The sequence below is a fragment of the Crocodylus siamensis genome, chromosome 7 (assembly GCF_052110815.1).
Source record: "Crocodylus siamensis isolate JL-2025a chromosome 7, ASM5211081v1, whole genome shotgun sequence".
Classification (NCBI taxonomy): domain Eukaryota; kingdom Metazoa; phylum Chordata; order Crocodylia; family Crocodylidae; genus Crocodylus; species Crocodylus siamensis.
In genome coordinates, this window is record NC_143401.1 from 4,233,262 (window position 1) to 4,371,941 (window position 138,680).

At 42.9% G+C, this 138,680-nt stretch overlaps 6 protein-coding genes across 10 annotated transcripts in view; 5 read left to right on the forward strand and 1 right to left on the reverse strand.

Annotated features, from left to right (window-relative positions):
- The window catches only part of IFNLR1 (interferon lambda receptor 1), a 13,120-nt gene extending 13,012 nt beyond the window's left edge, over positions 1-108 (forward strand). The window contains exon 7 of the mRNA XM_090057227.1: positions 1-108. This exon is cut by the window's left edge and continues 4,495 nt beyond it. The gene's annotated coding sequence lies outside the window, so the exon portion shown is untranslated.
- Positions 109-9,733: 9,625 nt separating this feature from the next.
- IL22RA1 (interleukin 22 receptor subunit alpha 1) lies at positions 9,734-21,921 on the forward strand. 2 transcript variants are annotated; one of them, XM_090058378.1, is made up of 7 exons: positions 9,734-10,163; positions 12,537-12,675; positions 15,490-15,671; positions 16,827-17,002; positions 17,438-17,576; positions 18,837-18,958; positions 19,858-21,921. In XM_090058378.1, exons 1-7 carry the CDS (start codon positions 10,121-10,123, stop codon positions 20,818-20,820), a joined length of 1,764 nt encoding a protein of 587 aa, XP_089914504.1. In that variant the 5' UTR covers positions 9,734-10,120; the 3' UTR covers positions 20,821-21,921. The 2 variants fall into 2 exon arrangements, with proteins under 2 accessions (XP_089914504.1, XP_089914505.1); XM_090058379.1 differs by having other exon boundaries at positions 17,441-17,576.
- A 6,253-nt stretch (positions 21,922-28,174) lies between these two features.
- Positions 28,175-75,272, forward strand: MYOM3 (myomesin 3). Of its 2 annotated transcripts, XM_090057817.1 has the most exons (37): positions 28,175-28,296; positions 31,115-31,246; positions 32,349-32,423; positions 33,456-33,615; positions 34,631-34,788; positions 36,943-37,038; positions 37,746-37,834; positions 42,711-42,755; positions 42,946-43,086; positions 44,403-44,564; positions 47,393-47,534; positions 47,619-47,818; positions 48,507-48,560; positions 49,069-49,196; positions 49,908-50,091; positions 51,117-51,288; positions 52,051-52,172; positions 52,856-53,043; positions 54,072-54,198; positions 54,727-54,905; positions 54,981-55,095; positions 56,060-56,216; positions 56,834-56,943; positions 57,679-57,723; positions 57,889-58,025; positions 59,736-59,880; positions 61,396-61,455; positions 64,104-64,171; positions 64,465-64,575; positions 65,236-65,323; positions 66,309-66,347; positions 67,344-67,449; positions 68,135-68,298; positions 68,897-68,933; positions 70,283-70,305; positions 70,405-70,460; positions 72,439-75,272. In XM_090057817.1, the coding sequence occupies exons 2-37, from the start codon at positions 31,140-31,142 to the stop codon at positions 72,700-72,702; spliced, it is 4,254 nt and encodes a 1,417-aa protein (XP_089913943.1). In that variant the 5' UTR covers positions 28,175-28,296; positions 31,115-31,139; the 3' UTR covers positions 72,703-75,272. The 2 variants fall into 2 exon arrangements, 1 of the variants encoding a protein (XP_089913943.1); XR_016443543.1 differs by lacking the exons at positions 65,236-65,323; positions 68,897-68,933; positions 70,283-70,305; positions 70,405-70,460; positions 72,439-75,272 and having other exon boundaries at positions 68,135-68,274.
- Positions 75,273-80,008: 4,736 nt separating this feature from the next.
- On the forward strand, positions 80,009-84,760 carry LOC149859338 (fatty acid-binding protein, liver-like). Its single transcript, XM_090058283.1, has 4 exons — positions 80,009-80,164; positions 81,854-82,026; positions 83,372-83,461; positions 84,582-84,760. Exons 1-4 carry the CDS (start codon positions 80,098-80,100, stop codon positions 84,633-84,635), a joined length of 384 nt encoding a protein of 127 aa, XP_089914409.1. The 5' UTR covers positions 80,009-80,097; the 3' UTR covers positions 84,636-84,760.
- Positions 84,761-90,853: 6,093 nt separating this feature from the next.
- On the forward strand, positions 90,854-99,628 carry SRSF10 (serine and arginine rich splicing factor 10). Of its 2 annotated transcripts, none has more exons than XM_090057033.1 (6): positions 90,854-91,141; positions 94,081-94,185; positions 95,920-96,023; positions 97,885-98,047; positions 98,350-98,400; positions 98,561-99,628. In XM_090057033.1, exons 1-6 carry the CDS (start codon positions 91,077-91,079, stop codon positions 98,856-98,858), a joined length of 786 nt encoding a protein of 261 aa, XP_089913159.1. In that variant the 5' UTR covers positions 90,854-91,076; the 3' UTR covers positions 98,859-99,628. The 2 variants fall into 2 exon arrangements, with proteins under 2 accessions (XP_089913159.1, XP_089913158.1); XM_090057032.1 differs by having other exon boundaries at positions 90,856-91,141; positions 98,347-98,400.
- A 3,856-nt stretch (positions 99,629-103,484) lies between these two features.
- PNRC2 (proline rich nuclear receptor coactivator 2) lies at positions 103,485-107,964 on the reverse strand. 2 transcript variants are annotated; one of them, XM_090057034.1, is made up of 3 exons: positions 107,842-107,964; positions 106,991-107,221; positions 103,485-106,064 (listed from the first exon to the last, which is right to left on the reverse strand). In XM_090057034.1, the coding sequence occupies exon 3, from the start codon at positions 106,044-106,046 to the stop codon at positions 105,621-105,623; it is 426 nt and encodes a 141-aa protein (XP_089913160.1). In that variant the 5' UTR covers positions 106,047-106,064; positions 106,991-107,221; positions 107,842-107,964; the 3' UTR covers positions 103,485-105,620. The 2 variants fall into 2 exon arrangements, with proteins under 2 accessions (XP_089913160.1, XP_089913161.1); XM_090057035.1 differs by lacking the exon at positions 107,842-107,964 and having other exon boundaries at positions 106,991-107,797.
- Positions 107,965-138,680: the final 30,716 nt, after the last annotated feature.

The following is a 138,680-nucleotide window of genomic DNA, read 5'->3' on the forward strand; positions in this document are numbered from 1 at the left end:
CTAAGTGAAGCACTAGGGCAGCCTGTAGACATACTGGTTCGTGGTCTAATTAAAACACGTGGGAGCAGGCTCAATGGATCAAGTCTGCTCCACATTCTAATTAAAACGCTCCAGCATCGACTCGTTGTCATGTGTAATAAGCCTCCCCGCCCCCCCGCCCCCCACATTTTAAAATGGATGTGGGGGTGCTTAACTAAAGTTAATTCAATGAGCTTTAGTGAAAGTGTTCTAATGACCATTTTACAATATGGGTGCTTAATACATGTGACAGTGAGCTGTTTTAATTAGAGTGGCTCTTGGGGAACCACTCTAATTTAAATAGCCGCCTTCCACCCCTGGTATGTGTATAGGCAACCTAGCTTTCAAAAACTTTGGCCCTGAACCATCATTTTGGGTGTGTGATCCCAATTCTCCAACTAACTGTCAAAGAGAAAAGAATTGTTATTGTCTGCATGACTTTCCCTTATATTCCTGAAAACAAATGTCACAGTAATCTCCCCTTCCAACTGGCTGGGCTATTTTGCAAGCAAATCTTCTAGCATAACAGAGCAGGAGAAAGGGGAAGACATCATCTTCTCCCTGACCAGGTCCACTCTCACCCCTTTGGCTGGTACAGCTGTGGTCATTGAACATGGGACTGACGATTATAGATTTTTTACCTTCTGATGCTGGCCAACACCAGAGCACCTTTTCCATCCTACTGACAAAAAAGGGCTTTTTGGCAGAACTAAGTTGCACTAAGGAAAGTGCCTTGTTGGCAGTACCAGCTGCCTCAGCCAGGAGGGTGGCCTGGAGAGCTCTCCCGTTGTTGCTGTGCCAGGAAACCTTTCCTTTGCAGCCAGGCCACAGAGTCTGGCTCCAGGAGAGCCGCTAGTGGGTGGTGACGAACGAGACCAACGTGATTTCTCACACAGAAATCGACAGGATCCTTTTCCTCCATTGCAGGTTTTTCCACCAGTGATGCCTCTGCAGGGAGATGCCCGATGAAAAAAGCTCAGGGCAACCCTGGCCCAGGGTTTGGCCAGGCAGATGTGGAGCCTGACATTACTGTGAGCCTTCTGCTGGAGAGTCTCCAACAGGGACACGGCTGCTCTAAGCACTTCCACCCAAACCTGGTCCTTGCCCATCCACCGTGTCTTTTCCATTCCTCCTCTCCTATTAAAGGTCACAATACAACATGCCCTTGTTATATTGCGCTGTCACTGCGATATCAGGACATGCTCACATGGGCATCATTTCCGACTCCCCAGTAGATGGTAGATATGGTATAAGACACGTTCAAACAAGCTTGCATCCTGTGGATAATGCTATGAGCCTCTTTAGTGTCTTCCTCCAAGTATCTCACAGCACTGAGCTCACATGAAATAGTTTCCCAGCAGACTTGTGAGCTTGGAAAGCTTCAGCCATCTGGCCCAGGAAGTGAAGTGACTCGCCTACTGTCCCCCAGCAAGTCAGGAAAAAAACTGGGAACACCGCCAAGGGTGCTGCCTCTGGCTAGACGCTGGGCAACTCTCTTTCCCCACCTGATTTGCTGTCGTCCAAGTATGACTCTGCTGGGTATGGGGACCTGGTTCACAAATATTTCAACTCCTTTCTTCATTCAGTAACAGAACTAATCATCCAATGGGTTTTTGGCAGCATCTTGCCCGACACACTCCTGCTAAATTTGCTGCTCGGGATCACCTGACAGCTCCTTGTTGCTCCCCAGGTGTCCCCCCTCTCTGAAGGAAATGAGAGTCACTCCCACCACCCCAGCGCCCTGGGGTGACAGTGCCTGTGATGCATCTGACTGCTTGTCTCATGGTACTCCTGTGTCTCCCGCCATCCTGTTACATGGTGCCCTTGCAGTGCCTGACGTTCCTGCCTTGTTAGTGCCAGCTGTGAACATCTGCATGAAAGAACAAACCTAAGACACCCTGGTTGTGTTCCTGTCCAGGGAGCAAGTTCCCCCTTAGAGGGGCTGTAGGACAACCCCTGGGTAGCTGATGTCCAACGTCACAATCCTGGATGACCTGGCACTGGTCCCAAAGGAAACCCATTGTTCTCTTTCCTGGTGTGTTCCCAGGAGACGAGAGTAACCATTTACTCCAGCCTGGAGAAAATCTTGCAGGGGGGCACAAAGGGTCTGGATAGGAGCCTTGTTAGGGGGATCATCCACGTGGCCTCCAAAGACATGAGGGAGACCCAGCTGAGTGAGCTCTGCCCAGTTCCTCCTCACAAGACCTTAGTCTATGCCTAGTTTATTTGGTCCAATGTAGCTTGAGCCGATGTATCTCTTGCATGGGCGCTGGGTAGAGGCTGGAGCCTTGCTCAAGACAGATCTCCTGCACGGACACGATCCAGCCCAGTGCTCAGCTCCTCTGAAACATGGGGCAGCACCTCTGCTGAGAAAGACCAGAGTGCATAGGTGCTTTACTGGGGACAGCATAGTTCAAGAAGTTTCCTGTCCATGCTGAAGTTGTGCTACAGCCCAGGTGAATTCTGCGGTTGACCAGCCAGCCAGAGCGGAAATATTGTTCGTCCAAGTGTTTCAGTTGGCATTTATGAGTGAGGGAACTCATGCAAGGAATTATTAGAGGGACTTAGTGAATTCAGAAACAGCTATCATAGTGTGTGGCTGGTAGGTGGTGGAGGAGACAGTTTGCTAGGGGCCAAGGGTTACCCAAGGATGCAATGAACTTAAGGGAATGGCCAGACACGGGGCCACTGGAGAAGCTGAGGCTCGTGCATCATTCTCACTCCCTTTCAGAGGAGGCAACTTTATCCCCAGCCTGACTTACCGCTGTATAAACTGTGTACCAGGCATCTGTTCCAGTTTTATTTTTTTATTCTACCAAGAAAATGATGAATTGCAGGTGACTGCAGGAAAAACCCTCGTGGCACTTGCCGGCACCTTTTACAGTTGGACAATGTACGAGCTGCAGAGTCACGTGGGCATCATGGAGCTCCCTCCAATTTTGTTCTTGATTACACTGGGCAACCTAGCCTCAGCCTATGGTACAGCAGTGCCTCCCTTGCTCCCGGGCGCGGATCAGAGATGGCGGAGGGAGGGGATAAGTACCACTCTGTCCAATGGGCCATCCCAACTGAGCTGGATTTGGGGCCCAGAGTCTGCTCCTGGCTCTAAGGTGCCAGCACTAATTTCTGGAGCAGTTAGAAGGGCCTTCAGGACAGGAAGGAGTGGAGATCAGGTGGGCAGGACCCTCCACTCCCTCCTCCTCCCCTGCATCTGGGCATGGGAACGGCAGCAGACAGAGGATTGCCCTACATAGGGGAGGTCACTGTGGGGTTTCTCTGACATCTTCAAAGCCCCTTTATGCTGCTCGCCCCGCACATTCCTGAGAGCGAGGGATGAAGGTGGACAGGAATGTCTCTAACCTCCTCCTGCAGCACTGAGCCCTTCCTCGTGCTGACACTCAGCAAACCGCATTTTGTGCTGAGGCTTGGTGGAGATCAACCAGATGAAGCAGGCGCTGTGTGGAGGTGAGTGCCAGCCCCTCCTGCAGGTGCCCCCGGCGGGCACCCAGGGCCGCCCAGAGCCTGGGCCCCGCTGGAGTGTCCCACGCTGGTAAGCAGGGTCTCCACAGAGTCTATGTTTCCAAACCTTCCAGGGCTGAAAGCTCTTCTCAATAACCCAGGCCACTGAATCCCCATCTTGCCGTCCTGCGCTCTTTCTCTTGGATGCAGCTGATGTGCTCTTCCCCATCCCCGGCTAGTAAGGGAAATGGAACTTGCTTCGTGTCCGGGGATCAACAGTAAGATTGCTGTTCGCTCCTCATGACAGCAGTGTTTGAAAGCAAATGCAGAAAGCCTCCTCAGCTTCAATTTTACCTCATCCAGAAGAGCATCTCCATGCTGTGTAAGGATTGTAATGAACCCATGCCCTGCTGCTGTGGAGCAAATACAGCAGGAGACAGAAACAAGGAGCCTGAGGCACTTGGCGGTGGCTGGGCTGGAACGGATGCACACGTCCCCCGGTGCCACACCACGCAGGGCGCCCATGGCAAGACAGGAGCTAGAGATGGTTCTGTGTCCTCAGGCATTTCCCAGCCTTGGCAGAGGCTACGTGAAATGCTCCTTTCATCCTGCTCCTCTCCATGGGGTTGGGAACAGGGTGCAGGACAGAACGGATGCCAGAGATACTGCTGCCCCCGCTCTCCCTGCTCTGCGTGGGATTGGCTATGGGCAGCTGGACCTACTGCCCTGCAGGCCTGGCCATGTGCAGAGTGGGGAGGTGTAGTTAGTAATGAGGAGTGTGAACTCCAGCGTACAGGTCCAGCAGAGCCAGGCTTACCTGAAAAAATCACAATTACAGTCATCGAGCTCATGATCCCAGGGATTCTCACAGGGCTCCTGAAGTTAGTGGTGCTTGTTGGTCCTCAGCTGAGCATCCCACAGGCAAAAGGCCAAAACTAGCTCCTTAAAACCACCCCCAGATATTGATATTTGTTGGGGTGTTTGTGTGAGCACGTGGGTTAATGTCAGGCAGAAATAGGTCCCGGGCGGCACATGCAATTAGACTGTAGGTGTGTGCACATGGGCAGGGGAATGGCTGAGGGTGCGTGGGCTGGTTGGTGTCTGTGCACATGTTGCAGTGTCCGCTTTCACCCCAAGTAGAGATAGAGGGATGTGCTCACGTCTCAGGATCGGCCAGAGGCAGCCGTGTCGGGACACTGCTCCCCTAAAGCAAGAAATGTCCAAGATGGTAGCAAATGGACAAACTGCGGGAGGGGTCGGTTCGGGTTGCGCTGGCTGACTGAGAAAGGGGCCCTTGTTCTTGTCATCTTCCCTCCAGGTGCTAGACATCCTGGGCACCATTTGTACCCAGATGCCGACAATCCAGGAAAGGCTTTGTGCTGGAAGGCGTTTCCATTCTTGCTGGCTTCCATCTAGAGGCAGCGACCAGCAGCCTCCTTAGAAAGCCCCTGCCAATGGACAGGTACTTGCCACTCCCTGCCTCTTGTGCCTGGTGGCACACACACATCCCACAGCCTGGCAAAGCCCACAGAGTTTAAAGTCAGTTGCAAATCCTTTGGGACAACTTGGTAAGAGCCAACGTCCTACTGCGTTTGCATAGGAAATGCCAGGATGGTGCCTAATAGAACTGGCAGATAACCTCACTGTGCCCCAGCCCTGTCCTAGAACAGGAGAGCCCTGGGCCTTTGCTTCAACGTCCTACTGCTTCATAACATCACAGGCATATCTGCAGCTCATATGTAATTTGTGTTAAATTGCAGGGACACCTCAGCTCTGCAGGGCCTTGGGTGGGGATGAGTTCTTCACCCTCCACATACTACGCTTGCTCATGAGCAAGATCCAACATCCGGCCGGCACAGACAGGAGCTCAGCTGAGGACACGGCGGCCCTTGGAGCTCGAGCAGTAAGTGACAGCCCAGGCCCAGCTCTGTTGTTTCCCCCTTGAGGGCGAGAGTCCTGGTTCTCGAGAGCTTGAGGTAGGATGCCAAGCGGTGGGGCAGGCTTTCCGCCCCTGCTCTCCTGTCCCCTGAGCCCTCATCTGCTCTTCCATCGGCAGCAGAAACACAGCAGCTTCATGCTATGTGGCTGACTTTGACCATGAGACTTGGGAACTAGAAACTCCTTCTGCTTTGCAGCTCTTTGTTCAGGCTGCTGGTGCCCTGCACTTCCCAGGCAGAAGCGCAGGGATGTGACTGAGGAGGGAGTGACTGGGAAGGGAGCCAAGCACTAAGGGAGCTGCTGCCAGAGCTGTTCTGTGCTCCCCTGGATGTGAGGAAGAAACATTTAGCCTTGGAGTTATGGATTCCCAGGTGTCTTCCCCAGGTCTTCTCTCTCTCTTCAGGCAACATGTGCATCTTTGGAGATGCTAGCCACCATCCACTCCAGCCCAGTGCTGAGGGAGCTGCTCCCAGAGATCCTCTGTGCTCTTCTGGAGCGAGCTGGCTGCGCTGGGGGGCAGGACGTGCCAATGCCCACAGGGAGCATCCCGGGGAGGCAGCTGCGGATGGGGCAACCCTAGCAGGTAAGGAGTAGGCTGAGCCTGCCTTCACTGGTTTGGCCTCACTTCAGGCTGGCTGCCTGGAGCGTGTTCTTGGCCTTGCCAAGGGCCGTGCTGAGCTGTCCTGGTCCTGGTTGTCTGAGAAGGGCAGAGTCTGAAATGTTAAGGCTGGGAGGGCCTATTTCTTCCTCCAATCTGAGCTCCTCCGAAACAGGCCAGGCAGTGTCCCCAGAGAATGAGCATTGGCATCTGTGTTCTTTCTGAAAGGGGTTTTGAAACACAGGCATGTAGGGCAGGCATGAGCAGTCATGAGCTCAGGTGAGCAGGAAATGGGATTTCTGTCTTACAAATCAAAAGCTGAGATCTAAAAATGCTTCCTCTTCCGCATCAGGATGAAACTGTGACCTGAGGAAATGTAGTAGAATAGTCCGTCACTGCAAGCTGGGAGATCCTGACTCCAGCCCCACCCTAGCCACAGATTTCCCTGGCTTGAATATATTCTCTGAAGCTGATGCCTCTCTAGACAGGCTCCCTGACCCTGTGCCATACTGAGAGAGAGACTCTAGGGCGGGATGCTCTGCAATTACACATTAGACGGTTGCCTTTGCTCTGAAAAGCCTGTTTTCCAAGGGGCATTGTGCCCATACTGCGGAAGGGAAGTTAGCCTTGTAGAAAGAGCCAGGGCCCAGCGGTCAGAACTCCTGGGTGTTCTTCACAAGTTATTGGGCTCAGTACTGTTAATTACTGCATACTGGGTGACCTTTTCTAGCTTGTGCTAGGCAGGAGGCCAGAGCTGCTAATCACGATCAAGCCTTCTAGCCTTAAAACCTATCAACAGCAAAATCTGCAGAACACAGGATTTCTTGCCCTTTCCCCCTCTGGTGCCAAGTTCCACATGGTGTCCCACATGAAAGCTGTGCTTTAAATGCCACTTGTTCCATTATGAAGATTTCATTTAAAAAATCAGCTAAAATATGGTATCTTCATGTGTCAGGTATCCAGATTCTAGTCATATTGCTCTAAAGGAAAAAGCAATCAGGACTCATGGTAGAGGTAATATCTTTTATTACACCAACCAGACTTTTGCAAAAAAAAAAAGTCTTTAATTGCAGGTTTTATCGAGTTGCAAGCTTTATCGAAGATACCAAATTTTAGCCGATTTTTAAAATGAAATCTTCGTAATTTTACAAGAAGGAAGCAAGCTTGACTGCCTGAAACCTGAGATCCTACTCCTGCCTTTCTTGGAGGCAATTTGCATCATCACAGAGCCTCACCACAGGCCTCAGAGACCTGCTGGGTTTCCTTTACCTGCTGGGCAGCTGACATGCACACGCAGCTTTCTTGCCTTCAGCGGCTTCTGCGATGCACACACGCGTCGCTGAGCCCTGTGGTGCCTGCCCCGGAGAGCCTTCCATCTGTTTACTCCTCTGCGAAACATGAAACACCACAACCAGAAGGAAATACGACTACATCCTGCTTACCACCAAGCAACTTCAAGGTAAACAGCTTATGCCAACTTTTGTCTGAATCCAATCTGCATCTAAAATGAACTGTTCCAAACAGGAGATTTTACTACACCTTCACCTCACCTACGAAATATGAACTTTCATTTCTACCCAGGAGAACTTTTACAATCTTTTCTCTGATGCCTGAAGGAGGGCGTTTGTGCCTGAAAGCTTGCAAATAAAGATTTTTTTTTTTTGCAAAGATCTAGTTGGTCTAATAAAAGCTATCACCTCTACCATGAGTCCTGATTGCTTCTTTCTCTAGACCAATACAGCTACAACCTGGATACCCGAGAGTGTGAATTAGGCACACTTTTAGAGAACCCCACAACTCACATCTCTGCACTGTTAGACACCTAAATACTTTTAAACAGATCTGGCTTTGTCTACCTGAAGAGAAACCTATTGTGAGAGGGCAGGAATGGGGGTAGAAATAAGCAAAGTAGGTGGTATTCTCAAAGCCTTTCAGATGATGACAGAATCACAGAGAATTAGTGCAATCACCTTCATCCATGTACTAATAAGTGTCAGGACCAGTGATAAGCGGCTGTCAACATAGGCTGGTAACAGGAATTCTGAGGGGAAGAAAGATGGAAACAATTTTGCAGGCTTCAGCCAGGGGACACCTTAACAAAGGCCCTATCTGATGAGACATGCTGTGCTGATGAATAGATGGGTCTTGTTTAATGAACCTGATGGCACAGTGAGATAAGAGAGATGCAGAAGATTTTCAGTGCAGCAGGGGCACTGCCTGGCCATGGGCCACAGCTTGCATCTTACTCATGGAAACTCATGGTTGTCACGTGAGGCCACAGATGACAAGAACAGGGCAAGTGTAGTGCTCATCTTTAAGAAAGGGAAGGAGGAGGACCTGGGGAATTACTGACCAGTCAGTTGGACCTTGACAACAGGAAAGATCATATAGCAGGTCCTCAGACAATCTGTTTCTAAGCACCTGGGGGAGAACGAGGTGATCAGGAACAGCCACCATGAATTCGTTGTTGGGAAGCTAAGGAAATACAGACTAGCTAGAAGTACTGCAAGGTGAATACACAACTGGTTGGATCATCATACTGAACTAGTAGTCAGCATGGAAGGAGGTATCAACTGGGATTCCCCAGGGGCCTGTCCTGGGCCCAGTATTGATTAATATTGCCATTAATGGTTTGGAGGATTAGCCTGAGCACACATTTAACAAATTTGCAAATGACATCAAGTTGGGTGGAATTCCAGACTCGGGGGGCGGGGGGGTAAGGCTCGACTTCAGAACGACCTGGGCAGACTGGAGAAAGGGTCCAAAATCGACTAAATAATATTTAATAAGAACAACTGCAAGCACAAATACAGACTAGGGAACAGCAGGCTAGGCTACAGTGCTGCACAAATAAAAGATCTGAGGGTCACAGTAGTTTATAATCTGAATATGAGCCAAGAATGTGCTCTCGTTGCAAAAAACCAAGAGCATACTGGGTTGTATGAACAGGAATGTGACTTGCAAGTCAAAGGAAGCGATTCTCCTATTCTGTTCATCACTGGTGAGGCCTCACCTAGAGCTCTATGCCCAGTTTTGGGCCCTGCATTTCAAGAAAGAGGTGGACAAATTAGAAAGAGTCCAGCAGAGAGCAACCAAAATTACTAGGAAAAGCTGAAAGCACTAGGATTGTTTAGTCTGGAGAAGAGAAGACTGAGGTGGGATTTGATAATGGTCTTCTAATACCTGAAGGATGGTTATGAAGATGATGGATGTGGACTATTCTTGGTGGCTGCAGGAGATAGGACTAAGAGCAATGGTTCCCTTAAAATTGACGTGCAGTGACAGGGGAGCTCCCACACACAGACTATGCCTGTGAACTTTCCCAGGGTTAGAGTCTTTCAGGTTAGACAGAGACTACGCTACTCATCGGGCCCTCAGCGCCAAAAGGCTGAGCACCACTGATGCAGAAGGCAGGGCAGGGAAGCACCTTAAAGACTAACCATTAATATAGAGGCCAAGACACACTGCTGTAGTTCAGATTCCAACCAGGAGGGCCACGGGCTCAGCATGTACGTTGGCTAAAACAGTGTCAGAGCTTATGAATTGGGAGCGTGGGTGACTTGTGGTTCAAGGAAGCCCGCAGAGGTGCTTCTTGACAAACAAGGAGCATTGTCTGCAATGGTTATACAATTCCACACATGCGCACACACAGGTTTCATGTGTTAAAGTATGAGAGAGCAGAGTCACCAGACCAGAAAGGCAAGGTTCAGAAGTGGGAAAGGCTGGCAATGATTTCTAGGCAGGAAGTTCCTTACCAGGGAGCAGGCTGCTGGCGCTAGTTCAGAAACCTGAGGATCTATTAGCCCGCCAGCTCCAGCACCTTTGCACTGAGGTGTGTGTACCCAGTGGGCGAAAGGCATTTGGGAGCTCAACTGCCTCCTCTCACCCACAACACCTGCGCACGCACAGAGAGGCGCACAAAAGCGGAGTTGGCATGGTGAGCTAGCTCAAATGTGAATACAGACAGGCCAGTAGTTCTGCAGCCTGTTAGGGGGCAACCAGCACAGACCAGACTCAAAGCAGCAAGAAGTCTGTATCCTTCAGAAGTGCTTCACCTGGGCTGGGGAACCACTGCCCGAGCTCGCGTTCCAGCTTGCAGAGTTATTCATGAAGAAGGCTCTGATCTTTTGGACCATATGCTCCCTGTTGGGTAAGTACTGGCTTTTGCTTCTTTTCAACCAGAGGCTTTATTAACCTTGATCGTTCTGCTGTAGCAGGATTAGCCGAGCAAGGCTGGGTCCCACAGGACAGGTGGCAGTCGCTTGACTCGCTTGGAACGAGACACAGATAGTTAGCTCCTCTCCAGACTGCTTTTTATGCTCTCTGCAAACAGGGTTATTTGCTAGGTAGTTATTTCCACGGGGCCCCTGGAGTGTCCCGTGCTGTATGGATTCATAAACAGACGCCTTGATCCCTACCTTCCGGAGCTCCCGTGGGCTCGATCCCAAGCCTGTCAAAGTCAATGAAAGATAGCCACACTGACTTCATTAGGCTTTAGATCTGAGGCCAGGAAAGCAGGGAAATGCAGGGAAAGGGGCAAGAGAAAACGCTAGGGGCAGACGAGCCTTTCAGACCGGGGAACATTTGGGACTGAACCCTGCCCACATGGGCTCCTCCAGTACCCATGTTACCGCAGCTTTGTGATACAGCAGTGCCCTAGCCAGGATCGTTGTGCTAGACGCTGCTGACACACTTGGCATGGGGCTGAATGGCAGCGCCAGTCAGGGCAGAATTTGCTTGGTCTGAGGCCAGCTCCACTTCCTTATCATGCACTGTGAGTATGTTTCTTTGTTGCTTTGGCTGCGTCTTAGAGACATTTCTGTTTGCCGGCCACCTCCTTTCCATGGAACCACACCTTTCATGCCCTTGGTGATATGACAGCAATGTGCCCAAACCCATATAACCTGGCTATCAGGACTGAGCGCTGGATCCAGACCTTGTGCCTGGCTTCGCTTCACACATGCAGTGGTGTTTACGCGGGCAGAACCCTACTGACACACAGGCAGCTGGGGGTTAGGCATGAGACAGGAAGCAGGAACTGTTGTGTGTTAATCCCGGCTCTGCCACAAACTCGCTGTGATGTTTGGCCAGCCAGAAACTTCCCCTGAGCCTCAGTTTCCTCATCTATAAAATGGGTTTACCGCCAAATCGACAGCCGTGCAGGGGTTTATTTAGGCCAAATAGTTCCAAAGCACTCACCAATTCTGATGGCCTAATTTTTTCACACATGCCGAGAGCCCCCAGTGCAGTTGAACTGGGTGGGGGGAGGCTCTGGGTGATCAACAGTTCTGCAAACAGAGGGCACACTGAGTGTCTGGAACGGAGACGCCTGGGCTTACTGGCTGCTTTTGAAAATGTTGCCTTGCAGAGCTAAGACTGGCTTTCAGCTCTATTCTAACTCTAAAAACAACCCCCCAAATTTAGGAATGGTTTGGAATATATTCTGGCTACTTCTGCGTAGTTGGACGGGAAAGAAATTAAAATGGTATTGGGAACACAAAACAAAAAACAGTGATCTGCTTCAGATTTCAAAGAAAACTTCTCCATCCAAAATGCTCTCCTTTTTTTTAGGAGGTGCCTGTAACAGACCAATTTTAAAAAGTACAAGACTAAGTTTTAAAAGATGAGTAGGGATTTTTGGGTGCCCATCTTTAGAGGTTTTAAAGAAGCCTGAGTTTCAGCATGTGCTGAATACGTGCCCTCTGAAAATTAGGCCTCTCAAAAATGTCCCAGGTTTTGGGACCCAAAATCACCAACTACTTTTGAAAACACAGGCCACTACATCTAGGGGACCTGTGGAGGCATACTGTGTAAGTGATGCATCTCTGAGGAAGACAGACAAATGCAAGGGCCAAAATCAGCAAAACTGACTGCATTCCAGAATCTCAGGAGGAACAAATAAGCCGAAGGAAAACTTTGCATTGTAAGTTTGCAGGAGAGTAGCCCCAAGACAGGAGCCAAAAGGCATGGAAACATTTGTCTCAAAGCACTGTTCAAAGCCCAGAGGCTCGTGCCAGCGTTCTTCCTGGTTGATGCGCAGAGGCAGAGCCAACTTTTCTGAGCCCGTTCACCGGGGAGAACTGACTTCCATGGCTGCGAAGCCTAGGCTGGAGAAATCTCTGAGCCCAGGGAAGTCACCAGAATACACATGGGCAGAGAATTATCTGCCTTTATGCAGACACTCCCAGGCCAGAGTCCATTTTCAGGCTATTCAGTGATTCCTCTGAGTAACACGCTCTATAAAATCATCCTGTATTCAGCATTATAGACAATCCATGCTCCTCTCAGCACGCGAAGTTCATTGGCCTCTACCCTGGCCTAATGCTGATCCAGAGCCAAACCCCTGATGCTCAGCTCACCTCCAGTTAGTGTAAGCAAGAAAATCTCTAGTCCTCACTTATTAACTCACTGATACATACTGCATCCATGCCTGGGACAGCCTTTGAAGCCCATGTCAAAGCTGGAAGCCCCTGGGTTGTGGCATGGATCCTGCATTGTAGTAATAGCTCCTTTGTTCCCCTAGGCTGTCTGACTGCAGAGAGATTACCACTTCTGCTTCTCAGAAATGCAGAGTTTTATTCTACAAACTTCGAGAACATCCTGAAGTGGGAAACTGAAGGCGAGATACCTCCAGGCACAGTGTACAATGTCCAGTATAAACAGTACGTAGGGTTTGTGTCTTCCTTGGTGACTTGTTTGAATAGGTTGTGAGACCAATACTTCCTGAGAAAAAAGGCCTAAGCTAGAAAAGCAGGCTTGACTGCTAATTGCTGCTTGCTTTGCTGCCACCAAAATGGCTGTTTGGAACAGAACCTAAGCAAAGAACAGGGTCTTGGAGTTCATCTCAGCTGACAGGTGACATTATGTCAGGGATGGGCAATTATTTTGGGCGGAGGGCCACTTACTGAGTTTTGGCAACCCACTGAGGGCCGCGTGACAGGCAGCCCAGGGCAGATAAATATTAATTTTCTAAATTTTTTAGGGGCCCCGCAGGCCACAGCTGGCCTCCTGGCCACATTTTGCCCACCCTTGCCGTATGTTAAGAAAAGTCGCTAAGCTGCTCTGGAGACAAAAGTATGGCCCAGCTGAGAATGGGGATGGGCTGGAAGCTAGCAGCCAGTCCCAGTCCCTGTTCTGCCACTCACCTGGACCCTTCTCTCTGTATCCCAGTTACCTTATTGGTAAAATGCAAATAATACTGGTGACCTGCCTTTAACAAGTGATTTGAGCTACAGAGATGAGGAATGGACTGTAACAAGTAAAACATTGTTCGGGAGGGGAGACAGTTGGAAAACCTGGGCAAAAGCATGATTTCAGCAATACCCGGAAACTTAGCTTCATGAAATTGTGTGGTCCTTTTTCAGCCAATCCTAATGGGCACGTATCTTCTGCCTGTCAACCCCCAGAAGGGTTTAACAATGCACTCAGGAGGGATGTTTGAGAGCCAGATTTGAAACACGGCAAATAATTCTACCCCAGCTGCGCGCGCACGGACTTTGCATTATTGTCAGTTTTCCTGCAAGCCTGCTTTCTGCTCCCAGAGAAGAGCTTGTGTTTCTGTCCCGCTGTAACTGGATATGCCGTGCCTTCTCCAGCCCAGGGAGGGAGACTCCCTTGGCCTAACAGAGCTAGCAAAAAATTGCCAGGCAAAGTGATTCTTTGACACAAAGACTCCTTCAAAGGTCATATGTTGCTTCCCACAAACCATGAGAGTCCCTAGGATTCACAGGACCCAAGTGGCTCCTCTGCATCCTCTCCAGTGGCTTCTCTGCATTTTGCACAAATGGCAACAGAACATTTCAACATGATAATTTGGGGAAAAATTAGAAACAGGGCACATGAGTCCTGGCTCCCAGGCTACCTTCCACTGCAGGCTTGTAACAGCAAGCAACACCTTCTGCGCGCAGAACTCATGCAGCTTCCATAATCAGGCATGAGAAGTAAAGGGCAGCTCATTAAGTTTTTAGTACCCAGCTGTTCTTTAATTATAACAATCAATGCAAAAGCAGCAGGGAGCTGGAACAGCTGCCCTTGGATCAGGAGGAGGAGGGAAAGGCACCACTGCCTTTTGTTCAGAGGGAACTGAGAAGTAAGATAAGTCTGCCTTGAACAAATGACAATCTTAGGATCTGGGCCTGGTGGGATTATGCAGAGGCCCCAGGAGGGTGTTGGTTCCTGCTAGCTAGAGCCATCCTTTGCTTTTCATTCCATCCAGGAAGAGCACACATCAACTGCTGAAACTTCCTTAGTCTGATAAAGGGTTATAGAACCAGAAAGCTTCCCTAAAAATTGTTCTCCAACTATTTAGTTGGTCTAATAAAAGATATCAGATTCACCCAAAGAACCTTGTCATCCTTTGCTTTAAGCACCCCAAAACAATCTCCCACCTGCCCATATTCTGGGATGAGAACCACACGCTGCTCCTTTGCTAATGTCACTGCCCCGTATGCAGAAAAACCGCAACCCCTGGGTTCTGAGAACTACAGCTGCTTTACTTTGGGTTACATCTCAGGTCTGCCATCCCAAGAGCAGAGGCAGCTGGAGCTATGAGGGATCTGAAAACTAGGGACAGACATCCAAAAAGCCTGAGTCTGAAATGATTCATGGATTACCAGAACCTAGCAAACCAGCTGCCTGTGCTTGTGGGCATATAATTGGGGTCCAGCTGTGTCCTGGGCAGACTGCACACATCCAGTGAGACCTGTACAGTGCTTAAGGTCATTGTATGGCTAAGGGAACAATAAGGGTTTTTGTTTTGTTTCTGAAACACAGACAGATCAAAGAAAGACATTTATTTGCAGATCAGTCTGAAACTTTTTTCTCTGGCTTGTCTCACTAAAGTGAAAACCAAGAAAATGTTATTTTGGTGCAGATGAAAGAATCTTTTTCAGGCGTTTTTAGCCCTTTATTTTAAAATTAAATGTAGCTAAAATTAATCTGGAAATATGATGAATGAAATGCCAAATTGTTTCATTTAAAAATGTGGAAGCAACCTGTTCTTAAAAAGCACTTTACTTGCTGCAAAAACTTATTTTCCTTTTTTTTTTTTTTTTTTTTTTTTAACTCTTGGCCCAAGCCAGCACCGATAGCAAAGAGTTTCAGTGTAATGCAACTGCAATTTTTGGTGACTGAAGTATTCAGTTTGAAAAATGATACCTAGTTCAATACCTTTGCCGCAATGGAGTATGTGAACTCTGTGCCGCTGTGTTACTGGTGATTTGTAAATGCACCAGTGTCGGTAGAAGATGTAAGAAAAGTTCCTGGCTCTCATCAGAATCTGAAAAAAGGACTTTTAAAAGACCCAGAAATTATGCCCCAAGTATGCATACTGATTCATTCCTAGATGGCTCAAAACCACTTTGAGTCTGGAATCTGTGTCACCTGGGTCCTGGACTGGCTACTGACTTTGGGGTGAGTCATTTCCTTTCTGTGCCTCAGTCTGGCAGATTGAAAGCATTCACTTTGTCTTCTCTCAGGTATGGGGAGAAAAAATGGCTTAACAAAACCGAGTGCCAGAACATCTCACAGCCCTTTTGTAACCTCACGCATGAGACGGAAAACTTCACTGAGCGCTACTACGCCAGAGTGCAGGCCGTGGCGCCGAATGGCTACTCCTCGGACTGGGTCTGCTCCCAGAGATTTAAACCCGAAGAGCATAGTAAGTGGCTCTGTGGAATCCATGGGTGCTTGCAGGCTCCATCCTGCTGCCATCTGCAATGACATCAGTGTTGCAAGCCCAGATTCGTCCACAGGAACAGGATTGCCAGCTTTTCAACTCTGAAAGGGACTGTGCTGCTGGAGGTGGGGGGAGGAGGGGGCTGGGAGGATGAGAAGGTGCTAAGGCCTACCCTGAAGTTTGTAGCCAAAGTGATGCTGGAGAAAAGACATTTGTGGCCTGCTCTGAAGGAATAAAGCAGTGGTTCCCACACTAGAGATCACAGTCCCAAATGGGTCCTGAAATGCTACTGGAAAAATCAGGCTTGCACCACAAAATGTGGCTGCAAACCTAGGATTGGGGTTGCATACCCAGAAAGTTTGGGAACAGCTGGGAGACAGGAAATGTGAGGGACAACAAAGATGGGCTTGACGGGGAGCCTACAAGCAGCCAGTGATCTGTCCCTGGAGGCTGTGAGATAACAGAGCTTTTAGTGGTCAGGATCAGCAGCCAGACATGCTGCATGCTTCAAGTGCCAAACCCCAGAGTGCATCTCTGTCACTGATGTGCAGTTTAACCTTGGGCAAGTGCCTCAGTGTCTCCGTACTTCAGTTCTCCTTTTCCTAACACTGGGAGAATGATAACTATGTCTGGTTCATGGAGGCATTTGAACACAGTGCTTGGGAAGAAGACTGAGAGCCTTCCACAAACACACTATAAAAGAGCCACATGATAGCCTTAAGTATTAAAATATTCCTTTCACCAAAGCACAACACAGATGAATTTATACTATATATCAAGGTCATTCACTTGACTTTTTAAGGCTTGTGGTATCAAGGAGCCAATGCAGGCTGCTTTTAAATTATATGGTCATGAGCTGAATTAAACCTAACTGTTGGGTGTAACACCTGCACTTCATTAACCATAAGCATAAAATGCAGTCAAACTCCTTTGTGGGACAGAGCCACAGGCATGGCTTGTTTAGGAGTTAGTTATATAGGCCAAAGTGTGAAAGCCACACAGGGGTCTCAAGTCCATCTGACAGATCTAGATGGTACAACATTTTAGCCAGAAATAGTGATATTCACCAAACAGATGTGCCAGTAACTCGTCACCTTCAATCTCATTAAATTACTTTTCCTACTTTATCATTTCTAGCTAATATTGGGGCACCAGAGGTGAAGTATATTCCTAATGTTCGATCCATAAAGTTTCTCATTCAGCCTCCCTACACACCACTCAAAGATAAAGATGACCACCAGCTAACTGTTGAGGACATCTATAGAGCTGTTGAGTACCATGTGACAATTTTCAGCCAAAGCACCCAACAAGAGGTAAATCATGACTACTAACTTTTGGCTTTGGTAAAACCTAGCATGGATAAGACATCAAAATCAATGCATGGTGAATGGGGTTTCTGATAAACAAAAGAATTTTCAAAGAAGAGATCAGATCTGTCAATATTCCTTTCAAGTGTCAGTAACCCAAGCCCAACTTCCGGGCTTCCACATGAGAGCCAAAATGTGAAACTGTGCTCTGGTTTCATTGCCTCCAGGAAGTGAAATGCAAAAAGTGAACAGTTAAATCATGAAATAAAATACCGGGTGGTTCTAAATTTAGGAGTTATTGGTAAATGAGTCTGGTAAGGATTGCATTTATAAAGTTATGAGATGCATGTTGAATTTGGCAATTCAAATCGAGGTAGTTTTATAATTTAGCCTCTCTAAAATACAAACCTTGCTTTCCTTTTTTTCCTCTTTTTCTTTAAGCAGTGGACAAAGACTGAATGCAACAAAGAATTTGAAGTTTCCCACTTGGAACCAGACACCGGATATAATGGGACAATATATATCCAGCACTTGGAGAAAAAGAGCAAATCCCAAGTGTTTGAGGCTAGAACGCTGCCAGGTTAGGCTACGAAGTCTGCGCCTCTGAATTACAGGTTCCACTGAGATATCAAGTACACATTATGGGCAAGATTTTCTGCTGGTGTAAACTGGTATAGTTCCACTATAGTCATTGGGACTATATTGACTTTCCCAGCTTAGAATCTAGCTCTGTGAGTCTTTCAGGGCCACATACCTGTGGGTCCAGTACCTTAATACTGATTCCTATTGGCCTGGGCAAAGGTTGCACAAGCTGAGTTGTAAGGAAAAGGAAAAGAGGTTGATAGTGATCATGACCCTGATCCTATTGGCTTCAAGAAGTACAAGCCCAGTGATTCTACAGCTGTGATCAGAGGAACACTGCAGGCCTGTATAGCACTAGCTATTGGCCCAAAGAGCAGTAAATGGGTCCATGGTGCTGACCTATCTCCTCATTTCCCTTCGGACTGTCAAACTGGCCATGAAAGAAGCTAAAATAAATTAAATATTTACCTGCTGTTACTCTTGTATGTAAGTCATGACCGGAGTAGACTTGGGGACACTCCAAGGAAAGAAGATCATCCATGTGAACATAAATAGGAGTGGAGGTGATTGTAATGGGTGGACAGATGTGGTGTTCACAGGACACCCTCTTATTTAAGTAATGTTTTCATACTAAGTAATAATTGGTAGGGAGCATTGGTTAACCTTCTAATTCTCTGCCAGAGTTGTTTATTAGTTGGTCTAATTTATATACCTGTATGTCTCTTTGCTCCATTACCAAACGACAGTTTTAGCTCCTTGTTTCTCATCAGCCTCGTAAATCTTCTGGACTGTATTTTTAAGACTTTTGACTTTGGTGAATGAGATACAAAGAGTTTCACTTCCTTGATTGCTGCTTATCAGGGGCACATGAACATGAGCAACCAGATTATGGCTGTTATTCTCTGAACTGTATTCCAGAGTACCCACTAGTAAATGATTCATGGTTTTGTTTTTAAAATGTACTTTCACTTGGGGCAATAAGAGGTGGCTGTGGAGTGATGGGCATGTTCAGTCTAGAGGAGATGTTGCAACTGAGTTTTAAAAAAGAGAGCAATTGGTTATTCTTGGCAGCTCCTGAGAAACGAACAGGAAGTTTTGGTCATAATTAGCAATAATAGGGAGTCTAGTGTTTAATGGCACAATTAAGTCTTAAGAGTTCTAAACGTAAGAATCCTATTGGGCTAGATTGCCAATAAATTATTTCCAGTCTACGTCTCTGGAATTAGATGTTGTGGACTTCTTTTTCCCCACTGACCAGATAATACCTGGCTGCTCTACTGTTTTGGATCACTTATATTCGCTGCTGGAATGCTGTTTGCTGCAACATGTTATGTGATGTATATATATGTGAAACGACGTACTGCACAGCCAAAGTCTTTGGTAAGTGCCCTTAAGCCATGGCAGTAAATCCCTAAAATGCTTAATAGAATAATGACATCACCAACTGAGGAAGATAACTGTATAGCAGAAGTAACTGTATGAGGCATTTGTTAGTCTCCCATGGCAAGGCAGTCTGGTGAGCCTACACAGAAAAGATTTCTCTTTCTGTCATGGAGAAATGCAGACTACTAGGGTAACACAGATGTTAGCAGGTCTGAAAAATCTGAGTTAGGCTAGAAAGCTAAGGAAGCAGGTTTATTTTTCTGAGAAGAAGGCAGGCTTTGAGGTAAGCTGCCCGAAGATTTCAAAAATCAGGGTTTCCATTTTCATGTGTCTTTATAACCAGAATTTTCAAAAGCCCCTACTGACTCTGGGTGCCTGACTGGCCAGAATTTAAACAGACTTGATTTTAGGAAAAATGGGTGCTCACTACTTTCTGAAAATTGGGCACCATTAATGATATAGCAAGTTGTGGAGCTCAAAATGAAGGCACCCCAAATCACTAGCCCTAGTCACTTTTGAAATCCTTGGCCCACTTCCCTAGCCCTAGCCCAGAGCAGTACTGGTAGTCCTGTATGGTAAGCTAGTAGTCCTGCACTGGTAGTCCTGCAGGGCACTCCAGCTCCACGTTCTGGGGTTGAAGCGGAAAGGAAAGAATTTTCTCCTTCACATCCAGGATTGTGCAGTTGTTCCTCACTGTGAAGCAGGATGCTTGCCTTCTAGTGAAGCGTCACTGTGAGAGGTAGGATCCCAGAGCTACTGGGTCTGTGGATCAGATCCAGCAAAGCAGATCACAAGGTCCTATTAACATTTTTTCAAAGGGATTTTGCTCCAATATAAAGCAACCCCTGAAAATTCACAGGCTCAATGCAACTGATTTAACATCTGTCTTGCTACAGGATTTCAAAGGGATTCCACCCTTCCAGCCTCTCACACTCACAGTGGAGCATACTTCATGCAAACCTGCTTTGCTCACCTCAGATGTGCCATTACCAAGCATTAGCCAGTGTCTGGAGCAGCCACATTCATTTGGTTCACCAGAAACTGCCTATCAACAGCAAGGCAAAATGTCAGCATCCCAGCCCATCGCTCAGCTGCCTGACTGGGCCAGGGATTTTCCTTCCAAGGGAGTAACCGAGGACAGCTTACCATGTAAAGCAAAGAACAAACCTCTGGCCCTGACCTATGGGGTCTGCCTTGAAGACACAAACCAGACAGCGAAGGATGTTTCCCCTGAGAGGTTTGTCTGTGGCAAATTTATACTCCAGACTCCAAGCAGAACATCGTCTCAAGAAACGTACAGGGAGAAGAGCCCGGAGCTGGTGGAGAAAACGTTATGGGAGAGCAATGATATAAAGGAACCAGCATTCTTGCTGGGAAGCACAGGGCAAGCCCAGCAGCTTCAGTTCCAGATGAACAGGGAGGCAGCTGAGCTGTATGCGCCTCAGCTCCCTTTGTCTTTGCTGGAAGGAGGAGGAGGTTACAGACAGCAGACTGTGGAGCTGCTGCCGTTACTGTCCTCCATGACACTGGACACAAACTCTGTCCCAGAAACTGGATCTCTGTTGCCTTTACCCGCACCCTTTCACCTTTCGGTTGGTACCCGTGACGATCTCCCTGGAGAAGACAGCACACCGCGCAAGATGCTGTTAGATTCATTGTCACATTCAGAAGACAAACTGCCGCCCCCAGGCTTTCCGACAACATGTGCGCTAAGAAGAGCAAAGCAGTCAGGCAGCACTGCAACTCAGGCCCCTGGCTCAGCCCAGGACAGTGACATGTCCCTCACTATGTTCTTCAGAGACTTGGATTTAAAGCTACAGTGGGAGCGTGCACTGGATGAAAACACACTGGTCTATTAGCAAAGTGATGAATGATATATCTAAGAGTTAGATCCTGCCAACCTTATTTACGATAGTAGTGTCTTTTTCTGCACACAGTGCCACTGAAATAAATATAGCTGTGGAGTCGGGCACCGGTCAGCATGAATCTGTCACCAAGTTTCCACAGCGTGCTCATTATTATGCTATTATAGGCATATGTTTCTTTAATGTCATGGCTTCCAGGAACTCTCCATTATGTTTGCACTTTAATAATACCTCTGTATTTTTTAGACATTTCCAGATTCAAATTCAGCCCACTTTAAAACCCACAACAGGGCTGAAACTCCAACCCCAGACTCAGCAGTCTCAAAAAATGAGGGGAGTTTGGAGCAGAATCCACTTTGCAGAGTTAAGTCCTGTCTTTCAGCACCGAGCCCCAGATCTACATATGCCCAAACCTTGGGGAGATTCAGATGTAAAGGAGTGCAAGGCTCAAAACAAGCCTTGTTCAGATGGGCTCTCATGCGCCATCATTTTCTCAGATGCTGATAAGGGACATAACAGTTTTAGAGCGTGCAGATGGCTACTGTCCAAGGGGGATTGACCAGAGCACCTTGTGCAACCTCACATAAACAATGGCTAGTCCAAGGTACACTTGGCTAGGGTCAGCGTAACATCAGTTTAATACCTAGCACATCGTCCTCCCTCCTGAACCTGTAGAAGTGACTTAATTATCTGGTGTATATTCTCCAAGTTCAACGTTTGTGCCTTAAATGAGGACTGACCAGTGAAGACTAACTAAAGAAAGGAGGCGTCACAGGGACGGCTGCTGCTGCTGTACTGCTGGTTTGTTGCAACTGTTTCCATCAACACTCCTACATAAACATTTGCAAGAGGATACTCCAGTTAGTCTGTGTACAATGCAACCCCTTATCTCCAGCCAGCGTTTTCTTTCAGTAGATTTTTCCTGTTGCGTTTCCTTGCACTTCTCACTGGCCTGGGAAATGAAGTGAGGAGCTAATAATCAGTAGCATTAAGAACTGAAGCTAGAATGATACTGCACTGCACTTGTACCTCTCTTGTACAATATAAACAGTTTTTATGTTTTGTTCCTTTTATCAAGTAAATGAAGATTACTAATTTTCATAATAAGCCAAGATGGTCTTATCTTCATTTTATATGACTGCTGCGTTATCACCTGGTGTGTGCAATAGTTACAGTTCTAAAAACCACAAATGGGAAGGGTTTCATGCGATAAGACTCAAACTGGAAACACCTAAGCAGAGTTAACATAAGTGTCATGTTAAGCCACAGGCTCAGGGAACCAAGACCCTGGTACCCCAGCTTGAAGGGGCCACTAGACCCTTCAGCAGGGTGAGCACAGACACTGAAGGGTGCAAAATGAAGAGGGAACCACAAGACAAGCACACAGATGAGTCCAAAGCCGCATACTCAGGCACAATCCCTGTGATATCTGCCACATGATTAATTAACACACTGCCCAGGGCCTCCATAATCCTTAAAACAGCCAAACGCAATACAACCCCTGGGCCATGGCAGGTAAATACATAGTGTGCTGGCTGTCCAAATCCCTGCAATGCATAGGCAGCTCCTGGTCTGTTGTTGGTGGCAAGCCCTTGATTTGAGGATGATCGCTGCCACAGCTCATTGATGGGTGATTTAAGAGCCCAATCTTTGAGCCACAGATCCATCTGCAGAAGTTGCAGGTTTTTCTGCAGGGGGGGAAGGCAGGGATTCCTCTTTTTTTCCTTCTTCCATGATTTCTTCCCTGCTGGGGTCAGTTGGTAGCCAGCTCCTCCTAACTCTTGATGTTGGCATCCTTTTTTTGATGTATGCCTTCAATGTGTCCTTGTAGCGTTTCCTCTGGCCACCATGAGATCTCAGGCCATCAGTAAGCTGGGACTAGAGCACTCGTTTTGGGAGCTCAGAATCAGGCATCGCCACTTAACGTCTGGTCTAGCAAAGATGGTGCTTGAGGATCACCAACCCAATGCTGGTAACATCAAGGGCCTCAATCCAGCAGCTTTTCTCACTTAAAACAAACTGCAGCGAAGGAAGTAAACCGGAGGTATTCTGTACCTGAGGCCTGCAGAAGCCTAGGATTTGCTCCTTGCCAGAAGCAAACTAAATGGGAAATTTCACTTGCCCTGTAGGACACACAGAAGACCCTTTTTCAAAACAGAGAATAATTATTTTTCAAGTGGGAGACAAGGGAACTTGACTTGTGTTTTTAAGAAGTCTGAGGGGAAAGTCATTTGAATCCTGATGCTGATCAGTTTAATGAAGAAATGTGATCATTTTTATAGAAGTAAGCAAATCCTTTCTTTGGGTCCCAGGGGGCTTGCTCACTGAATTATCACAGTAGATGAAAGGCTCAATCAGGGGGAAGAGGCCAGTCTGTGTCATGGGTGCAAGTTTCTGTTTTCTCAGCCCAGAGGGAGCTGAGATCAAAAGTGAAATTCCACTTAACTCAGTGGGATTTTGCAATTCGATGCTAACCCTGGGGATTACCAGTGTTTATGATGGCAACAAGGGCATTTGAAAAAGGGAGGAAGGGGGGCAGTGGGCTCAGATGCAGTGAAATCTGAGATTGAATGGAAGCTGCACTTCTTAGGATGCCCTGAACAGCAGTTCTGGTCAAGACTGAGACCAGATCTCACTTGGATCATATCCTGAGCTCCTGCCCCCCCTCCGGCCCAAGTCTTTTCTAAACTCAAAGGAAGTTTTACTGGAGTAAAATCACTAGGATTTGACCCAGAAAAACTCATTTCACCTGGAAGTATAGTATCACCCTAAGAGGGTGTTACTATGTTGCCCATACTGTGTGAGAGTAGCTCGGAAGAGAAAAGGCAAAACCAGATTTAATCCAGAAGAGGGGCTCAGAAGAGAGTGGCCAGTGGTCATTCAAAGCAGGAACAGGAAGCAGAATGGGGCCAAGCAAACACTAGCAAAGCCCTTCTCTACTCCAGTCCTCCACCCAAAAGCTCTACTGAACAACTAAAAGCAACAGTGACACGCTGAAAAGCTGGTGGCACTTGGAGCAAGAACGTCAAAAGCAGATGACGGGCTCAGGGGCCAGGCCAATGCCCTTAGCAACCCCTCAGCTGAGAGGCGCATCAGTTGTCACAGGTCAGTGCCTAAGCTAGCTGGATTGTCATCGTGACACTATCCCACTATGCAGCAACGGTGCAAATAAATGATGGACGTGAGCACCAGAGCGATGGCAGGAGGGGAGTGAAGGCAACGATCGTGAGCGCAGCCTGGCTATCAGCCGCAGAAGACGTTTCCATTGTGCTGCCTTTGCTAATGCCACTCAATATCCTGGAGCTCATGCCCAATGTTGTTTCCATAACAACGCAGCTGGAGCTGGTTGGCGGACCCCAAGTCTTGGCGCCCCCAGCCTTGCGGCATGTGAATGTGATGTTTCCATGGAAAGGCCAAGATCCAAGAGGTAATGTTCCCCGCCAGCAGAGTCTGCATTTCAAACCAGTGATGTTGGCTCCTGTTTTCAGCGTGGCCTGAAGGCTGGGTATCGTGTGTCAGGAGCTTTCTGAGCAGAGATACTCAGGGAACAATCAAATACCAATGTCGTCATTCTGGCCAGTGTTGTGAAACAAAATGCCAGGCACAGGGTCAGCACGATGACACAGGAGAGAAGGAGGCCTCAGTGAGAGTATTCAGAAGATGCTGTTGAGAAATGCAGCATGTATAGGCTTTTCACATCCCTCTGCTATCTGTCTTGGGTACTTCCATGTCTCCTGCTGCTATAATAGCTGACCACCTCACCGTCTATAATGGACTAAGCCTTGCAAAGCCCTTGGCGGGTAGGGTAGTGCTACTATCCTTGTTTTCCAGGTGATGAACCGAGGCACAGAGAAACTTTAGGGACAGATTCTTAGAATGGATTTTGCTGCTGAAAGATGCAGAGAGGAGCCAGCAAGAGACTGTGATCTCTGCAACATCAGAGACCTACTAAATACCTTCAAGGATATCGTTCTACATGACTGGGCCAAAGTTACACAGGAAACCTGGGGGTGGGCAGGGCCTTCAGTTCAAGCTAGCATCCAGCTCCACATCCATCCTTTTCCCCTCTGTTATCCATCCTGGCAGAATAGGGCCCAATTAAATGGTAATGGATAGGAATCTGAGCTACAGTCCATTGAGGTCAACAGAAAGGATCTTTGCATCGGATCGTACAAAGAGGACTGTTTTACACCAGCCCCTGCTCTGCTTACAGCTTACTCGGTACATTATGACAAAGAACATCTTTTAGGCTCTGACGTGCTAAGTACATGCCAACATGCTTGTCTGCTGACTCACCTTATTAACTTAAAGGGAAGTGTTCTTTTGAAATTATACCCTTTAAGAGGGGCTGGAAGGGCTCTTTGACCTATTTAGTCTTCGTAAAGGTGTATTGTAAAATCCTCTTCTCGCTCCCTGTCTCCATTTACAAAATGGCTTTCCCATATTTCTTCTTTTTTCTCTTCTAGATAGATTAATAGCTTTGGTTGTTACAAAATCTGCCATGGAAAAACATCTGGGTAAAGCGCCAGTTACCTAGGTCTGTTCGCTCCCTTCTGTGCAAAGACAGCCCCAGACAAACAGAGTAGTTTCAACATAGTTTCAAAGGTCTTCTAATATAAGCAAGCTCTAGTTAACAAACTGGAGATGGCTTCACATTTACCTTGGCCTTTACAGATAAGAGAGTTTTGAATTAGACAATAAAATAATTGTAGCTTCCTTGGAAAAAAGACTTCACTTATTCTTAGCTGGATGTCCTGCCGGTGACAGATGAATATTGCAGTCCCCCTTGTCTTGGTGATATCACAGTGGCAGGTGTTCACAGTAACTCTATCGGAAAGTATTACATTCTTGGTTTGCTCAGCTAAATGTAAGAAGCTGCCACATAGCCAGCCACTCCCAGTGCCAGCCATCCTGGATATAGCTCACAGTGGACTGTCAGTGAAGCAGACTGAAACGCATACATGATGTGGATTGAGTTTCTCTTGTATGGTCACTCTTTGATTTATCACTTAGAGATGTTACATTTGAAAACATGGTTGGGGTGTTATAGCCAGGATGGTCCAAGGAATACGCAAAAAGCAAAGTCGGTTTGGTACTGTCTTTTGCTGAACCAGCTATAGAATTGGAAGAGATGTTGGCCCTTCCTCAGATCTGGGCAAGAAACAGATATAGCCCAAACTAAATACCAGGAAAATCAACTCCTTCTGTTTAGCTTCTCACACATTCCTTGGGCCATCTTGGCTATTGTATCTTATCTAGTCCCTGCACCATCACAGCTACAACACATAACAGTTAAACAAGTCATTGTTTTACCAGGTATTTAGCTTAGGCTGTATCCACTTCCATCCCAGACCTAAGGAAGGGCACCTTGTACCCAAAAGCTTGTCTCACATCTTTCCTAACTATCTAGTTGGTCCAGTAAAAGCTTTGCCTCTCATATTTGAAAATAACTTACATGGAGAAATGTTCCACTCAGGTTTATTTAAGTAGCATCTTGGGGGAGCTTCTTTAAAACCACAGATGGAAAGCTATACAGTTTGAAAGGAAGCAGAACTGAGAGAAGAGTTATGCCTTGGCATCTTTATAAGCCTGGGAACTCTGATGAAATAGTCTGTATCTTAGTTCTGCTTTGTGTGCACTAAAGGTCATTACTTTCAGTGGTTACTCAGGAGGAACCAGGAGAAAAAAAGGAGTTGCTTCAGAGGAGCTCAGATGAGAAGAGTGGAAGAACTCTATTTAGAAAGCTTGCATAGTACCTGCAGCCTGATGCTGAGAGGTGCTTCCAGTCTTTCTGGGATCCGAACATTTGAACTGGGCATGTTCATTTGTATATTGGCAAAATGAGAAAGTGATTTCCAAGAGAGACGAGAATAGTTTGTGCAGATCTTTGTTTTCTCAAGAGTGCCAACATTCACTCTGGCTGCTACATGCATCCCCTCAATATCATGACAACTGGATTCAGCAGAGAAACACCTGGCAGGGATTCTCTTTCTTGGACATGTAACCTTGCATGCACGGACAGTTACCTATGTGTGTTCCCAAGTGCAATTCCTGGAAGCAAATAGGGGACGGGGACACTCCAGTATTTTAGCTCAACAGTTGAGTGGTTAAGGCACTTACCTGGGAAGCCAGAGACCCAAAATCTAGTCCCCTCATGCCCAAATGGAGTGTGTGTCTGCATCTCTGATTTCCCAGAGCCTCTGTACCCACCACTCTGACGTCAGGCATTACTTGCTTATATCTCCAGCTTTCCAGGCAAGCACCCTACATGTTCAGCTGTTAGTACTGCAATATAGGAGGTCTTTCCTCCTCTTCAGTCTAATAGTTAGTCATGGTTCTCAGCCATCTACATTTTCAGCTCTTAGACACAAGTACATGTCTATTTGTGCATACATAGCCATGTATGTACCCAGTCAATGGTTACTTTGACACGCTCAGTTTATGCACACCCATATATGTGTTTGTGCTGCTAGGGAAATAAAAATCCTACCTGTACAGAAGTGCTAAAGAGGTCACCTAGACAACTAAGAACTGCCACCTAGATTACCAAAGGGGTACAGAACGCCACCTTAGTTAAGTTGCCCTTATACTATCCACTCCCAGACATACACCCCCTTTTCTGTCCCAGGGTCAGAGACAGCAGAATGCATCAGGAACCCGTCACAATGCTGGCATGAACTTATCCAGACTGCTGACACCAGTATTTTAAGTAAAAGTAAAATCAACTTTCTGCTAGAGAGCTTGCTATATACATCGCTCTTATACTGGACAGGCAGGCAAATAGATCAGCTGGTCTCCTGTGGATGGGTCAGACTTCAATTTTCCTATAATGGTAAAAGTATCACATTATCTCAGAATCAGACTAATGAACTCTGTAATGTATCCCACAAGTGGAGACAGCTTTAAGCCAATCAAAGCACAGAGCTGCTGTCAGCTCCTGATCTAATTATCCACTGACACCAACAGGCTGGAGACTGGCATTCACTAAAGAGATGTCAAAATGAGTTTCACTGTGTAATTTAGCAACTGCAGATAACACGAGGGAAATCCCAAGAGGAGATGAAAACATTTACATTTCATTTCTGGAGGCTTTGTGAAATACTGCCCTGAAGGAGCACTAGATAACACTACAGTCTGATGCCCAAGATCTGGAAGCACCTGTCCCTTTCAGATTGTTTTGGCCACAGTATTAATTTGTGAACCTAAAAAAGATTCTCTGATTAGCTGCCGCAGCAATAAACGGCTTCAATATTGTAAGCCATGCATGGTTTTCCCCATTGTCATTGCAGTGACACGGTACAGTGCTATATTTAAGGTTCCGGGGTGGGCACTTAACCATGGGGCACATTCTTCTGGGGACAGTCATTTTTAATGTCATCAACAGAGAAAAGAAAACGTGCCTTTGTCCTTTATCTTTCTTGAGGACGGGCACCCTCACTGAAGACTTCTCGGAACTGGTCTAGCTTGTCAGTAAGTAGACTGTCTTATATACAAGATTTTCTAAGGCTTTTAAAGTAGCATCAGCACAAGCAGCTATTGTTTTACTTGAATTGTTTCTCAGAGATAACTCATACTTCTTTTCTGTACCTTGAAAGAGCTGATAATATTTTCAGCTTTTTCTTTGTGAAATCTTTCCCCCTGCATTCATTTTTAATTGATCTATTTAGCAATATCTACATTTGGACTGGAAAGAAATAGCAGTAATAATAACTGATATTGTCTTAATGGACTACAGCTCTGTTTCTCTAAGACAGTTTTAGATTACAGAGCATTGAGAGCTAGTTCAAAGCTATCACATGAAAAACAAACTGTAAAAAAAGGAAAGTGGATATTTAGGTGTAGAATTTGGAAACACAAATCTGATGCCTGATAGTCATCTTCACCTGAAAAAGAATATAGTTTAGAATTACTCCAAAAACTACTAAATAGTTTAGAAGATAGTGTACAGGAAACAGTATTTTATAAGGGCATAGGGGTATTATTTTCAAATCTGTTTTGTTTGATTTTCTTCTGCTTGTGCTTGTGCTATAAAGGGAACCCCCTTCCAAAGCTGGGCTCTATCGATGGGTTATTGCTATGATAATTCTAAAGCTCACTCTGCATGTTGGGATATTTTTGTATTCACTACAAGAAGGTTTCAACTGAGCTATTTTAAGCTTACTACATACAGTAATGTTTAAAGACTAGATTAAACAATATAATTATAGCAGTAACATCATTCTTTCAACAAAATACCTTTTAGAATTAGAAATGGAATAAAATTAAAGCACAATCTAAAGTTAGGGGAAAAAATCTTCATTTGAAATGAGACAATGACAAGTTCAAAGGCACGAATAGTTTTCAAAAAGGTAACATTTTCCAAAGAGCTTAAATCTTATTTTCAAAAAAGTACCAAGGCGCTTAGAAGCCAGAAAATCAGTAATATTTAGGGTTTATGAGCTGGGTATCTGGGAAGGCTGTAGGGTGGAATGAGATAAGGATAGATACACTTTTTAAATCGTATTTGCTTAATCCCCCAAGTATCTAGTCAGTGCCTAAAATCAGCACACTGCTCATCCTTGGAGGAGGAGCTGCAGAGATAGCTTAGCTCTTCTGGCAGCAAAGGGAGGAAATGGATGGGGGCTAGTACCCACATTGTTTACTATTTCCACTTCTGGAAAAAGAATAAGGAAGGGATGTTTCTTTGGTCACAGAGTGAAAATTCAACAGTTTATTGAATAAAAGCTTAAATCTCTAACCAAGTCCAGATTCTCTGAAAGCTTCTCAAGCCACCTTTCGAGCACTGGGGAGAACTACCTTGGCAATCAGGCTGTACCCAATGGCCTAAATAAAGAATTACCTTTATAGTTATGGTGACATACTGGGAACTGTAACTTTAAAAAGTGGCTTAACTCTAGAGACCAGAAATCTGCAGAGAGGCAGCAGAAGTCTGGAGTACGGTATGCAGAGGCCATTGGAAATGCTTGCTGAATAGAGGATTTCTTTTGAGTGCTGTGGGCCCAAGGTGATTCCCAAACATGGACAATACAAACTTGTCGGTTCACTATAGCTAGTGTGTTCATGAGCACTACACTAACTGGTCTCACAGTACATCTCAGCCTACAGGCAGAGGGAAATTAGCTCAGAAAACAATGATGCTGATTCAGGACAGATTTAGGGATGGAGAAATGGACAAGCTTTGCTTTTGTCTCCTCTCTTCCTTTACTCTTCTATCATTCCCGCTTACCCACACCTGCTGGTCACATTTTCAAATGCCTCCTGATACAGCAGGTGTGATCAATCACCTTCCCTTGCCATCTCTTCCTGCTGGTCTGGTCACAACAGCAGCATCAGTCCTTCTCCACCCAAACATAATGAAGGATGGTTATTAGCCAAGCAGATGGCCTTGTTAGATCCTCAGCAGTCTGTTCATCTGAGACTACCAATGAGTATTCCTTATCATCCAACAGATTGCAATTCTAGAGGAATAATTAAAACTATGACATGGGAAAGTTAGGATTTTTTTTAATGAAATACTGCATATCGATCTGTTTTAAATAGTAAATTCCACTATTGAAATGCAGAACTCTGTTTATAGTCTAATACTGTCCCCAGTGTTTCAGGTTATCTATCCAGCCCATTGTACCTTATCTTTGCCCTCTGCTGTACCATTTCCGCCTTAACTAGCCTTCATACTAATTAAGACCATGGTGTTCTTCTACAAGCTACTTTGGGGTCTGATCCAATATTCACTGAAATCGGTGGAAAGACTCCTGCAGCTTTATTTAGTATTAGATCAGGATCTTAGAAACCAGCTGCCTGTTATTTTTCTACAGTTTCAACAAAAGGTTTGCAAGTTACCCAGAAGGATCCTCTTCTCTTTCATTTTCATTTTCCACCAAGAGCTGATTACAGGAAACTACATTATTTCATAGACTTTGAAGCCTGAAGGGACCACTATGAGCATCTAGTCTGACCTGCATAATACAGGCCCAGGAATCTCACCCAACAATTTCTGCATCAAAACATATGATGTCAGTTTAGTAACATTACCATTCCCAAAGATATTCTCTATGTTTACTGCTTTGTTTCTAGTTTTTCTTTTCACGCAGACTCCAGGTCCAGTTTGTGCGCATGGCTCCCACACCTGCACATTACAGTCATGGAAATGATGTGCCAAGAGCCTGATATGATGACCACTGAAGTCAAGAGATGCTCATTGGATGTTCAGATGAAAGATTTTGCTGAACCATTTGAGATGTTTCATTTGAAAGTCAGTGTCACTGTGTGTTTGAATCTATTCTGGTAGGTAACTTCTACTGTGAACATTCAACATGGAAACTCGAACTTTGTTTCATCAGAGAGAGGAGGAGCAAAAGGAAGAGAGACAGCGAAGCTTGGAAATGACTTCTAGGACAAGAAAGACTAAGTTCAAGTCCAGGTAAATCAAGGAATGAATAGCACTAGGGTGATGTTGTAGCTGTGATGGTACAGGAATTATGCAAGGGGCAAGGATTTTTGTGGGTGAAATCTTTGATTGGTCTAACTGCATGGTTGGGATAAAGTGAGACAAGCTTTTGAATGTAAGGCATTCTTCAAGGGAGTGATTAGCAGTGAGGTGAGAGGTAAGTCACCCAATTCCAGATGGCTTTGTCAGGTCCAAACAATATTATGGGTTCTCAATAAGTGAACCAGATCCAGATTACTCAGTTAAGTTCAGGCCAGTCAACGAGTTCTGAACAAGTGACTAGATTCACCTTACGCAACATGAGGTGTGTCAGTGAGCTTGCTCTGCTCGAGCCTCAGGCAAGCCAATGGGTTCTGAATAATTACAGCAGTTCCAAGTAACTCAGTCAGGCCCAGGCAAATAAATCATTCTCAGTAAGTGGTGAATATATCAGGTCTAGGTGACTCAAGGAATCAGTGATCAGTCAAAATGTCCTCAAAAAGTGAAACTGGGATGAAAATTTTTCTGTATTATGCTGTTTGATAATCTCTTGGTTAAATGAGAAAACAAGGTTTCCAAAACTACTTAATTTCAGTGTCTTTGGGCCTAAATGCCATTGACTTCTAAAGAAACTAGGATTTCCAAAATTGTCTAAGGGCATGTCTACATCATTTCTACCAATACTAGAGGGCACCACCTTGGAAACACACTCCACCTACCCCCTTTTGCCCCACATGTACCAAATGTTGGGAAAATATGATGTAGCTAGCAATTGCTAGGGTAGAGCTGGGTAGTGGGTACACACCAGTAAGAACACCTTGACAGCAGCACTGGATGGACATCGAACATGATCTGTTGTGTTACAGGTCTCTGGCAGCTGGTGGATGTGGAATGGGAGTGACTGGGCAGGGCATGTTTCCTAGTGGTGCCCCCTAGTAAAAATGGAGGCGATGAAGAGATGCCCAAAAATGGGACTTAAGCTGCTCAGTTACAAAAGGGCTTTTCATAACTTATATACTAAGCATGTTGTGGAGTGCTTTGCTTATAAATGTGTTCAACTTTGTCTGAATTCTTCTGTGTGCGCACCGTGTGGAAGTGAGGAAGAAGAGACCTTCACCCTTTCAGAGTTATCCATAGCAGCTGCCCTCGCCTTAACCTCCGAAATATCACAGTAAGTCAAGAATTTGATGTCACTACAGTTACTATATCAACTGTGTTACATGTACTCTACATTTGCCTAAAAGAGGCACTGGTTCACAGTCATTCTTTTGTGGCCCTTCTGCGAGCCGGTGTTGGTAGTAAAAAAGGCCAGATGGATTAGAAAAGCTTAAATTGTATCATCCTGAGCTCCCACACAGAAACCTGTGAAACTAAAAATTGCCTGAATGCCCTTTACAAGCAATATTTCCCTGCTTGTGAGCAACAAATCAAAAACGGACAGGAAATGGAATTTTGCCTGACAGGGAAAAGAAAGAGAAATTTGGGAAAGCCAGATTAATAAAGCAACAATATGATTGTTTGCCTCTTAACACTGGGCACGTTAGTGTTTCTCGACACGCCCCATTCACTTGCCATCTGGGCAAGCAGAAATAAATTAAGAAAGGGTGGCCTTCTCCAAAGCAGTAGCTGGAAAGGAAGCACCATAGGCAAAATCCTGGCAATGCATCAGAAAGCCGTAGGATGGAGTAGTTGTGTGTACTTCTCTTGGGACTGAGAAACAGAAATGGCTGGTGTCTAGTTCCTGCTCATTTGCTTTTTGTAGCACACAGTCCCTCTGTGTCTCAGTTTTCCCAGCTGTAGAAATAATAATAACCTTTCACAGGTGATAAGACTATTCACTAGGAAAAATATATTGAAGATTACATTATTATATACACCACCAAATCTATCCAATGAAAGAGTATTCCTGTCCACCTTCAGCTTTGAAAAGCAGAACAAGCATCTCCCAGGAAATTCTGAGCTTCTGACATTTCATTTCTTGCCATATTGGGATGAAAAGTAAAAATCTCTGAATTGTTTTACTGTTCCAAAATATTCCCTTCCATGAGTTGAAAAAAATCATTTTGATCATATCATATTCTATATTACATTAATTAAAAATTAGGTTGAAACAAAAGATTTTGCTTTGACCTCAATGAAATAAAACATTTCAATAATTTCACAAGGGCTTGGGCTGTTTTAATATGTGTATTTGACATCTCAGGGATGCCAAGCTGAGGACAGAAACTGCCATCCTGGAACTGGAGAAAAGGGGACAGAAGAGAGTTCGATTTGGAAATGAAATGGAAAAGCTGGAAAAGACTGTCATTAGGAACTGCAGACTCCTGCGTGTGAGAGCTGACCGCAAAGCCCTTCGCAGGAAGGTCAGATACTTAGAGAGGGACGGGACTTTTCTATGGCTAACAGAAATACCTGTGGGCTTATAACTATTTACTAGAATAAATTTGGGGAGAAATCTTCAGCCCAATTAAATTCAAGAGGCCCAACCAATCTCTAACCAGTACAGACCAGGATGAGACCTTGTGTAGGGGTAAATCATGCCATGTCTGCTTTTGTGGGGTTATCACATCTTCTCCTGAACACCTGGTACATCTGGAAGCATGAGAAACAGCACACTAGATGAGATGGACCTTGAGTCTCATCCAGCATTCATATGATACTAAAAGGGGGAAATTCTAGCCATTTTCTTACTGTTTATGAAATTGTAGATCTATACCCAGCAATAAAAACGCTGTGAAAGTTACCCATATCTGGACTCAACAACATAGATACAGCCATAGCATGCATCCAGGTCTGAAACTCCAGCAAAGTAATCACTATATATGGGAAAACCGAGTGAGAAATGAAGCTTGTACTTTGTCGTTGGAGTCCATAGAACACCACATATTCCTACATAAAGGACTGAGTAGCTGTCCATAAACCAGCTTTGGGTTATCTCTTCACAACTGTATTAACTGGCAGAGTTTTAGAGCAAGATCCTCAGCTGATACATGAAAAGTGAAGCTCCATTTACATTGAATGGAGCTACTGGGGGTAGCATCAGCTGAGAATCTGCCTCTTTATTTTTTGAAGTCACTAAATCCAGAAAGCAGAAATTTTTTCAAAATCTGGGGGCCTCATTAAGGCAATGCCTTGGCTGTCTGCTTTGTGAATGAGACAAGTCTCCTCCATAAAGGTTCAAAGATGGTTTTCAGCTTTGTTTAGCGGCCACAATAATTGACTTCATAGACCAGCCCGCTGCTGGACCAGAGCAGCGTGCGGCTTTGTAACAGGCAGCGGAAGGCTGTCAGCTTTCTAAATGCCACTTCTGCAGAAAACCTCATGGAGCTGGAACATAACCATCTGCTCTTTCCCTTGTGTGTTTGCTCCTTACTGTAGGCTCTGGAGAAAGCTCGCCTAGAGAAAGAATACATTGAGCTGCGATCAGCCCGGCCACCCATGTTCTGGATCCCACTCCGAGCTCATGGGGTCTGGGAAAGAATGGAAGTGAAGCTCACTTGCACAGTCCTGGCTTCCCCCCCGCCACAGGTTACCTGGTACGTGAGCTGAGGACAATGACTCGTGAGGACCAGGCACATCATTCTGAGAGGCAGATAGCGGGATCAGCACCTCTGTCTAGTTAGAAAGACCTAAAAATTGGAAGGGAGTTTAAGAATACTCAAGACGTCGCTTTAATTTCTAAGTCCGTGCTTCCAGTCCACCCCTGTGTGTTGGAATCAGTGTACAGGAGTCGTCACCAGCCAGTCAGTCTCTGTGATGTGCATTCCTGAGCCTCGTGCCAGTTTCCAATGAACGGGGGTCCGTTTCTGAAAACACCCCCACAACATCGCACACTTCAGGCAAAATCCCCAGCCTTGGCTGCAGCCAGCACGCGGTGCATATAGAAGGCAAAAAACCCCTTGGTACTGGCAGGAAACAAGAGTGTGGGGAATTCCCTCCTGGGCCCACGTGATGACCGGCAAAGCCCAGAAGCGCAGGATGGGACGGATTCCAGAGCTGTCATACCTTGACTCCTCTGGTCCTTTACAGGCTCCACGCAGAGGTAGAAACAGGATCTAAATTTAGTCTTATAGCCTATTAATTATAAAGTTTTTTCAATGTCTAACCTAGTGATTCTCACCCAGCGTGCCTTGGAACACACTGGGGTGCCTTGAGATATTTTCAAGCGTGCCATGGGGTGCTGCTCAATGCTAGTATCATTAAATGTGCAAACACGATTCACAAGACAAAACCAGAGGGCACTTGTACATGTTATGCACTGTTTAGATACACGTCATAAAACAGCGCCAAAAATCACCATTTCGCTAGGTTAGTTGCATCTGAAAATACGTGTTGACGTCTTTTTATCATGGTAGATTTTGATTTATCATGGTAAATTAGACCATCTCCAACATGTTTTATTTTTAGCATGCCCAATTGTTTCAGCAGGATTATTTTCATCATGATAGTTTTGTGACGTATTCTGACAGAAATCCATAGTGTCAGAAACATTGTGGCCTCTTGTGATCTTTCTGAGTTCTTTGCAACAGAAGAATTATTTATTATCCTTCAGTACTCAAAAAGTAAGAGAAAACAAAGAGCTGGCATTTTCCAAGGGGTGCCTGGAGTCTACTGTGGGGTGCCTCAAGTCTAAACATGTTGAGAACCCCTGGTCCAGCCTCTCTGATTCACTCCAGCAGCTGTCAGTTCAGTGTAGCCTCTGTCCTGATAAAAAACTTGCCTTGGAGAGTGGCCACTACACTAACTTCCTATATCTAGCCCATGCTCTTGCATCTTGGTCATTGGCCAACAAGTTAAACCAGCCTGCATGTCTTTTATGAACCAGACAGGTGCAGGAACATTGTGGACACACCACTGGTGCTTGGCTACCAATCAGGATACCATATGTGCTTATCTATTCAGCTGCTACAGTCTTTATAGTTTGAGAAATATAAAGCAACTCTTCTATTTACCAACTTTGCTTAGTTACAAATCCACAGGATGGAAAATGCCAGGGAGATCTCTGGGGATGGTCTGCAAAACTTACTGCTAACAATGAAAGAACAGAAACACCAAAAAAGACCAGTAATAGCAGGTTACAAATTAAACAATTAGTTCCTCAGTCAGATAGATAAAGGGATTAAATTGACCGTCCTTTTATATAAATGGGTGTAGTATTCACACACCTGAGTTTCAGGTAGTTTTGCTAGGGGCTTTGGCAGAAGATTTGCTTTCCCAGTTTGGATCCTTTTTACCATTCAAGTAGTACAAAGAGAGGAGAAACCACTTGCTACTCCCCAAGGAACACAGAGATTTAAAAAAACCCTAGCTGCAATAACTCCTTCCCCACAACTTCCGGAGTTGAGGATATCAGCAGGGTAGAAGGCAGCGGGCAGAGAAGATGGCTGGACTGTGGTGTCTGCTAGCAATCCTCAGGTAGCTTCTGGACCCTGGGGCACCACGTAGCACAAGTTAGAGGAGCCCTCAGACTGCTTCAGATTGTACTAGGCTGGGGCGCAGAATCAAGAAGTTAAGAATGAGCTCCTGGTGGCTGTCTACTCTCCTGTTCAGCTGTGCCCTGTGGAAGAAACTGCCCTTTTAAACCAGGTGTTGCTCCTGTCTTTTAAAAATAAGTTTTAAATTTACCAGCTTATTCTTCTCTAGAATGGCAAATCCCTCTTGAACGATATGTCATCCTTGTGTTCAATTAGGTATAAAAATGGAATCCCTATTAATTTCCGACTGGCTCCAGCAGGAAAATACAGGATGCAGAACAAGTTTGGCACACTCACGCTCTACATCAGCAGGTAAAGTATGGACCATTTGCTTAGCTCCCCCTTTGCTTAGCTCCCCCTTCATTAGCCTCAAGGCCTGTTCTGACAAGAGTCAACTATACAACACAAAATGTTTTTTTCTGGGAAGGGAAAGTTGATGCAGCCAAAGTCTGATGTACCACCCTGCTACAGGGCCCAATACTTCAAATAGCTCAGTCATGGGTTAAAATTATTTTACTTTGTTTGAATCTGGGTCGCTGAAGGTTTGTATAAAATCTTCATGATCTATCTCAGATTCTCATTATGCCCCTTAGTTCTCTATACTTCACTAGGGATACCTTAAAGTTTGGGCATTCGTGGTAAATTTTAAGCAGGCTTAGAGCTCTGGGTAAGTTCAGAATCCTTATAGAATGAAAAGACGGTGTGATACATAAGTAATATATGTATAAGCCCGGGTCCTCGGTGGAGCTTCAGTGATTCAGAGGTCCTGCACTGTCTCTGCATGGGGCAAATTTCATCCAGTGATCACAATTCTTTGCGCATCAAGAGAAAACTATGTTAGAAGTCTAATTCTCAATAACTGCCATTGCCAAAAATAAACTGGTAAAAAACTCATTTTCCTTTTTAACTTGTGAGATTAAAGAACAGCCCATATTAATATACACTGATCTAAATTCACCCTCTGTGCTGAAAACCAAAGACTGAAGGTCAAAAGGAAAACACAAATTCATTTATTTCAGATGTTCTATGGAAGATTCTGCTGAATACAGTGTTGAAGTTAAAAACCCTTATGGTGAGGCCTATTCATTTGCTTCAGTGCTTGTCAGAAGTAAGTAGAAAATTTACTTTCCTTTTTATTAAAAAAAAACTTTGTGGATATTTCAACACAATTTAATTAAAGTAAGCCTCTAGAATTGCACAAAATGAATACTGTAATATTTGAGTAGCATCAACTGATATATTTTTCCATCTTAAAAATTAGCCACGTTCTTATTTTAGTTGTCATTACAAAAGTAAATATTCAGACCACCAGAAAGTGTTTAGCTGGTCTAAATCATTATGTGTACAAAGAGGAAAAATGCCAGTATTTTTGACACCTTTTCTACATACAGATTAATTTTATTTATTCACATTTATTATTTCCACTTTTTTTCAAAGCAGGTATTGAAATCTCCTTGATAAGGGGATGAAATTTTGTTTAATGTATTTTCATGTAAACCAGTGGGTTCAGTTTGGTGATCCAACAACAAAAGACCTCCACAAAAAGAGATATTTCTCCTGATGCTTAATACTGTCAGGAGTTAGAGTTAAATACAGTGTAATTGCAGGGTGGAACCAATATTTTAAATGAACTGAAATCAGAAGGGACTGGCCCAAACTATGACAAAATCCAGCTGTTTATAACCCAGAGATTTGTTTTAACTGGAAAGTACAGCAGTTTAGAAAGGATCTAGTGTCTTTTTGAAGGTTGGACTGAAAAAAAAGTGCATTACCAGAGGATACACACAGCTGTCTCCAAAGAGTAACCCTTCATGAGCAAGTTCAAAGTTCTCCTCTCTGGAGCTGTTGTGACAATTTGAATAGACTTCTTTATTAAGTCCAAGCAGGACAATTATGTCGCAAGATTCTGCCCAAGCTAAAGAAAGATAAATGGAGAAGAGGCAGGAAATAAACTAACTGTGGTTACAAAGGAAAATTATTTGAAGCTTTAGGCCAGGGAAAAGGCAATGCCATCTCCTGCGATTGTTGGTTAGCCCTTGACATTTGTAATCTATATATAAAACACCCCTGTTACAAAAGCCTGGTCTGGAATCTACCTACATAACTATAGACAACTGACAGTGACACTGGCATGAGCAAAAGAATAACTGAAATGGTAGCAGATGCCATTATGGCTGCTTCAAAGGTCTGATTGGTATAGAAGAGATGGGCTCCTCTGGCATCATAACATGGAAATCCAACTTAACGATGCAGACAGCTGATTTTTCTGAAATATGCATCATTCATTTGGTGTTCATGCTTAAACAGCTTCTCAGGCCATGCTGTCACTGTTCTTTTTCTTCGCTGTATATTGATCAAATCTGAACAACCTGAAGAAGACTGACCAGGGAATTGTAATGGACATGTATTGTTCATAATATCTTTAAAATCCTTTGGTCAGACATTGCCTTGGGTGAGTCAGAATTCAGCATTTAACCAAGCACATGCACACGCGTGCACACACACTTCAAGAGAGACGCTTATAAAAACAATGGCAGCTCCTTGTTTGCAAGGCTTCCCAGATCAGCCAGCCTGGATTATCCTTACCTTAACAGAGAAAGAACATAAAAAGGCAGTGTTGTGTAACTGTTCTATTCTATGTGGGTTCTTATACCACACTTACTATTGTAGTACAGTACCTTTTGAAACTATTTAGCAAAACTGTTTAGCAACATGGCTAACATCGAGCACATGCTTGTTTTCATCCTCTCCTCCAGTAAGCAAATCAGGCTGAGATGCCAATCAAAAACACGCCTAACAGTAAGATTCATTTCCAGAAAATCTTGCTCATTTTGCCGCTCAAATAAACCAAAGATAAACTCCAGAACAATCATCAGTGGGAACACCAAGGGCTAAATACTGTTTTACTTTATGCAACTAATTGGCACATACACAGCTGCATAGCTACAGTTTTTGGCACTTAACATACAGTTTACAATTCAGCAACGCATGCACAAGTCCATGCAGCTCTAGTTGGCAGTGAAGAGAGGCAGTTATTACCAGGGCCAGTTATTATATAGGGCCAGGATGCACAGAACAAGCCAAGGGCTGCAGGACTCACTGAGGTAGCTGCTACCCTGGAAGAGAGGGGGCCCTGGGTGCCAGACCTCTTCTCCCATTGTGGCCAGCACTGTACCTAGATTTCTGGTGGCCCTGGGCAAACTTTTAGTATCGGGCTTCCCCTTCACCAGAGATAATGATAATAATAATTAAAAATTACCACTTTCAGGCCCCCTTTCTGTCCAAGCCCTGGGCAGCCTCCCAGTTTGCCCAGGCTGTGTCCAGCCCTGATTGTGGCCCTGGGCATGTCTAGTCTTCCTAGGAAGCAAGAGGTACAGGTTCAGAATCTCTCTGGTTGAAAGATGAACAACTGTGTCACTCCCCCAGCTATTGAGCTAAAAGGCAGAAAGATCTGTGGCTGCTGCTGCCATGTTTGCATGCAGGGCACACTGGAATCACCAAAAATTGCAGTTACGCAACTACTTACATGCCACTTAGGTGCATAAAGTGAAATAGGATATAGCCCCTGGAGTCAAATGAGCAAAATGTCTTTGTTGTTTGTATTTAGGGGCAACTGAGAAAGCAGTGAAGCATAAACTGGGCATCCAGGACAGTAAAACTTTCAGTAAAGGAATCCCCAAGGGCAGGATGAGGACCTACCTACTGTATTGGTTTGATTTTCAGAAGGTCTGAACCACTGCAGATCCTATTGAAGTTCAGTGTCTCTACACCTTTGAGAGCCAGGCTTTTTATGTCTAACAATCCGGAGCTTAAAACTATAAGACCATCTTGGGAAAAGACCACGGATATTAGAGCCCTCAGTAAGTGGCTGGCATAGTACGGCTGGCTACATTTAGTGCCCCAAACTAGTTATAAATCCCATCAGGAGAAAGATGTTGACTTGTTGCTGAGAGGTGATATGTTGGAAACAAATAGCACTGGAAAATCTGCTTCCTACTGCTTCCAAAGGCAAAAGTTTTGTCTAAATAACATGAGGTCACCCAGCTTCCCCAGCAGAATCCCTCTCTTCCAAATTCTCCTTGTGGAAACAGAGATGGCATGAGACCAGAGTAAGGCATGTTAATAGAAAATCTTAGATGAGAATGCTGCCCAAATGCCTCGTAGTACCTGATTAAACTGTCCTTCAGGGAGTCTTTGCTGGCTGCGCTGTATATCAGCACATCAAATACCACTCTAACGTTGCTGCTTATGTTGGCTGTTCACAGGCCCGTGCTACTCTTTCCCCCTTGACCGTTACTGATGCCATTCCAGTAATATGACCCTGCCCTGTGCTATTTGTGTTTAACAGTCCGAAAATAGAGACTATGCCAAAGCCTTAAATCCTGCACACACTGGAAACATTCCCGGTCCCACTGAACAAGCCAATGGCATCCATTCTCCTGGCCCCACATTGTCTGGAGTGCCCTTGCCGTCCTGGAAGGTCCCCAGGCCAACTGGTTCTGTTTAGCAGGCCATTCATTCTCTCTACAAATGCTGTTTGGGGGTCCCCTTTATCCTGGATCAGGCTGGCAGTTCCTTTTTACATTCTCTATCACTCTGTGCTTCAGCCATCTCCCCAAACTTTCACTTTCATGTGGCTCTGTTTCTGTTAGGTCTTCCTTTTTACCTGACAATTGACCTGTCAAGTGGGTCCCCAAAGTAATGCTTTGCCAAGTATCGAGCAGGCTGTATTAAGAGTCCATTTGCTCATCTGTGACTAGGGACAGATAGAAGGCCACTTCTAAGTGGTGGATTTCTCCATAGCAGTGCAGAGCCCAGTCTGCTTTCTCAGCACAATCCTTTCACTTGCAGCCACAGAAAATTGCCTCTGAAGGCACCAGGATGTCCTCACTGGAGATTGTATTTATTTTTAGATTCCAGCTCAAAGACACCTGATCTTGCGCTGTAATCCCAGCAGCACTCCCAAGCTAAGTAAAGTTTGACTGGATCATTGTTTGTGTGCAGGATCCTTGAGGAACATATAGGGTTGCACTAAGTGTTGCCGGTGATACCTTAGGTGATGCTCTTCTCTCTGAGTCAACAGTGGGTCCATGTCTGAAAATGGTCTGTGCTACTAGATATGATGCCCTTCAGATGAGTCACTAACCTGAGATCCAAGCCACTGGTAGTCACTCAGGTCCTATATCACTTTCTACAATAGGAGAGTTTTAACCTTACTGTCCTAGCCATATTCCACCTCCACTAATATATACGCTCTGCTCTCTGCTGTATAGTGTTTCTGTGTGGTGTTGAGGAGCTGTCCTGCTCTGTCCCAGAGTGGCAGCATTTCAGTCATGGGTGAAGTGATATATATCTTTTTTTTTTAAGTTTGTAAAATATTCTTGGAAAGGACTTAGAGCAGCGATTCCCAGTCTGTGATATGGGTACCACCAGTGGTACTCAGACAACCTGTCGGCGGTGCGAATTAACAGATTTATTATAATTATTTTATATGACAAAAGTTATATTATACTTGAAGTTGAATTGAAAAACTTGCTGGTGATACTTACAGTTGTATCATTTTAAATTGGTGGTGCGATATCTGTTGGAGTTTGGGAGCTGCTGGCTTAGAGCTTTTCTACATAAGGAAACGTAAGGGCATTACTATAATGATATAACTAAACTAGGGACTTTTGTCAAATTACTTTTTGTCACTACAAGCTAAACTGAAAAGAGAGCCCAGTCATTACAAATTACAGTGTCCATGTGAGGAGTTATAGCAGTTGAATTAATCAGTTTCTTACAGACAAACTCTTATTACTTGGGAGAGTCATGAGCAGGTGAGTAGGCCAGTGTTTTACCCCACAGGTATTTTCAAGGTTAACATTTAACATTTTTCCTGTTTTGAAGAAATGAAACACCATTTTGAATCCAATTTTATATTATTTAGAGGACAATAAGCAATTAAACCAAATCTGTTAAGTGTGTGTATTCTTATTTTACAGAATATTATGAGAAGAAGTCAGGATTTGATTCAGAAATATATAAAAGTGAGTAAATGATTCCTCACTGTTCGTTTCTTGCTGGGGCCTGCTGGTACCTTCAGACAAGGTGTGCCTCCTTCCACTTGCCTGATTCTGTACAAAAAGCACCACCCATACTCAGTGCTGTAGCTAGTGGGTAACAATGCTAAACTGCTGGTCTCTATTATGACTCCATGTTTTCACTCTTGGTTCACAGGATCACTCATTGGGAAAGAGGCAGATTTTGCCTTTGCACTGAAACCCTTGTTCTCAAGAGAGAAGGAACCTTTCACCCTCTCCTGCTACTTTTCTTCTGATTTACTTGGGCACCAACGGGACATCAGCTGGTTCAGAGATGGTGTGTATTCCTACATATCAGCAAGTCTTGTTTTTATACCTCCTTGAGCCTGTACGCTGCAGTTTAATGCTTGCAAAGGTGAACTGGCAATCAGGATTCTAAGATTTTCTTCCCAATTCTGCCCGTCGTCGTTTAGCTTTTACCTCTGTTTCTCTATCCATTACATGAGGATCATCATTCTGACCTGTCTCATGGAGGAATGTGGAACCTAATTAATTTCCTTGTATAAGACATTTTTAAGTTTTTTGGTTCTCTATGGTAAAAACACAGTGTGTTGCTACTATATTCCTGTAAAAGCAAAGATGATGCTGAGGAATGAAGTAAAGAGCATCCTGTATGAGTGTAGGAGAGAGGCCGCATAGCTGCAAAGTCAAGGCCGTTGATCTTTGCTAAGATCACACCTATGGGAGGCAGCACCTGCCTTCCACTAGACTCAGTTGTAGAAGCAGCAAGCCACACTAGAGGTAGGCCTGTGCCAGAGAACCGGATCTATATCTGAACTCTCCCATCCTTTGGGAATGTGTTCTTATATGTTGAATATGCACTGGCTTAGTGCATATGTCACCTCTCCCTTAGAGGCTGCTAATTAATCAGCTGCTAATTAATCAGCACTAACTGAATTCATTCTATAGCTCAAGTATCAGAGGGTACTGAAGATCTCGTGCACTGAATGCAAGTAAGTCCTCAAGCACAGCTGCTCGTGGCAACATATCAATTTTGATTAAATTTTAGTGGAAGAATTTCCAGACAGTTCTAAGTTGAAGTGAACTCTCAGGAAGTCAGCCCCTGCCTCCAGCCAGCCCATGACACCAGCCTCCATCACCCCCTTGTTAGGTTTTCAAGTTAGCACCTTCATGCTTTCTCTACTGCTCTCCTTCACATGTGGGAGGAGCTCCTCTAAAACATACATAAAGCCACCACAGTTTTTCTCTTTCCAATTGCTCCTTAAAACTCTCCTTAGTCATAATATCTACAAACACACTTGACAATGGGTAGACAGGAGGCAGAGCACATGAGCAGTCTACCATGTTGCCTAATATTGTCTGTTTCAATTTGCTCCTGTATATCTCTGCATCCACCCGTTATTTCCAATTTAATGCTTAGTTTGCAATCTCTTAGGACAGAAACCATCTTTTTGTTTTGTGTTCGTAAAGCACATAGCCCAATGGGTCCCTAGTCCGTGGTTACAGCTTCTAGCTGCTATAATAATGATGATAGTAGTAGGAGTAGGAGTAGGAGTAGTAATATAAGTGTGCCTCCTGGGCAGGACACAATTCAGTTAAGTTTTCTCTAACTTCCTTTTCATTTTACTCTAGGCAAGTTGGTGAAGGATTCCAAACGTCAGCAAATAAAATGCTGGGATCGTGAGGCTTCTCTGACTGTGCCGTGTGCTTACAAAGAAGATGAGGGATTCTACACTATCCGTGTCCCTACACTGGATGGATACAATGAACAGAGTGCTTATGTATTTGTCAGAGGTAGGTATGGGCTTTTATCCAACTTAGAACAAAAGCCTTTTGTCAATGATGTGAAAAATTCACCATGAAGTGACTCTCCACACCAAATGTCCCAAAAATACCTGTGTCCCCCTGTTCAGTAGTAAATAGGCACCTGGTAGGCTAAGTCTCATCACAAGCCAGTGAGACTCTGTGTCTAGGGGACAGATAGTCGAAGAGACGTAGGTGCTTGAAGATTCACAGAATTTGTTTTTCATAGATTTCATAGACATTCAGGCTGGAAGGGACCTCGGGAGATCATCGAGTCCAGCCCCCGCCCGAAGGGCAGGAAGTCAGCTGGGGTCATAGGATCCCAGCAAGATAATCATCCAATTTACTCTTGAAGGTGTTCAATGTAGGTGCTTGAACCACCTCCGCTGGCAGGCTGTTCCAGACCTCGGGGGCTCGGACAGGAAAGAAATTCTTCCTTATGACCAGCCTGAAATGGTCTTGCAGGAGTTTATGACTGTTCAACCTCATCATCCCTTGGGGCGCTCTGGTGAACAGACGTTCCCCCAGATCCTGGTGGTCACCCCTGAGAAACTTCTAGGTGGCCATCAGGTCACCCCTGAGCCTGCGCTTTTCCAGGCTAAAGAGCCCCATGGCTCTCAGCCTGTCATCGTAAGGTCTGTTCTCCTGACCTCTGATCATGCGCGTGGCTCTCCTCTGGACTCTCTCAAGCTTCTCCACATCCTTTTTGAATTGCGGAGCCCAAAACTGGACGCAGTACTCCAGCTGCGGCCTCAGCAAGGCCGAGTACAAGGGGAGAATGATGTCCCGGGATTTGCTCGAGAAGCATCTATGGATGCAAGCCAGCGTTTTGGTCACTTTACTAGCTGCAGCATCGCATTGCAGGCTCATGTTCATCTTGTGGTCAGTCATGACCCCCAAGTCCTTTTTGTCCATAGTGGTAGCCAGCGTAGCACTGCCGAGCCTATAAGGATGCTGCAGGTTTTTCCTCCCAAGGTGGAGAACCTTGCATTTTTTGGTGTTAAACACCATCAGGTTCTCGTCCACCCATTTGCTGAGCCTGTCCAGGTCAGCCTGGATCACCCGCCTGTCTTCTGGTGTGAATGCTTTGCCCCAAAGTTAGGTGTCGTCGGCAAACTTGGCCAGTCTGCTCCTGACTCCAATGTCCACATCATTGATGAAGACGTTGAACAATATGGGTCCAAAGACAGAGCCTTGGGGGACCCCACTGGTCACAGGGCACCATGATGAGTGATTGCCATCTATTACTACCCTCTGGGTCTGACCATGGAGCCAATTTCCCAGCCAGCAGATCGTAGTGGACCCAAAGCCACAATTGGCCAGTTTCGCCAAGAGGTGATTGTGGGATACCAGATCAAAGGCTTTTTTGAAGTCAAGGTATATGACATCAATCTCTTTTCCCTTGTCCAGGTGGTAGATCACCTGGTCATAGAAGGAAATGAGATTGGTCGAGCAAAACCTACCCACAACAAACCCATGCTGGCTATCCCTCAGGATGTTGGCGTTGGCCAGTCCATCAAGGATGGCCTCTTTAATAAACTTTTTTAAGATCTTCCCCAGGATAGAAGTCGGGCTGATGGGCCTATAGTTAGCTGGATCCACTTTCCTCCTTTTCTTGAAGATCAGCACCACACTGGCCTTCTTCCAGTCTTTGGGCACTACACCAGAGCACCAGGAGTTTTCAAAGACCCATGCCAGGGGCTGGGCTATGATGCTCGCCAGCTCCTTGAGTACCCTGGGGTGCAGATTGTCAGGGCCGGATGACTTGAAGGTATCCAGCTTCTCAAGGTGTTCCTTCATGAGGTCAGCATTGATGGAGGGCAGGGGATCTCCCTCACCCGGACCGCCTTGTCTCATGGTGGGCATGGGTGTCCCATTGCACTGATGAAAGCCCAATGCAAAGTACCCATTTAATAGGTTGGCTTTTTCCTGGGCGTCAGTTGTCCCAGCTGGTTCAGCAGGGGTCCAATGTTGCCCTTGCTTTTCCTCTGGCTCCCCAGATATCTGAAAAAAGACTTTTTATTGTTCTTGATGCTTGAAGCTAGTTGGAGTTCAGTTGCAGCCTTGGCTTTCCTGGTTTGCTCCCTGCAGGACCGGACCAGTACAGAGTAATCCTCCTTGGAGATGAATCCCATCCTCCATCCTTTGTAGGCCTTTCTTTTTAGCCTCAGGAGATCTGCTAGCTCCCTGAAGAGCCAGGGGGGTTGCTGTGCCCCCTTGCCTTTCCTCCAGGATGGAATCGAATTAACTTGTGCATTGAAGATCGCTCCCTTGAGGACCAAGCACTCTTCTTGAACTCCCCTCTCCCTAGGGTCGTGGTTCCTTAGGTCCTCACTGACAAGCCTCCTGAGCTTGTCAAAGTCAGCTTTTCTGAAGTCAAGGACTTCTGTGTTGCTGACTGACTTGCCAGCTTTACGGCAGATGGTGAAGGTGATCAGCTCGTGGTCGCTGTCACCCATCTTCCCATCAATCACTAGGTCGCCGATTAGGTCATCCCCAGTAGCCAGTACTAGGTCAGACAGTGCTTTGCCTCTCGTTGGCCCGTAGACTTCTTGAGTCAGGTAGAGGTCATCCATGCACGAGAGGAAGCTTTGCGACCGCTTGGATTTTGCTGAGTGATCCTCCCACAAGATGTCTGGGTAATTGAAGTGTCTCTCTTCAAATTGTGTGTCTCTTGCCCTGCAGGCTGCATCACACCAAACTCAAAATGCTAAACTCACCAAACTGCCTCTGTAAAAAAGAAAGACTTGAGAGACTGAAGGGCTCATTGCACAGGGGAGGCAGAAGAACTTAAGCAACACTGTTCTGTATTTCTTCAGATGCTGTGGCAGCGATGGCTGGTGCCCCTGGATCCCCGCTCAATGTGCAGTGCCATGATGTGAATAAAGACTGCCTGATCCTTTCCTGGGTGGCACCCAGTAACAGCGGAAGAAGTCCAGTCTTTGGATACTATATTGAAAGGTATGTACGGCAAGCATGTTAGAAAAATTGCAGCTTCTTGGAGAAACACCAAGGATTAAATGCATGGTGTCTGTTTCATTTCAGGTGTGAGGCAGGCACAGATGATTGGGTACCATGCAATGACAAGCCTGTGAAAGCCTGCAGATGTCCTATTGGGGGCCTGGCTGAAGGAAAGACATACCAGTTCCGAGTTAAGGCTGTCAATCATGCAGGCATCAGTCATCCTTCAAAGGCCAGTGACCCAGTTACAATGAAAGACCCCAATGAGGACAAAAGAGTGATGAGTATGTATCAGAAACATATTTATTCTGAGAGTCCAAGGGTGTAACTCACCATAATTTACCCAAGGTCCCCTGCTGCTGCTTTTCACTGCATCTGGCTCCTACGGCACGATGCTATGCTACATATATATTTAAGCTCTAGCAGAATTACTAGATGAATCCACTGGCCTACACTAAAACAGCCAGAGGCAGACTGACTTATACTGTATTTGCTATTTTCTAAGCACTGAACAAAGCAAGACTGCATGACAGAGTATCATAGATCCTCAGCTACTGCAAAGTGTCATAGATCCATTGAAGTCAAGAAACTGGCAGTTGCTCTAGCTGAGGATGTCTCTTGTTGTTTCACATGCCATTCCCTTACGCCAAAACACGTGATCTCTGCCTACCTGGCTATACTTGAATTGGGAAGACAAAAGCAAGAGTGGTCAATAATTAACCTTAGTCCAAAACCCAAATCTAACCCCAAATGATGGCTTTGTTTAAGTTTCAAGGAGGTTTATGTATTTTTAATTACTTTTCAGCTTGCTCCACTTTTTTGACATAGTCTGATTTGGAAAGGGAGAAGGTAAAAATACTGCAACTATGGTATTTGAAAGCACATAAGGAAATTACATCAATTTTGTCTTTGCCTTTCTTCTAAACCCATGGCTTATCCTTGGTGAATAATATTGACTTTTTTAATCACTAGCCATCCTTTATGATGATGGAAAGAAGATAGAAATTTCCAAAGATGAACTGGAAGGTAATTTTAAATTTACATTTAATCTGATTTTCATAAAGAAGCACTTTTCAGAATACAGCAATGCCAAAGAGGTTAGGGAGAAAATATGTACAAGAAAATATTTTCTTACACTGCATAAACACAGAAACAATCCAGAATACTAGGCTGGTTTATAATGAAGCCATTTGATACTGTTAAACTTATGACTATCAAGCTCACAGTAGCAGGCTAGGAAGCAGTATAAAGTTTGTTTAAAAATAAAAGAAACATATGGGGTAAATTTTCATGTGTGTCAAACCCACTTTCATAAATTCCCCCTCATTTGGTGGGAATGACATGAGGTCACTCAAAATTTAGCAAATAAACAAATAGTTTGGGTAGTTTACCATTATGTTCCCAAAAGGTCAAAGACTTCTTCATGCTGAAGAGTCTTACTCAATACCAGAAAGGCATAAATGTACCTGTTTAAAAAAGACAGTTTTCATGTTATGTTATAATTGAGTCAGTATGAAATTCTGACTTCCCATAGGAAAGATTAAAATCCCCCTGCCACCCACCAATGTCCACGCAAGTGAGATCAGAGAAGATTATGTGGCCCTCGCTTGGGATGAACCCGATCCTAGAGGCAGGGAGCCACTGAGTTACTATGTGGAAAAGGTAAGGAAAAAAACAATGAAAGGGCAAGAATTGTTGCTTCTGAGACTGGCCATGGGTTATAGCACGTCACCACTACGAGACCTGTCAGACAGGTCAGCAGTAACACACAACAGCTGATGACGGTCTGTGTAAAATGACTTGGTAAGTCTCAATTCCTTGAGAGGGTCCTCCTTATCAAAAAGCCACCAGCACAATTGGTTCCTTTGATAATAATCTTGGCAGAAGGTGAATTATTTTTGTCTCCCTAAATGGTGTCAGTGCAGATCCAGAACGGGACACCGTGAGAGGGCAGTGTGTGGGGAAGCTTTCACAGCTGTTGCCAATACATCCACAGCGCGGTGATAGCCAAAGGACAGCAGTTTCCTAGCTGCCCTGGCTAATGTTTCCCTAGATCCACAGTTACAAGTACTCAAATCCAGATCTGGTGCCTGGCCCACAAAGTTGGGTCTGATAATGAATCCAAACAGGGGAGATGAGGAGTTTTTCTTCTTCATGCCACTGCAGAGCTATATCAAGGAGTTTGTAACAGCGCTGTGAATGGTGTAACCCTTCCAGCCCATCAAGTATGAAGAGGGTGAGAGGAACTACACAGCGACAAAACTTCAGAATCCACCTCTGCCCCAGTATTGCCTTGCCCTAAAGGGTAACAGTGTTACTGCTTGAGAAGTTTCTGATTTCTCTGGATTTTAAATCACATCTTTTCCCTTCCAGTCAATCGCAGGGAGCAACTGCTGGCAAATGGTTAATCTGGATATCCCCGTGGCATCCCCAAGATTTGCAGTCTTTGATCTTGTTAAAGGAAAATCCTACTGTTTCCGTGTGAGGTCTTTTAACATATATGGTGTGAGTGAGCCGTCCCTGCCCAGTGAGCCCATATCTCCTGGAACAAAATTAGGTAATCATCAAAATAATGAGTTATACAAACAATATGGAAAAGGCGGTAACTTTAACACAAGCTGCTTTTCCTGTTCCTTGGCCCTTTATGTTAGGCCACTGTACAGAGCTCGCTTTGACTTCAGGAAGTCTCTCAAAGCCTTAAATCCATGTTTCATTACTTTGCAGCTGGTCACCACACAATGTAAATCTAACCAAGCAATAAGGCTGGAATTAAAAATAGTAAAAAAATGAAATAGTTGAAACCCCAATATTCTCCTCCAAGCACACTTCTGGATCTCATTCAAGGGCTTCATATATTGTGCATTCTATAAGACAGATGGTGCATATAATAGTGCCCAAAGGAATGAAACAGCTTTCTTCTACCGTGGTGGGTGAAGCAATCTGTTATTAGGGCTCTAAAAGTAACAGCAAGAGGAAATGGGGTGTTTTGCTGGGGAAATAAATTTTCAGTCTTTGTGAACATGAGTGTTTTATTTTCCTTGTTGGCTTGAGACATCTAGAATATAAGGATACGTGGACTCAAACCCTTGTTTCTCATAAGTTGGGGAAAAGTTCAGCCATGAGGCCTTTGCATTCGTCTTTTTCCTTCTTACATTTCAGAGTTGTCCAGATGTTGTCCATGCTGTTACATGCTACTTCCATTTTGCAGAATGATATGTATGGTTTTTTGTCCCCAAGTTGCACATGCTTCTTTTCTGGTTTTGACAGCTGTAAAGCAAGCATAACTGTTGCAACCAGTGGACTGACGGGTAGAAATGGTAGTGCTGTGGTGATGTTGGCTATGGTAGTACGGGACACTGGTGGAAATGGAAAGAGAATGAGATCTGATGAATCCAAACACAGTCATCTTGCAGTGATGTGTTCATGACACTTTGATATGGGAAACGATGCCCTTGTTTACACTCTGATATGGGAAATGATGTTCTGGCCAAAAGGGGATCAAACATCTCAATTTACCTGTGGAAGCGAGTTAGCATTCATAAATAAAATAAACACCTTTTTGTTCCACATTTTCCTTTTTAGCTCCCCTTCCACCACCCTCTCAGGTCCTTGCCTTCAGAGACACCAAGACGTCTGTTGTTGTGCACTGGGATAAGGTGAAGGAGGAGGAGGCCATCGGCTATTACATATATTGTCGAGAGACTGGAACAGAAGAATGGCAAACTGTCAACAATAAACCAGTGACATGTGACAAGTGAGTACAGTTGTCCTCCACTGTGAAACTGTGGTGCATCAGCTGTGATTTCTGTGCTTATGGGACAGTTGAAGTTTAGAGCACAGAAATCTGCCAGGCTGACTCTCACGCACCTGCTTCTCATGTACTCTAAGCCACCTGCACACTAATCTGCATAAAATTTGTATAAAATGTAATTTATGGCTCCTTTCCATTGGCAGAGCAACATAATGGGATACTGATCAAATAATAATCTGACCACTCAGCTTAAACTCCCTGCCACTAAACACCCTTTCTTTCTACAGTTGCTCTGCTATAGAAAGACCCACTAAAATATCTTTTCTAGGTATTGACTTTCGAGAAGTGCTGAATGCCTGAAACCCCCAGTGATTTCACTGGGAATTGTCAAGGCTTAAGACAAGTTCAGCACCTCTCAAAATCTAACCTGTATTTGCCAATTGATTGATATGGCACCATTTATATGAAGGCAGGGTAGATTTGCACCTTATAAACCAACTAAATAAAATATATCGAGAGTACAAGCTTTTGTGAACTCAAGTTCATTTCATCAGATGCTGAAAGGGCGGCATAAAGCAGTGTATAAAGTGGAGTCCGTGATTTATGTAATTTGTATGATTCCGTGGAGTTTAAACCGTAATGGTAAATAACAGCATTTTAAATTATAAGATATTACTTTAAGAAATTAATACACTGTTTGTTCAAGGATACATTTTGCCTGTGCTTTGAATAGATGAGAGCAAACCAATTAATCGTCTCTTACAGGTTCACTGTTCCTGGACTCCAGACAGGGAAAGAGTATGAGTTTTGTGTGAAAACTGTCAGTGAAGCAGGGCTGAGTGAAAGCTCACCAAAATCTGATCCCATTATTGTCAGGGCAGCTATTGGTAAGTAGTGTACTATACACACATGCCCCCACATAGAAATAGAGCTCCTTCATAAATGTCTTTTACACACAGGTATGTCAAACCATTTACAAATAGCTACATCCAGCACCTCACTAAAGTAGAGCGGGCCTGATTCTCCACCGACTTGCATTCTTTATATGTGTATGAAGTAATTGTAGAGAGTTACACTTCTGTTGTAGTGTTACACCTTCACTGCAGTCATTTTGCACTAGAATCTGGGTCAGTTTCTTGCACTACTCTAGTCCAGGCCGCATGTATAATTACACACCCAGTTTATCTGGAACCCTTGCTCCAGTCACATAGCTCCCCTTCATCATTCTCCAATGTATCACATCACTGTCTTCACTCCTGTCTCCTTTGTGTCTGCCCATCAACAACTAAAATTACAGAACAAGGCACAAAAGGATCAAAAGTCTCCAAAACCCTCCTCTCAAACAATCTGGATGGAAATCAGGCCTTTAATATCCCTTTACACTGCTCAAGTGATGTAAAGGGGCTGTAGTATAAATGAAAATCGAGCTTGATATGAACATGCCTGGTGCTGATAAGTCATTCCAAGTAACTCAACTTCCCCAACTATTTTCTTGGTCTCCAACTGGATTGCAAGCTTCTACTACATTTTATATTTTCTTTTCTTTCTCTTTCTCACCATTATCACATAGCATGTCCATCAGAACCACGTGACTTTGCCCTATTGAGCTGCGGGAAGAATGATATGGTCATTGGGTGGAAACCCCCAAAGCGCAAAGGGGGAGGAAAGATTCTGGGCTACTTCCTGGATCAGCATGATGACTATGAGGAAGACTGGCATGAAATCAATATTAAGCCTATTCCCCAACGAACCTTTAAGGTATCAGTTTCATATTCCATGCTGTGTTTCTGAGAACGGTATTGCGAAGCTGTGTCTGTAAACAGAGGCACTACTACTTCTGTATTCCAGACCTTTCCCTTTCCCTCTTTCCCTCCTCCAAAAATACTTCCTCATCCCACAGATTTGAGGGCCCCAGAAAGTCTGATGGTTTCTGTGTTAGATCTCGCAATGAAGCTCTGTTCAGGTCTGCCCACAGCACATTCTGGGGCTATTTGAAGAGTTCTGAATAACACAATATTCTTGTTATCCTAATTCATCATAACTCAGCATCACATGTATCCTTTCTGAAGTATTTTACAAGATGACTGTGGGATCTATTTTGGAATTAAGAGAAAGTTCATTAAGTTCAATAAAACCACTTTAGGCAGTAAAGAGCTGGGAGCTATGGAGCCCAAAGCACTAGGCCACAAGACAGGTGAAAGATAAGCTGTGTGGAGTTAGCAATTCCCTGTCTGCATACAGAGAAACTGGGATACTAATTGCAGGCTGTGTATTTTGGAGCAGAAATCCAGGAGCAGGGGCTTTGAGTGAGACCTTTACTAAAAACGGGAAGACATGACTTCTTGGGCACAGCACTCGCCAGAGTGGCTGACTTGAAGGACTCCTGAGCAAGGAAACTTCCTGCTTCTCTTTTCTCAAGGATACAAGCCCATTTGCTTTTTTCATAAGAAAACAAGATTCCACCAAGAATGTGCCTGATTCATATCACAGAGCAGAAACAACCCTGTGAGATCTCAAATTTTGGCTAAGTGCTCAGGCCCAAGGGGCAATACTACCATTTGACAATCTCTCTTTTCTTTCCTAATACGATGCTTAAGCGGGATGAATCTATTTGATGAATTGAGTTATCTACAAAATCTCTTTGTTAATGGGTGGGAGGGTGACTTGGGGATTGTTCATAAGATCCTTGTGTACCATCATAAAAATATGGCCTTAAGGTTCAAATTACAAACACATTTTGCTATACAAGGCTCTACTAACATTCTCCCTTGGCTTCTGATCCCAAGGTGACCAACCTCGAAAAAGGACACTCCTATGAGTTCCGTGCTTGTGCAATGAATATGGCTGGAGTTGGGAAAATGTCTCAACCTAGTGACTTATTCAAATGTGAGGAATGGACCATGCCACAGCCAGGTAAGATTAACACGTGTAAGCAACCAGGAAAATGTTCCAGAGCCCCTCCTCAAAAACATGCTACCAAGTCGGAAATGTTGGCAGCCTTCATGCTTTGGAATCCCATCTTCACAGCTTGGAGAGAAGCTATTTGGGGTGTGCTCACACAGCATGCAGTGCAGTGGGGTTCTGGTTCCTGACTGCAACTCCTAGGCACTACTTCAGTAAAAGTAATTCATATAAGATCCCTGCCATACTTCTTGTAACCAGCTAGAAGCCCAGTGCTCTCGGATCCTATTTTCAGACCATGGGGAATCTTGACAGATTGTGCTAGGCTCTCTGTATAATGTATCAGTACAGGGGTTATGAAATAGGTAAATGTGGTTGTTGTTATAGAATACCTGCTAAGCAGTTTCTGCTAATAGGACCTCTTCTGAGGCCTGTATTCATATGTTGCCATCAACCTACCCACCTTGGGCTCTCGGGCACATTACTGTGCCATTTATTTTTTAATGCTATTGTTTGACAATCTTACCGTCCTTGAAACAGGCCCCCCCTATGATGTGAGGTGCACTGAAGTGCGAGACACATCCCTGATGCTACACTGGGAAGCACCATTGTATACTGGAGCAGGTCCGATCACCGGCTATCGCGTAGAAGTGTGTGAAGAAGGGTCAGAAGAATGGAAGCAAATAAATAAGCAGCCAGTATCCAGCACCCACATGAGGGTTTGTATATACACAAAGTCTCCAACCTTCTTTATCATTTAATGCTCTCCTTATTTATTACCCTTGTTTTCACAGGTTTCTGACTTGGAGACTGGGAAATGCTACATTTTCCAAGTACGAGCACTGAACAAAGCAGGGGTTGGTCCTCCTTCAGTTCCTTCAGATACTGTGATGGTTAAAACCAAACCAGGTATGTAACTAAGGGTGACTATATGATGTGTCTGTTGAGTTCTGTTCAATAAAAAAAAAACACTAGGTAGATTGCACAGGCAGTAGCTTGAAGGGAAATGTTGGCTGTTTATCTAAGACACTTACAGGGTTCTTATTACCATCTCCAAGTGCCTTATATTCATTGGAATATTTATCCTCACAGCACCCCAGTGAGGTAGGGAAGGGCTGCTTCGCCTCTTGGGGAGATGGGGAACTGAGCCATGGAGAGGCTAGGGACTTTAACATAGTTCTCTAGCCAATTTCTCACCCACTGCATCATCCTTCATTTTTTGCCATTCACAGAAGTCTGTAATGTATCTGAGAGTGGCAGCTTCATGCACACTGCAGATGGAAGCTAATTACAAACAGGCTTTCAGTTAGTACATGTTATCATTCATCATAAATATACTATGTGCAGAAGAAATAAGGTGCTTTTGTTGCACAGTCTTTATAGACATCTAATTTAGCAAGACAAAATGGGACTATAATTTAGCACTAGCATAAACCAGCCTGATTTTTTTTCACTAGAGTTACAGCAAAGATTAATTTGTCTAATTTTCTTTGGGGAAAAAATATTTATCATAACAGCCCAATGATACACAAAAGAAAGGTTTGATTTATACCTCAGGCATACCCACTTTGATTTTTAAAGGATATTCCAAAGACAGGCTTCTTAGAAATATTATTAAGGATTTGCTTATTGCATGTTTAATTCCATGTTCTTAACAAAATACACTGACAAATACAGCCACAAGATTAAAAGATACAGAGCCAAATCCGGTTGCAAGAATTCAGAAATTGACTCATCTGGAAAATACATGTATGTCTGCATAAAGATCCAGTCTCTGTTGCTTTGTCCCTGAGACAAAGAGAAAAATTAAGTTGTCAGCATAGAAGTTGTGTTGTGCTTTGCTTGGGTGAAAGACAGATTTTCTCTTCTGCAGGCATAAATGAGATTGAACTTGGAGTGGATGAAGAAGGATTCATTTACATGGCCTTTGAAACTCCTGAGATGTGTGACTCCTCTGAGTTTATTTGGTCAAAGGATTATGAGGGACCTCCAGATCCTGACCGAGTTAGAACTGAAGATCAAGACAACAAGTGAGTGGGCAATGCGACACACTTTGGGAAAACAAGTTTTGAAATGTGGACCAGGAGACACATAACCCACTAATCTGGGGAAAAAAGCTTCAGAGCAAAAGGCTTCCCAGAGAGGCTTTGGAAAACACTGTTTTCACCCTGCAATACAGATGTTCAACCCTTCCAGCAGAGGTGGATGAAAGAACCAGCTTAAAAAATGTAAAACCCTTTTTGTCCCTTCAAACCTTGGATAAAATGCAGATATACATTTTGAATAGTTGTGCAGTTAATCTGAAATGAACCCAAACTCCCAGTCTTATGAAAATTTCCAGTCCCTGTTCTCCATCAAACAACACTGTGGAAATTACACCAGAAATTAATTTGGCCATTGCTCCTATTTCTTAAGCAAGTCTGGACCATTGTCTTGACTTCCAACTGTAGCGTGGTTTATGGAGTTCAAGCAAGCCATCAGCATCAATCCATCAATGCTAGTCTATTGCTAATGCTTTCAAACATTCGGCTCCGCTATCCCAGCATTACATGTAAAGTGTTCTGCTTGCCTTCTAGTTTTACAAACTCTATCCTTCTAGCTTCAGTCTAGAACTAACTGTAATGTGTTTTTCTTTTTCTTCCCTCAGATCTAAGCTCATACTGAAGGATCCATCAGAAAAGGATCTGGGGACATATTCAGTGGAGGTAACAGATGTGGATGATGATATCTCTGCCAGCCATACTTTAACACAAGAAGGTAAAAAATAACAATTTCAGAAATTTTCCAGTATGCCAAAATCATCTCATTCTGAATGGTCAGACAAAAGCTCCTTCTAAAACAAGAGGAGATGAACTGGTAGAATGGAGTAGCATTAGAAAGATCATTTCCTATTCTTTGAATGACCAGATGCAACTGTCTTTATAGGATTAGGGGGGAAAAAATGAAGATTGCACTAAAGTGGAATGGAAAGAAAATTTTCTCATGCTTTCTGACAGTATATGAATGTGATGCCATGGTAATTTAGTATTTCTTAAAACCTTTCCATGAATTGGTGCTGCAATATAGATAGCAACCTCATATTTCTATCAAACTAGGATTTGTTTTCCCAGCTTCAATTAATCCTTTAAACTATGATGTTTCATATTTATTGGGTTCTACTTGATCTGGATGCTCAGATGTAGTGCCCGGGGGGTAACATGCCTTGCTACAACTGCAAAGGTGTATGTTGAAGCCTTGTTTCAGACTCATACTGAAAGCCATTAAGCAAACTGAGAAGACACTTATGGTCAGGCAGGATGCTAGTCCTTATGTGCCTTTGGCTAGAGAAACTGGAATTCCTTCACCACACTAGCCCAGTGGATTTTTAGGTTCAAACTGACTTTTGACTTGACCAGAATGGGTAAGGAACTAATACAAACATAAACTGAAAAGGAGGTTTGTGGTCAATTTTGCTGGATTAATCTAAACCACGTGCTGCTTTTTGCATTTCAGAACTGGACAACCTGCTGAAACGTAGCCATGAAATCAAAAACCCGTGTAAGTAGAAGTAATAGTGTTTAATGTTTTTGACCACTCTGTAATCTACAATAATGTGGAAATCCTAACCTAACTGAGTTCAATGGCACAACTCCCATTGATTTCAACTGAATTAGAATTTCATCCTAAATCCCCTTGACCCACCACACTCCCTTTGTTTCCTAGTGATTAAGCTGATTTCTGGGTGGAACATTGATGTTCTTGAGAAAGGAGAAGTGCGGTTGTGGTTGGAGGTTGAAAAGCTGTCACCAAATGCAGAGCTACATTTAATCTTCAATGAGAAGGAGCTTATAAGCACTCCGGTATGTGTTTTAAAATTCTGACATTACCCTTCTTGGCACTGGGACATAACAGCACTATATTTGAACCCAGGGTTGGAGGAGATTGTTCACTGAACCTAGCCCTGTCCAAATACTTTTCCTGATACATGAGGTAGCTGAGGCACCTCTGACAATCTGCTCTAGCAGAGACTTCCTCTGCAAGAGGTATTGTCTAGGAACAATCCTACCCCCTCTGTGTTCACTTGACATTACAAGTGACCCTGGTGGACTAGCAGATTCAGTCCCACATGTACAAGTTATCTCTGGCTAAGTATATGCTAAGAAATACCATCTTTGCCAATTTGATAGACTTGCATTTTTTCCTTCTGTAAACCCAGCAAAGCTGTCAGGTTTCCAGTTTCCACACTACCTCTTTGAATTGGATAGATACAAATCTTCAAGCTTTTGAGAGTAGATGCATGTGATCTATTTCTACATTTGTGATATTGAAAATAACATTGTATCATGTGTTGCAAAGTACTCCTACATTCCTGTATATTTTAAAGAAGATATTAACTCCTTCTTGGCCTTCCCATCTCAGAACCTAATACCATGTGGTTTTTAAAAGCGTATAAGACTGGACTGCAAGATGGCGGGGAAGGAGGGAGAAGGAATTAGGTATTTCCAAATTAAATAAAGAGGAACAAAACTATCTGCCTCTGGTTTAAGTGTTAACTAACAATATCAAAATGGAGATACTGTGATAAGTTAGATCCAAAGCATTTAAAAGGCTTTATTACATTGTTTTCTCTAGAGACAGAAGGTATATAGGAAAGTTATATAAGGCTTTATCTACTACAGTAATGCTTTTTCTCACATGATTACATGGTAATGCATGATTAAGCAGTGAACATAATGATAATGGTAAATATTTGCTCACAGTAAACATGTTGCTAATATTTAAAAATTTCTGATGAATTTAAGGGTGTACATTTATGTGCATTCTTCTTTACCATCCAAGTCCCCAGAGTCTGGAATAGACTCCCCCCAGAAGTGGTGCAAGCACCTACTCTGGACACCTTTAAAACCCACTTGGATGCTTATCATGCTGGGATCACTTGACCCCAGGAGACTTCCTGCCCTTGAGCAGGGCGCTGGACCCGATGATCTTGCGAGGTCCCTTCCAGCCCTAACATCTATGAAATCTATGAATCTATGAAATAACACACTAGTGACTGGACAGACTCCAAGGGCAGAAATGTCACCTGCACTGCCACCCAGATGTATGGTTAATTGTAGTATATGGTTTCTACTTACATAAAAATCCATGCAGACACACAGAGACTTGGTGAACTGAAAGGTCTCTATTATACAGTTAGGACAACTCCATCATTACATGTGAGACGCAATGGAAACTTTCCTTAATTAAGCTATTTTCCAGGGAATTACTTTGTCATGAGCAGGTTTTTTATATAACCCACAAGCCATTAAATAAGTTTATACAGATTTATATTTTATGTTGAAAAAAACCTTTTTAACAACGTTTATTGTGGGGCCAAACTTTGGACCGTGAATACACCAGGTTAAGTAAACAATATGGAAAGAGAGGGAGTCTCTGTTATAGCTCTGGCTCTGTTATAGCTACCTGACAGTGGTGATATACAGTGGAGTCCCAGTCCTAGGATTTGGCCCTTAGATTGTTTCCCTATTGAAAATATGTCTACTTTACCATGAGTACTTTGTCTTACATAGACACATAAGATCAATTTTGACAGAGCTAATGGCCTCATAGAATTGATAATCCAGAACTTCTGTGAAGACGACAAAGGAACATACACAGCCCAACTACAAGATGGAAAAGCAAAGAATCAGTTCACCCTAGCTCTTGTTGATGACAGTAAGTAGAGATGCAAGACCTCTACTGAAGACCCTTAAACTCGGTGGGAATTTTCCTATTGACTTCCATGAGCAGGAACAGGCCCGTAGAGAGTGTAACCTAATCTCTATAAAGTGTTTCCCATAGTTATATTGGGGAAAATGATTGAAGTTATCAAGTATTTATTTTAATACTCTTAATCAGTATCTGTGAACCTTCCTTTATGTTAGAATCTATCTGAATGGCTCTTTAGCACTTCTTTCTCCATGCCTTTGATTTTATATATGGAGATCCAGATAATAAAATCTGGCCTTTCTATAGCATCAGAGCCTTACATCTGTACTCAGACATTTTCTTCTTTATTTGCTGTGTACATATTATTCTGATAGAGCGGGAATGTCCAACTGGTGGCCTGCAGACCACAGGTGGTCCATGAGACATTAAACTGCAGCCGATGTGGCTTGTCAGGCTAGCTCTAGAGCCTCTGCACTGGTACAGCTCTGGAACCCAGGAAATAAATACTACCACCGCTTTCCCCACTCCCCACTCCTTGCCACTCACTGAATTTGGGGTCTTCAGTCACCATTGGTGATGCAAGTTGGCAGCAGCAGACAAAGCAGGGAGTAAGCAGCAGTAGCATTCACCTCTTGGGTTTGGAAGCTGTGCTAACACAGTGGCTCCATCAACCACCCTGACAAGCTGCTGCCCCACCATTGGATGTGACCTATCTGGCCAATAAGAAGCCATACTGTCTGGATCCAGCCCAAAAAGCCCAATAAGCAGGATAGCCCTGTGGTATAGCATACTCTGCTTCTACTATGTATTACTACATACAGGTAGATGATGTGTATTGTGATTTATAAGTATTTTATATTTACCCTAATACTGGCCTGAAAATCTACAGTTGTGACCAGCTTGTTGCTTAAATTAAACTGAACCTAAGCAATAAAGAAACTGGAGTCAATTGTTATCCCAGTAAAAGCCCATGCAAAAAAACCCCCAAAACTCTCTATGCTCTGTGTGCTGGTCAAGAAAACATTTTTAGCTCTTTGGAAATAGAAATTTTGCTACTTGCTAATTTAAATTCTTCCCCCAAAAAATGTGTAGCCTTTATTTGTCACTTCTTTATATCTGACTATTTCTAACACACATCCTTTGAAATATTTCAAGTTTGTTGACTCTGCCCTGCATACCTTGCCCATCCAAAATACATATTTAATCATTAGAAATGCTAACTGCATAAAAAGTGAAGCTTCAAAGCCTCTTTACTGTACTTTGAACTTTTGAAAATAAATATTACATGGGGAACACCTAATACAATGAAAGGGTTGTAAGACTGGCATTGCCAAGGTTTCTATACTGAATAACAACACTTAACTGAGATAAATGAGACATTTTTTAATCACATACACACTCTATGGCAATCTCAGACTAGCAGCCCTCCTGATCAGGAATGTATGCTATGCTACATGGAGAGGAGGCTTAAAAGTAGTCTAGTGCACTTTGGTTGACTCTGTTCCATTACTGTTTTTGCAGCTTTTGATAAAGTAGCAGAAGAGGCTGCTGCTAAGCGGAGAAAATGGAAGAAAAAGCAAGGTAAGATAGTCCCAGGGCCTCTGACTGTGGCAGGCCTGGTAATAGCTTAATAGCAAAAGGTGAAACAAGCATATTTTACCAAGTCCCCAAAATTTAAATGAAAAGTCAATCGTTCTCTTCTGTATAGTCTTATATAAATTGGTTTCAGTCTCAAGATGGGGCATCTTATTTAGGTTACTGTTTGCAGGCTATTTAAAATCAAACCAAACTAAAATTTAAAGTATTTCAATAGTTTGGGTCCATGCTGCCAGCTTTGCCTAGTAGAGGTTCCCTGAACTAGAGCCCTACCTCTGAACACCCCTGAATCTTTTGAAAAGTTTGATCAAGATGTTATGAATTACACTCTTAAAGCCACGTGCAGTTTGCTCTAGGCTGGGGCAATGATCATGCAGAGCAAGTATTCAAAGTCAGATACAGAATCTTTATTTGCTGCAGTGAGGTGCCTCCAAGGAGGGACACCACCTACCAGATATAATACTATTTTATACTTTGTTAATATGTCAGCATTAGTTCGTGATTAGCTCATGCTCATAAAAATAATCATCTATTAACTAAATCACTATTCTATCCAATCAAGTGGCACTGTGAGCATGAACACTGAAGTTTAACTCTTGTGACTACACGCCCCATATATTTTTGCCAAGATGAATCTTATCTTACAAAAACAATCCTTGTACCGCCTCTAAGGTTGACAAGATTCCTCTGTTGACCAGATTCAGCTAGTTTCACATCTTATCAGTAACCCTTACATGGTACCCCTCTTCCTCCAGCCATCTCGTAACTGCTGTGTCTGCTTGAATGAAATGGAGGCAAAAGGACAAGGAAATGGCCTCACTAGACCATGGGCAGTTTTTCCTTTACAATGCATTCAAATTGACTATGCAGACATGCCAAAGAGCGTGGGATACCAACACCTTCTAGTTATTGTCGACCAACTCTCAGGTTGGCCGGAAGCAACTACTACTAGGAAAGCAGATGCTCCCTCAGTTGTGAAGTTTCTCATGAAAGATATTATACCGTGCTTCGAAGTACCAGAAGTAATCGATTCTGATCAAGGGTCACACTTTACTGCAAAGATTTTGGAAGAAGTTTATTGATGCTTAGGAGTTGCTAGGCAACTCCACACCCTGTATCATCCACAATCAGCTAGGCAAGTGGAACGGATGAATCAAACTCTTAAAACTATGATAGCTAAGTATTGCAAAGAAACTAGTCTTAAGTGGCCAGAAGTACTGCCAATAGTACTGTGGCACATTAGGCGTACCCCAAGGATGCCCCTAAGTTTGTCCCCGTTTAAAATTCTTTTTGGTAGACCTGCTTTGGTCCCAGGAACGTATGTTCCTGCACATGCCAGTCTCTTAGATAGAGATGAAATGTTGTCTAGGTTTGTTCTTAGATTACAAAAGGAGTTTAAAGAGAATAATACTCAGGTGCAACTTTTCAAGGCTCCATCTTTGAGTTTACAGATACATGAATACAGACCGGGTGACTAGGTACTAGTTAAAAAGATACCATGAACTTCCCCTTTGAAACCTAAGTGGGAGGGGCCCTATCAAGTTTTGTTATGTATGTATTCTGCTTTAAAGCTTGCAGGCAAAAGCAGCTAAATACACCATAGTCACGTGAGGAGGGCACCGAGCCCATACCCAATATCTAAGCCTGAGTGAGGATCAACTATCTACTGCATACATAACTCTACAGACCCCTGAACTGTTGTGAGAAATTATTGAAATCTCAGATCTCCGCAAGGACTTGCTGTATTCATTATAACAGTAATTGTTCTAACTGTGGTAATTGTGTGTTGGCAGCCAGGATACCGTGGCAAATTAGAGCAATCATGAGAAAGTCTATATCCTTGGTGCTGTTAGTCTGTGCCTTACACCTGGGAATGTCTTTACCAGTATACCCTCCCCCATTAAACAGCAGTGTGAGATTGCAACCCAAGGAGAATTATTATCACTGATTCATTCAGAGTTTCAATCGTGCTTATAATCTTTCACAGTGTTGGATTTGTTCTCAAATTCCATTGACACAAGCACATGGGTTTCCCCTTCTAGGATTAGGAATCAATATACAAAACAAAATGCATATTTTAGGGCTCAGATCCAACTACATTTCCATGTGGTGACCAGAATATCTGGGGAAGTTTATTGAAGGGAAAAGCACCTTCTCCTCTCTCTCCCACACTTTGACTGATGAATAAGGAAGTTTATAAAAAAAATACACCTTTCAGGGAAAAGAGTAAAATGATTAAATTGGAAAGATCGATTTGCCTTCTGACATGAGTCAGTAATGACGCAGTTAGTGCATATCAGGGGAGCAGACTGGAAGGTGTGTGGGTTAACTATTTTTTGCAATCCATCTGCAGAGTATTTATAACCTCTCAATATTGACTTGCTATGCAACAGTTACTAAATTAAATAAGCTGCTGGACAGAGTGACCTACCAGAATTTTAAGAAAACAAATGTCAGTCTCAGGAAATAAAAAAAATATAGAATATGTAACAGCGCCTTCTGCAGTTTGATCGGTGCCTGTCGTTATTAGAAGCCGCTCATTGCTGTAGCTTACCATGAGGTGGCGCCATGATCATATCTTATATGAACATCTGAGTTACAAGAATGAACACCAAGACTTTGTTCTCTTGTAGGGCCTCATTTTATAGAGAATTTGCAATGGAAGGTTACTGAGGACTGTGAAGTGCTACTTACTTGCAAGGTACGTAGTAACATACAGGTGATGCTGCGTACAGGTGCATCCATCTATAAATACTCCCACTATATACTTGAAGGGGCCTACGTAAGTAACATCCAATCCAACAAATGGATAGATGCTTAGAGATGAAAGGCAAAAGACAGAACATCCTGGCCAGGAATCCTAACATTTCTAAAAACAAGGGAAGAAACTTCACCAAGTAGAGGGGCAACCCCTTAGGAAAGCTGATATAAAAAAAGATATCCTGGCATTCAGATAAATCAATATTCTGATTTCTACACTTTTATTTCAAACAGGCAGCAAACTTGAGGAAGGACACCAGCTTTGAATGGTTCTTCAATAAAAAATCACGATCAGATGGTCAGTGTGACCCAGAGACTGGGACTGGAGTTCTTTGGATAAAAAAGGTAAAGAAAACGGTGCAACTCAGGATCTTTTAAGTGATATCACTTAAATATGCTATTTGTTTTGGGCAGCACACAAATGTGCAAAGCAGTGTACAAATATAGAAGACAGAATGGAACAAGAACTAATGTCTCAAAGTTAAAGCCAAAAATTGAAACTACAAAATGTGCTGCCTTCTCCAGTCTTCATATGAAGATTGTATCCCTTTCTGGAAGATCTGATATAGTCAAACACAAGTTGTTGGGTTTAGTACCAAAATAACTGAAAGAAATATGATGATCTGTGTACACACAATGTCAGGCCAATGATCTAGTAATCCCTTTTGGCCTGAAAATCTCTAGATCCTTGCCCCAAGAAGCATTAGCAGATGAGTAAAGAGGACTAAGCGGTGAAGTGAGTTAAGGAACTAGACTTTCCTTTCTGCAGTGCTAGGTTTGTTCTCAGTTTGTCATGTTAATTTTAAACAAACTTCCCATATCAAAACAACAAGACAGACCATGTGAGTGGAATCTCTGCTAAGGTGAGATCCACAACAGGAACAACAAAGATATCTCAGGTTGGGATAGATGTGTACGGACAAAGTTATATAGGAAAAGCTTACAGAGGACTAGTTTCATTGGCATTTAATTCTAACTCTTTCAATTTTTTAAATATTTTGCTAGATTACCAAAGCGGATGAGGGAATATACAGAGCAGTTGTTTCTGATGACCGGGGAGAAGATGCTACTGACCTTAATCTCACTAAAGAAAGTAGGATAATTTTACAATAGTAGGCAATATTTTACACACTTTTATTTGTGACCAGGCTTTTGATGTGGATTTTAAAATATACTATTTTTTTTATTGCATGTGCTGTTTTAGTAGCTTGTTTGTGTTTCTCAAGGAGACACAGTCTGCATAAAAAGATCACTAGCAAAGTCTGAATTTTCTTCTTTTTCCCTTACCTGGAAAAAGGAAGCACTGTTGAAATATATTGTTGCGTGCTGTAAATTTCAAGGATAAGAAGCATTTAAGATGGCATTAGGGTCCAAAACTGGACTGAGTACAAACAACCTCTTTCTTTTTACCATGAACCTGTTAAACATCCAGTGACATCAACAGGAGTCTTCAACCGGCTTTAGATCAGAACACATTTACATCCTATATCTATCTATGTCATAATTCATTTATTAACTGAGAAACTCAAGTTTCTACTCCTGCTAGCACTGCCAATCCTCCAAAACAACAGATGAGCAAATTGGCTCTGCTTTCCATTTTACATCCCCAAGAAATATATCAGCTGAATTCTGAGTGCACAATCTTTATTAACGGTGACATCAAATTTGTTAACTCCTACTTTCATTTGTCATATTATAGATTTGTTCTAGAATTCAGATAACGAGTAAGTATAGAATCCCTGCTCTCATAATATCATGTTCACATAGTTATTATTCAGACTATGACCATGTTATAAAGCTTCTCATACAGCAAGGAACAGGAGTGAAACTCAGAGGTATTCTCAGTCCTCTCTCAGCAGAAATCAGTTGGCTCTGTTTCCCAGTTTTACATTCAACCAGGTTATCTAGCATCTGGCATTTAAACCTGATACATAAATAGGTATCCCATGAAATGAATTGTTGCATACACTAAATGTTAAGGAAGCAGGTTTTAAAGCTGTAAAAATTCTGTAGGTGAATCAGATGTACTTTGCTAGTGAATTTATGGCTAATTCAGGCATCTTGCTGTGTATTTTTAGGGTTTGAAGATCTTCTCAAAGAGCTATGCAGAATCAGCGGTAAGTCTAGTTCTTCTCATCTTTTATTGTAATAATAGTACTTAGTAGAAGCAGGGCACTTTTCTGCTAACAGACCAGGGCACTGCTCTACTAATAGGGAAACTGAAGTAGAGAATGAGATTACATGCAAGAGAAACACTTGGTTCAGACAGGGATTTAAGAGTTCTCCTATGTTCAGACTGACAGGACAATCCTTTCTCTCTAATAAACTTCCTTGTGCTGTAAAGGTTCTCAGTGTGGAAGTAAAGTGAAAGAGAGCAGAAGGCATTTAAAGACTGTTGGAGTTAGAGGAACGTGGGGATTGAAGTAGGGAGGGTCAACAGTAGGCAGCTAAGAAGTGAGAGGAGAGGGGAAAGAACTGGGAGGGTGGCAGGGGTCCTGCGGTTTGTAAAAGAGAGGAAATGAAATAGGAGTTAAATATTCTCTGCTCTTGTCCTTCACCTTAGAAACTGGACTGGAAGCTACATGATCCATTTAACACATGCCACATAAGCTGTTCTTTCTATTCAGATACACATGCAGCTGTTACATTCCAACATCAAAGTGAACAGAAACTAAAGTTTCTATGGCCTTCCCTACTGCAGGGAACTGCTGCTGACTACAACTGTGCATCTAACCTGGTGCTGCATAGACTACACCAAGCCCTATTCATACACCATGGTTAAATCCTGCTCAGGTCTAGTGGTAAAGCTGTTATGCTACTCCCATCATTGCTAGCAGCAGGGCTACAGTAGGGATGGGAAGGTTTGAGAGGCAGCCTTGGAACAGGTACTTGAGAACCAGACCTCTAGCGCAGATACTGGTGTCTCCACAAGCTGCTGAGGAAAAGCCCTAAGATCTTCAGGTGTTAGAATGCCAGAGTGCTCTCAGCTGGCCATGTTCTCCAATATGGGCAAAACATTAATGATTCTTTAAAAAAAACCCAACAAATTAGGAGCATGTATATAGACTCTTTAGTCACCTTGCTTAATCTCTATCTTGTAATTCCTTAATTAGCCCTCTCTGCTACACCTCTGAAAATCCAGCCAACTGCTGAAGGTATCAGACTCTACACTGAAGTAAAGCACTACACTGACTATATGAAAACAACCTGGTATCATAAGTGAGTTGTTCAGACTTATTTACAAGATTCATAATATACTGCTGTCTGTATTATCTGTCACTAGATCCCCGAGTGTCTGAGCCTGCAGTGCTTGAAGTCAATGAGAAATTTAACTGAATGAGGACTTCAGGGTGCTAAGTGCAACTGTCTCTTCATACTGAATTGTGTGGGAGCTCTTCAATTAGCAGTCATGTTCTATTTATTTAAGATGCACAAATGCTGATGGGTGACCTTTGCTGATGCAATAACAATGCATTTAAATGAAAGCTCAATTATGGCCATGGAAGGAAGAATTTTTACTTTGGTTGTAGCCTATTACCCCTCATTGGGAAAGTGTCACAGTCATTTGGCATCTAATCAACCTTTTATTTGATCATAACAAAGCTTTTTCCAAATGTTAGTTAATTTAGTCTCATATCATCTCTGTGAAGTATGCAACCCCTGTGTAATTAGACCCTTTTAACTGATAGGTGTGATTTAGAAGCTAAGGTCCAGATTTCTTAAGGGGTGAGGGGCATAGTGCAATTTTCAGACTCCAGGGTACCTGATTCCCATTGGAATTCCAGGATTCCTGGCTCCCAGTCTTTTTTTCCCCTAACAAACAGATCTTACAGAATCAGTTCAGTGTTGAAGCTTGTGCAATTTTACTCAAATATCTTTGAAATGATATTGTATGTTTACCTAGGGATAAGCGACTAGAAAGTGGTGAGAGACTGAAAGCTGGGAGTACAATGGATCAGATCTGGCTTCATATACTGAATCCCACAGATGCAGACAAGGGGAAATATACCCTGGAATTATTTGATGGGAAAGATTCTCACAAACTATCAACCGATTTGTCTGGACAAGGTGAGCTGAGGCTAAACACTTCTGTTGTAAGGGACAGTTAAACACCTGTTACCTTCAGAGATTTTCACCCAAATTTGGTCATAGATTCTCCTTAAAGGCATGGTATGGGGGAGGGAAGCTAGAAGTTAGAATGGAGAAGCATACACAGAAAACTGGAAGATGCATGAGAGGGGAGTAACTAATGCCAGGAGCATTGCTGCCATGGAAGAGAGAGCTCCCAGATAGAAGGGTGAAAGGAGCCAGCTGTCCAACAGGATGGCTATCAATTGCTTTGTTTCTTCCATAGAGCTTGTGGTTTGCACATAATATTTGTGTTTCCCTCTGAGAGAATGTGGCTTTGGCGCCATAACAGAATTATCTTTCCCTACCTCAAAGTGTCTCTGTGGGAAGGCAACGTCAGGACCTTGATCTTTTAGCAACATATAAATAGAGCTCGTATTTCCTTGAGGCAGATAGAGATACTGTCCATAGAATACAATGATGGATATAGACTAATGCCTGTATAAACAGATAATCCCTGTTTAAAATGTTATGTTAAATCTATTAAGGTTAATGAAATAAGAAATACCTTCCCCTAAAACTCTTCTGTTCTTTGCAGCTTTTGCTGATGCAATGGCTGAACATCTAAGACTAAAGTAAGTTTCTGCTCAAATACTTTATTTTAAAGGGAAACAAATGCATTTTGAGGTTGTGCTATTTGTTTTGGTCCTTTTTTTTTTCTCCCCTTAAATGCATTTTGGTGTAGCTTCTCTGCTTCATACTTTGGAAGAGCAATCAGGTCATGGGAGATTTCTCTTTATGAGGAGCACTAGTGATGTGGAAGTTACCAATCGCAGTAAATTATTCAAAGCTTATATCTGCAAGGAAGCAAATTAACCTTGGTAATCTCTGAGCAGTGCTGTAAGCAAGCCACAGCTGTACAAGACACAGCAAATTAACAAATGGGAAATTGCTACCAAGGTCTAGAAGCTCTGCACACTTTTAGATAAAACCTTCCTTACTTCAACAAAAATAATTCAGTGTGTGACATGCCAGGCAACAAGTAGAATCCTACAGACAGAAAACAGCATGTTAAGTCTCTTTGTCAAGTGGAGCCCAGCACCTGCAAACCAGACTAGGGTATTTCAGAGAACCACTGACTTCAGTGGTCTCCGTTTAGATGCAAATGGCTGAAGCACACATTTCACTGGAGGATCAGGGCCTAAATTTGTAACATGTAGAAATGGGTCCCCAAAAGGGGAATTGAATGGCATGTCATACCAGCCTTAGGAAAAGATATTCTTCCTCCGTTACAGCTGATGGCAATGGAATATTGCTAGCCTCTGACAATTGTTCAGTGGTTATAACATGTTATGAATAAGAGGGTGCAGCTTGTTTTCTGGTAAATGGCAGCTCCTGTCATCAAAAACATACCAAACTGTCAGAGGAACCAGGCCTCCTGCGTATGGAATTTCCCTCTCACATGCAGAAATGGGCCTCTCAGGAACAGTGCTGGGACCATGTAAGGAAGCCTGTATTCTCCCTCCCCTCACAATTATACTTTTTTTGCACATATAAAACAGACTTCAGCTTTCAGGATTGTCACTCTGAGTGCTTCAGAATTAAACAAAAACTTTTTCTAGATGGGAACCTGAAATTCCCACATGCGACTCTTTATTTATGGATCAGTGGAAGAAAGTGCTTAAGCCCTTGTGGGTTGACTAGGCTTTAAACATATATTGGAGAAGCTCCATTATCCACTGGCTCCTCTGAAGTTCACAAGAAAAAAAATATTCTTTTTTACAGATCTCTTTCTCATTCCAGAACTTGCTCAAAGGAAAACAAAATAAAACTCTTTATTCACCCCAGTGAAAGACAGAATACTGGAATTTTCCACATATTTACCCTATTCTCATACTTTGCTTTAGTGCCCCTCTTTGCTTTCCCTTTGGAAATGCAGTTCCATAATAAATTACAAACCTCTTTATCTCTTTCTCACTTTCAGGGAAGCAGAAATAGCAAACAAGTGTAAGTAAATAAATGTGGCACATTTCCCTCATTCTGTTACACAAATCTGAGTGTTATGCCTGTATGTAAAGCTAACGGTTTGTTTTTGAATCTTTCCAGATCGTGCCAGAGTTGTCCAAGGTCTGCCAGATGTTGCTACCATCATGGAGGATAAGGTAATATTGAGCAACTGTCATGCATTATTAGGTGAGGTTGCCCTTAGCTCATGTATAGATATTGCAAGGATTACTGGGGGTGCAGAGCACAAGGTGCCCTTCTCTTTAGTGTTTTCAGCAGCTATGGCTCTGTGCTTTCCTGAGCCAGCACAGTTGTAAAAGATCTGATGTGACAGAATCCTTATGGCTAACATCATCCAACAAAATCATAGAGCATAGGAAGGGAAGGGAACTTGAAAGGTCATCTAATCCATTCCTTGGTTGCAAGGTGTTCCTAAACTATGATTGCAGATGGTTCTTACACACACACATACCCCTGCCTACCCTGTACCATTAAGCAGTTTTGAGAACCACAAACCTAGTTATGTCTCAAGGATTAATTTCTTGCCTTTGTAAAATGCAAAGATTGTTTTAATACTCACTGTAAGAAGATTTACATGAGCAGTCCCTACTTATTCAGCTCCCCCCTTAGATACCACATGCTAGATTGCAAGTGCTGACAATTGCTTGTTGAAGCTGTTTAAGTGTCTGACCATGTCTATCCCACCCCTACTTTTAAACCAGTGGTTTTCAACCTTTTCTCGTTTGTGGATTCCTAAACATTTTTGCATGGAGGTGCAGACCCCTTTGAATTGTAAGTGCGGGTATTCACATACTTTCTTGATCAGTCACCTCTTACAGACCCCATAGAGATATTCTGTGGAACCCAGGGATCCACAGACCACAGGTTGAAAACCACTGTGTTAGACTAATAAATATAACCATTGGGCTTGATTATTCCATCATTGACACTAACCTTATGCTCTGGGCTAGATTCTTCTTTACTCTTAGGGATTTTGGAAGTGTAAAGGGGACTCAGAATTACTATAATTATAAAATATATCCGCCTGAAGATCACTTTATACTAACAGAGTGGTGTGTAGGGGCACAAATGGGAAGCAAGCCCATTGACTTCAGCTCATTAAGGTATAAGCAATAGTGAAAAGAGGATTTATTTTCAAAATGACAGCTGCTAGCCATAGAAAGGAATTACATTTAATTGCAATGCTGTGATTTTGAAACAAAAATGCCTCACTGCAGGGTTGTCTATGTGCTGCAGGAGCATGCAAGAAAAATAAAAATGTGGAAAAGTCCTATCCATTCACATTTTGGGGGTTTCTGTTTAAACTTTGTTCAGACTTCTAAATCTATCCAAAATGTGCACAGCTTAATAGCATGAATTGCCATGTAATTCTCTATTTTAGTATGAAGCATTTAGCTTTTGTTTTGGTAAGCTTGCTCCTGAATCCTAGAACGCTCGCGCTTCCTTAAAGCACCTTAGTTCTCCTAGCTCTGCCACCTGATATTAACACAATCCTATAATGAATTCTTATATCATAGTGAATAAGTTCCAGTTAACTCATAATGATAGAAACTAGAACAGCCCTGAAGTCTGAGGTCATGTTATTGATCTTTAATATTTTCAAAGTAGTAAATATGCTTATAATCACAGACATGTTTCTACATAACCAAAGATTTGCATACTACAAACTGTACCTTTCCACTTCCTGAAAGCAAAATAGTACTGCGTTTGTAAGATCATGCCATCTTGTTGGACGTTAAATAAGAGAAGTACAGCATGTTATTTGTGTCAAAAATTGGGGAGTGGGATCAGAAGGTAACATTTGATGTAATTTGTATGGTGCTTTCTTTCAAAACACTGAATAATTGATCCCCAAATTTTGGGGGCCAAAAGTGCCCTTGTAAAATAGAAAAGTAAATATTGTCCCCATTTTACAGATGAGAAACTAAGACAGAAATGGCTTGGCTTACCCAAGTTCATGCAGTGAATCAGTGTTAGGGCTGATTAGGACTCAGGAGTTCCTGAACTAGTTACTCTATGGATTTTTAAGAAGGAACTTGATTTGCTCCATTATACCTTCAGCTACTAGATATGAACTGTCATTGTAATACCTACGTTTGCTGTGTTTTAATACAGACCCTGTGCTTGACTTGTTGCATCTCTGGTGACCCTTACCCAGAAATCACATGGTTCAAAAATGAGAAGGTAATTGTCTTTAAGGATCGTTACAAAATAGAAGTGAAGGGAACAGTTGTCACAATTACCATTGAGAAAGTCTGCAGTGATGACACAGGAAAATACAGCATATTTGTTAAGAATAAATATGGCTCTGAAACAGGGCAGGTTACAATCAGTGTATATAAGCATGGAGAGGAACCAGAAGCACTACAGGAAAAATAACTTCCATCATACTCCAAAACACAGATTTCTGAAGGGGATTAAACACTGAATGTAAGGCATCTAACTCCCTAGGGTTCCTTTGAACTTCTCAATCCTAAAATTGAGACCACTATTTCTCTTTCCTGACAATATCCAGGTATAAAATAAACACAGACACAGTGCTGTTTGCTGGAAAATGTAGCAAACTAAAGTGATTTCTAGTAAGAGAAATGAAAAAAGCCCTTCAGTAAAGCATCTGCAAAATTCTAGAGAAATCCTTCAAAATTTCACTGAAGTATTCTAGCCTAAACCTACAAAATTACATAAGCTCCTCATAAAGGGCATCTCTTTTCAGCTTACTGCACTGTGTGGGATAGACGAGAAGTATACAGGAACTTTATTTTTAAGATCTTTTCATATTAAAACTCTGTTATTGAATATTCTGTAGCAGGTAATTTGTGTGTGTGTTATTAAACTTATCTCTGCTGAACCACAATTCAGCACAGTCCTCCAGGATATGCCTAACTTGATGTTAGTAGACCTACTCGTGTGCTTAAAGTTAGGTATATTCCTAACTTCACTGAATCAAGATTCTAATGCATTTATGTTTACAGTGCTAAGTCATGTAGAAGTAAAGTAAACTAGTGTTTTTAAGTCTCCATTGGCTATACTGAGGAATGTGTGGGCTAATGCTGTGTCTGCCACTGTACTGTGGGATCATAAATTCATATGCCCCACAGCTGATATTTCACTATAGCATACTGTAGACAGTCATGTTGTGGAACACCTATGCACAGCTAGGTGAACAAGGGTGCAATCCTGTTCCTTCCTAAGTGTCCATTTTTGGCACCTGTGCATCCAGGGGAATTCTATTCCTAGGTCTATATGGAAAACTACACAATCATGCAGAGTGGTGCAGGAGAAAAGAAACCATCTTTTTCACCAAGGAGTGGCTGGAGCTCTCACTTGGAAGTAAGAGGTCCTGTATTCTGCCCCACCCCCTTACCCAAAGCAAGTTTAAACCCAGGGGTCTCCAACTTCCTAGCACAGCACTCATACCACCACACGATAGATTAGTCATTATCCACGGTTCTTTTTCTGGCACACCTTTTAAAGCTGGCCCTCTGGGCAGCCATGACAGGGTGATATGTGGGGCCAGGAGAGTCGAGCCTTGAAGGTACATGGCTCAGTGACAGCTAGCTTAGAAATGAAACACTGGGCCTTGAGTTGGAGCCTGAGCCCTTGTCCTCAGTGGGGCAGGAGCTGCCCTCCAGCCATTTTTTTCCCAATAGCTATATTAGTGACTCAGCTTCAAAAGAAGCACCAGAGAAGGCACTGAATTACAGCTGACCTGTGTTGTGCGGGTTAGCATGCTGTGCTGGGGAATGAGAGAACCTGGTTCAAACCCCTTCTTGGGTGAAGGAGGCCCTGGACCTCTGGCCTCCCAGGTGAGTGCCCTATCCCTTAAACTATAAACCAAAAGTGGATTGAACACGTGCACCCCATTCGGTTTCTGAGGCTAAGTCTGGTAGTTACGGCTTTGGGCCAATTCCATTTTCGGGCATGTAAGTGTGCCTCCACTTATGGAGCAGCACTTATGTAGCAGCAGTCTTATGGCTGCTACTGCACATAGTGAGTCTGCACTCCCACACAGTCGTTCAGTCATCGGTGCGTGCAGGACTGTGTGTTCAGGATTTCCTCTGGGCATGTAGATGCCAAAAATGCCCTGAAGATAGCCAAAAAATGGCCACTTATGACCAGGAAAGAATAGAATCTCTCCCCAAATGTCTTGACCTGTTTCTGTGCCAGATTCAGCTCAGAACAGAGTAGCATAAGCCCAGACATTCCTGACTGAGAAGTTGAAAGTTTGAAAAACATTAAAAATATTTTTACACATTTCACCTAAATAAACTTGTGTCCTTGAGCATATATTTGTAAGATATAAGCAAAGCCTTCTATCCTACATGGTGTAACTGCCTCCCCATTTAAATCAATAACTGTGATTTGACTTTGTATAAATAACAATTTGTCTGTTGGGTTAGACCAAGTGACAAGCTTATGCAATGACAGACTATTCTGAGAACTGTGACACATGCCAGCCCCCAAACAAAAGCTTGATTTCTATGCTAACAGGAATCCTGATGAGCTAAAAGCTCATTATTTTCTTCATTTTTTAAAAAAATTATGAGAATGAAGTGAAAGAAGTTGTCATATCCACAATAGGTTTTTTTAAATACAACAGTTGGAAGCATCAGGAACACAACCAACTTTTTCTGAGAACAGGTGATTTTTATATGTCAGCTGTGATACTTGTAATGTTTCTGTTTTGAAAGCAGTTTATTCCTTGAACAATGTAAAAAGGAAGGACAAAACGTAACAATAGAAATCTAAAGGAATGTAATAATCTTGGTTACATGACACTTAGCATGTTTAACAGCTAGTATTTCTAAATTACCCACACTTTCAGAAGGCTTTCATAGCCACTGTTTTATTTGTTAGCATTGATCAAGGATGGTGTTTGCCTTTTGTACTATAGCTGATACTTCACTGTATGTAGTGTAAGCAAAATAAAAATGTAAATTTGACAACAATATGTGAGTCGTAGCTAAATACATCTTTGGAAGACTGTTTAGAAAAATGTAGGGATGCATGTGTGGCTGGGTGTGCCGCTGGATGAGAAAAAGAAGAAAAAAACTATTCTTATTTGAAGGTAACTTCACTATTACTAATTAAATTAAATAGACTGTTTCAAATGTATGATCCCCATATCACAGTTATAATATCTATTATTGTTCTCAATCCTTGGAAACAGATTTTATCTTGATAGGATTATACACAGCTGCTGACACCAGAATTTGGGCTGCAGTTGGTATTGGTTCAGGTACTAGCTTCAAATAAAGAATCAACAAATAAGATAAAGGAAAAACAGGACTGAAGCAGAGCAAAGGCTTAGTGAAAATGGGTAGAAGACTCCACCCTTCCAGAACTTGGAACAGAACCCAAAATTCTGAATCTTGCCTCTTCTGTAAGCAAATATTTGTTAAACTTACTGGCAAAGTGACCCATTCTCTTTGTATTTTGGTTCACTTAGAGACTAGAAATCTATTGTGTCATTTACCCCATTAGCTCATATGGCAGAGGTCTGTTCAGTGGATTTACAGGTTTCAGCTCTGCTGATGACCCTCATACATGTCAGAAATTCCATCAAGAATCACCCTACTGTTTTGAGGAATGTATACACAATAAGTACATTGCAGAAACATTATTAAGATTGAAAAAACAGTAGGTAATCATGCAATTGAAAGCTGCTTCATATCGCATATGCACAAAGGTGCTGACTGAAGGTTCACTGGTAATTGTAATTCCGGCATTTTCAATTATGTCCTAGGCTTTGGAACCTTTTTGTTGTTCAGATACTGCGTACATGTGTGTGGCTGTAGACAGGTCTTTAAATTTAAGCTAGTTTGCTATTATACCTGCAGTGAAATTTGTATAGACAGACTTCCCAAACCTGTAGAGATTTGATGGCGAGAATGGAGCCTTAAGGAGTCATTTTAAATAAAACTGGTTTTGATGTTTATTAGCTTCTGTTAAATTATTCTGTATATATGAAAGATGATGGGTCCCACTGACCCCACTTAGCTCATGTTTGTAACTGTTTTATATTTTTTTTCTCTTTTCTGTATAACTGCCGCGTGGCACTCTCACATTTACGTAACCTTGAAGCCTTCACTGTTAACCAAAACAAGTGCCTGGTACTACTTTCTGCTGCCTTGAAGTCTTCACTGTTAATCAAAACAAGTGCCTGGTACTATTCTCTGTTGGCAGTAGGCCGCACACCTGTACTCTGTAAATTTTACTTCTTATCTAAAAAGTGTCAATTTTGCAGAAACGAAACTTATGTAGAGAATCTGCCTAGTAACTATTATGTAAAAGAAATTATCCTATCCCTGTATGCTTAGCTTATATCATAGTTAGTGTCATAGAGGCAGTCCAACCAACATCTATAAAAGAGGCAAAGAAGCAGGAAGCAGCAGAGATGACAAGTAGAAAACTCTGTAGGCCCAATCACCCTGCAGACCGGTTCTCAGCCTCCCCGCCTGGGCGTATCCCAGCAAAGACAAAGGCCTCGAAAACCCGACAATTGACAACGACTCACCATGCTACAGTTTTGTACTCTACATCCCATTTATGAGCTGTTGACCAGTTCTGGGACTTAAGGAGTCGGCAGCCGCACCTAGCATTGGACTAGTTCCAGTGTTGGAACGCAAGGGCTGGCTCTGGAACCCCGTGAACCAACAGACCCCCTTTGTGTCCAGCAGACTGTAACTGAAGAAACATCGGAGACTCCACTTCTCGACTGCCTCTCATCGTAGCTTAGACAGCATATCTATGCTCGCTATACTTGTATTTACTGCAGCTTCGTTCCAACCGGCCTCCCCTCTTACTCGTAAGAGGGTGAGGCCAGGTGAGTGAATAAAACCTTTTTGCTTTACCTTATACTCTGTAATGACTTCTACTACTAACATCCCATCTCAATGAGCCGTTGACCAGTTCTGGGACTTAAGGAGTCGGCAGCCGCACCTAGCATTGGACTAGTTCCAGTGTTGGAACGCAAGGACTGGCTCTGGAACCTCATGAACCAACGGACATCCTATAGACTTATTACAAAGAAAACTAACAACTTACTCTAAGTCGTCTACTTGTGCCAACTTGGCGAACCTCGACGGCAGCTATAAAGCTACCTCCAATCCCGCCCCACAAGCCGCGCGCTCGCACAGCTTCGCAAAGCCCGCGGCTCCCCTAAGCGGTGCCGGAACCGCTAGCCCGGCATTCTGCCACAATGTTTATGACTAAGCTTCTGCCAGCAAAGCTGTATGAATCAGGAATATGAAAAGGTGTTATACTTGATCCAATAGCTGTGCTGGCAAAAGCCCAGGGTGCCATTCTTTTCCTTTCCTGGATGTCTAAGTGTCCAGATTTAGTCTTCTGCATGGCATTCCAACCTGTGGAAAAGTAGCATTTGTTAGACAACCATGTAGATGACCAAAATCTGGACAGTTAAATGACCAGGAAAGAAAAGAATATCAGCCATAGTGTACACACATGATAGCAGCAAAATTACACCATGACTGGAATAACTAGCTTTGCTTGGAAGGGTGGGTATAATCAGTTTTACTATGGTAAGCTGAGTCTCCATTAGGTACACTTTTCTGGTATGATGTTCTTGAACCAGCAAACTTCTCCTAGTATAGAACCTCGCCCTGAAATTACAGGTAAAGTAGAATACACTTCTGTAAGTGAAAGCAACAAAACTGAGGACTTCAGTGACAAAAAAGCATTACAATAAGTAAATAACCTACAAGGGAGGAGACATAACCACAGTTTTCCATCCAGCTGTTGGAAAGGATAGTATCTGCAGAGGTGCAGCAAAGCAACTCCAGAGCCATGTCACGGATTGGATCATGAAAATAGGAATTCGTTTGCTACCCCCCACACACATACTACAAAGACTTCTTTGTGGAACCGTACTGCAAATGCAACAGACACTTACTACTGTTCTGCACTTTGGCTTACTGTGAAGTACCTAATGTCAACTCTAATCTTCAGAGGACAGTGAGAAGAGGTCATCGGTACAGACTAAAAAAGCCTTTGACAGTACCTTTCTGCAGTCAGTCTGGTGTATGCATGTGAGAAGTCCTCATAGAAATGGAAAGTGTCAGTTCCAAACAGATGAACAGCCTGCATCAAGATGGACTTTTCCACCCTTATAAGCAATTGGCAAAATGCAATTTGTTTTCTCCCCGTCCTGTGAAACATCAGATACCGGTCATTACTTTGGACAAAATATCAGGTTTCTTGGATCAATAGTTTACCTGAAGAAAATTCTTTGCAAATGTTCTAAAAGTTATTATTAAACATTAATTAACCTCTTAACCCCTAATGTTAATTTAAAGATGGTGTATGGCATATTTTAGGGTAGTGCAATTTTGAAACCAAATTGAGGCTTATTAACCAGAATTAGAATCCAGGTCTCTCATGTCCTAGTACCAGGTCCTATGCACTGATTAAAACTGTGCTGAATTAGGAAATTAGAGATGGACCTGAATTTTCCCAAAGCTTGAGGTGTGTCTGGTTCTTTGATCTCAGTTTGAGATTTTCTCAGAAAACTTCAGACTGGAAAACAAAGTAATTGTAAATTTGTTCAGAATCTTATTCCCACTCAGTAAAAAAAATGCTCCTTAGTATTTAGTAAAACAAATGTTATCTGAGAAAGGTCAGGCACCGCTAGGGTACAGACATTATCTGAATTAAGCAATTTCATGGCAAAGCACATATAATTTGTCCAATGTCCTCTAATGCCAAGTCCAACCTGCACAGAGAATGTAGATGTTGAAAATGTTATTGGATTATGGGCAAAGTGAGAATTAAAATAAAGCACCCATTTATTTCCCCCATTTCAGTCCCTAGGTAACAGTTTCATGTTTCAGTTCTCATTTAAATTTGTATATACATAAATATGATTAAACTGATTTAAATATTGTAATGTACTGGCTAATAGCTGTGCTTAACATTGATGTCTACTGGACGGAATTATAACTGTTCAGCTGTGTGTCATAAGCCATGGGCTACTCGCTCTTTGAAGTGCTCCAAGTGCTTTTGAAGCACTCCAAACAATGAAGGTACAGATACTTATAGCTGAAGCATCTAAAAAAAGGCCAAAGTGCTTCAAAAATGACTCCTGAAAAAAGAGGAGCATTTTTGAAGCACTTCCTGAACCATTGGCATGCTCCAGTGGTCCTTTAGCTTCTCACAGTGCTCTGCCCCCTTCCTGCCCCCCATGGAGAGGCAGGAGAAGTGGTGCAGACAGGCAATAAGGGCTCTCTTGTGTGCTCAGTTGTTTCGAGAACCTGCAGAGAGAAGAGGTCAAAAGCCATACAGTAAATCCTGCTCTCCAGCCCCCTGACTAGAGACTACTGCCACTGCATGCTGACACTGCCTTTTTAAACCACTTGGAGGAAGGGGAGGGTTGAGGGCCTGGCCAAAGTGACTGAGGAACGCAAAATACATTTTCAAAGAAGACTTAGATGTATACTAGTTAGATAGGAGGTTTTTAACTATAGTTATACCAGTAGACAAAGGTAATCATCCTGATAGTTTAAAAGTCTAGTTTAAAACTAGGAAACCTTAAAAGAGTCAGTCAAGGTAAATCTTTCTTCAGAACCAATGAACTAGAGGTTATTTCCATTAAGAACAAATAGATGATTAATAATTGATACTTCATTGTTAATAATTACCAAATCATTGCATGAAATGAGCTAGATTTTTCCCTTAGTATAAATAGCATCACTTTGATAGAAGAGTCCTCCATTCTCTTCCTGGCATCACTGCCCATACTATACCATATCATCCATAATGGCATTCAGTGGAACTTGGCAGGTCTATGCTCAAGAGAACTATGAAGAGTTCCTGAAAGCTATTGGTAAGTGTCCAGTTACTTTTGTCACAGCTTGTTGGGTATGTGAAATATAACAATATTTTTTATTTACAGCACTTTTCATCAGGGAATTTCAACTTATATTGTGGACCAGCCACCTCCCATGACATAGTTCAGTGCTACTCTAAGCATTTTAGAGATGAAATTAAGTGAAGAGATTTGCCCAAAGCAATACGGGTAGAACAACAGGTGTTAAACTCAGATTTCCTAAGTCTTTACTATAAGAGTGAACTTCTCCTGAAATAAGAGGCATCTTAATAGAAGCATGAAAATTGAATTGTATACATGTTTATAAATCTAATAGGTTCGCTACCAGGGACTTGTTAACAGGATACAGAGCCTTTCAAATCTACACTGCTAGTTCCCCTACAGGTGATGGCTCTTTGGTCGCTGGTATGAAATGAAGATGATGGACTTTAAACAGTAGGGACAAAATCATATTTCACTTTATGTACATAAATGGCAGTTACCACCTATATAACTACAATTTTCAACAGGTACACATAGGTTGATACAGTTCTGGGCATGCAAATATCCACATACCCAGGAGCATGTTCAGTAGGGCTGTGCTCTGGCTTGCAGGTAGGTAGTACCATATCCTCACCCAGGTAGGCACATAAGGCAACATATGCCCTGAAATTATAGCCAAACAAAAAACAATGAGTAGCATCTGTTAGATGCTGGTGGAACTCCCTTCCGTGGTTTAGCCTGACAGCTTATGGGTTAGGGCATCTGTCCGGAGGGTAGGATACCTTCTGGTAAAATAGAATCCTAAACTTTGCAAAAGAGCAAAAAACTGCAATTAAAAGGCTAGGCAACTGCCATTTAAAATAGGCAAAGTAAAATAGGATTCTGCCCTAGGTCTCTAATAAAAAGCATCACCACAGTTTCCCTTTCAGCCTTGATGGCAATTTTAGTAAAATGACCAAGGATTAGATGGGTTTTCAAAAGCCTTACTTTGAAATTCACTGGAGTTGTGTGCCCCTAGCCACAGTTAAGATTCCTCTGAAAACCCCAGGCCTAAAAAGAATGTTGTCTGAATTACCCACTCAATGTCAAAGGTCACTTTTTCAAGTCATGCATGAGGCAGTTGTTCTGCTGCCACTCTGTGACCTGTACCTTAGTCTCCAGCCTGTTCTGGGGAGAGAAAGAGAGAAAATAATGTACATGTCATAGTAGTCATGTCACGGTAGTCACTATCCCTCCCTTATTCCCAGATATTGAAGAGATGATAGAGGTGTAACAGTCTGTATAGATTAGAAAAGAACTTAGAAAAGTGTCCAAGTTTCACAAATGTGAAAGCCATACATACAATTTAAAAATGTGTTTACAGAACTATTGTAATAGGAGGCAAACACACCTTAAATTGCTTTTTAAAAGTTATTAGATTTATGGCAGGTCCTCAAAGTAAGGGACTGGCATTGAATCTCCGAGATTATAAGAAAATTAACCAAACAAAAAATGCCCATGAATGAAATGTTATGGCCAGAGAGCACCGAGTAATCTCAGGATAAACTCCCGGCTTTAACACTGATGTCCTGTTCTCTTGCTACTTCATGTCAACTTTGTAACTTCATTGAAACAAAGTATTTGGTATTTCCATTATTCATTTCAACAGGAACTCCTTCTGTGCATAACAGAGAAATTAAAAACCTGTTTTTTGCTTTTCTGCAGGATTGCCAGATGAAATTATCAAAGTTGCCCCAAACATTAAGCCTGTTATTGAAATACAACAAAATGGAAGCAACTTTGTTGTGACGTCAAAAACACCCAAACAATCTGTAACAAATTCATTTACTCTTGGGAAAGAGGCTGATATCACCACTATGGATGGCAAAAAAATGAAGGTAACCTACCAGTATTTCAGGAACAATAGTAGTTCTTTCTGCACTCCAAAGATTTCAGAGGGCATGTAGGTTACAAAGGAAGTGAAGAAGCCTGAACAGTTGTTCATCTAACCATTAGGGTGGTTAATGATAGTGCAACACACTGCTACACAGGAAATTTGGCTTTGTGTCATGAATTGTCATCTTAGCATGTGCTGGAACAGTTGTGGAGGCAATGCACTAAGCTACCGTATGAGCAAGCAAGCACATTACATCACTCCTTAACCAGCTCTTCAAACTGACATGTAAAGTGATGCCCACAGGCTTCAGAAGCTGCTTCTGAAACTAGAGACATGGTACTGCAAAGCAGGGTCTGGAGAAACCCCCAGGAACCTCTTGGAAAAATAAATAATTTGTACTGACTAGATATTTTTCTACAAATTATTAAATACTCAGTTATCAGCAAACAGGTAAAGGTAATCAAGTCTCCTGCGTTAGTGGAGGAGCAAATCAAAGCAGAAGTTAGAGAGGAATTTTATTCCCTAAGTCCTGTACTGCGTAAATGACTAAATGCATCATGTAATTTTTCACTTTACCCTGAACGGTACTGCTCGAACAGCAGGCTGTGGAACACTAACTGTGGGCTTTAGACAGCTGACTTCCAGTGGTGGTGATTCTCTCTCTCTCTCTCTCAGCTGATAAAGATACCAAAATACTTTAAGTGCTTTCTTACTACATTTTCCCATGCAGGCAGGAGTGTTATTTATGGCAAGGAAAGTGGTTCATGTATTTACAAGTATATGTGAGGGTAGTCTAGAAGACAATCTTTCTGTTACACGTGGTCCGCATTATACAAAGTTTGAGAATGCCAACTTTAAAGCATCTGGCATTGACCACTTCCAGAAGACGGATGCCATCACAGATAAGCCAACTGTTTCGTCTAATTTGGAAAGAGCCCATGTGTATGTTTTGATTGGTATGTTGCATATTTTGACCATCAACTTACATAGAAATAGATTGTATATATATTTTACGTACAATAATTGTAAATCCTTTTAACAGCCTCTATTTCCTGAAAATAATCTACGCATCAAGGAGTAGTATTTATATTCTTTGAGCAGTTGGAAGAAAGCAAATTTTCTCCTAAGTTAATTAGGATATTATTTAATCATGCCAATTGTGGTTAGGGAAATAAGAATGAGTGCCTGAACTTCCATCTGATTATATCTGTGTACCCAACTACTTATTATAACTGAATTTCCATGTTTACCTTTTGGTCTCAATTGCTGCCAGAAATGGAGTGTAAACTGGACTTTATAAACTAATGTAAGTAATTCTTTTTTAAAAAAAAAATCTGTGTCCACAGTGCATCGTTCACTTGCAAGATGGGAAGCTTGTGTGTAAATCAGACAAATTCTTCCATGAACAAGAAGTTATAGGAAATGAAATGTTGGAGGTAAGATTTAGGCAAATATAAGTTCATTATGAAAAATACCAGAAAAAAATGCCCTACACATGTCAGCTTATAAAATCAATACCATTTCTTAAAGTACAAAAATTACTACAAAAGCCATGCCTTAAATCTATATCTATGAAGAATATATGATTTTAACTCTTAAAAATTATCATAGCCCAAGAGAAACAACATTAATCATACTTTGGTACAGATGCATCATACAGTAACACAAATGCCTTACCTGAATCTCCTTTAAACACAGACACAATGTGCAGCTATGCCTTACAGTTACATTCAAGGCTTTCCTGTCTTTGAATGTTAGCTGTCATTTCCCAGGTGAGACTGGGCAGAATTCATCCCTGTTATTTTCCATTTTATGCACTCAAGCATGAACATTTTTAATTTCTAAGCATCACGCAGGAAACCTTTTTCAGAATTCTACATAAGGCTGTGAACTGTTTGCACCAATGACCTCACTGAAAAACTTTGGCCCAGGCAAAGGGTGCAAAATGAATCAAGGAATGCAAGTTTACATTTTCACTTCTTTAACTTACAAATCCTTGGAATGTCTAATTTGTTCTGAACCCTTCTCTACCACTACAGAGCCCTTCCCCCTGGGAGTTAAACCTCAACTTTTCAGTTTTTTAAGATGTGTTCCATTTGATGAGATTACTGTTACAGGTTTCACAGCAAAGGTTTTCAAAGCAGCTCTCAAAGTTATGGAAACTCAGCTCCCTTAAATGGCTTTGAAAATGTCAGCCTACTTTTTCTTACAATAATAAATATCCAAAGTGCCATTTTAGAAGTACTTATTTCAGGCAGCAGGTTTCTGATTTGGAGAACATTCACTTCTCTTGGAAAACTTCTGATATTACTCCTTAATAAAGGATAACAACAATGTCCTTGAAAATAACAGTTGACATTTGGGGATTCTCAGTCCTCAGAACTGGTTCCCTAACAGAAATGCCATTGTTTCAGTATGAATGCACTGTGTATATCTATAGACAGGTATTGTGAATGAGGGAGTTACAATGAATTACAGAAGTTTCTTTTCTGGTAGCTATGTGCATCTCTCCTTACAGTCTAAACAAGAAACAAGTAACGTATTTATCTTTTCCAGACTATGACTGTTGGTTCAGCAACACTCATCAGAAAAAGCAAGAGAGTTAAATAATAAGACGACAGATTCATTTTTGTCTTGGACATTTTTACATTCCAAAAGCACATTTTCCATCAGTTGTGAATTTTCTTATTCTGAAAGAGTGCTACAGAAAAATAAAGAACCAGGATCTCTGCTTACCTTGCATCTCATGCTTTGGTTAATATAAGAATGCATTTTCCTTGATTATACTATGAGGCCCATCTATCTAAGTAGCAGAGGCCTGTTTCCAAGATAGGCAGACCTCCCAATAATTACGAGGGGAGATTTTTCCTGTGAAAGTAGAGGACCTGTGGCCTCTAGTAAAATAGTGGCTCACCAGAACAGCAACAGGGAGGTGACAGAAGCTGATATGAATATTTCCTGACCTCTTATGCCAAATAAGAAAGAATATAAATTTAATAAATCCCACCTCCTTTTCTCTTTTTTGTCCAGTTAGTCTAAGTGACCTACCAAAAATCTGCCATCTACTTATGTAGCAAGGAGAAATCAGACATTTATGTGGCTGTTATGCACAGCTGTATCTGTAAGAGTAATATAAGTAGAAACATGTTAAGAGCTGGAAAGCATATTGCACCTACTCAGTAATTAAATAATATAAATGACTTGTTAACCAACTTACAAAAGGAATTGCAAACACAGTTAATGTGTTCAAGACCAAAAGAATTAAACCAAAAATTAGGCAACTAATGATATTTTCCAGATCTAAAAATAAGGAAGCATCCTTGTAATAGTCCTGATTAGTATGACTGGAAAATCCTGTTTTCAGATTAGATCACTGTCTACTGTCTAGGTTAAGGCATAAAATGCATGGAATTGAAGATGGGAAATAGGTTTCCTAACCTGTTACTCTCAACTGTCCATCTTTGCAAAGTTCAGCTTCTTTTAAAAAAAGCATCATCATTCATCCTACTTTATTATTGACATTTAATTGACGTAAAGGGCATGTACTGTGACACCACCAGACCTTTTGTTTTCTCACTAAAATGTTTGCTGGGATAGTAATCATGCCATTTTTCAGGTTTCCAGTTAAATGGATTCTATTATATATACTAGCAGCCCTATTCTACATTGAGGTTAGTGGAAGTTTTTCAAGTGACTTGACTGAGAACAGAATCTGATCTCTTCTATAGAGGGAAAACTACCAACATAGCTTACTGCTAGACCTTATCATGTGGACACCCTTAGCTTAGAACTAGAGTGCTTTTTCTGGCTTACCTTGTATACTTTGAATACAAAATAATCTCAATAAGGAAAAAGCATCCTTATTCTGAAATCAGAGTGTCTGCAAGAGGAGTTTTACTGGCACAGCTATTCCAGTAACTGAGGCATGCTGTATTTGTATAAACAAGCTCTAAAGCTTTTGAGTTCAGGAGGAGTTACACATGTATACAAGATCCCTGGAATAGATTCAGGCCATTTGCCAGAACTTGGGATGAAAGGTCTTTTAAAGCTGTTTGCTGCATGAAACTATTCAAGAACTCAAAAAGGTAATGTTTGTAAGTTGCTCAGTAACTGCTGCTAGCTAGATAAGGAAACATAACAAAAGGATATTAACGTTCTAACAGTAAATTCCCAGAAAACCACAATGCTTTAACAAACAAAACTACAGCTGAAAAATGAATGAGACAAGATTTGACACTTTCTAAACTAATCTAACTAAACATATTTTATTTGTCATTAAATAGTATTGTAATCACTGTAATTTGTAATGCCTGTGACAAAAATGTATGTGTTGGTTTAGACTCATGACATAAAATGTATTTTTTTAAACTAATTTAAAGAACCCACCTAAGAAAGCACTGATGATTTTTAATACATAAGAATACATTGTTTTAATATACACGTGAAAGAAGATTAATTTGTAGTAGCTTGGGAACAATTACAACACAACTCATAATCTATTCAATTTACTATCTCAAAGTAAAGGTCAGTGAATACAGGTTTCATAGTTTCATAGTAGCTAGAGTCGGAAGGGACCTAGGTAGATCATCTAGTCCGACCCCCTGCCTTGGCAGGAAAGAGCACCGGGGTCAGATGACCCCGGCAAGGTGCTCATCTAACTTCCTTTTAAAAATCCCCAGGCTAGGAGCCTGCACCACTTCCCCTGGAAGCTGGTTCCAGGCCCTAGCCGCCCTGACTGTGAAGTAGCGCCTCCTAATATCTAATCTAAACTTACCCTCCGCCAGCTTGTGACCGTTATTCCTGGTCACTCCTGGCAGCGCACAGGGGAACAGGGACTCCCCCAATACCTGCTGATCCCCCCTGACCAGTTTGTAGCAGGCCACAAGGTCCCCCCTTAACCTTCTCTTGTGGAGGCTAAACAGGTTCAGGTCCCGTAGCCTCTCCTCATAAGGCCTGCCCTGCTGACCCCTGATCATACGAGTGGCCCTCCTCTGGACTCTTTCCCTATCGTCCACGTCCCTCTTGAAGTGTGGCGCCCAGAACTGGACGCAGTACTTCAGCTGCGGCCTGACCAGTGCCGCATAGAGGGGGAGGATCACCTCCCTGGACCTGCTCGAGATGCATCTGTGGATGCATGACAGGGTACGGTTGGCCTTCTTGACTGCCTCCCCACACTGCCGGCCCATGTTCATCGTGGAGTCAATGACGACTCCAAGATCCTTTTCCGTCTCCGTGCTGGCAAGAGGGGAGTTCCCCAACCTGTAAGTGTGGTGCCGGTTCTTCCTCCCCATGTGCAACACCTTGCACTTATCAGTGTTAAACCCCATCCTATTCTCATCCGCCCACCGTTGCAACCTGTCAAGGTCAGCTTGTAGCCTATTGCACCCTTCTAGTGCACCCACATCCCCCCACATCTTAGTGTCATCAGCAAACTTGAACAGGGTGCTTTCTACCCCCTCATCCAAGTCACTGATGAAGATGTTGAACAGTGCGGGCCCGAGGACCGAGCCCTGCGGGACCCCACTGCCCACGTCCTTCCAGGTCGAGAAGAACCCATCCACCACCACCCTCTGGGCGCGGCCCTCCAACCAGTTGGCGACCCATTTGACCGTGTGGGCATCGACACCACAGTCTCCCAGCTTTTTGATGAGGACAGGGTGAGAGACAGTGTCGAAAGCCTTCCGGAAGTCCAGAAAGACTACATCCACAGCAACCCCTACACAAAGGTTCCGCTACACAAAAGGAAACAAAATTATAGGGAATGTAATATATCCTCAAAACAGTGATAACTGAAATTGTTTCTAACATGTTGCACTTAAGCTTCTGTAAAACAATCTAAAAGCAAATGTACAGGCAGTCCTCAACTTACAACGTTTTGAGTTACAATGTTTTGCACTTACGTTTACAAATTGACACCCTGTTTTAACTTTATGAAGTCAGTTTCGATTTTACACTTGATCTGATGCCAAGCCACACCAGTGAATAAGTTCGCTGCATCACCCATCTCTCTGGAGAACATCTGTTCAAACTTCCTTGGACACTTTCTTGAAGAAAGCAGACAAGATTCCAGAAAAACCTGCTGCCGAGACTCCTGAGAAGACTCCAGCCAAGAACCCTTAAAAAAATCCAAACAAGAGCCCTTCAAAATGCCCAGCAAAGTCTCCTCAGAGAAGTCCTTCCAAATCAATATGATCGCTATTTACAATATAAATACATTGATCTATTACTCATCTATAATTGATCGCGTACAAAATTCTGGGTTATTTTTGGGGAAAATAGAGTATCAGGCCTTGGTTTAGGAACCAATCCCCATTTATAACATTGTTTCCTATGGGAAAATCGGTTCTAAGTTACAATGTTTCAGCTTAAGACGTGGTTTTCAGGAACCAATTGTCTCGTAAGTCTGAGGACTCTCTGTACTGCAATGTCCAAATTATTTAACATTGCCAGCTATAAAGCTGAACTAACCACAGCACATTCCACTGCTGCTGAGATATAAGGTTCCATACAAGTCCTTTGTTCAGTGTTTTACTTCAAGCTTTTAGGAACCGAAGGCCCTTGTCTGCGCTAAGAATCTTGTCTTCCTCTCTGGGATATTAGTTATTATTTATCAACTGAAAATACTTATATTGAAAGAATGGTGGATCCACCCTCCCTCAAAGTCAAGTGAAATCACAGAGAACACTTCATGACAATGTTTACATTTCTGCCTTGGTAATTTGCTGTTACTCTGAAGTCAGGTAGATGGTAGGGCAAGGTGGCACCTCAGAGACTAACTGGTTCAGAGGCATAAGTTTTCATAGTTCGTCAGAGACTGTTGCCTGTGAAAGCTCATGCTTCTGAATCAGTTAGTGATGCCAACCTGTCCTACCTTCTGCATTACCTTACCTTGTAATTATGAACACTAAAGAGACAAGATCTATCTTGCTCTGAACTGTTTCTATTAGCTCCCAATTCCACAGGGTTTTGAATAAGTATGTAATTACCCTGAGAACATGTATATATGCTAAAGATCAAATTTTATGTGGTGACTTCAGTGTTTCATACAATTTTCTAAGAGCAAACTTTGATGTACCAACTAGAACAGTGTCTCTCAATCTGTGGGTCATGGCCCCTAAGTAAGTCGCAAGAATATACAAAAGGGTCATGAACAAACTTTGAAAATGGATTCTCCTTTAAAGGAGAAAAACATGGGAAACCATGGCCTTTCCCTTGCAGGCTTGCAGTTTGCTGCTTGGCTCCCCCCCTGCCCCACCCCCTCACAAGTGAGGGGCACTGGGGCAATGTTTACAAATGGGTCCTGGTAAAAAAAGGTTGAGAACTGCTGAACTAGAAAACATTTTGGTATTACACAGCTGCTACACTATTCAGAGTGTAAATTTAATCTTGCCTGCTTTTGCACCACCTATTTCAGGTTCTTCTAAAGAAACTTGTGTGCTTGTGTAGGTGTGTGAATAGGATTTTAATGTATATTTATTCCAAATTGTACTCAGCACAAATGCTCACTTCTAGATAGGACAGCACCTGAAACGGAAACAGCTGTGGTGTAATTTACAAGTTATATTTCAAAAGCTACTAATGCGATTCAATGCTTTACTCAGACACAATAACCATTATGATTCTTTACTTCTGTTTAGGACGGTGAAGTAAACAGCTTCCTTTTCCAGGTCGACTATGGCTCTGATATGATTTCCACCATTTCACTGCATTTAAAGTAACATTGGAAAAAGAGAGTACGACTGCATGTTTGTAGCTGCTATGGTTTCACTTGTATTCTAGCACTTAAAATGATCCAACAGAAAAGTCAGGAACTGAAACAGGAGTGTATGTTGCTAAAAAAATGGTATTTCAGGACTATAAAAACCTGAAGCATTGCAATAATTTCTCCATTTGTTTAAGTGGATTATACATTACCATGTCAATCATGACCTGAACGACCAGATGCTTCTGTAATGAATACTTCATTAAGTCAGCTACTATAGACAGGCCAACTTAATAAGTGTCTTATAATTTATTTTTTTCTTTAAAGCACCATAAGGAAGCAATACACGATGTGCTGTAAAAGTCATTGTAGGATTGATAGCATAATTTATTATCGCTGTTTTCCACATGGAAAATAAGATGTATGGCCATTAACAGGCTTGTCGAAGTCCCACGGTGAGCCAGCAACGGAGCACGCAGGGTTATGACCCTCATGTATTTGTTCTTACCATAAGGCCAGCATCGGTGTCGTGAAATCACCCTGGGGACCCGAAACATCAGCTTTACCCCGCGATGCAATTACCACAGTCAGGCCATCCACTGGAGTTCCTGACCGCTCTCCCGTGGGGAAGTTCAGCCCCTGCTGAGACACCCAGCACCAACGTTTCCAATCCTGAAGCCACCTGATGCAGATACATGCTTGTTTTACGCTGCAAAGTATTCACACCCCAATAGCGTGAGGGTCTTTGGTACAAAGCAGGGCAAGAGGTGGGTACCTCAGCCCTGCACAACTGCACCCCACTACCCCTGCACTAGTGCATGATCTAGCTACGTGTGTAGCAGGACCAGGTGTTTATACTATAACACCTATAAACTTGCTAGTAAGGCTCCAGGGAGGGCGGGAGGGGTGTCTTTCTGCCTCTCAGAGTAGCAGTTAATGCCCCCCGAGACGACGAGCTCCTCAGCAGCATTTGCGCGGGAAAACAAGACGCCCGCAAATTCCAACGGACTTCGTGGCACAGCGCATGCGTGCGCAAAAGTCCACCCCAGGAGGCCGGGAAGCTGGTGCGTGCGCAGCACCGACGTCAAAAAAAGGCGCATGCGCAGGCGGGAGACGCTCCTAGGAGTGGAATCTGTGCATGCGCAGAGGGGACACGCGGGGAAGGCTTTGGCGCCGGTTCTTTTTTTCCCTCCCCTGTCGCCCCTCGTTCTGGCCCAGTTCTCGCCGGAAGCGCCCCGGGAGTCTCGCGAGAGGCGGGGAGACGGTTGGCTGTGGCGCCGCGCGTCTCGCTCCGCTCTGCTCCGCACCGGGCCCCGCCGCTCGCCTTGCCCCCCTCCCCCGCCGCCGCCATGTCCCGCTACCTGCGCCCCCCCAACACCTCGCTCTTCGTGCGGAACGTGGCCGACGACACCAGGTGGGTGGTGGCGGCGCCAGGCCCGCGCAGGCTGTGGCGGGCGCGCTAGGCCGCGCGCCACGAGGGAGAGGCAACGGCTTCCTGAGTGGGAAGCTGGGCCGCGCCGTGCCGGCTCCTTTGTGCTCCCCTTAGAGCTTCCTCCCCGCGCTTTTTATAGGGGGTCGTGCCTTGCACTTTCCCTACCCGCCGCCGCCGCGCACCAAACCGCGGGGAGCTTTCCCGCCCATCCGTGGCTCGTAGGGCGGGAAATCAAAGTGGGATGGGGATGAATTCCCCGACCCTGAATGGCCACTGGAAGTGTTCCCACTCCCCCTCGCCATGTCAAAGCGTGTTAAAATAAACACCAGGCGGCTCTTTTCTACTCCGGTACAGCAGTACAGCCAGGGACCCTCGGAGGCAGTGGAAGCTGGGGTGCAGCTAGGTCCACTAAGGGGAGGAAAGGGCCATCCGTCACTGTTTTGCAGGGCAGTGAGGGGCATGGCCCCTGCATCGGACCTGTTCCAGCGTTTAAGATCTCGGGCTGCAAGTGAGAGAGGAGCAGAACCCCCTGGTCAGACCCAGTTCGCTGTCCCTTTCAGCATCAGTCCTCTCCGGGGTGGACCCGTGTCTGACAGAGTCACTGGCAGTTCTTGTGTTAAGTTCTTGGTTCTGTCGCGTCCTCTGATCTTGGGTTTGTGTTTATGTAGGCAGAACATTTCTGCACTGTTCTTCTCTGAGTTTTTTGGTGAGGCTTAGGCAGTAGGTGGGAAGGTTTTCAGTTTACACTGTTTATGGTCAAACTCTCCAGGGTTTAAAAATGCAAAGGGCTTCATGCTGTTGTATATTTCATCATGTGATAATGGTGCTTCCAAATTGCCTGGCAGCCTCCCCCTCCCTCCCCACACACACACACATGCACACATTTCTGCCCTGGATATTTTCAGCAGATTTTATTTTTGTCTGTTTTGTTTTGCAGTGTTCTCTCTCTCTCTCTCTCTCTCTCTCAATCTGTTTAAAAAGTTTTTTAAAGTGTTTTGATTTATAAAGCAGACTTGAGGGTAGCATTCTTAAAGAAAGCATATACAGGCATACCTCGGAGATATTGCGGGTTTGGTTCCAGACCACCGCAATAAAGTGAATATCGCAATAAAGTGAGTCACACAAATTTTTTGGTTTCCCAGTGCATGTAAAAGTTATGTTTACACTATACTGTAGTCTATTAAGTGTGCAATAGCATTATGTCTAAAAAACAATGTACATACCTTAATTAAAAAATACTTTATTGCTAAAAAATGTGAAGTGAGTAAATGCTGTTGGAAAAATGGCGCTGATAGACTTGCTCGACTCAGGGTTGCCACAAACCTTGAATTTGTAAAAAACGCAATATCTGCGAAGCGCAATAAAGCGAAGCGCAATAAAACGAGGTATGCCTGTATAAGATGATGAGTATGTGATGTAGTAGTGATTCTTGTCATAGTACTGATTCACAATGGAAACATAGTATAAAGAAAATTACTCTGAAAGAGGCATTCATTACCTTACATAGAAAGAAAAATCATTAAGTGAATTATGGGTTGCATATGGAGGATACATGATACCGGTAGTTTTGAATTGGAAACAACAAAAGTGGTTTTTGGTTGGCCTCTTTTCTTTCTTTATTTTTTCTCCATTGATTTTTGTGACTTGCTTTAGAGGGGAAATTACTTCTGTAGCCAGAGTAGCTAGGAAAGACCACTTAAAATTATAAAGAAAATGAGTGTCTTGTTAACTTTCTTGCAGTCACTGTTAAAACTGTTCTTTTGTACAGATACCATTATGTTGTTAAATTTCATTATTCAATTTTCTTTTTTAATCCTATCTTGTGCAGTCTTTCCTTTCCTTTGAGGAAAAAGAGATGTACAGTGGTAACTTTGAATCTTGTTTGAAGTGTTCATGTCTGAATCATGGCAACTTTATAAAACAGTTTAAGTAGTGAAACATGCTGTTTGAGAGCTGCTGTTATTAGGTAACTAGTTGTAGAATGGGAATTTCAGGTGTCCCCAAATCTGTTGTACAGAATTGTCCTTCCATGTGTTTGGTCAGCTCAGTGAAACAGTTTAACTAGCTGTTTAAGATGAGTTGAGTTGTGTTTGATGAGGTTATAAATACTGGTTGAGTAGAAGGTGGCTTGGGACTAATTGGAAAATCAAGCTAGAATGACAGTACTAACTGAATGCTGTAACTTTGTTTTTGCAACGTGCAAAAAGTAAGTTAGAAATACTTGACGATCTTTAAAGTGTTTTTTAAATGTTAGATATGTACTGTTTATCTTTTCTTCAATCCTACACATTTCCTTTCCACCCACCTTTAATAGTACAGTGGATCCTTTGGTTAGTAAACAAACCATCTGGATGACTTTTCATTTGACACTTACAACGTAATTTCCAGATTCCAGAACTATAGCAAATAATCAACTGTCCCTGTTGCAAGACCCTAATTAACCTACCCTTTTGGAAAAGCTCTTTTGTGCAGTTTGACTCTGATCTAATTACTTACACAGTAGATCTTGACCTTTTAGCCACAAAGAAATTAACCAAAAATATTTTCCCTCCATATTTTGGTCAGCTCTAAAATATAGTATTAACCATAGTGCTTGGTTTAGTTAGGGGGTTTTGTTAGTTGGGTGGCGGGGGTTTCTCCAGACCAATTACTTTCTTTAGTTACATAAGAAAAGTAGAACTCTTGGTTCTGAAATGATACCTTTTATTAGACCAACTGGAAAATCACAAGAAATTTCTTTTGATTTCCCAGTTGGTCTAATAAAAGGTATCATTTTGGGACCAAGAGTTCTAGTTTTTTGTATGTCTTCTTGTCTCAGACTAACACAGCTACGAAGTACGCTCCTTTCTTTAGTTACAAAATTTGTAACTTACTTGCTTACACATTTTTCTTGTTATTTACATTTATTCATGGCATTTCAGGTCTGAAGACTTACGTCGTGAGTTTGGTCGTTATGGGCCAATAGTTGATGTTTATGTTCCACTGGATTTCTACACCCGTCGCCCAAGAGGATTCGCATATGTTCAATATCCTTTCTGCAGCTGGCTGATTAGTGAGGGTGTTGAAGTTTGAAATTCAAGTTTGTGTAAGAGGTAACAAATCTAAATGAAAAAGCAATTTACTTTTGTGTTGTACCTAATAAGTGTCTTTCTTATATATTGTGGTGTTTCTTTTTTTTCAAAGATTAACACCTTGCAAATTGCTCTTTATCTTTTTTTGAAAAAAAATTAAACAAAATCTAGTTAAAAAAAGATTTTTGTTTCTATCTGTCACTCAGATTGATAGTATATGATAATTAAGTGGCAGTTATCACTGACTTGAAGTTTCTACCATGTTCTTAACACGACTGGTATTGAAAATAATATTTGTTCTTAGCTGGTATACATTGTTAATTTTAAAACGTGGGATCTGGAATCATTTTATCAAAAGCAGATTGTATAAAAATGAGGTAAACTTATTTTTTTTAATATTGTCCCCTAATTTACTGTCCTCTGTTGTTGCCTCAGAATGTAAAGCTGTACAGTAATGGCGACCCCAAAGAGAAAGCATGAAAGAACCTTTAGAGTAGAGTTCAACAATTAAGGCAAGTAGACAAGCCAAAGACCTCTTAAGGATCAGGCTTGAAGAGAAGGGAGAGTTTGGGAAAAGAAAATATAAAGAAAAGCTGGAAGAAGGACAAGCCATAATGGGAGACAAAGCTTCGCTTTATCTACAAAAGGGGGAAAAGGTTGTTTTTCAAAGTAAAAGATAAAGCCATCTGTCATTTTTGGCCAAGCATCTCATGACAAGTCCTTCTGACAAGCACTTAAAGAGGTAAAGGTCAAGATGAAGTTGAATGGTGGCCAAGATTAAAGGAGTCATACCTGATGTATCCTACAGAATAACAGTTCTCTTCTGTTTCTCATGTAAGCGGTAACTTGATAAATGATTCTGGTTTAGTCTATTGACAAAAACCTGTAATATTTCTCTTGTGAGTGGTGTTGAAATTGTAACTGCGGTCTCAAATTAAAATGCATTCATTCTTGGTTTATTTATCAAGATAAACTGTACCACATTGTAGGTATACTTATTTTCTGCTCAGGCGAAGGACCGAGTTATGTGGACAAAAGAGACTATTCATTCTTTCAAGTCAGCTAGTTGGAGAAATGTGGGTGAATTACAGTAGTGGTCACTAATGGACTGAGCATACTGGTAATGACTGTATTATTGAGCTTCTGATTCATAGTGTAAAGTTTCAGTGTGCTTTTATTCCAAAGAATATGGTGGTCCATATTGAGTAAGCAGTAGGTGAAAAAAAAACAGAAACCATTCTCCCTATTTAAAATTTCCATTAACACAGTAGAGTAATTAGTCACGAGAGGAGAATTTTCACTTTTTACCATTGACATTAAAGCATTTTTAGAGTTCTCATTTCCTACTTTGTGTAAGCCAGACCTAGCGAATACTGTTATTGTTAATAACTAAAATCATATATTTCCTGAAAAGGCTACATTTATACATACACATAAGTGGAAGAAGGGAAGCTAGCAAGTTAGTTGTCACAGGATAAAGGATAAAATATTCCTGGTTTTACTTATAGTACAGGGTTTTTTATATGTTCTCAAAAGAAATCCTCCCACAGTTTGATTAGTGGGAAACTGTTTTTAACATGCCCTGTTTAATTGAAATTTGTAAAAGACTGTGAAATTGGTATTAGAACATCCTGCTACTTTCTAAAGTTGTAAACTACTCAAATTCCCAAGTACCTTAACACTTAGCACATTTGAAGATGTCCGTGATGCTGAAGACGCCCTCCATAATTTGGATCGAAAGTGGATTTGTGGCCGTCAGATAGAAATTCAATTTGCGCAGGGAGATCGGAAGAGTAAGTGTCCTTGTGTGTAGTTTATTAGAATTCAATTTAAGTCTGAATGTTAGGATAGTCAGTGCTAGAAAACATCATGCAGCCACTGTTTAACATCATTAAAACATCATTTGCTACTTTATACTCGAATGTAATTTGGATGTCTTTTACTGTACTTAAAGTACTTTTTAAATCTCTTGTTAACAAAAATTGTTACATTTAAGTCCAAGGATTATTTGCAATTGGAGGATGAATAATACTGGTTGAAAAAAGTCTTCTGTGGAGAAAATGTAATCTTGCAAAGAAAAAAATCAAAATGTTTAATGGGAATATATGCTGGCCAGATTTCTTGTGAATGTTTTTCTCAAAATGAAGTATTATTATATAACATGTTCTAGCATTAGCAAAATGAATTGTGATTAGTTTAGAATGAAAACAAATTCTGAAGTATCAGAATTTACCATGGAACAGAGGTTGTTTTTGGACTGTCTCTGAGACAAAGAGTCTGGTTCATGCTTAGTGTGATGTACAAAGTTTTGCATGCTAACCAAACAAAAAAAGTGGAAGTAAGTTATCATAATCAGTGTTTGCCATTCAAAAACAGGGGTAATGTCATCGTATTAAATATTATGCTTTAAAAAATGTCTGAGCAGAAGCTTGTACATTCATCTTCAGACAAGCTGTCAGCTCCAAGGATCTTGCTGCATATAAAGTATCTGAGAAACGGCTTAGTTTTGAAGTTTTCTCACAGAAATCTTTGAAGTCAGTAGAAATTGTAGACATATACAAAAACTTAAGTTCCAAACATTTCTGGATAAGGTAACATCACCTTAAGCTTATTGAGGGACAAGGGTTGCACATTTAATTTGTATACACAAGGTTGTTCAAAACTGGGCACTAGTGGTCTTTAGTGTAATATAGAACATTTTTAAAATACACATTGATTTATAACAGGGTGAAGGTTTAATGCCCTTTTTTCTTCGCATTTGAATGAAGGGTGAGTATAATTGAAGGGCAGGCTACAGGATAGTGGGCAAGGTAGTATTGTTTTTCCTCTTTGAGAAATCACAATACAGAACAGAGCCTTTTTCCTGCTAAGTTATGCCCATATAGAATGAATGCATGTTGTATATATACTTTTTTTTAGAGAAGGCTGAAATTATAGCTTGTACATTGGTCTGTTTCTACTTAACCTTGTGTGTAATCAGTTTAATTGTTTCCTCTGTATGCTCTATTACATTCCACTTCTGACATCGATGAAAGGGGAGGCGATATTCTTTTAAAGAGAGATGCACCTAAGATCACTCAAAATGAAAACACAACTTTGGGGCAGGTGTAATATGTGAAAGTACTTTAATGTCTTTTTAAAAATGGATTCAATTCCAGTTGACTGTGTCATCTTAACATAGAAGGCAGAAATGTCAAGACATATCAGTCCATGAAGCTGGCTACTAAGGCCATCTGAATACCACCCTCTTTGGGCTGATATCAGCCCAGTAAGCTATGTTACTGTATGTGGTGTATTGTTTGGGAGACTGTCAGAAGCACCACTATACTAAGGCAATCTTATTTTGTCCAAATCACCCTTCAGGGCAACTGGGCAAAACTTGGAATAGTCTTGAGACTGCTTTAACCCCAGGGGACAAATGGCAATAAAACATAAAGATGGCATGTTCTTACATACCTATCACGTGCCTCTTCCTGTCCTTGTCAGAATGCCCCAACGTGACTCATGAATTGAGCTCAGTGAATTGGTTTTTTGAAAATGTATGTGCAAGCAGCCATTACTTATATTGTTGGAGGAAGGCGTGAAGAGGATTGATCTAGAAGGTGGGAAGGTAAATTTATTTTTAACAGAAGAATGCTAAATATTTTTCTACAGCTCCAAATCAGATGAAAGCCAAGGAAGGGAGAAACCTGTATAGTTCTTCTCGTTATGACGACTATGACAGATATAGGCGGTCTAGAAGTCGGAGTTACGAGAGGAGGAGGTCTAGAAGCCGTTCTTTTGATTACAACTATAGAAGATCTTATAGTCCTAGAAAGTAAGTGTAGTGTGTTTGGCTTCAACTACACAGCAGTCTGTTTGAGGGGAAAAAGCATTAACTATTTACCTTGTTAACATTTTGAATACTTTCTTTTTGTATGCTCACTTTGTAATCTAATGTGTGGGAGTTGTGTGTTGCATGCCTCATCAAAGCAGATATTAAATGAAATATGATTCTGTGCTTCATTAAAAAATAATTAGAAGCAAATGCACATCTCAGAAAACTAAACTTATTATTCATATGCAAATATGCATAGGTATTTGTCACCGTTTACTTTTTCTGATGTGCCTTTTTAGCAGTAGACCTACTGGAAGACCGCGGCGTAGCAGAAGCCATTCGGACAATGATAGGTAAAATAATTTTTACACTATTTAAATTCAGAACTAGATAACTATATACCTTAAGTTGAGGTTAAATTTTCTCCTGCAAAAATGATAAATAATTGTGAATGTATTAGATGTCTAAGGATAGCATTGTGTATATTCAAATCTCTCCCCTTTATTCTGATAGGTTCAAACACCGCAATCGATCTTTTTCAAGGTCTAAATCCAATTCAAGATCACGATCCAAGTCACAGCCCAAGAAAGAAATGAAGGCTAAATCACGATCTAGGTCTGCATCTCACACCAAATCTAGAGGCACCGCTAAAACAGATTCTAAAACACACTATAAGTCCAGCTCAAGATATGAAAAGGAATCAAGAAAAAAAGAACCAGCTAGATCCAAATCTCAGTCAAGATCACATTCTAGATCTAGGTCAAAATCCAGGTCACGGTCATGGACTAGTCCCAAGTCCAGTGGCCACTAACAGTGTATCTATGTTGTTTTTAGGCATGTAACATTCATTTACACACAGTTCAGTTGACTTAAATTATCAGGAATATGATGTTGCAACAGTGCTAAAAACTTTTCTTTCTGTCTGTTTTCCCTGTAGCAGGCAATGGTTATAATTAAAATAACACAGTGTTGGAAGCCACTGAGAGAGAGTCCACTTTGTTAAATGTCACGGGCAGCTATTGGTTTGATTGTGGTGTCTATATTTTTGTAAAGATTTGCATTTTTTTTATGGTTAAAATTGGTAATAAAACTCACTTGAGCAGAATTTGCAACATTTTCCTAGTAAAAGTACCGCACAGAGAAGTTGTGCAGGTTTGCATGGAACAGTTGAACTCGTGGTTTAACTTGTTCTTTAACTTGATAATACAAGCGGAAGACTGGACAGCTGTAGTGCAAGCTGACTGCTGTGAAATACAGCCTGGCAATTTTGTTTCCATTGTTCAAAGACAGGGACTGTGTTCTTCATACCTACCTAAATGAGTAGGTTGGTAAATGGAGCTCTCTCAAACAGATGGTGTTGAAGTTTCTCATTAACCCTGCCATCTGGAGAGATGGTATTAACATTGCATAAAGTATGTGGAGATAGTCACAGTCTTCAAGACTCATTCAGAGATCATGCAGTGTTGTGAACATTGTCAGGATGGAGGCTTCGCTGCTTTTACCTGGCTGCTAATATTAGATACTTAAGAACACTTAAAATGGAAGATTAAGTTCAAATTTAAAATGACAGAGCAGCTAAAATACTAGGTTGTGTGTATGTTTTATGCGGTTTTTGTATCTCTTCTAAATTTTAGTGAGCAGTTAACCATAAATTGCTTAGTTTTTTTGCTGTTAGATGCAAGTAGATTGTTTCAAGTTGTGTGTGTACAGTATGTAAGAACTGAACTTTTATGCCAATGACTCTTGTGGTTAGTTGGTGTATTGATAGATATCAAATTTAGCCATCTCTTCTTGAGTAACTAAAGGCTTGCTTTTACATTTCAAAATTTATGTAGTTGAACAAGTCTGAATTTACACCCTTTAGTCCAAGACTGTTCAGTGTTTGGGTTACAATATTTAGTTTTAAATTACTTAAGAACAAATGTTCCAGGTTGGACATGAACAAGAGCTGCATCTCTGGCTGTTTTGTTTATCGCAGTATCTTTGGTAAATTGAACGTGGAAAAAATAATTACAAAACTAATATGTAATCTCACAAATATTTCTCTGGAAGGCAAGATATTTTGTTATGAAAATGGCTTCTGGCATTGTTTTTTATATTCAAATTTGAGAGCCAGCATCAAACACCTAGTGTTCCTTGCTGTCTATATAGTAGCACATAAAGATGTTGGTGAAAAGTAGTATCCTTTTTAGAGAGAAACATAGGTTTTTGGTTTTAGTAACTTCAGCAGGGCCTTTGAGGAAACACAGATGGCTTTTAAATATTGGCTGTGGAACGTGCTTAGGGGATTGATTCTAGAACCTTTGTATATTTAATAGTATTTCTAACTTTTTCTTTACTGTATGCAGTTAACGTTCATGTTCTGCTATGCAATCATTTATATGCACGTTCCTTTAATTTTGTAGACTTTCCTGGATGTATAGTTTAAAAACAACAAAGTCTATTTAAAACTGTAGCAGTAGCGTGCAGCTCTAGCAGAGGAAAGTTGTGGGATTAAACTTTGTATTTCCTTTCTTATAGAAGCTTCTAAAAAGGTATTTTTATATGTTCTTTTTAACAAATATTGTGTACTACCTTTAAAACATCAATGTTTTGATCAAAGTAACTAAAGACCCAGCTTATTTTCTGCTTGCTGTAAATTTAGCAAACATGCTGTAATAAAAAGAAATGAAGGAAACATCGATCCATTGGAATTATTCTAGCTTTAGTATCTGACTCCAGAGCAAGGTTAGGAACAGTGGTGCCCCCTTTGGTTTAATAATAAAGGAATTTCAGTTCTTTATTGCAAGATACCCAGCTAAATCGCTGTCCTCTTCTTAAGAGGGTTAACATGAAATGAAGAAAAATGCCAAGTTGGGCTTTTTTAGGCTAGTTTATGTTGTCATTAATCCTTCAGTTAAATTCCATCATCAAGAATACTCCATAACCACACAGCTTCCCCATCTTGTCATATCTGAGGTGGTTCAATAGCCAGATCCTGAGTGGGAGGTAACTCATATTTAAAGATGCAAACAAAAACAAAAATTTTAAGAAATGGCTAACATTTGTTTTATTTCTACCATGTCATGTAATATACCAGAAGTGCACAGTTACAGCTGAAATAGCCATCTCATCAAACAGTTCAGAAAGAAGATTACTAAGTTGTTGGGGGGAGGGGTTTAAGTGGCATCATCAGAGGTTTTTTGATGCAATTAGGCAAAATCTAATTTTACTTTTTGTGTATATGAATAAGCTGGAAAAGCTGAAAATAAATCTTAGAGTTACAAGAATAAAGTTGCTACCTTAGTTCTGGGACCTGTGGTAAAAATAAAAGACTTTTCTGGAGCTTTTCAGTTGAGGACAGAAAAGTGTTAGTTTCATATATAACCAAAGGGGATTTTAAGTCAAGTTGCAGCCTCTATAAATAACATCTCCCTGATGCCCACATTTTAGTCCTGCACTAAAAACAGTTTCCACAAAAGGCACTGATCTGGAAGTTGCATACAAATGAGATGTGCTTAAATGCAGGCTGCAAAAGAAGAGATGTATACATCTTTCCTTTGTAACAAAAAATGGTAGGAGGTATGATTCTGTGGTTAACTAATCTTACCATGCATGCAAATTATGTATAATTACAATGTGTAAATTCTAAATTTGGAAGGTTACAGTTGAGAACCATTATGCTACAGACGGCTGTATCGGAACCTCTACATCCTACGGGTAGGGTTAAATCCAGAAGTCCATGCACCTAACTAAATTTGATGAGGGGAAAAGTCCTGAACTAAGAGAATAACTAACATGGCTTTCAGATTAGTGTTGTGTGCTGTTGTCTTTGAAATAGATGTTACAGTCTCATATTTCTCTTCAACCTGTATTTAATAAAGCCATGATGATGTATCTTTTTTTTTTTTGACTTTCAGCTTAAATGCTACTTTGGCTGTTATGCTCTTGAAACTTTTTCAGTGGACCTGCATGTGGTATAACATCTTGAAATAAGTTATTTCCTAATGTTCTGACTTAACAAATTTCTCTTACTAAGACTAGTTTTTACAATATAAATGCAAAATGCAGCGTACTAACAACAGCCTTAAAGGAATTCTTTTGCAATCACATATAGAAGAGACTATCCTCCTTATAAAGAAAAACCATGGGGAGGGGAGGACTATATACCCTATAGTGTATTTGGTCAAAAGGTGATGGCATCTTATTTGTATTCACCATTTTGTCTTAAATTTTTTGTGTTCTACCTGTGCCACTCCACTAAATCGGGAATAAAAACTTGTGGACTTTTGGCAATGTGAGAACACTTTATGAGCTATACTTCTGTGTTGTTGCAAAGTAGTCACCCACTACTGAAGAACGAAAGGGTAAGTTTCCTTTGGGCCCACACTACGTGAGGAGCCACTAGAGAATTAAAGGCTAAGGAAAAAAACATTGCTCAGTTGACACTTCAGAACTCAGTGCTAAAAAAGTTCAACAGAACACAGCTAGCCAGAGTACTGTGTTCTGCTTTGCATTTGGAAAAATGTATTTTGCACAATTATTGCTAAGAATGGCAGGCTGACCCTGCATCTCATTTAATATCTTTTAAAAGTACTTAAGATCTAGAAGTAAGCCCTGCAATATTTCCTGTTATTTCAAGCACCTTGCAGAACCAGAAATAGTGTAAAGAAATCATGACTTGTTTTTTATTTCAAGCATCCATTCTCAGAAACTAGGAGTCTAATGACTTGTGCCCAAGTTTTCTATCTTTTAAAAATAAAAATCAGTGTTTTGCATGAGGAAATTAAAGTCTTGAAGCTGGCAAAAAAAATTTTTTTGGATTTTATGCGGCAAAACTAATTACAGAAGCATAAACTAGAAAATAAGTGGGACAAATTTGAGTAAAAAGAACTGAGCAGCCTGTGATAAGTGATTGTCCTTAATGTAAATTATTCTCTTAACCCTGTAAAGGAGCTAGAAATTGTTTTCCTTAAAGTAGAGGGAGTAATGTCACTGGTCATAACATGGTGCCTTTCAAATGCATACTCTACAAGAAGAGTCTGGCAGGTAGTGAAAAGTTAACACAGTATAAAAGTATACCAGGATGCACATTTTCAGGATAATTCTTGCTAATAGAGCTACTTTCTTAATCTCTCTCAAATCATAGTTCATTCCTTTTGCTTTTCAAATGTATCATTCTGATTTAATTCCCATCTCCCTGCTCTAAAAAGCATTTCTTCAAGAAACTACCTTACTCTCACTCATTAAAATTCTTCCTAAATAGCTGGTCAGCTCTTGTTGAAGATCATGAAGTGTTTTGGACTGGTGATCCAACCCTTAAGTTTAGACTCAGACAGTACCTTGTTCTCACCAGACCATACAGAATCCCATCCCCTTAGCCATCTTACTGCAGGCTTAAGTAAAATATGTAAGCCTAGAACCATAACTGATTTAAAAAAAAAAAAAGACAGACACATTTGGGGGAGAAAAGGTTAGGTAGTTTATTTTGCTTTTATGACTTCCAATCCATAAAAGTACACGCAGTACTTCATAAACTTTAATTTTAGAATACAAACACATTTAGATTTGGGCTATAATTTTTAATTCAGTGAAAGTTTGGGAAATAAGGATGATAATAAATTTAAGATAGTGCCAATTTTTTTTGGATTAGTGCATTTTTAAACATTCCAATAGCTGCCAACATTTTGAATGTATAAACAATGTATTGTACTTAAGTGCATCTTGAGTATTTGAACTTATTTGCTGAAATAAGTCATTTTGTAACTTCATTTAAACTGTTTACTCAAATCTATTAGACCTGCATTTTAAACAGATGCTTCATGTATTCCTTAGTATGCCACAATTCAAGTTTTCATGCATTTACTACAGAAGCACCATTTCCTAGATAGTTTATGGCATCACTCAGCAAAACCGAGCACTGGGTTTTAATAAAAGCACCAGCCTTTATTTAAATACCCACAAGCTGGCTGCAAACACTGCAAACCAAGTTCTTAAGGGCTTTATACTTACTCAATTTTTATATTCAGTGTTATTGAGACATGGTGACAACCAAGTTATAATTCATGAGAACCAGGTGCCAAGTGGCTTAATCTTCATTAATTCCTTTGATATATGATGTTCAACAATTTAAAAAAAAACAAACAGGGAGACTGATAAAACCAGCTAGAATCACACTAAATCCTAGGCCACCAGATCTCAAGCATGTATGTATCTAAATAACTATGGTTAAAGACTTAAATCAATTTCAGTGCATGTAGGTGCATTGCAATAAATCACAGATACTATCATTTATGCATTCAAAACATGAGCACACAAAAATTAAGGTTTTTTTTTAAAAAAAAGTTTAAAAAAATGCTGTTTTTTGCATTAAATTTACTTTAAAAATAAGACAGCTTCAAATCAAACACGTGCACATTCACTGGTACATAAGTGCAAGGGCATAGCCACATGTGCTTTTAGTTTTTTGTTTTTTTTTCCTTAACAAAATATTTTTTTTCCTTTTAAATCAGGCCATGTACTCAGCATGGTCTTACATTCAGTTTTGTACTAAAAATATTTTCTGCAGGAAAGCCTAGCATAAATTTACATATGCTACAAAGTTTTACATTTATTTACATGGCTCTTTCTTCCCTATATATTTAAACAAGTTTTACACTCACCACAAGCTTCACTAATTTAAACATTCATATTACCAGGTATGCAAATTTAATACTAACCTGAACAACTCTAATTTCTGTTCTTCCAGATATAGAAAACCAATACAAAAATGCATTTTAAAAGCTGCTCAGTGCAATCCAAATAAGGAAAGGTTGTAAAAGTTTTTAGCAGTCACCTGGCACTGCAAAGTGCTGCATTAGTTGGCACACTTCAACTTGGTCAAGTTCTAGAGAAATGCATTGCTATATTTTGGTGAAGCTCAAGATGTTATTTCCTTTGACTCTCTTTACTGCCCACCCCCCCCAAATTTTGAGTAAATTTCCTGTAAGTCAAAGTCTTGGTCACAGGCTTGGATGTTAGTCTGCCCTGTCAACTGACGACTGACAAATGCCAAGCAAAAATTCATTGATACAACTGGAGCCAGACAGAGGCTTGCTTAGAAAAAAAACTTGCTAATTAGCCTTAAGACTTCATATGACTGATGGACCTTTAAGTGTGAAAGATAGTAGTTCTGTTTTCTAAAGATTTCATAGTGTTCTGTAAGTTACATACTCTATTGCTGCATTACATTATAGAAAAGTTGGTTTTATAACAGCAGCTCTCACCCACTGAAATACCCAGCTTTTTTAAGTAGCGTTACTTCAAATTTGAGAACAGTTCAAATTAAGACGAATACAGTAAATGCAGGCATTAATAGCCACTGAAAAAACTGATTAGGTTGCATAACGGTAAGTATGTTTTTCACAGTAAAATACACCAAACCTGGATAAGGTGGAAGTTTGGGATCTTCAAAAGAAGTCCTAGTGTCTCCGGTCATGACACAACTTATACATGCAACAAAGCAATCTCATGAGAAACAGTGCATTTTGGAATTATGTATTTGACTAATTCTCAAATTTGAAACCCTGTAATTTTAAATGTGTTTCAAGTTCTCTCAAGCCTGGACTTTTAGTAATGTTTTAAGTTGAAAGGTCATTACTTCTTTATCAGAAGGGTTAAAAGAAACAGGTACCCAGTGGCTTGGTGGTTTAGGAAGAACACTTGGTGAAGGTGGCTCACTAAATTTTGCTCCAGCATAGTTCTGATTGGTTCGAGATGTAAAGAGTGTGTTGGGACTTGATAAAGCAGGATTCCAATTCTGATTATTTTGGAAGTGCACAGCATTCTTTCCTCCTTTTTGCATGGCCTGCCATGCAACACATGATGAGTTGCATCCATGCCCCCTTTCTTTCTTCTTATAGGTAATCTTCATCTGAGAATTCTGATCTTTGCTTTTTTGCCTGTTTTTAAGTTGTTGGTGATTCTTGTTAATATTTCTAGGCTGGGGAACTGGAATGTTGAATCTTTCTCCACCACCCATCTTCAACTTCAATGTCACCTGTTTGAAAGGGAATGGTAACATTTACTGGAGTTCCATGAGTCTTTCATTTAGTTAGTTTGATCTTAGAATAAAAAACAAAACAACTCAAGCTTAATTCAATGAATGCATTCCAATGTTAAAACAAAATGTTTGGGAGTTTGGTGACCTGTCTAGTGCCACCTACCCTTCACAACAGAAGACTACTACTGTCACTGAGACAGCCCAGTGTTTTGCAGAACAAACACTGTCAAATCCTGTTTTAGAAACACTTCAATCAAGAATGTGCATCCTGACTGCAATTGCTTAAATCAGTCCACAGCCCAGGAGTATTTCTTCACACTAAGTCCTCACACAGTATCCATGAGTGATACAGTCTGCAGTTGATGGCTAGAAAGAAAGGCTGTAAACGGCTCAGTCCCTTCATGGCTGAACTAGAACGTCCACAATAGGTGATAACTGAATGTTGCCTAAACCTCTACACAGGGACTGCAGCTGACCATTCCAAAACAGCCGTTTTATCAGAATGCTACATTTTATTTTTCCAGAAACAGTGGAGTGACCTGGGTCACTTTAGTGTTAATTCTACAAAAACCTCTTAAGAGCAATGAAAACTGCATTCACAAACCACCAAGCTAAGAGCCCTGTGCCACTTGCCTTCACAAATAAATAGAGGCTGGTATGACTTTTTAAAATTAAAATAAATAATAGTAATAATCATCATCAAAACATGCTATTTTCTCCCTGGGGAGAGGTGGGGGCAGAAAAAAAAATGCAGCTAGCAAAATTATTGGAGGGTGCTCATATAATGATGGGGACGATGCAAGAATCTGAAAAGAACAAGAACCATTTGAATTCTTCAGCACAATTTCAAAGAGCTACTTCCCAAAGCGCTTTTGGCTGAGATAACGGCCAAACGCTTGTTCCTGCTCTGCTCTCCCCATTACCTTTCAGTCTTCTTCTCAGACTCTACCGTCGCCACCTCCCGTCCCCTCTTCTGCTGCCAAGCTTGGAAAATGAGGTGCTGTCTTTCACCGGACCTCTTCCTTTGGCCGGGAATAGACGTTTTCATGGGCTGATCTGCTGTGTCCAGCCACGAAGCTGAGCCCCACATCGGATTCTCAGCAAACAGGCTCCAGGTGAGAAGTCCCAGCCGCAAAGAGAAGTGAAAACTGACCCTGGGCAGGGGAAAAAACAAACAGCTGATCACTGAAAGGCATCCTGGGTTTGAAACTGCAACCTATACAGCAGACATCCTCCCTCGCCCCAGACAAAGGGGTGAAGCCAGTCTGTGAACAAAAGACGGAAGACATCCAAAACCATTTATCCTTTGTATGGCCATTGCACAGCTGCTTTTGTTTTCGTGAGGCTACGTTTCTGCTGTTTCTTCACACACAAAACAATAATCATAATATTAATCAAACAAACAAACAAGGGAGGGCCTGGTGCAGCGCACGGAAACGCGTCTCCCCTCGGTCTCCGATGCGATAATTTCATCAGCAACTTCTTGAGGACGGAGACGGGAAATACTCGTGAGCCCGGTAGGGGGCGGAGCCTCCAGCGCCACTCGCAGGGACGGCGCCCACGGCAGGGCCCAGCCCCGGGGGTTCGAGGCAGCGCCGAGACAGACCCCTCCCCCAGCAATAGAGCGGCACAACATGGCGGCCGCACTCGGCTCCTTCCCGACCCCGTCCGCTTCTCCCGCCCGCACCGAGCCTCGGGCAGCCGGTCCCGCCGCTTCCCCGTCACGCGCGGGCCCACCCCCCGCTCGCTCACTCCCCCCTCTTCAGGCTCCTACCACGACCGCCCCCTCGCTCGCTCGCTCCCACACGAAATGGCGGCCGCCTCCCCACGCTCTATACGGCCGCGGCTCCCCTCGCCCCTCCCCCGCGAGACGCGAGCCAATAGGAGCGCGGCGCATCGCGGGCCCAGCCAATAGGAGCCGGGTCCGCCTGTTGCTGGGGCGTGAGGGGAGGAAGGGGCGGGGCTTGGCGGTGGCGGTTTGAATCGCTCCTGGGAGCGGAGCGTATCGGGAAGCGGGGAGGAGGCGAGGAGCGGGGCCTCGTCGCTGCCCGATGAGACTCCCCCTGTCCCGGGCACTGCGGGGGAATGGCTCAGCCCTTCCCTCAAAAACCAGGGGGAAGTGGTTTAAAACAAAACAAACACTCTTTTTTTTCTCCTTGCCCTCAAGCTCCGAGTTGTTAGGAAGCGGTGACTCCCCATGTTCTGGACGGCCGCGAGGGCTAGAAACTATTTTTCCCCTTCGAAAGAGGAGATTTTTTTGTTTTTGTTTCCAGACTGTCTCCTGATACTGGCAGCTAGGACATCCGGTGGAAAGCTCCCGAGTCCGTGGAAGTGAGACAGCTGATAGCGGTCTTGAAGAGCGCAAAAACGACGCGCCTGCACCCAGCAGTCCCCCGCGCTCAGCGGCCCGGGAGAGACGGTTCATAACCCGCCTACCCGAGCCGGTCCGGTCTGATGCTGCATTCAGCCAGGTTTATCTTAAACCGGTTTCAGCCATTTTGAAACTGGTTTAGTGCCGAACTTCTGTTGCGTTACAGGTTTAAACCAGTTTCTGATGACTTAAACTGGTTTAGGTGTAACTTCTGTCCCTAGTCCATCCCATCCCATATGGAGTTGGTGCCTTTCCACCCGGATATACAGTACTCCAATTTTCGTTACGTGTGTGGTTGTTGACCACACTGTTATTCATAGCGATACACATAATAAACTTACAACACAGTATTTCTCAACAAGTATGGCTAAACAAGTCGGAGAACCATTGCGTAATTTTATTGATCTCCCGGTTCTGGAAGTTTTCTGAAACAAGTGTGTTCAGGGAGAGCAACAGAGAGGTGTAACAAGGGTTTTGCAAAAATAAGTCTTACCATGTTCTTGGAAGAAGAAAGAGATCTCTGAGTATGCATGTTTGACAGATAACAATCTCCCAAATATCTCTGTAAATGCTCTTATTCCTAAAGCATATTAGGTAGCATAGGCAGAGCTGTATACTCAATACACGATTAATCTGATTTTGAGCAGATGAAAGTTTAAATGTTTTTGTAAACCCTGCATGCTGCCAGCTAAAAAGAAAAGCATATTAAGTGTATATGACCCCTTCTCTCTACATGTCTAAACTCATCTATTACTCCACACAAGCCAAAGAGAGGATATTATGTAGAACATAGCCTCTGGGGCCTAGCTATTTCCAACCATAATCCCAGTCTGGTATGTTTGTACTTGCTATTTACATTATAGAACACTTAAACATCTGTTAAATGATTTTGCGCCGTTGAAATCATTTTGTCCTTGCCTTCAAGTATCAATGCTGAACTCACACAGAATAATTAATAAGCAATATATTTAAGGGCTTTTATTTCAGCACCCTTTAATAGTACCAAATTTAGAGTGAGCACTAACATCTATAAACAAAACAGCCCTACCCCCTGCGTTTCCCGGCCCCACCACCACCACCGGGCATAAGTGGCCTTGCTTTGAAGTGTGTCATCCTAAAGTAAAGGAATTACTCTTTGGTCAAGAAAGTATTCAAGATTATATCCTGATTTAAAGCCAAATTCTGCACAAACTGCAATAAATCTAGAGTAACTGCCATGACACCAGCTGAGTTCTCTAAATTTACATGAGTCTGAGTATAATTTAATCTTCAAGTACATGAGTAAAGACTTCCAATAAAGTTGCCAGCTGCTTTAGAGACAAATAATACGGTAGGTTCAGTGTCTGAGATCTGACCTCATAACAAATATTCATGAGAAATACAGCGTTCGATGTGAGCTCTGGATATTGAGACCATACACTGATCGTGTGTGTATCAACTTCATGTTGGTTAAATACCGTTTGATTAATTCATCTGTGAGATAAGAGAAGCCTTCAGTTCTCTATAATGTATATATTGTAATGTTTTCAATATATTAATTTTTATTTATGATTCAGCATTACAATTACCCTTTTTGAACAGAATGCAGTGTCTTTCTATATCCAGGGTTGCCACCTGTATGTAAATAGTTCTCATTAGGGAAGCATTTATGGTAATAGAATTAGGGAGGCATTTATGGTAAGAAGAGTCTGGTTTTCTAATAGTATGGCAGAGTGGGTAGGGAAAAAAGGCAAATCCAAACTGTGCACAATTTCTGTTCATAAGCAAACTTGGGCATTACAACAATATTAAAAGCCAACACTCTGTATATTCACCCTGCTACACACATAAATATAGGAGCTGGTCTGGAAGCAAGCAAACTGCCACGAAGGATCAAATCACCGAACGTGCTGCCTTGAGTAGTGGCAAAAAACAGCTACATCAGAGAAAAGTGCAACACCCCTATAATCCACGATTATAAAATAATCCACCCCTAGAAGGTGTTTATTGCTAATCTAGGCAATGTGCTGAAGCATGAGGGTTCATATTTTTTCCTATCTGATGTAAATATAAATTGTTAAATCAACAAAAGTTTAGCTAAATATTTTGTTTTATCCTTCAGCTGTTTTCACGTGACCTAACAGGTCATCCTCTTTCAAAAACATGTAAAAATAGGGTTACAAATCATGACCTATCACGTGAACATTTTACTGTTGGTATTTGTGATTGTTTTTTCTACTCAGCACAAACAGTGTCTTCACTCTAACGTATTCAGCAAGGACTGTATCCATGGGATTAATTCAAACTGTATATATTGCTGCCTATCTTACTAGTTAAACAGCTATTTTCTAATCATTTCCTGGTCTAGCATGCCTCAGGTCCTTCCCATATCCGTATCATTGAATGTATTGTATTTTCTTTTTAACCATTTTTCAAGTTCTCTCCTTAAATATGTGCTTTCAAAGTTATAATGAAACACCCACATGTCTCTTCTGAATCGGACCCTTTTAAAATTCATGTTGTTTTCTGATTAAGCTCCAGACTGAATCCCATAGCTCCTTCCATTTTGAACAGTAAATTTTTCATACTAGATAAGTGCTTCAAGCTGAAAGACAAAAATAGTCATGTAAACAGCTAAAAGAATTTACTTGTTCAGCATATTTGAGACAACTTTGGCATCCAATGTTTCCCCAGCCAGATCTGAACTAAGTAGTGAGCTGTTCAGCCAAACTGCATATTTCATTATCTGGGCAAGTCAGAACTTGTACCGTTGATATCAGAGTTTCCCATGCTAGCTCAAGAGAAAAATATTCTCTCCATTTTAATAGGATGATTCACTCCCCCCTCACACACATCCCACAACCTGTTTATAGTGGAACGCCCTTAAAATAATTAATTAGAACACAAAAGTTCAAGTTAATTACTCGGAATGGCTTTGCAGTTCAGATGTTTATGGTTTCCATGCTATGGACTATCCCTTAGTAAAATATTGGGCAACTTAATAAAACTGATTTGCTTCCTTCCTCTATTTCCTCATGTAGCTGTATCATGTACTTTAGAAACTTGTTTGAAGGCCTGTATCAACTAGCTTTTATTTCTCAAAATCAGATTTTTTTAAAATGCTAAAATCTAATACAGCATGAGTGGAATGGATTTCATGATTTAATTTACATATAAAAAAACCCAGCTGTGCTGGGCCATTGTGTTCTACGAAAAAAACATGAATAAAATGGCATAACTTGCTATTTCTGCTTAGGTTTTCACAGGCTTTTCTTTTGCCTCAAGGGTCCATTCATGCTGAAATAACAAAAGATTTGTCCTTGCAGTATTTTTAGCATCCAGGAACTGAACTGCTGTTAGACATTATAAATGAGGGGCTTTCAAAAATGATAAAATCATGAAACCCAAGAAACCTCCACCCACTCCTAATCTGTCCTTCCTTTACTTCATAGTTTAATGACCACTGGGGCCAGTCTCCGGTTGTACTCCAATTCTCTATTGTGCCCTGTCTTATGCAAACTTCTAATAAGAACTGGAAAATTAAACAGATTAGAAGCCAAAGGGAAAGTGAATGTTGCAGTTTAACTGATCAAAAAGAATAAAACGTGAAAAGTACAGTAAATAGTAGGCTGAGATTCACAAGCTCTGCATTCATTTTCTCACTCTTTCATAGACTTCTTTTGATGCCTTGGTTAAATCATGTAATTTGTCTATGCCTCAGTTCCTTAGCTTTAAAACGTGGATAATATTGCTTCTATTCTCCCACCTTTTATCTTTTTAGCCCATAAACTGTTTAGAATAGAGAAAGTACTATGTAAATGTATAGCACCTGATACAAGGGGATTTGAATGGAACAGAGATAATAAATAATCCAACAGTTAAGAGTAGATTGGCACTTTAAAATATTTTGTGTTTCAATACTCTGGTGCCTTATTAGGAACAGTGACAAAGAATTACGGTCTAAAGTGCAACTTATTGTGACATAGTTCCTTGAAACAAACAGCTGGAGGCTCATTTCTTCATGCTGTGTGTGCGCTTTCTGTACATACTCATTTTCTGTGGTGAGTTCCTGTTTTGGACTGTGTGTATTTCCCCACTCTCCCACCACGTACTGTGCTTTTTCACTTCTGTTTTCTATTTGTTTTCTAATAATTTGAATTTAAATAGCGTACAGCAAGACTAGTACTTGCTATATTGTACAGTCTTGGGCCTTGAAACCCCAGATCTCAAACAAATGCATACCAGATATTATGTGTTGTATCTTGATTAAATCTGCCAAAATATCACTTTGTCCTGTGACTGATGGATAATTTTATCTCACATATACTGAAAACAGGTCACTGCTAACCGGTCTTGGAAATAACTTTTTACACGCTGCAACTGTGCTTTCAGTTCTGTGGTAGAGAATTGCCATGTATTTTTAACTCACATCAAGGATGACTCAAGGACTGGTTGTTTTTTCCTTGCTATCTCTTTATAGTTATTTAAAAAGACATCTTGTATTGTTCTATATAGGTTTTGGGGTCAGGCTGATATCATTCAGCCAGAGGCACGCAGGAGTGGAAAAAGACAGTGGTAATCCAACCATGCACTTGTATAGAAATTTGACAAAGACATTGCTTACTAGAAAAGGTTGTATGCTAGCCATATTTACTGGACCCAAACAAGATCTCAGCAAAACAAAAAGGGTAGACAGTCTCACTTCCAAACCCCATAGCGCTCCATGTAATGTGAAAATACGAAAAATACAGACATTTGATACTGAAATGAGGGAACTTCCAGAAACAATGCCTGACTCCAGCAGCACACTGGGGCCAGGGACAATTCTTCCAGCATAGGCAGTTGTGTAAGCAGTCCTGCTCTGATTCCTGCTAGCCAACCACAAGTCATAGATTCATAGATTGTAGAGTTGGATGGGACCACAATGGATCATCATGTCCAACCCCCTACCCCTGCCAGGAAAGAGGACCAAGGTCAGATGACCCCAGCCAGGTGACCATCAAGCCTCCTCTTGAAAGCCTCCAAGTTAAGTGATAGTACTACCTCTCTTGGAAGCCCATTCCAGATTCTGGCCACCCTTACTGTAAAAAAAATTTCTTCCTAATGTCTAACCCAGGGGTGGGCAAAATGCGGCCTGGAGGCCAGATGCAGCCCTCCAAGCCAGTCTATCTGACCTGCAGGACCCCTAAAAAATTTAGAAAATTAAATTTTGTCTGCCTTGGGCTGCCTGTCATGCGGCCCTCGATGGCTTGCCAAATCTCAGTAAGCAGCCCTCTGCCCAAAATAATTGCCCACCCCTGGTCTCTAACCTAAATTTACTCTCCACTACTTTGCACCCATTATTCCTAGTTAGTCCCTGGGGTGCTCTGGTAAATAGCGCATCACCAATTCCCTGCTCTCCCTTGATAAACTTATAGGCAGCTACAAGGTCTCCCCTCAGACGTCTCTTGTGAAGGCTGAAGAGATCCAGATCACTCAACCTGCCCTCGGAGGGCCTTTCATGGAGGCCACTTATCATGCGAGTGGCCCTCCTCTGAACCCTCTCCAGATTCTTCATGTCCCTCTTGAAGTGGACACAGTAGTCCAACTGTGGCCTGATCAACACCACAGAGGGGAAGCATCACCTCCCTCAATCTATCGGTCATGCATCTGCTAACTAACGATGCGGCCAGGAGAGCCCCTGATCGCCTGATGGAGGACTACCATGCTCTGGGAGGCGTGCTGAGGGAGATGGGCGCACAGGCGGTCTTCTCTTCCATCCTGCCAGTGAGCGGACGCGGCAGACGTCACGAGATGTGCATTGCGGAGACCAACTGGAGGCTACAGGAATGGTGCTTCGAGGCGGGCTTTGGCTTCCTCAGCCATGACCGGCACATCGTGATGAGAGACATGCTGGGATGGGATGGGCTCCACCTTTCCCCTAAAGGTAAGCGTGTGTTCTCTTCCAGGTTGGTGAACCTCCTTCGGCGGGCTTTAAACTAGGCTCGTCGGGGGAGGGGGAAGATGAGGGCGGAGGAGACGATGAACTACCAGGCCCAGCAACAGCCAGCGAGCCCAGACCAATGGTCAAAAGGGAGAAACAGGTAAGTGATGGGGGACGGGGCATTGCTCAGACTAGGGGGTCAGTGGGCACAACCGTTGAAGGCCTCAAATGCCTCTACACGAATGCTCGAAGTATGGGGAAGAAGCAGGAGGAACTCGCCCTCCTCCTAGCTGTCACCAGCCCTGACATAGTAGGGATCACAGAAACGTGGTGGGACTCATCGCATGACTGGGCGGTGAGTGTCAAGGGCTATAGGCTATACAGGAAGGACAGGATAGGAAGGAAAGGTGGAGGAGTAGCACTCTACATCAAGGAGGAATATACTTCCTCGTTAATTAGCAAGGGGGTAGAGGGGGGGCACTCTGAGGTGCTCTGGGTTAGAGTAAAAGGCAGTCCAGGGGAGAGAGACTTAACGGTGGGAGTCTACTATAGACCTCCCAACCAGGGAGAAGAGCTCGACCAGGAATTCTTAGGTCAGCTCACAGAGGCAGTGAGGGCTAAGGATGTGGTCATCATGGGGGACCTGAACTTCCCAGACATCTGCTGGGAGGAGCAGTCAGCCAAGTCTGATCGCTCACGTCGGTTCTTAGCCAGAGTGCAGGACCTCCATCTAACCCAGGAGGTGCACAGTCCCACCAGGGGAGACGCCTTGTTGGACCTGGTGCTGGCCACGGGTGACGACCTGGTGAGGGGGCTGCGGGTGATGGGCCACCTGGGAGACAGTGATCATCGCTTGCTGGAATTCACCATCCAGCGTAAGGTGGCAAAGGGCTGCAGCAAGGCAACAGCCCTAGACTTTAGGAGGGCTGACTTCAACAAGCTAAGGAGGATCGTTGGGGAAGCGCTGAGGACCCAGAGGGGAAGGGAATCAGATGTCGAAGGTGAGTGGTTGCTCCTTAAGGAGACGATCCTCCATGCCCAAAGGGAGGTAATCCCAACAAGGGTCAAAGGGAGCAGGAGGGCACATAAACCCCCATGGCTCACTAAGAGCATCCGGGAATGTCTCCTTGCTAAAAGGGAGGCATATACCCAATGGAGAGATGGGGTCATCGCCAAGAAGGACTATGTTATAGTCGCCCGAGGATGTAGGGGGGCAGTCAGGAGGGCCAAGGCAGAGTTGGAGATAGGACTAGCTTCCCGGATTAAGGACAATAAGAAGTCCTTCTTCAAATACATAGGGGGTAAAAAGAGGGTCCCGGGTAATGTGGGGCCCCTGCAGGACACGATGGGCAACTTAGTCATCACGCCAGATGACAAAGCTAACATATTTAACGATTTCTTTGCCTCTGTCTTCCTAAGTAGGGACCAGTTCAGCCACCTCCCTGCTGGGCCCCCCTCGGGCCCCGAGAGAGACACGCCTGGGCCAAGGGTTAGCGAGGAGTTAGTTAGGGTACTTCTGGAGAGGCTGGACGTGTTCAAGTCCGCTGGTCCGGACGATCTTCACCCTAGGGTTCTACAGGAACTGGCTGAGGTCATTGCGGGACCCCTGGCGCAGCTCTATGAGCACTCGTGGTGCTCTGGCGAGGTGCCGGAGGACTGGAAGAGGGCCAATGTGGTCCCTATCTTCAAAAAGGGAAAAAAAGAGGACCCGGGAAATTACAGGCCAGTTAGTCTGACCTCAATCCCGGGTAAGCTCTTTGAAAAAATTATCCTGGCACACATCCAGGAGGGCCTTGCGGGGGAATGCATGCTCAGGGGCAACCAACATGGGTTCATCAGTGGCAGGTCTTGTCAGACCAACCTGGTGGCCTTTTACGATCAGGTCACCAAATCATTAGACGCAGGGGTTGCTGTGGATGTAGTCTTTTTGGACTTCCGGAAGGCTTTCGACACTGTCTCTCACCCTGTCCTCATCAAAAAGCTGGGAGACTGTGGTGTCGATGCCCACACGGTCAAATGGGTCGCCAACTGGTTGGAGGGCCGCACCCAGAGGGTGGTAGTGGATGGGTTCTTCTCGACCTGGAAGGACGTGGGCAGTGGGGTCCCCCAGGGCTCGGTCCTCGGGCCCGCACTGTTCAACATCTTCATCAGTGACTTGGATGAGGGGGTAGAAAGCACCCTGTTCAAGTTTGCTGATGACACTAAGATGTGGGGGGATGTGGGTGCACTAGAAGGGTGCAATAGGCTACAAACTGACCTTGACAGGTTGCAACGGTGGGCGGATGAGAATAGGATGGGGTTTAACACTGATAAGTGCAAGGTGTTGCACATGGGGAGGAAGAACCGGCACCACACTTACAGGTTGGGGAACTCCCCTCTTGCCAGCACGGAGACGGAAAAGGATCTTGGAGTCGTCATTGACTCCACGATGAACATGGGCCGGCAGTGTGGGGAGGCAGTCAAGAAGGCCAATCGTACCCTATCATGCATCCACAGATGCATCTCGAGCAGGTCCAGGGAGGTGATCCTCCCCCTCTATGCGGCACTGGTCAGGCCGCAGCTGGAGTACTGCGTCCAGTTCTGGGCGCCACACTTCAAGAGGGACGTGGACAATATGGAAAGAGTTCAGAGGAGGGCCACTCGTATGATCAGGGGTCAGCAGGGCAGGCCTTATGAGGAGAGGCTACGGGACCTGAACCTGTTTAGCCTCCACAAGAGAAGGTTAAGGGGGGACCTTGTGGCCTGCTACAAACTGGTCAGGGGGGATCAGCAGGTATTGGGGGAGTCCCTGTTCCCCCGTGCGCTGCCAGGAGTGACCAGGAATAACGGTCACAAGCTGGCGGAGGGTAGGTTTAGATTAGATATTAGGAGGCGCTACTTCACAGTCAGGGCGGCTAGGGCCTGGAACCAGCTTCCAGGGGAAGTGGTGCAGGCTCCTAGCCTGGGGATTTTTAAAAGGAAGTTAGATGAGCACCTTGCCGGGGTCATCTGACCCCGGTGCTCTTTCCTGCTAAGGCAGGGGGTCGGACTAGATGATCTACCTAGGTCCCTTCCGACTCTAGCTACTATGAAACTATGAAACACATGGCAAGGTGCGACTGGCCTTGTTGATGGTCTCATTACACTGCAGGCTTATGTTCATCTTGGAGTCAGCTGTGACTCCAAGATCTCTCTCAGCCTCTGAGCTGCTGAGGAGGTCATCCCCCAACCTCTAGGTGTGCTGGGGATTCCTCCTTCCTAGGTGGAGTACCTTACATGCATCTTTCTTGAACTGAATTCTATTTCATTCCACCCATTGATCCAACCTGTTCAGATAGGCCAGTATCTGCTCCCTGCCCCCCGGCGGGTTAACTTTGTCCCATAACTTTGTAACATCTGCAAACTTGGAGAGGGTGCTCTCCACACCCTTGTCCAAATCACTGGTGTAGAAGACATGCTGAAGAAGAGAAAGGACAGGACTAGGCCCCACAGTATCTTGTCTTTTTTGATGTGCAATTATCAACCCTACAGAAGGTGTCATTTTAGTCCACAAAGGAAAGGTGCCTTTCAAAGACCTCCCCCACCAAGACTCTTGAAGTGATAGCACAAAACCTCAGCTTCAGGATTAATCCTTGCACTCCCCCCAGTCTCACAACATGGAAAGGATTTTATCTCAGGAAGAGTCACAACCCTCACGAACAAAGCTTAAATTATAAGTCTTTTCTCCCCCTTTGCAACATCCCCATATCTGAGGCCTTTCTATTCTGATGTGCATCTCAGTAGATGTTTTTTGAATGGTTCACTGTGACCATTACAGAAGCTCAGAAGGAGAATATGTTTTTCGGCAGGGTCTTCACCAGTGCTTCCTGATCATGGAAATTCAGTTCCGAAACTTGGTCCAACACTGCCAGAGGGAATCACAAGCCAGAAGTAAGTCTGCTTGTAATCTAATCCTTTTTGAAACGGAGCTAAGTGACATAGGAAGCAGCCATAAGAAACTCATCTACATCAACTCGGCTGCCAATATTGGGACTAAACCTGTGCTAACAGTGGTACAAGCTTTTGTACAAAAAAATCCAGGGTAGAAAATGCTTTAGAATTCAGGCCTCCAGGGTCCCAACTCAAACCCTAGTACCTTAAAGCTGTGAACTTGTCTGAATTTATTAACTCAGCATGCTTGTACCAGGTCAGCACTTGAAGGTGAGCTTGCAAAGGAAACCTCAGTGACTAGATGCTTCACAAAGTAAATGGTGTTGGTGATTCATCTGGTGAATCAGGACCAAACTAGTGCTTCAATATTGTTCTCTGGGCAGCATAGTCTTGGAGGTGCATGGTTTAGCATGAGTCAGAAAATGCAATCACTAACAGTCATTAAAAGTCTGATGATGCTTTAGAGTCAGGTGCTAACATTGTTCACCTGGCTAAACATTAACTTGAACAATTGTCATCTGTCTACCTGAATACACTTTACAGGTTGAATGTGGGGAATGTGTTGATTTTCACCAACATTTCAACAGTTCTCCATGAAACTAAATTGTTGACAAAAAAGGAAATCTGTAACTGTGCCTGAAATAGCAGAGTTCTGCCAATAGGCAGATGTTAGGTTTTTCAGTCTTAATATACTTCAGTCTCAGGAAATCCACAGGAGAAGTGATGTACTAGTTATTGGCCTGTCATAATTCATTTATTTCTAGACCCCATGAAGCTTGACAGATTCATCATGGGTCAGAGGTCTATAGATTGCCAAGTCTGTGAAAATCTCAGTGGCCTCAAGCAAAGAAAGAACAACTTTCTACTTCCCTCCTGACAGGACATTTCATATCTACATTCTCCTTTATTGAAAGGCTTAAAGCTCATTTCCTTCTTTGAAATGGATCAATCTGCATGTAAAACAATTATCAAAGGTGCTTGATGTTAATTTGCAGCAATTTAATGCTTGTCCCTCTCCCCTCTGCAGCTGACGAATGACTGATGAGACAGTTTTCTGGAGACTGTTTTGGGTTTCCCACATCACTTGACCCTGGGGGGGGGAAATCAATTTAACATTAGTTGAAATGTGAGAAGAGTAAATCCATCATTCTATTTGATGTTTTAATTTGGAGTTATCTGATGCTCCTTTTGGAATCTGGGGAGCAGGGATCCTAGAAGGTCTTGCTTTTGAATTGCAACAATATGGAGGTTTTTCCTTTGTTTCTTTTTACTGAATAACTTTGACCAATAAAGTACTAGTGCTGTATATCAGTTGACCCAACCCAAAGCTAATTTACATTACACACCCCCTCCCGCCCAGTCTTCAAGAGTACTTATGTTACAGGCAGTCTGCATTTCCCTGGCTGATTAATCCTATCAAGCTGCATTCTGCTTTACTACATGAAAGAAGGCAAAAAATATTGTCATTGGACCATCAGGAAATCCCAAAGCTCTTTAATATTCTTCCCATGAGGGTGGTGCTTATAATCCAGTACAGAATCCCTTCTGGTGGCATTACGTTCACGGATCTATTTCACAAAGATGCTTCTGGCGCTGTGATCAAGAGTATGCTTACAGTAGAGGATCAATGCATATGCTGTCTGATATAGAGGCTTTGAACCGACTCAAAGTAAATATGCCAAAAAGATATGAGGGAACAGATGCATTCCAGGGACCTGGAGCTGTTTATTTCAGTATTATTTGGCTTTTTTATTTTCAAACAACTTATAAAAGGCTGGCAAGATTCCTACTTATACTGTCTACATAAATGGACTTCCCTTTGATTTGAATCAAATCCATAACACTGTTCAAGTGCTAAGGGCTATCTGCTGAAGTAGGAATTCCTCCCTGAAACCATATGTTCAGAATTAACACCAAGGTGTGTCTCCGCCACAGGCATGTGATTGCAGCAAAAGGAGGAGGCACACCCAAACCCATTATCCTGCTAGCACAGGTAGCAGTTGAAGTGAACCTTCAACAGCACAGCTAAGAATATAGACTTAACTGCCCAGCATCCCAGATGGGTGTGTATAGTCCCTGCTGAAACCTATGTTAGTGTGTCTTAACTGTAATACGTGTCCGAGTTATCTAAATTAAAGCATGGTATAGTCATGTCTCCTAGTTCTGCAGTGCATCTGACCTGGACAAATGGCTTCCTGGTTAATCACCATCTCAGCAGCTTCCACATCAAATTAACACAAGAAAACAAAATATTTTACTTTTTCAAAATGCGTGCTCTGTGAGCTAAGCATACATTTCCTTTCTAGTTCATATATTCTTGTCAGGAACAACACAGCTGCCCTCAGCTACAGTGGTATAGCCCAAAAATCTTCCTATTCGTGCAACAAGTGTCTACCTAAACCAAACCCATGAGCAATACTGTAAATGATATATATTCAGGCTTATTTCTGTCTTTTCACTGAATTTAAGATAAACTGCTCTTTAGATTATTCCATGCAACAGGTGCATATTTATAAAGTTGACATTTTTGGCTTCCAGGCCCTTCCTGCTGGTAAACACATTTTTTGTGGTGCTCATTCACTATTCATATTTAGACAAACAAGCATATTTCAGTTTATTTGGAGGCAAATATTAATTTCCAGTGCTTGCAACAGAAACGTTGCAGCATCCTGCTAAAGTGGGAAAACTGATCAAAAACATTTTAAGTACTTTACTTGTATTCACTAGTCATACTTCAGAATGAAATTACACAAAAAAAATTGTACATTATATTACAAGAAGTAGAAGAAAAATTAATTATGTATTTATTGGTTCTACTCCAGAAGGATGGTTTTTAATTATGTATTTTAACTATATTATTTAAGCTGTCATACTTTGTGGTTATAGTATGACTGGGTCCATCAATTTACTTGCAACTCCTGCTTATAAAATAGCATTAACTGCTGAATCTTTCAGAATTACAATTTCTATGGCTCTCAGTGATGTTCTAGAGCAGTCTTTGCATGTCTGGAATCACGGCTGTTACTGGGCACTGTTTGTAGAGTTATGAATTACTCAGCACAAACAAGAATGCTAAACACAGGGTTCTTAGCAGTTAAAGTATTTTTTCCCTCGGTAATAAAAATCTGTGCGTGTGGCTGGCATGTGCATCTACTATATTATTCCGATTATAATAGTCTTCTCTGGATACAAGTCAAGCCTGCATTTATTTTTTCCAAAAATGGAACTGGAAAAACACAAAAACAAACAAAACACAACAACACTCCCCCCCTGAATATAGGTCAATAATGGGGGCGGGGGGCGGAGAATCTTGAACTACTTAAAGTCAGAGAATCTAATAAATCAAGGAAAGGACACAAAAGGTTTAAAACATTACAATACTCAAAGTCAGTATTGAAAACTATTCTGAGTTGATGTATTTATTGCAGGCACAAAAATACTACAAGTACAAAAGTGAGTAAGATAGGGGGCCCAGTCAGAGGTTGCCCCCAGTAATAAATCAAGTGCGATTGCTATGGTTCTTTTGAAGGGAGAGAAGAGTAGAGTTGTAATCCGAACAATACAATAACCACTTGCATGTACCCCTAGTTTTCATCTCATGGCATCACTTTACCCACCACTGGCATGCAACAGTTTCTGGGATGGAACATAACAGCTGTTTATTATTACTGCTGGTTTTGCTTCCTGCTCATGCCTTTCCGCTGTAGGAGATGAGATGAAGTGAAATGTTACAGCTAATTAAAACTGCAAACAAGAAATAATGGTGAGAGCTGGTATCTAAGTCCCTAAAGGAAAACTGAATGAATTTTCCTATTACAAAGTGTGCCAGTGGGTCAGGGAATGAATGGCATGACTCTAGCTTCATGCGTCCTCATCTCCCTGAACTAGGAGAGAGGTCAACCTCCTTTTGAGGTTAATGCTGACTCCTGCAGTACAGCACCCTAGTACCTCTCTAGGGCCCCGAGCCTGGTGCTGACTATGTGGGTATGTCTAGACCACAACCAAAGGTGCAACTGCTGCTGGTGGATACACCCGAGCTGCCTTGAAACTAGCTAGATGAGGCACTGATGCATGTAGTCTCAGCAGCATGAAGCTCAGCACAGAATAGCCACCCAAGTAGTTAGGTTCCCATCCCAGGCAGGATTTGGATACATGTGATATCTTTTATTTGACCAACTAAATAGTTGTAAGAAAGTTCTTTGCCAACTTTTGGGCCCAAATGCCCTTCATTACACATAGGGAGACTCTGCTGGTGTTGTCATGAGTACAGCCCACAACCAGGCAAGAGTTGCAGCTTCATCTGAACTCTGGTTGAAGAGCTCCATTGCTAATTTCAGGCCATCTGGAGTACATCTCTATGCCTTTCACTATGATGTAGACTGCATGAGGTGTGCCCCCTACCGCCTGCAACGTCAAATGCTAATTAGAAGTTTTAATCTCAGCCCCAGCTCAGTGCTGCAAGAAGATTGGAAAGTTTCTCAGACTGAGTTGGTATGGCAAAGGTCAAAGCCTCTTACTAACAATCAGTAGTTCAGGCCTTACTTGCATTTTATTTTGCCATTAGTGGGATGGCTCACCTGAAGCCCAGCCTAAAATGTCAGAAGTTAGCCAGAACTGAAGGGAGTAAAACAAATAAGATGATATGATAAAAAGCATTTGCTTTCACTCTGACAGTGTAATTTCACTTTATAACAGATATCAGAAACCCTTATTAAAAGGTGTAGTTTACTCTTCCTTGTATTATGGCAATAGCAATTTTTTCTGATAACATCCATTCTTTTGGCAAAAACTACACCTCTCGTCACAGATTTTGGAACCTGCTTTATGGTGCAAATAATCACACTACAAATAAAGATGCAGTCTTGCAGGGATTGGTTTGGGTGCTGACTCTCACACTCAGGACCAAACCAGCTGCCTTATTTTGGGGTCAGTCCATTCTCCCCTTGAAGTACATAGCCACTCTTAATTAAGATTGTATAGTGAGAGTGTCCCAAAGGTGCCAAGTGTCTTTGCACACAGGGAAAAACAGTTAAGGTTGTTTCCAGCACACAGTGTAGAGGACAATTTGTAGCTCTTAAAGCAATGTTCTTAGTGATCATGAGCCACCATTACAGTTCTACAGCAGAAACCTGGGGTAGTTCTCGCAAGAAGTGCAAGAATAAGTTATAATAATAGCTTTTATCCCAAGGTACTTCATAAACTATGGATGTGATCCTGCAAAATTCTTACTTACGAGACTAATCTCACTCACATAAGTACTTTATATTCCCAGACAAGCTTCAGATGGATGTGCTGTTCTTCCCCTCCCACCTCATGCTTGCAGCATGCAGGTAGCCACCTGCAAGCATTTCAGTGGAACTGTATGGCAGATCTATGCACCCACCTCGTAATTCAGTGGCAGAATAGAACAGCTCACAGGACTGCAGCTGTAGTTTGTATGTCAGCTTGTGAAGGTCTTTGGAAACCCTTAGGGTGCAAATTACTATGAAAGTGAGGGGTATTATTACTGTTACCAGTCAGTTATTACTGAAAATGTTAAGAGGCACTCTTTTCCCCCCAAACACTTACATGACACACTTTTCAAGAAAACAGTGTTTTGAGCTACTTTGTGTGAATGGGTGTGAGGAGGAAGAGCCTTACAGATTCTCATTGAATTCATGTTTAGCTGGGAAACAAAGTGTATGCATTTATTTATAGCCACTGCTTGGACACAAGGTCATAGCCCCCATGATTACACAGGCACCAAGCTATTAGCCGAGCCAGGCAGATGGTTCTTTTTGCCTCCAGTAATACTTCAACATCCCGAATTGTTTTTATAGCAAACATTGCCTTCTGAGGGGCTGATGCTGCAAAACCCTTACTTATACAATCAGCCTTTACTCAAATGAGTGATGACACTGCAAGACCAAACCCTTATTTTATACCCAACATGCTGGGTTTTTTTAAAGCAGGAAAGAATTTGCTCTCTCAGATTAACGTTTGTACTGCAGTATGAATCAAGAGTTGATTTTAAAAAGTCCAAAAGAGAAAATTAAGTTCCGCTTTTTCTCCGCAGCAGGGAGAGAAGAGATTATGGACACATTTTTGAGTTTGGGAAAAGGCTTACTTTGAAATCATACCAAATTGCTGCCTTAGACATGAGTACAACAGCAATAACAACAACTTTGCATCCTGGAGGTCAAGACAGACTTTAAGTAATTCTTTAAGGCCAAAACTTTTATAACCAGGAGGGAGTTCAGAGAGAAGATGGCCGAGTTCATTGAAAGCAGGATACTTGAATCCCAGTTTCCCACTTCATCTATTTTATGACAGTTTAATACAGCTTCCTGGCAAAGGCAATCAATCATGTTGTTTCAAAGGAGTGTCTAGCGTGTGTGCCGATTACATTATTAGTACTGTTTACCGTACGTTTTAAAGAACTGCAATATGCAGACAAGAGGAAGCTTTGCTCTGGACAGACCGGCATGGTTTGCATCATTACTCTGTTCAAATTGCAACTGGCATCAGAACGAGGCACATCAAGGTCCAATGAACTGATATATTAGTATTACAGATATCATACATTACAGAGACTGGGTGCTGCTGCTGAGAATTTAACTATTCCATACCTGAAATGCTAAAGGTCTGATCCAAAGCTCAGTGAAGTCTCCTGTGGCAAAGTGGACCCCCTGACTAGGCACAGTGCTAGTTTCCCCACTTGCCTTTGGGCATACCGCCCACCTGACTCACCTTGTTGTTAATGAATTAGGATATTAAGGCAGGAGGCTACCCATTCTTGCCCCAGTGCCAGGGTGTGTCATCTTCAGCTCCATTCCTCCCCTATACTGCAGCCCAAGCCTTGCAGATGGCATCCAAGTGACAATGCTCCCAGCCTACAGCCAGGCCAAGCGTAGGCTGTGTTGTCAGGCCTCAGACACATGCGCATTCATAGTGCCCTCCTCTCACACTCCACCCTCTCACAGGGTCTCTTTCACACACCAACAGCTTATACTGCCTTGCTCCCTCTTGGCGCGGGGCCCTTTGGCTATAAGCTTTAGCTAGCTCATACCTTGGGTGGCAGACATACCCTCTTTTGGGCCTCTCCCATGACCTTCCCTGGGCTAGTGGCCAGCCAGTTACCCAGCCAGATCTGAGCTTGCCCTGGCCCCTTCCAGGGGCAACTCTACACATTCCAGCAGACTGGGCTCCCAGGCCTCTAGTTTTACCCCCTCATTGGGGCTCCTCATCTCTGCTCCCTCACTGGGGCTCCACACCACCCCTCACCAAGGCCATGGGGCTTCCCTCCCCAGCGGGCTCAGGTAGCCATACCCATGCCTGGCCCCAACTACCTCTCCTCAGGGTCTTGCACCCCACAGGGTGCAGGTGGCCATAACTACCGCCAATGTTACATAACCCACCCAAAGGTGAGAGCTAGAGTTAAGGCACCCTGACCCACCTTTCACCAGGGTAGTAACCAGCCTGGCATCTCCTGGGAGCTCCCACACCACTGAGAGCCCCACCAGGCCACCCACTCCCAGCAGGGTGCAGTTTTAGGTCATGCCCAGGACCAGGAGCCTCCCAGCCATCCCCTACAGCTCCTCCCTTACCTCCTGCAATGTTGCATGCAGCCTTGCAGCCAAACAGTGCTACTACCTGCCCCGCCAGCAGGGACCTACCTGCTCTCTTCATGTAGACGACCTCTAAAACGGCCGCTTGGCTCTGCTCTTGAAGTGGCAGGCACCAACAGTGCCCTGCCACATCTCCCCTTTGACTTCAGTGGGCTTGGGACCAGACCCAGATACAGGCATGGGCAAACCAGGTGGCCACCCAGGGCCTGGACAGAAAGGGGGCCCAAAAATGAAAAAAAAAAAATTACAATTACCAAAAAAAGTTTTAAAATTGCATGTATACAGGACTGGCAGGGTTACCAACTGAGAATGAACTATTTAAAGACATCCATACCACAGATGTGATAAAGATTTTTGCAACAAAAAAAATCATTATCTCTAGGAAGTGGGGGCCTGATACTAAACGTTTGCCCAGGGCCACCAGGAGTCTAGGTACGGCACTGCTTGGGACCATCCCTAACTCCTCTTCCTTCAGCTTTGCATGCAGTTTTCTTTCCTATTACAGTAGGTAGCATGCAATTACTTAGTGTGGGACTCTTAAGTTTATGCCACCCCACAGCACCTCATGGACATTGCCTTCCTGTCTGTCTGTCCCCACTAAGCTTCCCCCCGGCCCTTCCCATACCCCATTCTTGATTCAAAACCTGCCCTCTTTTTATTATCTTCTATCTCAGTCTGTCACTGGCTCTTCAGGGTTTTATTTCTGCCATGACTGAAGCTAAAGGAAATTTTACTTTTCACGGGAACACAACTGAACCCACTATTTTTCAGGACTCAGATTAAAACCTCTCTGTTCTCCTTTGCTCCTGGAGTTTTTCTAAAGTTCACATTTACTTTTCATCCTTCTGCTAATGCCATCGGTGATCAAGGCAGTGATTAAGAAACAGCCCCGGGTTTTCAAGAAGTCACCCCCAGCAGGCACCAGATGATTAAAACTGTTCGACTCCCTTTAAGCACCTGCAGTAAGTGGCTAGATTTTCAAAAATGCTCAGAGACCAGGACTCCCACTGAGACCAGCAGAAAATCTCCCCCTTCAAACTGGGAAGCATGTAATTTTATTGCTGCTCATGAGCACGTTCCACATTAGAGGGCAGCAGAGTATAGATAATGCAGATTGAAATCAGACTTGATGCCTGGTGAAACAGATTGATACCCAACTTGATAAGACAGTTTGCAGGGCTAGGAGGTCTCCAGCTTGAAGGCAGAGTGGAAGGTGCAAAGATCAGGAAAGTGAAGGCCAGCACCACAGACAGAACTGTCACGAATCGGTGTTGTCCCCCCCACCGACCATCCACCATTGAATAGTGATGCTTAGGACTCAAAAGCTAATGGATCAGAGGGCAGTGTGGAGAAAGGGACTTGTTCTATGGCAGGAGGAAGCTGAGAAAGTAATTCAGAAGTCTGGATGGCATCTTTGGAGCCAAGAAGATGTTGGAGAGAAGGAGCTAGGCGAGTGGGAAGGAACTGCAGACAGGAATCATTTCTGCCAGGTGGCCCAGGGCACATTTAGAAGTGGGTTAATATCCATCAAAATACACACAAATACCAGCAAAGTGTAAGAATGAGCCCAGCTTCTTCCCAACCGCAAATGTGGCAGATATCATATTCCCATTGTCTGCAACGAGATGTCCATCCACCCTCTCCAGGACTAGCAAATGTTTGGAGCAGAGTCAGACCAGAAGAAGGTTTACCTAGGTAGGACTCAGGAGAACAGGGCTCTATTTCTGTTGTTACCACTGACCTGCTGCGTGACTTCAGACAAGCTATGTCCCTGCTGTCTGCTACATTTTTGCCGTCTGCAAAATGGAGAATATTCTGCCCTACTATGAATGTGTGTTCACAGATTATTATTTGCACAATTTATAGACAGAGAAAGGAGGACTGTTAATGGGGATGAATAATCAAAAATCAGTAGCACTTATCTGAGCTGGCCCCCTACATGCAAATAGGCAGGTGTATCAGTATCTTTACCTGGTATTTGTGTCCTGTCCTTCCTTAAAGATTAGGTGGATGAAGCCTGCAAGTTTCTTGGATAAGAGACTCCTGATACAGGAAGAAGTCAAAGTCATTGAGAAGAAAGCCCTTCCCAAGCAAATCACATCCCTGCATGTGGCAGGTTTGAAAGATGCAGCACTACCGTTCTTCTAACAGCCAGCACAAGCGAGTGAGAACATTAGCCTGGGAGGGGAAGTGGGGAGGGAAGGAAAGGCTTTTGACATACTTCTCACCATGAGAACACGAAGAGTGAGAAACCAGGGAGGGGATTAACATCAACCACCTTCCACCCAGGGGAATAACAGGGAATGGTAGAAAAAGCTCAGGCAGAGCCAGAAGCGGGGTCAGGGAGAGAAGCAGTCATCAGTGCCCAGCTGTCCAAGGATGACATTCCCACAAATATCTGGACTGCTGGAAGGATGGGGAGTCCCAAAAGCATCACCAGCCTGAAACCTGAGTGAGAGGAGGTGAGTAGTCTTCCTTTACTACCCAGAAGGTACATCTTTGCCAGAAAGATCTTTTTCCTTTTTCCCCAGGCTAAGGTCTATCACACCTCAGAGCTCAACAGTGGTGAAACACACAGAAGGGCTCGCAGCATCTTGCTGAGGTTTGTGAGAGGGGCAAGAGTTTTTCTGTATACTTTCAGATATACTGCAATGCAATATAGCACTTAGGGGGTGGGAATGATATTTAATGAATGCTTCTTTAACAAGAATTATAAAGGTAACATTTTACATTGATTTCCTCTGGAAAAATCAATATGGAAGCATTAGAGATGTTGCCAGATATCATTTATCCAAGTAGACACATATGTATGGTGCATTTTTGCATCCCCCCCTCAGTTAGAAAGTGCTGTTGATTATTGTGTAATAACAGAAATATTCTGTGTACCACTTTAGTACCATGTTGCCATTTGCAGTGCTGCTCGTAAATCTACACTGGCATTTTGCACATTGTGATTTTCAACATTAACAAGTTGATAGAAGAACTAAACTGTGAAGAAAAATTAAAATGCAGAAATATTGCATGTCTATCACATAGTCTAGATGCCTGTCACATAGTTTAAGATCAAGGGCTTTCAAAACACCTGGCAGTATTTAAAGCAACCATTTGGATAAGCAAAGAGGAAAACCTAATATCCACAACTTTTCTTACATTGCAAGCACAAACCCTGTGCAAACTGAAATATACACACAAGCAAAGCTATTTAATTATTTCAAGTGGACAGAGAGAGAAGGATTAATGCATGTAGGAGGATTATGTTTCATGCAAGACCTTTTACTTGTTCATATTGGCTAAGAAGCATTAAAAAGCATTTTACTTGAATAAACCAATGCAAGTTCTCAGAAGTGTTTATGATACAACATTTGAATGTATCACTGCATCTTCAAAGTGCTGGAAGTATGACTAATCACAGCAGCATCCATGTCAGTTTTTTGTTTGCTAGTTTATCTTGTATATTAACCTATCAATAAGATGGATGTTATGGTGTCTCAGTAAAGAACAGAGAACTATTGGCGAGATCTGAAAGCACTGCTACCACATGCAATGCAGCATATCTGATAGCTGGGATGAATCACCGCAAGGCACTGGAACAGAAGACGTCTTATGCTGCTCTAGAAGAAGTCTCCACTGAAATCAGTGAAGTTCTGTGCTGGTCTCAGTGAGATCAGTCACGCCTAAAACCTGAAGGTCTCTGCTACATGCCAGCAGCGCTTACCATCTGCAAGACTGCATCATAACCGCATTAAACTATCATGGGCTTTTCCTGCATTTTCTTCCTGTTACTACAACTGTGCTGCTTGTATGTTTGGCATGACATTCCATTTTGTAGCTTTTGGAAGACCATCAGTGCCAGACAATATTGCCTTTGATTTTCTCTAGTCCATTTTTCAATGTCCTAAGACATGGCACTTCCTCATGGCACTTCAACCACTTCCTCCTGACAGAACAGTTATCATTGCCCTCCTTGCCAGGAAGGGCTTCCCTGTTTTGGGGAGAAATATTGGCCTTGAAGTTAAAGCACCAGGGTAGAAGTCCAGAGATTTAAGTTCAGTTATTAGCACTGTCACAGACACCCCACCCCGTGTGACCTGGGAACAAGGAGCTGATCTCTCTGTGCCTCTATTTCCCATTTGTAAAGTGGGGACAATCACAGTTTCTTCTGCCTTGTCTACATTATGATGATGATATGCTTTGATCAGGTAGACTGGCATAGGCATGGGGCAAAGAGTGGGGTATCTGCTGACTGCAGAAGTGAAAGTGATATTCCCACTGGGAGTGGGGAAGTGGAGAATCTTGTTAGGTTAGGACTGGACTTTCAAGTGCTTGGGTCCCATTTAGACACCTAGCTAAAGAGCTCAGATGCTCAAGAGATGCTCAGAACTGACTGTTTGAGTGTGCACCCAGCAAACTGAGCTGTTCTTCAAATACAGCTCTCAGGACTTGCCCTGTTCCCAGCGAAGCCAAGGGAAAAACTCCCCAGGACCAAGCAGAGAAGAAACATGTCCTTAAGTTGCCTTGCACCAGCTCCAACAGAGAAAAGCAATTAGATAACTCAACATCTGCTCTGCCCCTCCACTCAGCAGTTCGTCTTCTGACCCTCTACTTCCTCCTTCCCAACATGTACAGCATATAGAGCTCCTCTGGGACACAGTGCAGCAAAAACCATAGCTGTAGGAATAGCTGATATAAATATATTGAATCCCTTAGCCAAAAGAATCTAGAAACCAGGGTGCGATTTGAGATAGTAACAAATTCCAAATTGTGTTTTCCATCTTACAGTGCCTCAAATCTGCCAGTCTCCAAGAATTTAGCCCTACAGCCCCTCTGCAGTTTAGCCAGCGATATCTTCACGCTACAAAAGGAAACCAGCTCATGGAAAAGATACCTATAGGGGTCTTGCCCACCTTTGGACTTGCCTTGTCCTTTGTCCCTTCAACTCCCAATACATCCTCCATTTGTTAATAAAATCTGTAATTCCTCTGCTTAAAAGCTCCCTGAGTTCTTCAGACTCTTCAGAAATGATGTAGCAAATCCTCACCCTGCCATAATAACAATTACTTTTGAGTTGATTTAGAAACTTATAGGTGCTGATGGCTGCTGTGATTTTTTTTTTTACATCATAAAGGTCCCGTGACCTTTCTGCTGCTTTCCTGATAATTCAGTATAAGCTCAGCTCACCAAGTGACAAGGGGATACCATATATATTCTGATAACCAGAGTTTCAGAGAATCAAGGGGATTTTCAATGTAATTAATAGATGTCAAAAGATGTGTGAGCTTGATCTGGATAACGTAGTTTTGATCAGCTGAGGTTTGGATAATCAAGGCTTATCTTGTATTAAAAAGCAATCCCTTTTCTAGAAAATGTCAAGGAACAGGAAGATTTAGGTTATTGCTAACCCTGCTGTCTTCACTGAGCTCACAGACATGCTGCAGTTCCTCTAGCGCTGTAACTTAAATTGTCTCTCTCCAGAGAGAAATGTGTTGTCAGGTTAAGTATTGGCATTTAGTAATTAATGTTGCACTGCTACACTGTTCCCCTGAAGAGCTGCTGTAAGCAGAAATGCTGTAATCAGAGCTCCATACCTTTGGTACAGTGTGATTATCTTCAGCCCACACACTAATTTAAGAAGAGATTTAAGATAAATGCAAAACTGACATCCAGATATCAACCCAAAACCCCTTGGGGTATTCAGTAGGGCTGGCTGTGAAGTGTCTGTGTTTGAATTGCTCCCCACGCCACACGATGGGCGCAGCAGGCTTGCAAAGTGTTTAAATCTGTGCTTTTAATTTCAGTTCCTCTCTAGTCATTAGTGCGAGAACACAAATCATTCTCACCCAGCTGATATGCACTGTTTCACTGTGCTAGGGGGCTGCTGAGATTAAACGCAGCTCCTCAACATGAAGTGTTTAAGATGCTGCCAGTTCTCTGCAGCCAAGGGCAATCTCCCGCTGACTTCTGTGGAAGCAGGTTTAGGACCACTAAGCAAATTTTACTGGACACCAGAGCGTTCATTTGTCACAAGCCTGATGTCCAATTATTGGAGATGCAGGCGGCGGCAGCTCAGATGACCTCGTCCTGTACACGGGCTATAGACTGCACCACTAATGAAGCAGTGTAATCAGAGCTCTTACCCCTCTACACGATGCTTCAATGCATCTATCCCTTGCCTCATCCATATTTGGGATGCTGCATGAATCACCACCATCAGGCAATATTAAGGCTTTGACAGTTATATCTATGCTCAAGCCAAGGGGCTCTCAATAAGAGACATCATGTACTTCAGTCATTGTGTATAGGAGCTCTGCAGGCATACTCATGGACAGAGCGATGCTCTCCCACAGGAATTTTTAGGGAAAAATAATCCCCCATGAAAGTCACCAGTCTGGTTCTTCCCTTGCATGGGGATTTCCTGGCCTTTGCTAATAATCCTTCTCCTACTTATATCAATGCCTCACCTTTATACCATCCTGCATACTCTGTCTACCCAGGGCCTAGTGTTGGCTGTGCTATTATCCTGCTGTATGTCCTTGCACAGGTCACACTCCGCGCCTCCATTTATAACTCGGAATGGGACATTTCCCACCTTTTCAAAGATACTTTGAGATCCAGGGGTGAACAGCTCCCCATATGCAGCAATGATCAGTAATTCATCTCTTCTCCAACTGCTCCCTTACCCATAGGCTCTGCCAACTCATTTCTCGTTGCCTGGTTCCTTATTCCCCTTCCTCCCAAGGGGCGTCTTCTCACGGGGCATTCTGTGAGGCACTCTGGTACAGGGCGCTCTTGTAAGATAACGTTTGCCCCAGGGTGCTTATACTCTTTGGATACTTGCAGACACTTTATCAGATCAATCCGTCTACTGTGTTCTGCTCTTCTTTGTCCACCTGTCCTGCCCCCTGGCTTTCCCCTTCGTTGCAATTCAGGTAGCCAAGCTTTTTGTGGTAGGTTGTTTTCCTCTTCTGTCACACACTGGTGTCTCCCTTGTCTCCATTCACTCACTTTCCACATCTGTCATCCTTCTGGTACCTTCTCATTCATTTGACACGGCAGACCTTATTCACTGGTCTTGGAAATCAATGGATTTACTCAAATTTGCACTGGAGGAGTGTGAAGGCTTGTCTACACGGGGGCTCCCTAGAAAGCTGAAGCGAATCAATTGATGGTGGGAAGTTAATGTCCATAAAGTGTTCACACTTCAGGTGGAGGCTCTCTTTTGGGTGTATAGTGACCTTTGCTTAAGACTGAAGGCAGCTCTTCCCCTTCCATGTGGCGATTTATCATGTGAAGGCATGTTGACTTCACACCTTCAGTTTATTCATATTGCTGGCAGTTTCCTGGGCAGACATAAAATAATAAAATCATAGAAAATGAGGTTGGTAAGGGACCTTGGGAGGTCACATCTAGTCCAACCCCCTGCTCAAAGCAGGACCATCCTCAACTAGATTATTCCAGCCAAGGCTTCATAGATTTCATAGACATTAGGGCTGGAAGGGACCTCGGGAGATCATCGAGTCCAGCCCCCCGCCCAAAGGGCAGGAAGTCAGCTGGGGTCATAGGATCCCAGCAAGATAATCATCCAATTTACTCTTGAAGGTGTTCAATGTAGGTGCTTGAACCACCTCCGCTGGCAGGCTGCTCCAGACCTTGGGGGCTCGGACAGGAAAGAAATTCTTCCTTATGTCCAGCCTGAAACGGTCTTGCAGGAGTTTGTGACCGTTCGACCTAGTCATCCCTTGGGGCGCTCTGGTGAACAGACGTTCCCCCAGATCCTGGTGGTCACCCCTGATAAACTTATAGGTGGCCATCAGATCACCCCTGAGCCTGCGCTTTTCCAGGCTAAAGAGTCCCATGGCTCTCAGCCTGTCGTCGTAAGATCTGTTTTCCTGACCTCTGATCATGCACGTGGCTCTCCTCTGGACTCTCTCAAGCTTCTCCACATCCTTTTTGAATTGTGGAGCCCAAAACTGGATGCAGTACTCCAGCTGCGGCCTCACTAAGGCCGAGTACAAGGGGAGAATGATGTCCCGGGATTTGCTCGAGAAGCATCTATGGATGCATGCCAGCATTTTGGTCGCTTTACTAGCCGCAGCATCGCATTGGAGGCTCATGTTCATCTTGTGGTCAATGATGACCCCCAAGTCTTTTTCTTCTGTAGCGCTAACCAACGTAGCACGGCCGAGCCTATAAGGGTGCTGCAGGTTTTTCCTCCCAAGGTGGAGAACCTTGCATTTTTTGGTGTTAAACACCATGAGGTTCTCGTCTGCCCATTTGCTGAGCTTGTCCAGGTCAGCCTGGATCACCCGCCTATCTTCTGGCGTGGATGCTTTGCCCCAAAGTTTGGTGTCATCGGCAAACTTGGCCAGTCCACTCCTAACTCCAATGTCCACATCGTTAATGAAGATGTTGAACAGTATGGGTCCCAGGACAGAGCCTTGAGGGACCCCACTGGCTTTATCTAGCCAGGCCTTAAAAACCTCCACGGATGGAGAGTCCACCACCTCTCTGGGTGACCTGTTCCAGTGTTTACTACCCTCTTAGTGAGAAAATGTTTCCTAATATCTAACCTCAACTTCCCTTGCTGCAGCTTGAGCTTGTTGCTCCTTGTTCTGTCATCTGCCACGATTGAGAACAGTCCAGCTCCATCCTCTTTGCAACCCCCCTGCAGGGAGTTGAAGGCTGCTATTAAATCCCCTCTCAGTCTCTTCTTCTCTAGATTAAATAAGACCAGTTCCCTCAGTCGCTCCTCACAAGTTGTGCACCCCAGCCCCTGTACCATTTTTGTAGCCCTCCGCTGGACTCTCTCCAATTTGGCCACCTCTTTTCTGTAGTGGGGAGCCCAAAACAGGACACAGGACTCCAGATGCGGCCTCACCAGTGCTGAGTAGAAGAGAAGAATCACTTCCCTTGACCTACTGGCAACACTCTTAGCAATGCAGCCCAGGATGCCATTAGCCTTCTTGGCTACAAGGACACACTGCTGGCTTATATTCAGCTTATTGCCCACTGCCACCCCCAAGTCCTTTCCTGCAGAGCTGCTGCCCAGCCAGTCAGCTCCAGCCCGTCCCAGTACAGGGGATTGCTCCATCCTAGGTGCAGGACTTCGTACTTGTCCTTGTTGAACCTAATGAGATTCCTTTTGGCCCAGTCCTCCAATTTGTCTAAGTCACTTTGAAATTTGTCTAGGTCACATGGCTTGCATACAACTCAACCCAGCACCTGGGCTGTGCTGCAACCAAAGCAGTGGCAATAGGCTTTGGTGTAACAGGGGAAGAAGGGACAAAGGCAACAAATGGAATTATTCTGGGGATGGAAACTATAAAACCCTCCTCACCACTACAGTGCTCTGTGGACAAAGGTTTTTGAGCCCTTTTCTGCTGCTTTTCTTCCTGGCTTCTTGTCTTCTGTCTGCAACGGTCACTGAAGGAAACCACAGAGCAGCCAGGCATGAACATGTGAAACGTCTAGCAAGTCATCAGCAGCCTGAAATAAATTTGGTTTAACCCACTCACCCCACAGTGGGCTTTTAAGTCTGGTCTGCTTTTCTGGTATTTTGCTAGTTGTTGCAACAGTTGATTTTCTGAGGTTTCACATCTTTGGACATGTCCTCTCTTCAAAGAATATGTAGGTTAGTTAGAGTTGCAGGTTGTTGGCTTGTTTTGTTTTTTTGGGAGGGAAGGGTGGGGATGGGGCCTGGTGATAAAAGCACAGCCAGTCCTTCCAGCATGCAATCATTTTCTGTTCTAGATATTTTCCACTCTGCTGAAACTCAAATTTTAATTGCCTGGATTCAACTTGTTGGATATTCTGGAGTTTAGAGCTATATCAACAGGATGAGATAGTGATGGTGATTGTTGCCATGTCCTTAAGGAAAGTTATCCATAAAGAACTGGAATAACCAATGTATTACACTTAGGACATTGACTGATCAATCCATTGATCAACTGATTGATCTATCCATCCCTCTGCCTCTATGTAGAATCATGTCTCTGGCCATGCACCCATCACCATGATATTTATGTACTAGTGATAGTTTCTGGCCGGGCCTACATCGCTATGCAAAAAGATGTCTCCCGGCCAGTCTACGACAGCAACCACTTCTGACAGCATATACCATGTATCCACTAAGGAGTTATACAGGGAAAAAGGCTCCCTAGTGGCGGCAAGCCCTTGGACTGGATTTGGCAACCATGGGGCAAAACCTGCGTTTCCTATCTACAGGCCCTCAAGTTATGCAGGACCAAGTTCCTCAAAAGCCCATCTGGCTGAAAGCTCAAGCGAGCAGGAGAATTGTTCTTCTAGCAAGTTGTCTGCTGACTTCTCCTCAGAGCACTGTGCCACAGCCAGCTGAGAAGCTGGCTCTGTCTTTCCCACAACTGTCTGCCTGACACTGTGATAAACTTACCCACACAGCAGTGCTTGTGGAAGCACAAAGAAATGTTACCACCCCAGAAACACACCATGGTATGATGGTGTGTGTAAACCCTGGGGTCTGTTGGCACAGCTCTGTTAACTACTCCTCTTGCTCACAGGACTTTTTCTGTTAGCTTATCTACAACATTTCCATACATAACATGAACTGAGGCCCCCCAAATACTCCACTACTTTTTTTTTTTTACCCGCATACCTAGGTCAGCTAGAGCTCACACTCTTAGCCAAAGCAGCTGTGCTGGCAGAACTTTATAGTGTGAGCCAAACCGCAGCAGAAAGGGAAGTTTCTAAACATTTGACTCTCAGATGAAGAAACAGATTCAGGTTTCCTGTTCTGGGGACTATGCTTCTTGTGCTAGAAATATTAATATTAGTAGTATTAGAAACGTTGTCCTTGCTTAGTAGGGTCTGGAGGGGGTTCAAGAGGCTGATGTGATCAGGACCATTTCAGTCCCCCAGAAAGTTCAGGGGTCAGCAGTTCTGGCTTTTGAGGACGTGGTTCTATTCATCTCTGGCCCATAACTTGGGCTCATCTCTCCTTCCATCTCATCCCATTTGCCCCGCAGTTTGGGATACTCTGGGGTTTTGTGCAGAGGGTTTTTACTAAGATCTGATGGCCCACAGAAGCAAGCCACAAAAGTTACAATGGAAAGTTTATCCCAGGTACTTAAATGACACCAACACTAGTTCCTTTCTCAAGGAAACCTCTGCCAAGGACTTTGGTATTTGTACTGAGCAGGCCTTGGGTTTAGGCAGCACCCAATGCTTAACCCTTGTGGGTCCCCCTGAATCCCCCTGGGGCCCTAGCATATGCGGCAGCCTTTTATCCATTGTAGATGGTTATTGACAGGTACAACTGTTCTGTGTGCAGCCCATCCATGCAGGGAGACATCTTTAAATGTTAATGTCTTTATTATAGGGCTGTAGCATCCTTGCATGCTGCTCCAGGCAGACATTTAAAATTCCTTTAATAGCTCACTTAGCCCCACAGCTCTGCAGTCTTCCTGTGAACAAGATTTAGAGCCTATTACATGCATTACATCAAACTGCTTCCTGCCCATAGAACCTAATTAAGGAGCTATCTTTCTACTGGGCCTGGTCTACACAGGAGGTAAATGCACAGTAAGAGATGGTGTGAATTTACAGTGCACTACCTACTACACACTGATGCCCTGTGTGGACACTTACTGTGCATTAAGAATGCCTCTGGGAAAGTCTCTTCACTCTACTTTGCTAGCATGAGGCCAGCTAAACTAGCTTCCCGTCTCTAACCGTGTTCCATTCATGCATGTTTTATGCATGTCCATCTTGACTTAACCAGCTGAGTTGTGCCTGGGAAACCTAGCAGAAAGCAGAAGAATGACCCAAGATGACAAATGCTCACTAAACATTGAAGAGTCATTTACGGACAGGGACAGTCAGTTTGATGATTTTGCCTATGTACAAAACAGGTTTTGGCCAGGAAAGGAAAGGGCTCAGGGATGGAGGGAACAAAGAATAGTAGTAGGTTTGAGGACAGGAGCAAGGAGGGCAGCAGCTACAAGAGTCTGAACCCAAGAACCCAGTGGGGATTCTGAAGTATCTCGGTCTTCCTTGGTCACCATCCCAGGTAAAACAAGTGTCTATGCAAACTAGGGGTTTCTGCTGCTCTGTTCCTACTGCTAAAGAAGCAATGCTGCAGTTTAAAGAGGACTGTTTTTGATCACTCTTTGCACCACTGGTCACTGCTCCACAGGTGCCCATACTCAGCTGGATGTGCTGGGTGAGCTCAGTGGATATGTATGACTGGGCCTATCCTAAGAGTGGAAGAACCACAGGAGAAAGCTTCTGCTTATGAAAGCTTATGCATCTCTGATATCATTGTAACCTGAAATCAAGAGGCTACAGGCAAGCTGAGAAATTCACACAATCTGTTTTCACGAAACACCGCACAGGAAAGGGGGAGATATAGCAGTTCTCTTTGAACTTTGTGTACCATACATAAAGACGCCTTCTTGGAACTCTCTCACGCCTGCATATCATATCAGCAAGCGCACATTAGACACATGCACACACTTCCCCTCACCCCGCCGAGTTCTTGCGTATTTTACATAGCCTACATTTAATGCTGCTGTAAAGTGGGGGAGCGACAGCTTTGGAGGCTGGAGTCCTGCATCCTCAAAGCAGCACAAGGGTGAGTCCCCCTCTGCACACATACTTCTGAGATCAGGGAGAGACTAAAACATCTCCAGCTAGCCAGGACAAGAGCACTCAGACGTGCCAGCCCCTGGGCTGTCTGTGGGTGTTTGCTGGCATTGCATGCCCTTGCTTTTAGCAGTATAGATAGGAGTAAAAATTTCCAACGTAAGGTGGATGGGCAATGACCAAAGGCCTGACCTCACAGCAAACAGATG

Excerpts from the sequence above, each read along its gene's own strand:
- IL22RA1 (XM_090058378.1), top strand. The coding sequence starts at position 10,121 with ATGAAGAAGGCTCTGATCTTTTGGACCATATGCTCCCTGTTGG. Across the intron at positions 12,676-15,489 it reads TACAATGTCCAGTATAAACA|GTATGGGGAGAAAAAATGGC; the intron begins GTACGTAGGGTT and ends GTCTTCTCTCAG. Across the intron at positions 17,003-17,437 it reads GCCAAAGCACCCAACAAGAG|CAGTGGACAAAGACTGAATG; the intron begins GTAAATCATGAC and ends TTTTTCTTTAAG.
- MYOM3 (XM_090057817.1), top strand. The coding sequence starts at position 31,140 with ATGGAAACTCGAACTTTGTTTCATCAGAGAGAGGAGGAGCAAAAGGAA. Across the intron at positions 34,789-36,942 it reads CCCCCGCCACAGGTTACCTG|GTATAAAAATGGAATCCCTA; the intron begins GTACGTGAGCTG and ends GTGTTCAATTAG. Across the intron at positions 50,092-51,116 it reads ATCTCCTGGAACAAAATTAG|CTCCCCTTCCACCACCCTCT; the intron begins GTAATCATCAAA and ends TTTCCTTTTTAG.
- LOC149859338 (XM_090058283.1), top strand. The coding sequence starts at position 80,098 with ATGGCATTCAGTGGAACTTGGCAGGTCTATGCTCAAGAGAACTATGAA. Across the intron at positions 82,027-83,371 it reads TGGATGGCAAAAAAATGAAG|TGCATCGTTCACTTGCAAGA; the intron begins GTAACCTACCAG and ends CTGTGTCCACAG. Across the intron at positions 83,462-84,581 it reads TAGGAAATGAAATGTTGGAG|ACTATGACTGTTGGTTCAGC; the intron begins GTAAGATTTAGG and ends TATCTTTTCCAG.
- SRSF10 (XM_090057032.1), top strand. The coding sequence starts at position 91,077 with ATGTCCCGCTACCTGCGCCCCCCCAACACCTCGCTCTTCGTGCGGAAC. Across the intron at positions 91,142-94,080 it reads AACGTGGCCGACGACACCAG|GTCTGAAGACTTACGTCGTG; the intron begins GTGGGTGGTGGC and ends ATGGCATTTCAG. Across the intron at positions 94,186-95,919 it reads AGAGGATTCGCATATGTTCA|ATTTGAAGATGTCCGTGATG; the intron begins ATATCCTTTCTG and ends AACACTTAGCAC.
- PNRC2 (XM_090057034.1), bottom strand. The coding sequence starts at position 106,046 with ATGGGTGGTGGAGAAAGATTCAACATTCCAGTTCCCCAGCCTAGAAAT.